This window comes from Microtus oregoni, unplaced genomic scaffold (genome assembly GCF_018167655.1).
Source record: "Microtus oregoni isolate MIOR12 unplaced genomic scaffold, Mior012 000100F_ref0000014, whole genome shotgun sequence".
Classification (NCBI taxonomy): Eukaryota; Metazoa; Chordata; class Mammalia; order Rodentia; family Cricetidae; genus Microtus; species Microtus oregoni.
This window is the reverse complement of record NW_024544713.1, coordinates 2,344,378-2,488,556: the sequence shown is the minus strand read 5'-3', so window position 1 is coordinate 2,488,556 and position 144,179 is coordinate 2,344,378. Positions and strand designations below refer to the sequence as shown.

At 41.9% G+C, this 144,179-nt stretch overlaps 1 protein-coding gene and 2 non-coding genes across 3 annotated transcripts; 2 read left to right on the top strand and 1 right to left on the bottom strand.

Annotated features, from left to right (window-relative positions):
• Positions 1 to 11,062: 11,062 nt before the first annotated feature.
• LOC121443152 lies at positions 11,063 to 11,170 on the top strand. The gene has a single exon (XR_005973634.1). It is a non-coding gene; the product is annotated as a U6 spliceosomal RNA (small nuclear RNA).
• A 31,935-nt stretch (positions 11,171 to 43,105) lies between these two features.
• On the top strand, positions 43,106 to 112,512 carry LOC121443141 (moesin-like). Its single transcript, XM_041644819.1, has 13 exons — positions 43,106 to 43,192; positions 89,611 to 89,694; positions 97,928 to 98,023; positions 99,509 to 99,783; positions 101,332 to 101,415; positions 102,333 to 102,479; positions 104,393 to 104,489; positions 106,500 to 106,663; positions 107,823 to 107,953; positions 108,174 to 108,334; positions 109,356 to 109,448; positions 109,798 to 110,022; positions 110,469 to 112,512. The coding sequence occupies exons 1-13, from the start codon at positions 43,181 to 43,183 to the stop codon at positions 110,631 to 110,633; spliced, it is 1,734 nt and encodes a 577-aa protein (XP_041500753.1). The 5' UTR covers positions 43,106 to 43,180; the 3' UTR covers positions 110,634 to 112,512.
• Positions 98,339 to 98,451, bottom strand: LOC121443153. Its single transcript, XR_005973635.1, has one exon.
• Positions 112,513 to 144,179: the final 31,667 nt, after the last annotated feature.

The following is a 144,179-nucleotide window of genomic DNA, read 5'->3' as shown; positions in this document are numbered from 1 at the left end:
TGCTGAGAATTGTACTCAGGTCTTCTGCAAGCACAGTATGCACTTTTAACCTCTAATCCCCACCAAGGCCTTGCAATAAACTGCTCATAAAGCTAATACTGTAACATACTGTTGGTGTCCCTGTATTTGGCAAGTGGAGGGGAGAAGATCATCAGTTCAAGGCCAGAATCGGAGTTACACAGGGAGTTGGAGGCCAGTCAGGGCTACACATAATCCTGTCTCATACACATAAACATCCAACAAAATGTCAAAATATTGATTGACTGAAATTCGATAGATCATAACCAACTATTTTATGGGGTTTAGACTGATTCTAGATTCTAGTTTTTGGCAAAAGTATCCTCCCTTTTATGTTTTTCAAAACAGGGTTTTTCTGTGTAACTGTTCTAGCTATCCTGGAATTCACTCTGTAGGCCAGGCTGGCCTTGAATTTACAAAAATCCACCCACCTCTGCCTCCCGAGTGGTGGGATTAAAGGCGTGCGCCATTACCGCCTGGCAAAAATACCCTTTTATAGTTGATGTATCCTCACACTTCCAGCTCATGTAATATGCTGTTCCCTGTACCTAGCAGTTAATTTCCCCCATCTACGCAGTATGTGGACAGGTCCACACCTCACACTTCAAGTCTTAGCTTAAAGGCTCGTGCTCCCTCTCTCTGAAATTTCTGCTTCTTCAAACTGGGTTATATGCCTCTTCTATTTGTTAATAGCCTCAATACTGCTGTATTTATCAGCCTATTCCTGAATTATATATATTATTATATATTTACATATTCACTTATACACTTCTTCTAAATGGTAAGGCGCCGAAAGGTCCAGGAATTATTGAAGGTGACATCTCTGATGTCACCATAGTACCTGAAATTAAGCTGGGGACAGATTTGGTTTCCATCAGCTGTGCTATTCCTGATATGTGTGGCCTTGATTCAGTCTCTTTGCCTTCCGAATTGTTCTAGTTTGGTTTCAGTTGTGATGAACAGCATGACCAAGGTGTCAGGCAAATAAACACTTTCTTCCTCCAAGTTGCTTTTGGTCATACTGTTCATCGAAATAAATGAAACCAAGAGAAGCCAAGGCAGGAACCTGGAGTCAGGGATTGAAGCAGAGACCATGGAGATAGGCTGCTTAGTTGCTTAAAACTAAAACTAAGCAGGACATGAGTGTTAGTTTAATGCCCTGTAATATAGCCATCATGGTACTCACCATATATGAGGAAACAATGAAATAACTGTATAAATAAAGTACTATGAAAAATATTTAGACCTCTAGTGGAGCATGATGACTCTCAGCAGTTGGGAGACTAAGAAAAGATCATGCTTCAAGTCTGAGGCCAGCAAGAGCTACATATCAAGATGCTGTCTCAAACAACAATAAACAAAACAAAAGGTACACCCAGAAAGCATAGCTGCCCAAGCCCTTTGGAGCCCAGAAGACTTTGAATGGCTCCCAGATGTCAAACATTACACTTTTTTCATTGTTGAAGTTTAGTTTTGCTTTGATCTAATTGTAATTGCGCTCTGGTTCTTTCTCTTGGAGTAAGAAAGTATATACATTATATTTCAAAGGAGCCTGCTATTAAGTGATTTTGGATATTTTAAACAGACTAAACTTTCAAAGTGAATGTTTTAAATAACCATGGGACTTTTTAAAGATGAGGACTCAGTAAAAATTTTTGTTTATGTTTTATGTCTATGGGTGTTTTGCCGACGTGTGTGTCTGTACACCATGAGTGGGCAGTGCTGGCAGAGGCCAGAGGGTGATGGCTCCCCTGGAGTTACAGGTGCGTGTTAGACACCATGTGGATGCTGGGAATCAAACCTCAATCATCTGGAAAAACAACCTGTGCTTTTAACCACCAAAACTGTCTTCATCCAGAAATAATGGGATGGTTCAACGCCTATAAATCAAAAAAAAAATGCAATGCACATAAATGGACAAGGATAGAAAGTTCATGATCTTCTTGTTACAGAGAAGTCTTTGAAGAAAACCCAACATTCTTTGATGACGAAAGCCCTAGAGAGAATAGGCATGAATGGGATATATCTCAACATAATAATTTCTATACCCAGAGATTAATGCATCTCTCAACTGTCATCAAAGATGCTTCTCTTTGCCATTGATGGTGCAGAATATGAGAGCCTGTGTGGAATGCTCAGCCTCAAAGGAAGCATCTCTGCTGCACTTTTTACTCCAAAGACTCAGGGATTACTGTGGAAGAGGTGGCAGGAAGGCTGTAAAAGCCAGAGGCTTGTGTCCTCTGCACGGAACAGCACAGCTGCACATTTGAACACAGAGCAGTTTGGATAGCATGCGCAAACCCTACTCAAGTTCAAGCGCCCTTCTCCAGGGAGGTGACTGCATACGTCCCCACTAGCTAAGAGCTTTCAGCAAGTAACAGCTGTTGGGAGAAGGAGGGTCCGTTTTCATTTGAGTTTTACCGCTGCTCAATCAACCACTATCCAGTAGACGGTCAGACTTTTGTGACTATGTGGCCAGCACAAACTGTCCTTGACGGGTTAAAATGTAGATGCCACAATATTGGGAGCATCAAGGAGGGTGAATTAGGTAGAAGTTAGGATACAGGCGAATGTGGTCAAAACTCACTGTACAAAAGTTTCATAAAACGAATCCCAATTTTCTTAAAAAGAAAAATAATCCATTTTAGAAAGAAGGCTGGGAAATGGAAGTTCTTGTGATTATTTTGTTTGTTTCTTTTTTCTCATTCCTTCTCTTTCTTTCTTTCTTTCTTTCTTTCTTTTTTGCTTGTTTGTTTGGTAGATTGACTTGGTTTTCCAAGACAGGGTTTCTCTGTGAAACAGCTCTGGCTGTCCTAGAACTTGCTCTGTAGACCAGGCTGCCTTGAACTCTCAGAGATCCACCTGCCTCTGCCTCCTGAGTACAGGGATTAAAGGTGTGCATCACCCCTGCCCAGTAAATAGAAAGTTCTCAAAAGAAGAAATCCTGATGACTAATATGCCTCTAAAAAGTACTCAACATCATTATCCATTAGAAAAAAATTTAAACTTCTTTCACCCCCTTCCCATCCTTTGGCTCTGTCTTTGGTCTTGTCTTTTGCAAATGTGAATTCATCAGACCTGTGGTTACCTGGACACAATTTGCACAAGATCAAAACAGATAAAATCACAGTATGATTAGGGAAATTAAGCTGAAAACCACCTTAAGTTTCAGTCCCACCCTGGTCAGAGTGGTCATCATCAGGAATACAAAGGACAGCAAATGGTGACCCGGATACAAGGAAAGAGAGACCCTCATTTCTATACTGTTGTGAAGAGTATAAGATATTGCAGATACTTTGGAAATCAATCTGGCAGTTTCTTTTGGACATGTTCATAAAGAACTTTATACTATAAAAGTATTTGCACAGCTATGTTCATTGCCATTCTGTAATAATAATCAGGAAATGAAATCAACCTATATCTATATCTATATCTATATCTATATCTATGTATCTCCATTGATATTCATAGTGTTAGAAAGTGCTATCCAAGCAGCTAGGGGAGAAAAGTCATTAACAATATTAATCAAATATGGCTAACCAACCCTGCATGTTATACTTACTGACCTGTCAGGCTTTATATGTTCATTGGCACAATTGTGGCATAATGTTTGGGAATAGCCAAGGACTTTCTGACTGCATTTGATTCCATGGGAGCGAATACACGCACGTTACTTTAAACTTGGTTCAAAGCCCATGGCTTAGTCACAGATGTTAGGAAGGAGCCTACTACTTTTTGTTAGATGTTTTTGCTAAACGGCATTTAATCAAACTACCTTGTAAGTATTATGCTTCCACTCATGTATTAGTGCTACTCTTGATTTGATTCAGAGAAGCTTCTTCCTGTAATGACAGCTAATGCAGAGAGTCATAATTGGTCAAAGTGCTTGAAATAAATTATTTGGAGCATCTGTATCATTTCCGCCAAAGCCTAGCACACACTGTGAAAAGAGGAGACTGAACAATTTTTTTTACAAGATTGAAGAATGCCATGAAACACTCTCCTGGGGAAATGATAACTGTGTACTCATGAACTTATAGCAGCTGAATTACTTACATAAAAAGTATAAAAAGACATGAAAGTAGGAAAATGACTGCTAGTTAGAAGAAAAAGGGTTTCTGCAGTAGGAGGGAGGTAAGAGCAGGTAGTGGGTGGTGAGTATGATTATATTTTATACATGTGGGAAATTGTCAAAAATTACAAGGAAAATGTGGCATATATATACAATGGACTTATCTCCAAACAAAGAAAAATGAAATTATGAGATTTTTAGGAAAATGGATAGAATTGGAAAATATTATAAGCTAATCAAATCAGACTCACAAAGATAAGTAACCTATGTTCTATCTCATATGCAAAACCAGCTTCTAATATATATGTATAATATATAATATATGTATTTGGATCTGAATGAATGTATATAGATCCTTGGAAACTAGAAAGGGGCTCATGAGAGGGAGAAAAAGCCTTAAGTAAGAAATATTTGAACACACATGACATGAAAGTGCAAAAGGGAATACTGAGGTTGGCCAGGCCTCCTAAACCATATAAACAACTTCCATGGGTCTTGGTTTCCTACCAGAATTATATAGTAAGATCCTTTGGTCAAAGTACATAGAGAAATAAATCTAGAACTGGCTTGGGAACTTTCATAGTGCTGTAGGAGGCCACTGAAGGAGAAACTCATCAATTATCTTACCTGGTGGCATACGCTTTGTGCTTCAATGCTTTTCTACCAACCTGAGAAAAAAGACGTGCCTACTCCAGAAAGGATCGTGCAGTAATGCGGTAACTCTTCTTTCTGATTGAATTTGAGGGCCTGATCAACAAGAGGGAATATCATGTCTGCTACTCTAAGCCTGGTCAAAATGTCGTGACTGGGAAGATCAAAGCCCCTAGGGGTAATATTGCTTTGTTGTTGGTTAACTGTTGCTTATGCTGCTGATAATGTCGCTTACTGTTGCTCTGCTAAATGGACATAGTGTCACATTGCCTTCCAATATTCATGCTTATACTCTTAGAATAGTGCTGCCTTCATCCTTAGTCAGAGAAGCTGCTTTTTGCAATGGGTGGTAGTCGCTGTAGAAACTCATAACTGGTTGATGTCCTGAAAAAAATGAGATTTATGAATTCTCGGCCTTCTCAAGGGGATATGATCAACATATATATATATATATATATATATATATAATATATATATATGAAATTGTGGAATAATGACAGCTTTTTTTTAAAGGAATAAAAAGAAGATTGGGCCTATGGAGAGGGACTCACAGTTAATGGTAGCCAAGAGAGGAAGAAACATTTTCTTTAGTGATGTGGATCTAGTAAGGAGTCAATACTCCTATATACAACTCCTCACACACACTCATGTAAACAATACTAAGAAATTCATTGGGTTACCAAAACAAACAAAAGGTATGGGAAATAAAATGGGGGCTAGATAAGAAAAATAATAATGAAGTGGAATGAGAGTGAGTATGTTAGAGAGAATATGATCAAAATGTGTTATTGGATATATGAAAATACCATAATGAATCCCATTATATGTATAATTGATAATGCTAACAAAAACTTTTTAAAAATTAGTATTTTATGTGCAGTAAGTGGAATCCAAAGCTAATTATGAGGGAACGATACAGTCTTACATTCTCAATGACTTCCAAACAAGCATACTATTTTTTCTTTTCTTTTTTAGACAGGTTCTCACATGTAACATAGGCCATCCTCAAACCTGCCATGTAGTAGAAGCTAGACTCCTGTTCCTACTGCCTTCACTTTCCAAGTTCTGGGACTACAGACATGTGTCGGCGTACCAAACCTTAAAATGATTTTTTTTACTTGAAAATATGGTCATACTTACTATTAATTAAATAATGGCAACAAAGATAAGTGAGATTTTCTTTCAGTCTTGTATATGGGTAGGTATTAGAACGATACTATCCAGTGTTTGGTAGGCATGTGAAGATAAAAATCCTTGTAGCGGCTATGTCTGCATACAGCTATAATCCCAGTGCTTAGGAGGCTGAGATATGAGCATTCCCCAAACTCGGTACCAGCCCAGCAAATTCCATACCAGCGAGGGATACATAACTAAACCCTGTCACAAATAAACGATGCCCAACTCTAGTGCAAATTCTAACTGGTCTTAATAATAAAAACCTGGAGTCAGATATTAGGGGTGAAAGCTGAAAGACCAGAGAAGCAGAGCAGCCAGCCACTACTTCTTACCTCTATGCAATCCTCTGACTAAAGTGAGCAAGATCCTGCCTCTACAAGTCCTCACGCTAAATGCCTTCAGTTCCCGTCTCCTTCCACTCACTCTGCCCAGCTGTATCACTTCCTGTCTCCACCTCCCTAGTGCTGGGATTAAAGGTGTGAGCCACCACCACTGATTCTGTTTCTCTTTTAGACTGTTTCAATTTTGTGTAGCCCATGGTGGCCTTGAACTCACAGAGCTCTGTCTGAATCTGTCTCCCGACTGTTGGGGTTAAAGGTGTTGTGTGTGAGCCAACACGGCCTGGCCTCTATGGCTAACTAGTGTGGCTAGCTCCACACTCTGATCTTCAGGCAAACTTTGTTAGAGCACAAACAAAATATTACCGCACCCAACAAATAGTTGGGTAATAACAGCACTTGACTGACCATACAGAGAGTATAAATTTTAACTGGCCATGGCAGCCATCACTCAAGACACTGAAGCAGATGATCACTGAAAGTTTTAGACTAGCCTAGGCTAAACAATAAGGTCATATCTCAAACAGGTCACCCTACGTGAGACAATTATGATGTACTTAATGTGTGTTTGTGCAAGTGGGTATTATATATATATATATATATATATATATATATATATATAATTTGTAGAAGAGACATAGCCATGCATTTCTAAGTTAGGCAGATTTCTTTAGGATCAAGCTTGCTTAAAAAGCATGCAGATAAATGACAAATTGGGATCTAGCCAGAGAAAACTAAGTTAGACTGGGTGAGAATGGAAATCAGGCCAGGGGACAGGCGAAGGAGCTGGAGGCACAGAGGACAGAAATCATAGGAAACTTACTTTAATTTAAATAAAGATGCTCAGCCAGGCCTGGTGGCACACACCTTTTAATACCAGCAGCACTTGGGAAGCAGAAGCAGACTGGTTGCTGAGTCCAAGGCCAGCCTAGTCTATAAAGTGAGTTCCAGGAGAGACTGGGCTACATAGAGAAACCCTGTCTCAAAAACAAACAAACAAAATTTTAGAAATTAATTAAAATATATTTAAGAACTCTGAGCAGACAACTAAGCCACCTGAGATTATGTAAAATGCCTGGCTGGAGGCGAAGATAATAACGAGCATCTCATTATTAGCGGTACAAAAAGGGTCAGGGATTTAGTTAGATGACCCATAGGTCCCTTCCCATCTAATTTTTGAGACTGAGCTTTGACATTGTTGTGGACTTGTACTGCCTGTAAGGAGCAAGGGGCTAAGGAATGAGGCTCAGGGGTCCTAAGTGAGTTTGAGCAAATGCCGCGGTCTGGCTTACTACCCCTAACCTTCAAAACAGCCTATCCCAACTTCCTGGATCTGCCCGCTTGCCGTTCCCTTCTCCCACAGTCCTGGCCTGGAGAAACGACTGGGTTTTAGCAGGAACTTGGGACTCTTGTACTCTTCTTTAGTTTGGGGTCAGTTTAACTTGGTTTCATCCTTAGGCTGAAGATAGGTAAGTGATTACCTAGAGGGTGTGATTGCCGGGGAGCTCTATCTCTTTCAAGAGAAGTCTGGGCTTTCATTGTTGCTTTGTCCTTTGAATCTTGAATGCTTTCCAAAATTATTTTGCAAAAATGTCAATAATTACGGGAAAGGGATCACCTTAAGATGCCAGGAAAAGGGATGGGGGAGGAGTCCTGCATTCTGCAAAGGGCCTTTCCTAAGTGTCTAGAGGAAGTTTTGTATGCTTGGAGACTGGGAAAAGCAAGAGGGGGAGGGGAGGTCTTCAGAGAGAAGGGTTTTTAATGTGAAAAATTTAATAACAGTATTTTTATGTAAGCAGATTCTTCTTATACATCATTTAGGACTCCCTACAATTACAGATTTCAAGATTATATATATATATATATATATATATATATATATGTGTGTGTGTGTGTGTGTGTGTGTGTGTGTGTGTGTGTATCCACCCCGTGACATCTCCACTTTCTCAAGCATGGCTGCAGAAGTACAGTTCTGCAGAAGTGCTGTTGCTAGATAAGTGTAGCACTAATCCCTCATCAGAGAAGTTTCTTTCTGCAGCAAACAGAGACCAATACAGAAAGCCACAACTCATCAAAATGCAGAGAACAGATGATTATGAGGTGTCCCAACTGATACATATACAACAGAACCCCAACACCTAGACTAGAGACCATCCCAGAAGAGCAGGCACAAAGATTCAAGGACTCAGAGGACCAGGAAGTATGCTGTAAAATTTTGTCTCCTAAAAATGTCAGCGAAGTTATTCCCATAAAAATCTCAGTGCTTGCCTAATCGAGACCTGAATAATGATAACACCAGTTGGCATACCAGCGTAGATGGAAGAAATCTCACAAGCCCTTACTTACCCCTATATGAAGAGCTACAGACAATTAAGTCTGTTGACAGAGAGTCAGTGTTCTCCAGGGACAAGGGTCATCCCTAAACATATGAGCAAGACTTAATAAAGTGAACATCTTGTATTTATCAATGTTTATGTATATATGTAGCAGTAATAAAGAAGAAGAGGCCATAAATTTGAGGAATATGGGGTAGGGGACACAGAAGGGGTTGGAGAAAGGAGGAAGAGGGAGGAAATGACAGAAATACAGTACTCATCTATAGAATTCTCAAAAATAAATTTAAAAATTCTACTGGGTATATGTACCACATTTTCTTTATTTTATAAACTGTGTGTGTGTGTGTGTGTGTGTGTGTGTGTGTGTGTGTGTGTTGGGGGCATTGCAGGTCAGAGATCAGTGTATCATCTACTTCTAACACTCTCCATCTTAGTTTTTCTCACTTAACCTGGAGCTTACTCAACTGGCAGACTTAGTTGGCCGGCAAGCCCCAAGGATCCTCCCATCTGCCTCCTCAGTGCTGAGATTGCAGGTGCACACTGCCATGCCAACTTTTATGTCTGGGATGTGAACTCAGTTCCTTATGGTTTCCCGGCAGACCATTACTGACTGTGAACCATTTCCCCAGTCCAAGGGAGGAATTTGTCTACTCAGGGTCTCTGCGTAAAATCAGAAGAGCAGTCTGAGCTACTAGGCCAACCAGTTTATAAGGAAAAACAAACAAAAATTAGAAGAGCTATTTAAAAAATATGAACAACTAGAATGAGTACTTTCTATTTCTACTCATATATTTAAAAATTCTAAAGTATTCTTTTAAAAGAATATTGGTGTCCAGATTTCATTCAAGTTAGAAGGTTCTAATTCAATTATTCTATACTTTGTTAATTTTGTAGAACTTCCCAGAGTAGTGAAACGAACAATAACAAGAAATCACCAAACCAAGAGAAACAGTAAGATGTAATTCAGCCTGAGAGAAGAGAAGTAGAGGCTGCATTAGCTGCCTAGTGTCATGTAGGGACGGATCCACCGGAAAGAGATGACAGGATTTTATCGCTCCCTAACCTCAACTCCTTGCTTCAAAAGTGCCTGGGAACTGGAAGGACTAGTGACTTGGCTAGGGTGAACAGAGTTTGTAATTAACCTGTGACTTTTCTAGTGTAGTAATTGCAAGTTATAGTGGGCATATATCAGGAATGATGGCGTGTTTGCCTAGAATGCACAGAGACCTGGATCTATCCCCATTACAGCATGAATAAAGTGTGGTGGTTCAGGGCAGTGGTGCATGTGGAGGGCAGGAGGAGCAGGTCATCCTCCACTATAGGTTACATAGTGTGTCGGAGGGCAGCCTGGGATACATAAGACAAAACATACATAAAATACAAAGCAAACATAAGGAACAGAAAAGAAGCTTTCAAATCCTACCCAACAGGCAAATCCGAATGATTGGTTAACCAACAGCATGAATACAGGTGTTTGAACCTTAAAAGTACCCTAGGTATGGTACACACACCTGCAACCCAGTACTCAGGAGTCTTGAGACGGGAGTATCATGAGCTCAGGGCCTGCCTAGGATCTATCACAAGACCGTGTTTCCTGATACAAAACGAAACTGTCACTTGTCCAAGCACTTATTAGAATACCCACTTTCCTTTTTTTCTGTTTTCCACTCGGTGAAATGAGGTGAGCCTTTAAAGGAAGCACCATCTGCCTCTTTCACTGCTAGAAGATGGAGTGTTCATGAAGGGGCTTGGTGACCTACGAAGCACTAAGTAGACTTCTGGGTAGAACACTTTAAATAATAGGCCTGTTCCTATGCTGAAATATCACAAGATGCTTGCCAGTTACGTCTGAAATATCTATTGTAGGGTAGCCAGCTAGTTCTTGATTATTGTTCTGGTTAGTTTTTTGTTGTTGTTGTTGTTTTTTTTTTTTTTGTCATTTTGACCTGAGCTAGAATTATCTGGGAAGAAGAACCTCAATTGAGAAAATGGCTCGATCGGATTGCCTATAGGCTACTCTGAGGAGGTATTGATGATTGATGTGGAGAGGCCCATCCCACGGTGGGTACTGCAAGCTCTGGGTAGGGGGTCTTGAGTTTCATGAGAAAGCCAGCTGAGCAAGCCAGTAAGCAGTGTTCCTCCTCCGTTCTGCTTCAGTTCTTGCCCTGTTTGAGTCCTTATTTTGGCTTTCCTCTATGGTGGACTATGATCAGGACACATACGCCAAATAAACCCTTTCATCCACAAGTTGCTTTTGGTCATGCATTTTTAGCAAAGCAATTAAAATCTAACTAAAACAGTTATGCATTTCGTCTCATCTATAAGTGCTATTACCTTCCCCCAACATTAGAAAAAACATCTAATGATATCAGGGGTTTCAGAGTGTAGCTCGTAGCACACTTGCCTAGCATGTGGAAGGATCTAGGTCCCACCCCCTAACATAATAACAAATCATTTCGAATGTCAAAACTCTACTATTCACTTCCACAGCAGATATACTAAAATTGGAACGATACAGAGAAGATTAGCAATGGCACTCGCGCAAGGGTATGTAAATCTGTGAAGCATTCCATATTTTGCCACAAGCCTCGGTGTCAGAGAGGCTAGGTAACAAGGAGGGCCCATGGTGGGGGGAACACATGGATCTCCCTGGGAAGGGGAAATGGAAGAGCTCTCCTGTGTAGACTTGTGTCAGGTGTGGATGGGATGTTGAGCGATTGGGTTGGAGTGGATGGGTGGAGGGGGGAGAGTACTGAAAGAGATGACTGGAGCAGGGCTTTGGGGGTCAGGTGGAAACCTGATGCAAGGGAAACTCCCATAAATCTACTGACCCCAGCTAAAACTCCTGGTGACAGTGGATAGTAGCCTCAACTGGCCATCTCATGGGATGGATCGAATTGGTGACTACCCCAACTGTGGTCAGAGAGCCTTTATCCAGTAACTGATGATAACAGATGCAGAGACCCAAAGGCAAACATTAGACTGAGCTTGGGGAATTCTTATTAAGAGAGGGAGGAAGGATCACAGGAACCAGAGGGGTCAAGGACACCACAAGAAAATCCACAGAAATATCTAACCTGGGCTCATAGGAACTCACAGAGACTAAACCAGCAACAAGGGAGCCTGCATGGAACCGACCTAAGCCCTCTACATATATATGACAGTTGTGTAGCTTGTTATATTTGTGGGACTCCTAACAATGGGGTGGGGGGAGAGGGAAGGGAATGGGAGGAGAGGAAGGAGGGGAACTGCAGTTGGGGTACAAAACAAACAAATAAATAAAAACAATGTCAGAACAACATTTACATTTCAGTCCTATTGCACCATCAAATAGGTGGATAGGTGCCTGAGATCATAACTCAGTGTTAGCATATGAAAGGCTTGGAATAGCTCTTCAGTATGGCAAAAGTAACAATACACCCAAATAGATGGGTAGATGGAGACCTTGAGAAGTAGAGAAAATTGATCCACGGTCCCAAGGTTCATCGAAGTCAGGAGCTGGCTTTCAAACTCAGCACTCTTGTTGCTTTGCTCCCTTCCAGAGGAGCACTTTCTTTTGGAGGCTATTGTGATTTACTTCTACAAATAGATGTGGATTTGTTTTGCTTGGGTTTGGTTTTTGGAGACAGGGTTTCTCTGTGTGTAGCCCTGGCTGTCCTGGTATTCACTCTGTAGACCAGGCTGACCTCGAGCTCACAGAGACCCATCTGCCTCTGCGTCCCAAGTGCTGGGCTTGAAGGCGTGCGACCCTACTGCCCGGCTACCAATACATGTTTGTATGGGAAAAGAAAAAAGAACTCTGGGAGCTCAAGGCAGGGGAATGGAATTAAGTTTGTGGAGGCATTTGTGGTTGAGGAGATGAAGCTAGAGGAAATGCCACTGCTTTCCTGGTAAATGTGGGAGAACATTCTGACACCGGGAACAACCCAGTTAGCATCTAATGGACTCACCAAATCAGAGAACAGAATTTTGTCAGTTTATCACGGGTGCCTTCAGGATGTGAAGGCACTTATACAGGACATGAGACTGACCATATCTTCTCTGCGAAGGAGTTTGGGTTTTAGCCTGCAGGTGTCAGGATCCCACTGTCAGGTCTTAGGCTAAGGTCAGGTATTTAATGATTTGTGTTTTGCCTTTTCATAACTATTTCTTGTACTCTTGGTAAACTTCCTATTTCAGTACTTCAAGTTCTGGCATTATATATGGATGCTTCTGGGACTGATTAGTGTACTTGTAACTTCAGGCCAAGCACAGGGATTATAAAAAAAATAGTAAGAAAGTTTCAGACTTGCTCTCAATCTCAGAAGAAAACTTATATCCTTCTGTCCCAAACCACTGAATACTGGAGTTGACGCCTTGTGTTGACTCATCCCCGAGACATGGGGTTGGTGGGAAGGCCTGCCCCACCCTTCTGTCTGGGCTGAGCTGTGTAGATTTTGGACCTAGAAAATGTGCTTTCTAGGCTATTCTGGGTAAGGACATCGGTACTCCTCTGGCTCTGATATGCACTATTCTCTCAAGGTTTTTTCTTTGCTCCTTTTTATCATCTATATAAACAGAATTCACCCACTTATCTTCTGAGCTTCATGTAAAAAAAAAACCCACCCAACCCTAAATCCCCACGGCGTAGTTCTCTTTCTTTTTGTACTAGATCATGTTTCTGGGAGTGTAAACATCCAAAGCATTATGGTATCAGAGAGAAGGGAATTTCTGTAGGCTAATAGGCTAAGGGGTTGAGGGTGGAGTACTCTCATGGAGGAAATTACATTTGACTTGGTTTATTAAGGGTGGATATTTGCATTCATTTCTGGCTGTGGAAATGATGTAGCTAGCTGGAATTATAATCTAAAATAAACTCCTGTCTTAAGTTGTTTTTTTTTTGGTCAGGATATTTTATCATAGCAACAGAAATGAAACTAGGACAGGTTCTGACACATGGCAGTTTTTGAAAGTCCATAAGAGGGACAGAAAGACTGTTCAATGACTAAACACATCCTAAGGACTCATGCGGTGGAAGAGAGAGCCGACTCATCAAGTTGTCCTCTGACCTCCACATGTGTGCCTCAGTGCACACACCCCACCCCAAAAAGAAATACAAATTTAATGGAAAAAAATAGTTTAAGTTCCATAAGAGAAAATGAGGATATGCATAGCTTAAGCGATAGAATCTTAGCTAATGAATACAAAATTCTGGGTGGACTCCTAAGATCTCCTTGAACTTGCTGACTAGCTGAAAGTGACCTTGAGTTCTTGATACCCCTCCATCCTCACGCTGGGGTTACAGGTCGGCAGCGGCACATCTGGCTGCACTCAGGAGGCAGGGGCAGGGGCAGGGAAGGATCTCCATGATAGGTCAGCCTGCTGTGCACAGCAAATTTCAGGACAGCCAGGGTTACAGAGTGAGGTACTGAATGAAAGGAGGGGGAGGGAGAGAGGAAGAGGTCACCTTAGCTGAGGTGGTGAGTTTTAAGAGAGCTTTATCTACAGTCTGAGACCTCCTCTTTCCACAAATCCACCAAAAAAGAGTAGCACTAGTGTTTTGGCACATGCCTGCAATCCTAGCTTGCCAAAGCTGAGGCAGGAGGATTACTTATTGTCCATGGCCAGGCTGTACTACATAGTAAGTGCCAAGCCAAACTGAGTTATTTATAGAAACTATTTCTCAAAAAGGGTAGTATTTTGGGCAAAGTACACATATTCATGAACTTGTGAGAGACATATAAATTGAAAAATAAAAAATCATGAAAAAGGATGGCTTCAGTTACAGAATCCTGATCTGTGTTCTGCAGTAGCAGCGCCTCCATAGAGCAGTCTCCACCCAGCAGAAGGAACTGCATGCCTGCTACCTAGAACCTGTGCTCTTGATCACTTTACTCATGAAAGTAGAGGTAATGACCTGTTTCTGTACTGAAGATTGTATTCATATAGGAATTCTACAGAAATTGCAGAAAGGCTTTTACTACTGTCCCCTTTGGGACTCACTGATGATTCTGATGGAAAGGAAACTAGTAAAGGCATTTGAGAGGAACTGTGTAATACACTGTAGTTGAGTATCCAGAATGAGGAGAAGAATTTCAGCAAGAGGGTGACCAGTACAATAACATATGGCCAGGTCCTAAGAGAGTCCTGGACTGGTTCATGGCAATCAGAAGTTCATGTATTTTAAGTACTTGTGACTCTCTGAATCTTAAGCAAGAGTTTTCTTGTAATAAATAGAATATCTTTTCTGTCCTTGTCACATGCTTCAAAATTTCATGTCTTATATACTACAACCATTTTATATCCACTTTTAATTTATACTTGTGTAACTCCATACCATAAATTGAAAAGAGAGCCTCCCACAAGTTCTAGTATATCATTTTTGTATGGTATTGCCAGGTCTCGTATTCACTAATGGTTTTGTTTCTACCTCCCAAGGGCTAGACTGTAGGTGTCCATCAACATGCAGGTTTTTTCTTACTTGTTTCAGTTTTTAAAATTAGAGGTGGAAAATTGAATACAGGGTTTAATGCATGCTAAGCAAGTATTCCACTAACTGAGCCATATCTTCAGTCTTTAAAACATTCTCTCTCTCTCTCTCTCTCTCTCTCTCTCTCTCTCTCTCTCTCTCACATACACACACACACACACACACACACACACACACACACACACACATCCAACATCAGGGAGGACGCTTTCAGGTCAGATCCAACTTGGGTCCTCTGGGTCTAGTGTCTGAAGTACACAGTATCTTCAGCACTAGGAATGTAGTTTCCAGCTCTGGGGGACAACTGAGGACAATAATAATGATTTGTAATATTTTAGGGGTCTCTTGGACAACTCTGACCAATGACAGATGTTGGTGTTTCTGTTAAATAGTCTTTGACTCTTAAGGGGAGGATTGTCAAACCGATGGTAAAATTTCATTTAAACTATCCATGTATATGTACACACAGACTTCCATGTATTATAGATATTTTAAGTAGATAGGTAATTCCTTATGACTTATTTAGACACGCAAATATTTTACCCTCCTACTTCCTTCTTCTGTATTTATCTCTTCCCCGTCCCTAACAAAAGCTCCCACTCAATTTTATCCCTTTCCCCCTCAGATCACTTGTACCCTGCTACTCTCCTCTCTATTGCTTCTCCTGACCACAATGATTTCTTTTACTTTCCTGGTTTCTAAAGTTACTCTAGGTAATACACTCAGATGGAAAGATTTTGTACTAGGGATCTCAGGTAATAAAGAACATACAACATTAGCCTTTCTGGGCCTAGGTAAACTCACTAAATATGACCTGTTTTAGTTCCATCCATTTACCTGCAAAGTTTATTGTAATGTGAATTCTAATTGGTCTTAATATTAAAAAAATGGATCTAGATATCAGAGTAAATGATGAAAGATCAGAGAGATAAAGGAACAAGCTACAGCCAGCTTCTAACTTGCTAATTCCTTAGCCATAGAAAATAAGACCCTTCATCTCAGGGCTGTGGAGTCGAGCCCCACATTGGGTATCAGTTTATGATTTAATTTTTCTTTACAGGTGAATGGTGTTCTTTAATGTATAATGCACCATATTTCACCATCTGTTCAACAGTTGAAGGATATTTGGGTTGTTTCCATTTTCTAGCTATTGTGAATAAACAACATGAATAATGACTGGAGCATATGCAGAGAAATAGTATGACAAAGCCATATAGTAGATATATTCTTAGGTTTTTGATGATTCTCCACACTGATTTCAGGAGTGACTGGACCAGTTTGCAATTCCATCAACACTTAACAAGGGGTCACTTTTCCCAGCATCCTCTCCAGTATTTGTCACTTGTTTTGTTGATCTTTGCTATTCTTAATGGTGTAAGTTGAAATCTCAAAGCTGTTTCGATTTGCATTTCCTCAACTGCAAGGGGAGATGAAAAGTTTATTAGCTATTTATTAGTTATTGTTATTTCTTCTTTCTAGAACTCACTGTTCAGATCCCAGGCCTGTTTTTGAATGGATCCGTTTTGGTTTTGACCTTGCTTTTTGAGTTTTTATATATTCTGGATATAAATCCTCTGTGAGATGGACAGCTGACAAAGATTCTTCCCCATTCTGTGGACTTCTTATTCACTCTGTTGATTGTGCAGATACTTTTTAATTGTATGAAATACTACTTGTCAATTATTCAGTTCTGGAATAATGGAGTCCTGTTCAGAAATTCCTTTCATACACCTTTATCATGTAGGGTCATACTTATTTCTTCTAGTAGTTTTGTAGAACAAATTCTAATTGATCTTAATAATAAAAATACAAAAATAAAAATAAATAATAATAAAATAATAAAAACCCTCAGTCAGATATTAGGGGGTGAAAACTGAAAGATCAGAGAAGTAAAGCAGCCAGACTGGTGGGGGTGCTGGGATTGAGACACAGAGGCTTCTTTTCAGGGGAAAAAAACAGCAACCTTTATTCTTCCCTGAGCTAAAGCCTTTTATACCTCTACTACTTCTATGGAAAACCATTGGCCAGAAAGAACACAAGCATTCTTGTCAATTACAGACCACAAGGAAGTTCCACTGTCAGTTAGGGGGAGTGAGGGCAGCTAGATCACAACAGCCAGCCACTAGAAAGACTTCTTACTTCTACCAAATCCTTGGACCGAATGGGCCTGAGATCCTATCTCCACCTCCCTAGTGCTGGGATTAAAGATGTGTGCCTCCCAAGTACTGGGATCAAAAGCATGAGATCCCAAGTACTGGGATCAAAGGTGTGTGCCACCACTGCCTGGTTTCTATGGTTAACTAGTGTCTAACTCCACCCTCTGATCTTCAGGTAAGCTTTGTTAGAGCACAAACAAAATATCATCATATTTTCCCTTTTTTGTCTAAAATAAAAAAGATTATAACTAATAGAAGAAAGCTATATACAATAAGTATAATAACTATATATAATATATAGGCAATAAATACAACAACAATGTCTAGTCCATTAGCAATTCCCAAATTCAGAGAAAATGCTCCATATCTATCCTATCTTGATGAGTTCAAAAGGTTGTACCTAATTTATTTTCTAATCTGACTTGACATTACCCAAACTATCTTTTAATGTCTCTCAACCTTACATACTTTACACCTCTTGAGTGAATTTCTTTTCTGAATCTGGTAACAAGGAATGCCATATTCTGTAGATCTCTGAAGTGTTTGAAAATGGCCTGTCTATCTAAAATATATTATCTCTGTTTGACCTTGAAAACATACATGACTACAAGTTTGACTAATTACTAACCTGCATTTCCTTGTTATCCTAAATAGTTGGTAACAATAACTTTCAAGGGCTAAAAATTTGCTTTACATTGCTAAATGAGCTGTATAGTTACAACACTTTGAACAAGATTAGAAATGTATCTACAATATGTTTTTAGAAAAATAATCTTAAATTTGTGTCAATGTACAAAAATCAATATCAATGTAAAATATTTAAGACTATTGCTTTTTTGGTTTAAAAGTAGATTCAATAATCTACCCTTATCCCATCATATCTATATCCCCTTTTTTTCTTTTCAAAACAAGAACCCTGTATCTAATCTTTGTTCAACATTTTTACTGACCACTACCAATAACAACTTGTAACCAGCCACCCTAAACCATGACCAATATCCATAACCTCCTGCTGTCCAGGGGCGGCAGCATTTTTAGGAGATCCTGAAAAGAAAATTTTGGGTTAATTGTCAAGTCTGGGTAGAGGTAGCTATATCATTTGTTATCCAGTCTCTGTGTTATGGGAAAGTGTAGGGCTTGTCTCAAGCTCTAGCTAAAGTAGTCTGTGAGACTGGATTATTTCAGTTAGCTACCTTGAAATTGTTCTGAGCAGTTTATAGTCCAAAGTCAATCCTTAGGTTGTGTTTTTTCAGCTTAGTGGTGTTATCATAGTACTGGTAGAATCGTCACTGTGCGTCCCAGCCTCTTTTGGAGACTTCAAAGGTTGCTGTTAGGTTTGGACATGGTTCACTGTAGAAAACTTAAGCATTTTAAATGTCATATGCAGCAGATCTCAGAGAGGTTGAAGGATCAATATTTGTTATGTACATCCAGACTACTAAAATTTAATTTCTAGTTACCTTGATAGAGACTCAAACCTGAAATTATGTACAGGAAGCTAAATGAAATTTTTTCTAGAATTAGTTAGTACTAATTAGTTAATAATTAGCTATTAATAATTAATTAGTTAATTAGTTCATAATAATTAGTTAATATCATGAAAAAAGTTTAAAAATATATTGATCTTATAAATTTTGAAATAATATTTATAACTTAAGAAAAGCTTTAAAGTTTCAAAATAATACCAAAGGATTATGAGATCAGTGAGAATACAATACTCTCTTAACTTTTTTTTTTACTTTTTTTTATTGAGAAAAGGAGTAAAAAAAAAACAAGTTTCCACCTCCTCCCAGCCTCCCATTTCCCTCCCCCTCCTCCCACCCTTCTCCCCCTCCCCCTACTCCTTTCCCCCTCCCTCTCCAGTCCAAAGAGCAGTCAGGGTTTTCTGCCCTGTGGTAAGTCCTAGGTCCTCCCACCTCCGTCCATATCTAGGAAGGTGAACCTCCAAACTGGCTAGGCTCCCACAAAGCCAGCACATTAAGCAGGATCAAAACCCTGTGCCATTGTCCTTTGCGTCTCATCAGCCCTCATTGTTCGCCATGTTCAGAGTCCAGTTTTATCCCATGCTTTTTCAGTCACAGTCCAGCTGGCCTTGGTGAGCTCCCAATAGATCAGCTCCAATGTCTCAGTGGGTGGGTGCACCCCTTGTGGTTCCGACTTCTTTACTCATGTTCTCCCTCCTTCTGCTCCTCATTGGGACCTTGGGAGCTCAGTCCAGTGCTCCAGTGTGGGTCTCTGTCTCTATCTCCATCCATCACCAGATGAAGGTTCTATGGTGATATGCAAGATATTCGTCATTATTGTTTTTTTCTATCCCATATCAGGTAACTCTTTTGACATGAGACAGAGATTTTGTTTGTTTTGTTTTTTGAGACAGGTTTTTCTGTGTAGCTTTGTTGTCTGTCCTGAAACTAATTCTGTCGACCAAACTGGCCTCGAACTCCCAGAGATCTGCTTACTCTGCCTCCCAAGTGCTGGGATTAAAGGAATGTGCCACCACTGCCCAGCAAGACAGAGATTTTGGATTTTTCTTTAACAAGCATGCTTAGATTTAGAGGAGAGAACCATATTTAACTTTAAAGCTAGGTTTAATTTTTAATTAAACTGGGATTACAAAAAGGCAATTTGCATTATATGTCTGTAGAGAACAGCAGAAAGGAACATTTGGGGAGATTTATGAAATTTTATCCTGTTGAAAATGTCATATACCAATTGGCTAATTTACTCTTTTTCTTGGGACAGTTTTTCTAGATAATTTGTCCTTTTTCTTTAGATGTCACATTTTTCTAGGGGTCTTTGGATTCCTGAGATGGATGCCTTTGTTCTCCAGAAAGACCAAAACAAAACCCTACCCTAACTCTAAATTTGGGGGAGGTTCCTTTTTTGGCAAGTTATATATGATCAAATGAGAAGCATTTGTTAGTCATATAAGTTAGTTTAGATTGAATGGTAACAATGGTTGGTGAACTATCTCCTGTTCTAATCAAGAGGTCTCTGTTGTTCATATCTAATCTTTATAATATTTACTTTATGGCTTCTCCTGAAATTTTTGTTTTATTTTCTATACCTGTTCTATCATTCAGAGGAGTATGGTTTCTTACCGTAGGCATTAGGTTCTTTAATTGCTCTGGGAAGGAGTTTGCCCCACAATGACAAAAAATGACTGAACCAAATTTGACATGGGGGCCTGCAAGAGGCCCCTCAGGGTGTTTTCCAATGGCAAAGAGCTACCACGATTATATGTTGTTGATCTGCATTCATTAGTACAATATTGGCCTTTGCCACACCTTCTGCTTACTTCAGAAGGGAGGGGTGTTCTGATTGGATTATGCTTAGAAAAACAAATGTTTCTAGGAACACCCTGTTTACAATTCCTTTTAAGGTGACCTTTTTCACCACAATTGAAACACTTGACATTTCAATTTTTCTTCAAACCTCTAGAAATCACCTCTTCTATGCAAGCATCATCATGGTTATGAGATTCAATACTGATTGTATATCAGATACATTCCTCCAAGGATGCTGATCTTGCCTTTCATGGTCTAATTACCCTTTTGTATTGCTCATTAACATTTTCAAAAGCCACAGATTCAATAATTATTTGTCTAGCTTCTGAACTTGGTATCATTCTATTTACTGCTAAAGTCAATCTTTGTAACAAATCAGTGAAGATTTCTTTTGAGCCCTTTATAACTTTAGTAAATGACTTAATTTTCTTTCCTGTTTCTCCAATTCTGTTCTAAGCATTCAAAGCTGCTGTGAGGCATAAAACCAGGGTGTGTGGTCATCATACAGAGATTACCTTTGTACATGAGCATAATCGTCCTCTCCAAGAAGTTGATATTGCCCTACTTCATTGTTAAATTGGTCCTCTGTTGTAATTGCACACTAGGCTCCAAGACGGCTGTAACCAAGTCTCATTGCAAGGAGACCATGGATTTAACATCTGCTTCACAAAAAGGTGAATTCATGCCATATGAAATTATTGCTCCCTTGAATCTCCTTGAATCCAACATTTCTACAGGAAAATCAGCTCTTATACAGCTTTGGGGATATCTATCATTTGGCGATCCAGTAAGGTTACTGGATAAATTAAAGTTGGTTGTTTGAATAGCTTAGGCTGTTCCTCTCTAATGTTACAATTTAACGCTAAAATTGGTTCTCCTTTAAATTCCCATGTCTGGATTTGACTATCTGTTTTAGTAAGGTTTTTTTTTTAAGGCCTGTATCTTGGCATTAATATCAACCAACTGTTTTTAGAGATAAACCAAGAATTATCGAACCAATAATAAGAGTTATCAAAATAATAATTAACATTATGTTAATCCTGGTTGATTATACCTTCATTTATTTGTTCCATTTTTAAACCGTGCATTGCACAATCATCCAGAGACTTAACTCTCTCCATTAGAATAGTGTCTCCCATTTTTTAATATGGGAAAAAAAACTTTCTCTTTTAACTAATTTCTCCCTTTAAGGATTCCTAATTGTCTCACCAAATTGGCAGACAATGGCAATAAAGATGTGAGGTTTACTGCTGCTGTGCAGAACAGTAGAAGCGGAGTGGCTTCCAAGGCAGCTACCTAGTTTGGCAGCAGCCCAAGAAGGGAGTCCAGAAAAAGCCCACAACCTACCGGGAGAAAAGAAGCCAAAGAGCCGGCCATCTGCATGGGGGAACATATGGAAGTTCCTAATCCTGTGGTGTTCGGAGCTCAAATGACTGTGGAGTTTACTGCAGAGAGGCTGCAACAGAAAAATCCCAGACCTGCTCAGAATGCTTGAGGAAAAGAAAGGAAAACCTAGCCTACAGGGTGTTGACTCTGGCTAAGTGCAGCTCTGGCCTATGCCAGTGGCTGCAAAGTCAGAGGCAAGGGGCTATTTAGTGAATTTGTGCCCCATGTTGAGTGCTGGGTGCCAGATGTAGAGCAAATTCTAATTGGTCATAGTAATAAGTTAGTATTATTATTATGTCAGATATCAGGGGGTGGAAGCTGAAAGATCAGTGAAGTAAAGTAGTCAGCCACTAGAGAGACTTTTTACCTCTACCGAATCCCCAGCCTGAATGGGCCCATGATCCTGTCTCCACCTTCCTTATATTTCTATCTCCACCTCCCTAATGCTGGGATTAAAGGTGTGTGTCTCCCAAATACTGGGACCAAAGGCATGAGATCCCAAGTGCTGGGATCAAAGGTGTGGGCCACCAGTGCCTGTCCTCCACCCTTTGCTCTTCAGGCAAACTTTATTTGTTAAAGCACAAACAGAATATCACCACATAGTTTCAGTTTTCATACTTAAGTCTATGATCCATTTGGAGTCAGTTTTTGTGTAAAGTGATAGATAAGGGTCTAATTTCATACTTCTGCATATGGACATCAAATTTTCCCAGCACCATATGTTGAAGATGCTTTATTTTCTCTGGTTTGTGTTTTAGCGTCTTTGCTAAATATCAGATGGCTGAAATTATGTATATTTGTGTTAGAGCCTTTGATTTTGTTCTATTTATCCACATATTTGTTTTATGCCAGTACCATACTGGTCTTATCGCTGTGACTATCTTTGTGATATATTTTGAGATCTGCAATTGTAATCCTTCCAGCGTTGTTCTTTTTGCTTAGGATCATCATTCTAGGTATTCATAATCTTCTATAGTTCCATATGAATTTTAGGTTTTTATTTCTGTGAAAAATGAGATAGGGATTTTTTATTGGTATTGTATTAAGTCTATAAAGGGATTTTGGTAGAATGGTCATTTTCACAATGTTAATTCTACTAATTCATGAACATGGGAGATCTTTTAATTTTCTATGTCTTGCTCTGTTTCTTCAGAAGTTTAAGTTTTTCAGTCCCTCCTTGGTTAGCCTTATTATTATTATTATTAATTATTATTATTTTATTTTCTCTTGTGAATGGAAGGGTGTCCATAATCTTCTGTGTTTCTTTTGAGTATATAGAAAAGCTATTGATATTGGCAAATTGATTTTGAGACTTCTCACATTGCTGAAATTTCTGATCATTTCCAGAAGTTTTTAGGTAATTTTCTTTTCAGGCATCTCTTATTATAATATCATGTCATCTTCAGGTAGGGATATTTTGGCTTATTGTTTTCCTGTATTTCTTTAATTTCATTCTTTTCTACTATTGCTCCAGCTAGTGATATGGGCACACCATTAAAAAGAAGCAGAGACAGCAGACATCCTTGTCTTGTTCTTGATTTTACTGGCATGGTTTCAAGCTTTTCTACATTTAGGGTTATGTTGTTTGTGGGTTTCTCCTGTGTAACTTTTATTATGTTGAGATTTGTTCCCTGTAGTCTTACTTTCTCTATTACTTTTTCTTTTTTCCTTCCTTTCCTTTCCCTTCTTTTCTTTTTTCAAGACAGGGTTTCTCTGTGTAACAGCCCTGGCTCTTCTGGAACTCACTCTGTAGACCAGGCTGATTTTGAACTCAGAGATTCACCTGCCTCTGCCTCTTGAGTACTGGGATTAAAGGCATGCACCACCACCCTCTGGTCTTTCTCTATGACTTTTGTCATGAAGGCATGCTGGAATTTTATCAATGGCTATTTCTGCATCTATTGAGTTGCTCACTTGATTTTTTTTGTCTTTAAGTGCACTTACATGGTTTATTTCCTTGATTGGCTTGCCTTAGTTGAATCATCCCCATATCTCAACTTGGTCAAACTGGATGATCTTTTTGATTCATGTCTGTATTTACTTTGAAAGTATTTTATTGAATATCTTGAAACTATAGTAATCCATGATGTTAGTCTATAATTTTCTTTTTTGTTGTTGTTGGTCTTGCTTTTGATATTAGATTGATCCTGGTTTCACAAAGATCCTGTGAATATATAGTGTGCATTTGGGTAATCCAGGCTAATATCAGTATGTGCAATTCACGTGCAAATTTAATTCCGTCTTATAATGTAATATAACATAGTCATTGTTTCTGAAAACTTAGTTATAAGTATGTTTGAAGGAGTATTATATTGCCTACTTCTGGGAGTTAGTTATTAAACAAGTAAATAAATAACTAAAATATGTTAGGATAACTGTTAAAAGGACTGTACACAGTTATGTTGACTCATTTCTGTAATCCAAGCACTCAGAAAGTTGACACAGTAGAATCGTTATGGATTCCAGGAAAGTCTAGCTTACATAGTGAGCTCCAGGATAGCCTGGGCTACACCATCTCAAAACAACAATGAAAACAACAAGTTCCAGGAACGGAAAAACTTTTCCACATTACATTTACCACTTTTCCCTTTGGCTAAGAATTAAGGAGCAAGTATTGGAGATTGATGGATGGAGTGGCCAATATCTGTGATCCAGGAAGCAGAGGCAGAAGGATTGGGAGTTCCTTAGCTACTGGTAGGTTTCAAAGCTAGCTGAGGCTAAATGAGACTCTGTTTCCTAAAACAAAATTAATAGCAGCCAAACTAATTGGGATTTAAGCTGTAGCAAGAAGAAAGGGAGGAGCCAGAAAGGTATGCTGCTGTAAGCAGATAGCAGGGGCGCATGTGCAGCCTTGCCTAGGAAGTGGGGAAACTCAGGTGGCAACAATTTACAAGAGTGAATATGGTATCTAGACATGGTAGGTGATATCATTGCAGCACTCAGAAGGCTGAAGCCGAGGACTGGCATGAGTTAGAGGCCAGTTTGGGCTACCTAGGAAGTTCCAGGGCAGCTACAGTATGAGATCCTATCTCAACCAAAAACAAAACATACAAAATAAAACAATTTCAAGGAGTAGATGTGGTGATTACATCCCTAGTACAATCTATAATGCCAGAGCCCTCAGGATGGCAAGGAACTCCCTGAGGCCAATATGCTAGTCTGGGGTATTCTGTGTGGATCTAATCCCCTGAAAATGGAGGCAACTAGAACATTGGAGCAGCAGAACGCTAATAAATACAGTCGTGGCTTAGGGGTGCAGCTAGGCAGTGGGTGGATCTAGACAGAGGTTTTGGCCGGGGAATCAAGATGATCTCATCTCTGTCGCAAGCATCATCAATCAGGAGGCCTGGCACTAGACAAGCTTCTAGAAGATGAAAAGAAAAAGCAAGCTACAGCCCTTTACTTTGGGAGCTTTTGTTGGTATCTAGACAGCATGCTGCAGTAGGAACAATAACACCTCCATTTCCTGAGCATCTGCTGCAAAAGAGAAGCCCACGGACTCCTGGGCCTCAGATTCTGTCTCTAGAAATGCTAGGCACGTAGTCTGGGTTGCATCTTAACAGAAAAACCCACTAGCCAGCCTCTGTAGCTTTTTCCCAAAATATTTTAGTTTCCGTATTAAAATAGTTTCAATGCAGAAGATAAAGAACTACACAGCCATTCATCCTTTCTAGGAACTCACTTGAGCCTCATTTCAGAGAGCACTGGCATGAAAGTGTGGACTAGTTCTCCACCTTGAGAAAATTCATTTACTTCTGTTAGCCTTAGTTTCCCCATGGATAAAATGGAAGCATAAGCTAAACAAGGTAGACCTGTAGTCCTTACGTTTCTGAGGCTAAGGCAGATGAATTACCATGAGCTTTAAGCTACCCTTTGCTACACTGTGAGTTCCCAGCCAGCCTGGTTATAATGTGAGAATTAGTATCAAAAAGAAGATATAATAAAACATCAAAATCAATGAAGAAATAAAACAAATCAAGGATATAAAGACTAGAAGATGGGAAAGGTGTGATCTTTGTGTTCTTTTTGTTTGGAGCCAGGGTATCGCATGGCCGAGTGTGTCTTGTAACTCAATATGTGGCCTTTGCTGGCTTTGAATTCCTGATCTTCCTGCCTTTTTCTCCCAAGTGCTGGCTTTATGGGGGTACACCATCACAGCCTCTATAGTTATGATTGCTTAGGATTGTGATTTCTAGTTTTTAGAGTTAGTCATTACATTCCATGAGCTACACACAGGATGTTTCCTTCTCTTTCAGATATTGCGATACACAAGATTAATGACTGGACAGCTTATAGACCAATTCAACAGGGGAAACATTTAAGTCTTTATTGTCTTGAGGAGAGTAGAGCCAGATCTCTTAGACTCCCCAAATCCACATTTTTGGAGAAGGGGAAGCTGAAGAGTTGGGAGTGGTGTGTATGAGAGGGCAAACTAGAGGACTTGTCCTTCTCTTCCCCTGCATCATTACATCGCCAGGACTGCATACTTTAGAGTCACTAGAGAAACCCAGAAACACGTGATGTGCTTGGCTCAGGGGTCACTTCAACTGTGGAGGAGAGCCCCCCGTTTTCGTCTCTGAGGCAACTACACATGGGTTCAGAGCTGCACTCATGCATGGCTGAGATGGATATAAAACAGTCCCGTCAGCACAGCGAGAAGGAAAGGAAGTCCTTGTTCCCCACAGATTGGGTCTCATAGTGTATCGCAGATTGGCCTCCATCTCACGATTCTCCTGCTTCAGTCTCCACAAAATATGGTATGTTAGCTATGCAGCACTTAATATAAACTTAGCAATGTTTTCAATCTGCGTTTCTTAGCTGAAAGACTGTAGAATGTTTTCTAGCCTGAGGCTAGGATCTAAGGGACGAGGCAAAGTGAATGTGACCTGTGAAGGCAGCCATTGCCATCAGGTCTACCTGAAAATACATAGTTGGCTCAATAGTACACATGGAAGCAAATGTGCACATAAACAGGAAAGACCAGGAACATATGGACAATACACATGATCAAAGAGAAATACATCTGAACACTAATGCCTATACCTGCAATTCACATAGCTATAATCGCTATTTTTCATTTGCAATTACTTTATGGTTTGCAACACACTTCTCAGACTTCCAGTCCCAGCACTGTTGAAGTGGAGGCAAGAGGATTATGAGTTCAAGGCCAGGCTGAACTACACAGTAAAACCCTTTCCACACACACTAGCTGTCAGACATGAGAAACCAATCTCAAATCAACAGGGAAACTTCCTTTTGGTTGGCAAGTATTCGTAGCACTTGCTTGTAAGATAGGCAGCAGGATAGAAAATACATCCATGGACTTCCCAAGCCCTGGGAATACAATACCAACCTGCCAGGGTTGCATGACAGATAGGGGGTAACTAACAGATGTCTGATTGGATTTGAGGCCTGTTATGCAGAAATGAATTGATGAATGACACTGTAATCCTGGTCAAAAGTCTATGGCTGTGGAGGTTATAGACCCCAGGGTAGAAGATACCATTGTTGTTTTCCTAAATGGTCATGCTGTCAAATTTCCTTCTAAATACATGTAGACCTGGGCTTTATAAACCTTTGTGAGAGAAGGTTCTTCTTGAAGTGGGCATCAATCAATGTGCTGAGAAGAGACTGGGTGCCCATCACTAAAAGGGAAATCTTTAATTAACTTTCCACCAAGGCTTAGAAACCATCAAGGAAGCAGAGACAGGAAGAATGGAAGAAACAGAATGGGGACTTGTTCTGTGAAATGCTGTCTTCTGGACCTGGCATGGCCATTGCGATGACGTGATCACAAGACCTGTAGTTACCCGCACAGGATTCAGTCAGCCGAAACTCCAACATGGATGGTGTCCTGGTTTGGTTTCTGTTGCTGTGACAAAACACTGCCCCAACATAATGTGGGGAAGGATAAAATGGCTTACTTCTATTATTTCTGCTTATAGCTTATAGTCCATCATGCCATCAGGGCAGGAACTCAAGGCAGGAACCTGGGGGCAGTGACTGAGCAGAGGCCATGGAGGAAGGAGTGCTGTTTACTTGTTTGCTCCTCATGGTTTGCTCTACTGCTTTCCTTATCCATCCCCAGTCAAAGTGCCCAGGGATAGTATCACGCGGAGTGCTGGGTTCTCCCACATCAATCATTATTCATGAAAATATGAAATGGGTCTTCTCCTTCCACTTTTATGGAGATTCTAAGATTAAACCCAGATTGCCAAGCTTGCATGACAAGCACTTTTATCCACTGAGCCATGGCCCCCTTTTGTTTTGTTTTGTTTTGAGGCAAGGTCTTATGTAGCCCAGGCTGGTCTCAACTCACTATGTAGCTAAGGATATCCTCCAACGCGTGCACTAGCTCGCACATGTGCACATAGCAAAGTACATGTCCAAAGGTCAGGTAACAACTTGTTTTCTTTCCTGCTAACATACAGGTCCTACGGATCAAACTAAGGTTGTCAAACTTGCTGGCACCCTTACCCATTGAGTCATTTTCTTGGTTCTCTTCCAGTTTGTGTTTCACATTTTCTTTTCTTACTTCCTTTATCTTGACTTCTTTCTTCTCTACCTCTTCCTTCTTCCTTCCTTTCTTCTTTCCTTCCTTCTTTCTCTGTTTTATTCAGTTACTTCATTTTATTTTATAATTGAAATGGTGGTCATATATAGCCCAGACTGGTATCCAATTCACTATATTTGAGGATAACTTGACCTTCTTGTCCTTCTGCTGAGATTAAAGACCTGTACCACCAAACTGAGTTTTATGTTATGACTGGGACCAAATCCAGAGTTTTCTGAATGCTAAGCAAGTATCTTACCAACTGAACTATATCCCATCTCCCCTTTCAAGCCTGTATGTATGTGTGCTCCATATACATGTCTGGTGTTTTTTGAGGCCAAAGAGGGAGTTGACTCTAGAATTGGAGTTACAGGTTTTTGGGGACCAACCCTTGGAGACTGGGAACTGAACGAGGGTCCTCTACAAGAAGAAGTGCTCTTAAACACCGAACAATACCCCCAACTCCCCTTCCTTTTCTTTTATGACAAAGTCTCATGATATTTCTCAGATTGAACTGGAACATTCTATGTATCCTAGGAATGGCTTCAAGCTCACCTCAGTCCTCTGACCTTACCCTTCTGAGTACTACGATGATGAGTATGAGTCGTTATGCATGGAGTATTTTATATCTTATTTTAAAGGTAGTTTACGCTGGGCTTTGTGATACACACATTCAATTCTAGCACTTGGGAGTCAGAGGCAGTAGGAACACTGCATGCTAAAGGCTAGCCTGATCCACATAGCAAGTTCCAGGCTAAGTAAGAGTTTCAGAAGAATTACAGTATTCCAGGGGCCAGAGAAGTGAATCCGAGGTTCAGAATGCTTACTGCTCTTCCTGAGGACCTGGGTTTAGTCCAGTATCTACCTCCAGCAACACACAACTGATGAGACCTTGTTGAAAACAAACAACTGCAAAAGAATACCATACCCTAATTCCACCCTCCCTGCCCCACAGGAATTTATGGCAACTGAAAAAATCAACAATGTGTACATTGAGAAGCAAAAGCGCCTCATTTCTTTTAAAGCGTTTTATTTTTACTTTGTAAAATCTCTCTCTCTCTCTCTCTCTCTCTCTCTCTCTCTCTCTCTGTGTGTGTGTGTGTGTGTGTGTGTGTGTGTGTGTGTGTGTGTAGTTGAGTACAGGACAAGGCTTCAGACCCCCAGGGCTGGAGTTATTAGGTGGTTATGGTCTGCCCAAGATGGATTTTGGAAACCAAATTCAGGTTCCCTGAAAGACCAGAATGAGTTCTCAACCACTGAGCCATCTCTCCAGCCCCCTTATTCTTCTCAATTCTGCCTTTTTCCAGAGATAACTATTGCTATTAGCTTGCCATTCACCTTTCTCCTCTGGAGACTTAGAAATATGTATAATTCATAAATGGTATCATATCATTAATATCTTTTTGTGACTAAATAATAGACTGAAAGTTCATTTCATGGTAGTTTGTGTGCTTTTAAAAGGCTGAACAACATCCTGTTGAATTGCCATGCTATTTTTGTGTGACACCATTGAGCTGCTTTTTCAGTATTACAATAATGTGTTTTAAAGGCCACTAATGATTGCTATTCAGATTGTTTTATTTAATTGTTATAGTATTGCAGTGAATGACCTTGCAAATGCCTCTGTGCACAACAATAGAATGTTTCTCTGAAGTGCACTAACCGCTAAGCAGGGACAGCATGTGCTTTTTGTTGTTAGGAACCGAGAAAGTAGTGAGGAGACAGGAGAGGCTAACAGGAGAGAAGCTGAGCAAGTCCAAAGTGGGACTTTTCCCTTAGAAGGCAGTTATACGAACCATTATATCAGCAGTACCATACCAACTTTTGCCCTTAGAAGACCAAAACAGAATATATTCTATTTTAAACTGCAGGGCTAGAAATAAGAGTCACTGTCCTCTGGAATGGAGGAAAAGAAAGAAAACAGCAGCAGTTGACGAGACAAAGCGAATGTGGAAGGGAGGCCTGATGAGCACTGTTAATTGACTGTGCGTGCTATAGGAGCTAAGGGGAAGCAGAAAGTTCAAGGACGGAGCAGAGACTGGGGAGGGCTTCATGTAGGTGAGGCCCAGGTAGCCCAGGGACAAGAGGGAGCACACTGCCTGTGGCCAGAGTAGCCTGGCGGGAGGGCAAGGCCCGTGCTGGGGAGCTGTGGGAAGAAAAGAAGGCTGGGAAGGGAAGTGTGTGCATCATGGGGCAGGCCATCTGCCAACTCTGAGGACAGGTCAAAGTCCCCATTTCTGAAGATCACCATGCTAACCACATGGAGGGAGGATGGCCAGGGCGGGGAGCCTAGAGGCAGGAAGACCAGGGAGGCACCTGTTTTCACAACTCAAAACAGTTGGTTAGGGAGGACCTCAGGCACTGTTGGTAGACATGGCAGGGAGGAAGCTGTAAAGGACAAACACACAAAGAGCACGGCTTGGTGACCAACGGGAAGGGTCCAACAGAGGAGAATTCAACAAGATGATACTGTGCACATAACAGACAGTGCTAACAACAAAACCACTAACAGATACGGAGCTGCTGGGGAGGATGAAGGTGAGCACAGCTCACAGAGCCTGGCCCCTAAGAGGTGGCCGGCACTGTGGGACACACAGCAGGATGGAGGGATGGGGCATGTCCTTCTCGAAGTGTAGAATGTGAACTAGGCATGTTTTGCAGAGAGAGCACAAGCAGCGCATCCAGACTGGTTGCAAATGACTGGCCACTGGTCTCTGGGGACAGAGCTGGGATCTACCGACTGGACTGGGAGTCCCTGTTGGCAGGACTCATTTCATATTCCAAGAGGACACTCGTTGATATTGAGCTGATCTCCCAGCTGAGGGAAGCTCCTGGATGCCTACGGCTTTATGTGAGGAAAAGGCAGGAAGAAAGCCTACCCTCTCACTGGGGTCCATTAGTGTGATTAATAATAAATGTCCTCAGGCACTTGACGTTGGCAAGATGCCTTGTCCCTGCTGCTTATTCCCCATCCCCTGTGCCCAGCTTCTAGCTGGCCCATTAGGTGCTGTACTGATACAAATCATCAAATGCACCTCTTTCCTGACTATGCCTGTGGCAGCCTGGGACTGAGGTCATGGTGGAAAGAAAGTAGACTTAAATTCACACGACCCAGGCCCGGTTTCTTATCTTATTAGTGAGAAACCATGTGATTTTCCAAAAGGTACTTTATTTCCCGGACTCTCAATCTCCTCCTTCCGAGCTTGGAAAAGTCTTTTGTGATGCAATGCGAGTTACTAAATGACTTCGCTAATACTCACTATATGGTAGATTGTGTTTTCTCTGCCGTCATTCAAACTCTGGTTTTTGTTTCCAAGAAAAGAGTACCCTGTTCCTTTGGTTTGTATTCCCAGCCATATTGTGACACAGGGTGAACTTTATCTGTGGGGTGACTGCAGTATATTCTTTCAGAGTACTGTCTGGTTTCAGAATGTATACACCTACACACACACACACCACATCCCCCCCCCCCCCCCGTGAACACCCATAAGCTCATGCACAAAAGAAGCCCGGTAGCATGTTAAGGAGCTGAGCAAACTACTTAAAAGGCAAGGCAGGCATAGGAATCCAAGTGGAGTGGGAGAGGATGCCGAAGGGTGGGGGAAGGCAGAAGCATGAAGGAAGACGTTATAAAGAGGCTGAGGGAGATGGGTGGGATTGGTCCCAGGCGAGGAGCGATTGCAATAGTGCACGTGCAGATTTTGCTGATCAGAACTATAGAACTATGGCAAGTCTTTTCTAGTCTGACTGTACGGCTGATTTATGTAAATGTGTACCGCAAGATCTCTGGGTGATCTGGGCGCTCACTAGTTTTCTTGGCTGGCTGGCCAAAGAGCATCTTGGATCTACTTGTCGCTGTCCTGTCCTCAAGCACCTTCTTGCCAAGCTATTAGGGGATGATAGAATTCAAATTCAAGTCCTCATGCTTATCGGGCAAGCATTTTACCAACGGATCCAACTCTCAAGCCCCTAAATCTTATTCTTTCTTTCTTTCTTTCTTTCTTTCTTTCTTTCTTTCTTTATTTTTAATTTAATTAATTTATTTATTAAAGATTTCTGCCTCCTCCCCGCCTTTGCCTCCCATTTCCCTCCCCCTCCCCCGATCAAGTCCCCCTCCCTCATCAGCTCTGTTGCGGGAGGTCCTCCCACTCCTCCAGCCTATCACCGCTGAGGTACCAGCCCATTGGGGCGTGCTTTCTCTCCCTTTAAAAAAGCGGCCACTTCCCTCTCCTCTCTCTCTTCACTTCCTGCTCCGCCTGCGACTAGACTCCTTTCCTGGTTGCGTAGAGGGCTGTTGCCTGGGACAGTGATCTGTAAGTTTTTTCCCCTTTAAATAAATACCACCCTAATAATCATAACCCCGAATTGGTGTGGCATTGTTTGTGATTTACGCCTTCATTTTGGCGCCCAACGTTTAGTTTTAGAACCTCTCCTTTCCCCACTCGCAGCCGCGAGTTCGGCTTGGCGGCCCCAAGTTCGGCTTGGCGGCTGCGGGCTTGGAGGGCTCTAGTTCGGCTTGGCGGGAGCCCTCCCCTTCCTCAGCCGCCAGCGGCCTTGGACTCCCCACGTGGATTTAAACTCCACAGGCCGCGTGGTTTGCTCTTTTCTGAGTCATTTTTAAATCTCCCTTGCAAGTACAGCTCTTAAGTGGCACGAACCAGAGCACGTGGTTGCTGAAAGCTGCAACCCCTCAGGGTGACTTGTTCCGTCTCAGGAATTGATTTAATTACATTTACTTTGTTGAGAAACTTGCATTTTCCAGTTTTTAACATCTACTAAGGCACTGAAACAGGACCATGTTTTCACCGCGACTCTGCAACACCGCCACCTGCTGGATAATAGGTAATATTGCAGTTTTTGTTTCTAACGCAAATTTTACTGCTTTGTTTTCAATAATACAATGGATTAGTAAATTTATATTTACTAATACAATGAATTACATCATACAAGGTTTATATGATTATGGGGATACCTTAATTTGCTTGTTACTAGCCTTCAGTTTTCTTTTCCATATTCTATAATTAAGGAAGAATATGGCACTCCTAAGAACGATTGAATCTTTACGTACTAATAATGAACAGAAGAATATGGCACTCCTAAGAACGATTGAATCTTTACGAACTAATAATGAACAACTAATTGACAGGATTAAAATTATTGAAAATCAGAGGTTATCTGAACAAGTGGATACTATGACAGACAAAATTGATTCCATATCCAAGGGTATTAGAAAGTTACCTGAAAGGGTTCAGGCTGTTGAATTTGACGTTCAGACTTTATCACAAAGTTTTGATAAGGTAACAGACAGAATGTACCTCCAAGATGGGAATCTACATGATATACAAGAAAAGTTTAAGGAGGACATGTTATCTTTGAAGGAAAAAATTAAAGCTTTGGAATCACAGGTGCAGAATGGGGACCAAAAAATTGATACCTCAGTGAAATCACTGGAAATATATACAGGTCAGGAGATTCAGGATTTAAGAGAGACAATGATAAAAAGATTTGAAAAGATTGGGGAAATTATTGCAGCTGGTGAACAGAGTAAGGAGGCACAAGGACAGGATACAAGGCCTCCACCAGCTATTAGAACTGGCTTACCCAGGGTTCTAGCGACATACCCTATACTTAATTCTGAAAAAGCATCAACTTCTAAAGGCTCAAAGGGAGTCAGAGAAGCTAGATGGACGCCAATAGCAATGAATGATCTGAAAGAAATTAAGCAAGCTGTTGTTAATTTTGGCTTGCACAATGCATATGTAAAGGAAATGATAAGGACTTGGGCTTCTAATGCTAGAGCTACTCCCCATGATTTCCATCAGTTAGTGTCTGCAGTTTTAGATAATGGACCTTCCTTGATGTTTGGAATTTATTTCAGAGAAGAATCCAAACATATGGAACAGCAAGGAAGAGCAAAAGGTATTGAGGTTTCCCAAGATCAAATTCTTGGTGCAGGAGAATATGCTGATCCACAGGTCCAAGCTCTTTATGACGATGAAGTACTGTGTCTATGTCACCAAGCAGCTTTAAATGCTTGGAATAGGATACAAGATCCAGCAAAAAGGGTTGAATCATATACCAGAATTAGGCAGGGACAGAGAGAACCCTTTATTGACTTTTTGCAAAGATTAATTAAGGCTCTGGACATAGGGGTAACAGACCCAGAAGCTAGACGAATACTTCTTGAATCTCTAGCTTTTGAGAATGCAAACATAGAATGCAAAAAGATAATTGGGCCTTTAAAGTCTAGATCAGCACCTATGGATGAATGGATTCAGCATACGATGAATGTTGAGACGTTTAGCTATAATGATGAATCTTGGGTAGGAGAAGCGATTTCCAAAGCAATGAGGAGACATCAAACTGCCAGGTGTTTTAATTGTGGTAAATTAGGACATTTGCAAAGGAATTGCAGGCAAAGAATTTCTAGGAATAATATCTCTTCTGGGAATGACAAAAATAGGAGACCTCGGCCTTCAGGTATATGTAGGAGATGCGGTAAAGGCAGGCATTGGTCCAATGAATGTAGGTCAACAACAGACAGACGGGGCAATCCGATATCATCGGGAAACTCCTTGGGGGGCCTCTCGCAGGCCCCCAAGCCAACAGTGGCCCAGTCATTCCCAGTCACAGTGGAGAACGTGCCTCACCAAGAAAATTAAAAGCTCCAATTTCTGCTGTAAAAAGTAATACTGGTGTAAATGAAGAATTACGTGTGGAGGATGAGTCAAAAAACCCAATAGGACAGAGTAAACGTATATTTTGGCAGACTTCTATTAATGATCAAAGACCAAAGCTAAGAGTCTGTATAAATGGCACTTTTATTGAAGGCTTATTAGACACAGGTGCGGATGTAAGTATCATTACCCCAGAATCTTGGCATCCGAATTGGCCTCTTCAAGAGGTAGATGTTCAGTTCCTGGGAATTGGAATCCTATCTCGTGTAAAACAAAGCACAAGATGGGTTGAATGCATAGGGCCCGAAGGGCAAATAGGAAGACTAAGGCCATATATAGCCAATATTGCCATAAATTTATGGGGCCGTGACCTGCTACAGCAATGGAATACCCAGATTAACATTCCTGTATTTCCAGGAACTCATAATTCTGGGAAGGATATGATGAGGTATTATGGAAAAAGGTCACCAGCCATTCAGGCTGTACAAGAACATACAGCAAATACCAAACCTTTAGAGGTACCAACGGCCCTACCTTTAAAATGGCTAACTGAGAAGCCAATATGGACCAAACAATGGCCTCTAGCTGAAGATAAACTACAGGCATTGGAACAGCTGGTGCAAGAGCAACTAGATGCTCACCATATTGAAGAATCAACCAGCCCTTGGAATTCTCCTGTGTTTGTTGTAAAAAAGAAATCTGGTAAATGGAGAATGGTGACAGATCTAAGAGCTGTCAACAAAGTAATTCAACCTATGGGCCCACTACAATCTGGAATTCCTTTGCCTTCTCTGTTACCAAAAGGATGGCCTCTTATAGTTATTGATTTGAAAGATTGTTTTTTCACTATACCGTTACAAGAAAAGGATAGAGAAAAATTTGCCTTCACAGTGCCTACTTATAATAATTCTCAGCCTAATAGGAGATATCAGTGGACTGTCCTCCCACAGGGTATGCTCAATAGTCCTACACTGTGCCAATATTTTGTAAGTAAGCCATTGGAAATAATTCGTAAACAATTCCCCAAGTCCATCATTTATCATTACATGGATGACATCTTATTATCTGATTCAAATAAAGATACTTTAGAAAGGATGTTTGAAGAAGTAAAGAAAGTCTTGCCTAGGTGGGGATTACAAATTGCCCCTGAAAAGATTCAAAGAGGAAATTCTATTAATTACCTAGGTTACAGAATAGGGTTAGAGAAAATTAAAACGCAAAAGGCACAAATTAGGAGAGACCGGTTAAAGACTCTTAATGACTTCCAAAGATTGTTAGGAGACATTTCCAGTCTACGACCAGCTGTTGGGATAACACCTGATCTAATAGTTCATTTAAACAAAACCTTAGATGGTGATAAAGATTTGAATAGTCCAAGAGAACTGACAGCTGAAGCAGAAAAGGAACTGACATTGATTGAGGAAAAATTACAGGAGGCACATGTGGATAGGGTGAACCCAAATCTTAGCTGCATCCTAGTCATATTGCCTTCCAGAATTTCTCCTACAGGGATTCTAATGCAGAGGGAAGATATTATTTTAGAGTGGATATTTATACCTAATAAACCAAGTAAAAAATTAAAAACTTATGTGGAAAAGGTCTCTGAATTAATTATAAAAGGTAAGCTGAGACTTCGTCAACTAGCAGGTATAGACCCAGCAGAAATTATAGTGCCTTTTACTACTGAAGAAATAAAAAAGTTATGGGAAGATAATGAACCGTGGCAAAGAGCTTGTGCTAACTTTTTGGGAGAAATTAATAGCAACTATCCCAAAAGTGATGGACTTAATCTCATAAAAAGAACTTCTTGGATTCTTCCTAGAATTGTACGTGATGCTCCAATAACTGGAGCCCGTACATTCTATACTGATGCAAATAAATCAGGGAAAGCAGGTTACAAGTCAGATGAATTGAGTAAGGTGGAACAAAGCCCTTATAATTCTGTCCAGAAGGCAGAATTATATGCCATTCTTATGGTGCTAAGGGATTTTAAAGAACCTCTTAATATAGTTACAGATTCACAATATGCATAAAGAGTTATCTTGCATATTGAAACCGCTGAATTTATACCAGATGACACAGAGTTGACTTCATTGTTTATCCAGGTACAAGACATAATCAGGAACAGGCTTTGTCCGATGTACATAACACACATCCGGTCCCATACAGGTCTGCCTGGTCCTCTAGCCCAAGGCAATGCTGAGATTGATCAATTATTGATTGGAAGTGTGTTGCAGGCCTCGGAATTTCATAAGAAGCATCATGTCAATAGTAAAGGCCTAAAGAAAGAATTTTCCATTACTTGGCAACAAGCTAAGGACATTATAAAGAGATGCCCTACTTGTTCTTTCTATAATCAAACACCGTTGCCTGCAGGGAGTAACCCAAAGGGTACTAAGAGAAATGAAATCTGGCAGATGGATGTGTTCCACTTTATGGAAATTGGTAAATTAAAATATGTACACCACACCATAGACACGTATTCAGGTTTTCAATGGGCTACTGCCCTGAGCTCAGAAAAGGCTGATTCAGTAATCACACATTTATTGGAAGTTATGGCCATCATGGGTATACCTGCGCAAATAAAGACAGATAATGGTCCAGCATACGTATCTAAGAAAATGAAACGCTTTTTTGATTATTATAATATAAAACACATTACAGGTATACCAAATAATCCTACAGGTCAGGCAGTTATAGAAAGATCAAATCGTACTATAAAGGATATGCTGAACAAACAGAAAGGGACTGAAAATACCCCCAGAAATAGATTACATAATGCTTTATTAACCTTGAATTTTCTTAACGCTAATGAGAAAGGAACGACAGCAGCAGAAAGACATTGGATAATGGAAAAGTCTGCTGAACTAAATCAACCGATTTATTTCAAAGATGTGCTGACCTCTCAGTGGAAGCCAGGAGATGTGCTACGTTGGGGAAGGGGTTTTGCTCTTGTTTCCACAGGAGAAGAAAAATTGTGGATACCATCAAAATTAATAAAGTTTCGATTTGAAGAGGAGAAACCTCTTGGAAAGGAGAAATGACAACTCATCCACAACGATGATATTCATACAGGTGGTAAGAAAAACATATAGAATGGGGGCAGGGTTATGTTCTTATCTCCACAGGAAAACACTCATCTTTGAGAAATTCAAGGGACCCTGGATGTTTGGATACTGACAGATGGAAAAATACCTGCCCAATAGGAAATATCAAGACAACTGAATGGGTTGTGTAAGTAATATTAAACCATATTTCTAAATTTATAAAGCTGGTTTTGAAGTTGGACTCTGGCTCAGTCCCTCTTCAATTCCAAGCCTGTTAGTAAGAGAAAAACCCAGAGTTTCTGGAGTTTCTGTCTCATGTCAAGAGCCATGATGTGGGACAGAAAGAAATATGAGTTTAGAAAACATCTTTGCTTTTCTTCATATCTATCATACTTTTCATTGAATATATCTATCATGTCTTTCATTGAATATATATATATATATATATATATATGTCTATATATGTCTATATGATTAATGTTTAAGTTTTTCATAATGAACAATGAGTTTTTCCTGAAGTGACATTTGAAGTTTCCAGGAAGAAGATGGGGCCCCATAACAACAACTCCACCTGGTTGATATGACGTCATGATACTGATAGCACTACTACAAGACCTGCTTTTGGTACCAGCTGCACAAGACAGTTCCAACTTGGTTAGCTGAAATGGTGCACATCTTATACAACATTTTGGCCAGACCTGCACAAAATACTCAGAGACTATTGGCAATTTTAAAAGACATTGATCTTGAAATTTAACCATCATTTTACTTTCACAGGATCCCCCAGAAAGAACGTCACCCCCATGACAGCTGGAAGTAATTCTAGAGAACGACGTCCCCTCTCCCAGTAAAGTTTGCCCTTGGGTTTAGGGACATCATTTAGGGGTTGATTATAATTAGTATACGATTGAGAGTTGGGGGAGGAATTTTATACGCTCAGGGATCATTTTGAAAAAAAAAAGAGGGATGATGGGATAATAGATTTGTAATTGTGAGTTACTGTTTTTAGACAAATACATTGGTATAGATTCTTGTATATTGATACAAAGTTAAATTATATTGACTATTGTACGTATGCATGTTTCTACCTCTGTTTAAAACATTTTTTATGTATTGACATATATTGTATTGATATATATATATTGTATATATTTACCATATTGCAGTGTACATTTCTACCTCTGATTAAGATACTTATATAATGATTGTGTATTGATATGTATTTACCTACTGCAATGTATATTTGTACATTGTTTATATTTGGAGGTCATTGTCCTCATTTGTTTCACAGTCGTTTATTGTCTTAGTCTTTAAGTTAGATAGATATTGAGAATTATATAGACTAATAGTCATCTAAGTTTGTCATTTATAATAGACTAATCAGGTTCTTTAGATATATAGAGATTATACTCAGTATAGATAGATAATCTTCAACTTCTTCAAAGAGCTGTAGAAAATGGCCTTTAATCTAACTCAGAGTTTTGTGGTAGTGAGACACAACTGCTCCTGGCAACACCACTCTATTCCCGAGAGAATGTTGAACACCAAAGACACTCCACCTGGAACCTTTCTTTTTGGCAGAACTGGCGTTTGGGCAAAGAAATGCCCATACCTCAACAACTGACAAAGATACAGAGCATGCATCAATGGATAAAACAGGACTGTCATATCCTGCCAAGACAGGGTAAGATAGTTTTGAAAAGTTGCTTGCCTTAGAAAATGGTATGTCAGTTATGTTAGGCCTTAGCCAAAGTTGGTTGCTTCAACGCTGCTAATGTGACTTTGGGTGATTGCCCAGGTAGCTAGTTGTCTCTGTAATTTGTTGCATGTTTTGGAAGTTGTTTTACTGAACTTCCTAATTACCCAGGTAACATTATTTCCCTTCTCAGATCTTCGATGGGGTTGAAGACTATATAAATGTAGTTACTTTCTCTCATGACTTGGCCAAGTTATTTATTATACAAGACCTAAGCTAGTTAGAATAGGATATTTGTACTTATTGTATATAATTTCATAGTAGGTTTAGAACTCTCTTATTTAAACAAAAAGGGGGAGGTGTTGCGGGAGGTCCTCCCACTCCTCCAGCCTATCACCGCTGAGGTACCAGCCCATTGGGGCGTGCTTTCTCTCCCTTTAAAAAAGCGGCCACTTCCCTCTCCTCTCTCTCTTCACTTCCTGCTCCGCCTGCGACTAGACTCCTTTCCTGGTTGCGTAGAGGGCTGTTGCCTGGGACAGTGATCTGTAAGTTTTTTCCCCTTTAAATAAATACCACCCTAATAATCATAACCCCGAATTGGTGTGGCATTGTTTGTGATTTACGCCTTCACAGCTCGAAGAGCAATCAGGGTTCCCTGCCCTGTGGGAAGTCCAAAGACCACCCACCTCCATCCAGATCTAGTAAGGTGAGCATCCAAACTGCCTAGGCTCCCCCAAAGCCAGTACGTGCAGTAGGATCAAAAACCCATTGCCATTGTTCTTGAGTTCTCAGTAGTCCTCATTGTCCGCTATGTCCTGTCCCTTGACTCTGATGTCTCCAGCTTTCTTGGACGCTGGGTCTAGAATGCTTCTGCACTGCATCTCCTCTCAGTGGCCCTTGCCTTGCTTTACTGTTTGATGCCAGACTTGCCCAACCTTCCTTGAATGGTAGGAATTTACCTCATCTAAAACCTTAGATCTCTCTCTTCACGCTCCCTCTTTCTCCGTGGGGAGCCAATCTATGTGTGGACAGCTAGACTTTATTCTCATGTCTTTTTCTCCAGAAAGACTGGCATAAGCCAGATCATATATAAGGAAATGGCTGCATGGGGGGGGGGGACAGAAGTATTGATCACGGGAAGAAGGAGTTGGTATACAAAGAGGAAGGAAACGAAGATGGATTTCCCTGCCTCTACTTTTTTCTGAAAATAGGGAGACTAGGTTAGGAAGTCTAACCTCCCAGTAATGTCCAGTTGCTTGACCGCAGTCACCATCACCACTTTAGCTAGTGTCTGTTTGGTGAAATGAGGATGTGGGGCTTTATTTCACAGGCTCTTTTTTTTTTGTCCCTGATTTTAACCATCATTTTTTTCCTCACTTGTACTATTGCAATCTCTCCTCCCCTAGGACCAATCCCATCCATCTCCTCCAGACTCTTTATAATGACTGCCTTCACTCTTCTGCCTTCCCCCACCCTTCGGCATCCTCTCCCACCGCACTTGAATTCCTATGACTGCCTTGCCTTTCTAGTAGTTTGCTCAGCTCCTCTTCCCAAGGTCTTTTGAAAGGTGCTGCTCCTCCTTGGGGCAGATGCTCAGGTTTTGTCAGAGGACGCTCTTTTTGCCCTCCCAGCACCTATGCCAGTGAACTGTGGTATCAGAGACAGAAATGGAGGCATGTTGTTGACTCATGGGCTCTGTTAAGGAGGAGATAGGACTGTTAGGTTCCTGAGTGCAAATGCCAGACTTTATGCAATCACATCTTTTTTTTTCCTTTTTTTTTTCTGTGCAGACTACTTCTTTCTCCTCCTTTTATAATGTTTGAATGGGAAAGGACCTTGGAAACCCAGTAGTTTGATCATTGTTACAGAATGGGAAGGGACTTACCCAAGAGAGCGCAGAGGACACAGAGTGAGTTAACGGCAAAACTAAGATTTGAAGCCAGGTGGGTGTTCTGGTTGCCTCCTTCAAATGACCTTTCCACTATTCTGCATTTGGGTCTCCATCATTGAGGTATACGATACGTTACCTCATAACACAATCCATGTTCCTGTACAGTTGCCAGAACAGGAGTGTATATCTCATCTGAGACTTATACCCTGATCAAAAAGTGAACGTGAGTCTGGTGTTGGGGTACATACCTGTAATCCCAGCACTAGGGTGGCAGAAGCAGGAGGCTCAAGTCAACTACTACTCTGTGTTAAAAAAACAAACAAGGGAATGTGTAGAAACGGTGGCACACAACCGAAATCCAGTAGAGACAGTAGGATTATTACTTCTAGACTAACCTAAGATAATATAGTAGGATTGTGAGTTCAAGACTATCCTAAGCTACATAGTGAGTTTAGGTGCCAGCTCCGGTGACAAACAGATCAAATCAAACTAATCTGTTGGGGAAGGGCTAAAGAAAGGATCGGTGTACTAATCCGGGTAGAGTTGAAACTGCGAATAGAGGAAAGAAAGTGAACTTAGAAGACATATTTGGAAGTGATCTCAGTTCTGAAGAACACGAGGCCCAAACAACATAGAAGGAAATGTGCCAGGTGAACCGAGTCCTGAAGAAGGGAATGGAGTGTTGAGGAGGAGCTGAGGCGATTTAGTCAAGAGAAGTTTCCTGAGAACTCTGAGGAACTGGGACAGCAGAGGCTTTGCTGTGTTCACAGGGAGCTTAGATGAAGCATGATTGGAAGTCACAGAGAAAGAGTTCAAACGTACACGGGAACTTTCTAATTAATCAGCAAGAAAGCTTCGGGAGGGAATAGGCAGTTCTAACGGGCAACTGGTGACCCAACAGTGGTAACTCACAGTCAAGGGCTGCACCAGCAACTGTTAGGGTGTGGCCCCCCAGTAATGTTCTGGCTCAGACTGGGGGCGGAGTCTGATGGTGGAAACTTGAAGGGTTAGGGACAGTGAGAAAGGTGGGAGGGGGCAGAGTGGAATTGGGTGGGGCGTGGGAGTCCTTCCTGGGGCGTTTGGGACCCTGGCCTGTCCCCCCACGTGGCCGGAGTGGCTGCACTGGGCTGGGCCGGGCTGGGCGGGGCGATGCCCGAAGTCGCAGGCAGGCGGGCGGGAGGGCGGGGAGAGGCGCGGAAGCCAGGCCACATAAAGGAGCAAGCGGCGCAACGGGGGCGGCTCTTTCCTGGGTGGGGTTTGTAAAGTCGTGGCCCGTTAGCAGGAAGCGGAGCAGTCGCCCTACACTAGAGTGGGACCCAATCTGAGCACCTGGCTCTCCCGAGTCCTTGCCGAAGTGTACTGTGCGCTCAAAACAGCCCGACAGTTTCTAGCCAAACTTCACCAACTCGTCCGCCTTTGCCGCCACCATGCCGAAGACGGTGAGTGCTGTGCAGGGGCACCGACTCTGTCGGTCCTGGGGGCTCCAGTTTGACCTTTGCAACTCTTTGCCTGGGGGCTTGCCTGGCCACAGGCCTCCCGGGGATGCCAGGCTGTCCCTCAAGGTCCTAAGAAGGAGAGGATAATGGCGTCCTGATTTGAGCGCTCTAGACGGCGAGGGGGTGTCCGAACTAGACATGTGGTTAAGGAGGGGCCAACCTTTCTTAGGGTCCAGCTCCCCACCTCTGGGATGAGGCAGTGGAAACTCGGGGTTGTTGGGCACTGGGACGAGACTCTACTTTGGAGAATATTTCCCCGGCCCAGGAATTGGCGCCTTTCAGAAGTAAGGCTACTACTGTCCCAGAAGAGCCCCATGGTAACAGAGAAGCAGGGAGGAGAGAGGAAGTTGCTCAGGGCGGATCCCGCACGCCCATCCACCTTTCCCACAGCCGCCTCCCTTCTTCTCGACTCCTGCTCTGTCCCCTTCCACCGCTCCTCCGCTCAAACTGCTTTCCCCTGGGAGATAAGGGGATGTAGGGGGGGGGGCTCATCTGCTGGGTTACTTCCTTTTACCCAGGGGTGCAAACACTTCACTAGGCACAAGTCTGTGGAGGGGCCCACTCAACCTACTGGAAGAGAGGGCAGGTTTCTCTTCCTCTACGAAATCCCTGGTAGACACAGTGCCTCTCTATCCCCACAGGGCTGTTGTGTGAGGTACGGGTTTTCTCCTGTGGGGGCCACACCTATCTAGTGTAGTGGTTGATTAGAGATCTGGTCTCCACCCCACTGGCTGTTGCTAGAAGAGCAGAAGCCTCCAGGGAGTGAGGCCTAGGGGGGCCGGATGCCCAGTAGGGAGGGGTGGGGGAGGGGTGTGCTTGACTAATGAGCTCTGCTTGCTTTTGTGCAAGTCACTCCAGGTCCTTGTTCATGAAGGCCCGATGACCGCTGTGACTTGAGTCTCTTAGGTGAAGGAGCTTGCTGGGCTGCTATGTTGTATGTTGCTAACCCATCCATCTTCCTGGGACTGCGTGAGCCTGGTGGAGCTCAGATAGTGACCAGGATGCTTAAGAAGGGATGAGGGCCCCTGGGAGGAGAGGAGAGTGAATAGCTAGGGGGAGGCCTTTGTGTCTCTACTGAGGTTTGGCTTCCACCTTACTGCTTTCCGGCTTTGCTGCTCTGTCGTTCTTGCCTTCATAGAGCTCGGTCCTTAAGAAGCACAAGTTGTTTTTTTTTTTTAAATTTTTAATTTTTTTTGAGAGAGTCTCATGGTCTTATGTAAAATTATACTTGCGAAAGCCTATACATATGTGAAAATATACTTCGTTCTCGTACACTGCCCTCCTGCCATCTCTGTTACCCCCAGATCTCTGGCAGGTTCTTTTCCTCCCCTCAATCGTGCCTTCCTTCTATTTTCTTACCACATGTATTCCGTTGCTGGGCTTCTTGGTTTTGGTTCTTTTTGAAGCAGGATCTCACCCTATAACTTAGGCTGGCCTGGGACTCCCCAATTAATGCAGATCGGTCCTGAATTTTTACCAGTCTTCCTGCCTCGGCCTCCACAGTGCTGAGATTACATGCTTGTAAACAAGACACCACACTCCTGGCTTGTTTTGATGGTGGTCTGATTTTAGCCCAGGCTGGTCTAGAACTCACTTTGTAGCCCGAGGTAGTCTTAAAATCTCTTGGAAGTCGTCCTGCTCCACCCTCCCAATTGCAAGGATTATAGGTTTGAGCCGTCACCAAACTTGGCTGCTACTCCTTCTCTACTGTGAACTTAACCATTTACTTCTAAACTATGAAAGACAGAACGGGAGTGTAAAATCAAATGCCTTCGTTTGTATTAGCCACGGTCAGTTTCACTGTTAGAGCCAATTTTTCCTAGCCAGGCCAGCCTGCATTAAATCTGTTGAAATGAGACTTTCTTGGACCGTTGTCTGGTTGCTAGTTTTCTAAGTCTTGTCTTTGATGTTTATCGAGACAAGGTTCCACACTGCAGCACAGGCTGCCAACTCCTAGCTGTCTTGTTGCAGTCCTAGGAATGCTAGGGTCATGGGCTTTCACAATATGGCCAGCCCATCTATCCCTTCTGGAGAGAAGGCAATTCTAAATTCACATGTCTTTCCTGGGACTTGGAGAGGTGGCTCAACAGTTAAGAGCTCACGCTGTTCAGCATTGGGTCTCAGTGCCCACATGGCAGCTTATAACTGTCTGTATCTCCAGTTCTAGGGTTTCTGACTCCCTCTCCTGGCCTGCTTGGGCATCAGGCACAAATATGGTGCACATACATACATGTGGCCCAAACACTCATGCACATAAAAGAAACCCCTTTCTTTTCTTTTTTTTTTTTTGACGCAGGGTTTCTCTGGAGCTTTGGGGGCTGTCCTGGAATTAGCTCTTGTAGACCAGGCTGGCCTCTAACCCACAGATATCCACCTGCCTCTGCCTCCCAAGTGCTGGGATTAAAGGCGGGCACCACCATCATCCAGCTCTAAATCTTTCTTTTGAGGAGGTCTTTCCCTTTCACTCCCAACTTTAACTTAAAAAAAAAGTCCAAAGATTTTGGATACTCTTTTGGGTTCTCTAAAAAGAGATGGTGAATTTTCAGGGTCTTGAGGGTTTTTTTATATTAAGCTTTATGATTTATTAAGTGCTACAATTTATTTATTTACTTAACTTACTTAACTGGTTTTATGAAACAAGGTCTCATATATGCCACGCTAGGCTTGAACTCTGATGCTTTTGCTTCCACTGCCCACCCAAGTGCTGGAATATGAGGCATATGCCATCATACTTGAACAATTACCAATTCCAATTTTTCCCATGGCATAGGTGAAGACATTGAAGCTCGCGGTCAGGGAGGACCCACCACGAGTGATACAGCGTACCAACAGGAAGGTTCCAACTTGAGTCTAGGTCTTCAGCGGTCAGACTTGGAAAATCCCGTTTGGTTTACGGGGATTCTAGCTTTAGAGCATCAGCAGGCCAGGGAAAAGGTGCTCAGTGGTCATTTGATGCTATCCTCCAGGATAGCAATCGCGGAGCCCAGCTCCTTGAAGTATTCCAAAATGTCTGGGTCTGCATTCAGCTAAACTTTAACAGGGGCTAAGAACTGTTTATTTTCCTGCCATTCCTAGCATTGCTTGAGCCACTGAAGTGGCACTAAAGTGGTACTTGGTGAATAGGGGGCAGAATTTCAGGCTTCTAACCCTTGAACCAGCCCTGCCTGGACACTCAAGGGTGGGGCGAAGGATCAGGAATGAAGATTGTGTGAGAGGCTTCTGCCTCTATCCACTGTCCCACCTCCCAATATGTCTCTTGTTTTGGGAGACAGGTTCTTGCTCTGTAGCCCTGGGCGGCCTATAGGTTGGTTTTTAACCCACAGCGGTCTTCTGGACTCTGCCTCCCAACTGCTGGAACTACAGGTGTTAACTGAGGCTGTTTTGTTTATTTGGAGAGTCTCGCAGTGCAGCCCAAGTTGGCCTTGATTCCAGGCCGTCCTGCTTTCCTGCCTCTTGAATGGTGGAATTATATAGTCTCTCCCACATTAAAACATTATTTAACTTATTTGCATTGTTATTGTTATTGGTATGTGTGTGTGTGTGTGTGTACGTGTGTGTACAAATGGAGATTAAAGGGCAAGTTTCAGGAGTCAGTTCTCTCCACTCTGGGATCTGGGAATTAAGCTCAAATTATTAGCTTTGGCCAGTAAATGGTTTACCCTTTAAACAGTCGGGAAAGCCACTTGCTTTGTATTGTTTGTGACAGGATCTTATGTTGCCCAGTTCGCATTTGAATATATATATATATATATATATATATATATATATATATATATATATAGCCAAGGATGACCTTGACCTCTATCCTCCCACCTCCGCCTCCCGCGTGAGTGTTACAGTGTCCAGCTTTTCTCCCACTTTTTGATTTTCCAATTTTTGAGCCCTTTGTGAATGTGTAGGTGGTGGAGAACAGAACAGGAACCATCTTGGGGATTTCATCTATGCTTATCCATGACAGACCTCTTGCACAGGGAAGGAAAAGTCAAGGCATAAAATAGTCTTTACTTTCATGTTAATCTTGGGGGAAAGGTTGCTCTGTGGATCAGTGATAGGTTGGTATTGACTGTTGCATTATTTTCTAACTGCCTCTATGGCAGCCTGTAAGGATAGTGTTGCCAGGCATGGTAGCTCATGCTAGTAATTGTAGTACTTGGGAAGAAGAAAGATTGCAGTGAGTTTGAGACCAGCTTAAGTGTTATAGAGTGAGGGTGTCTAAAATCTCCCCCACAAAAGGTGGTGTCTTTTCTTTGGTCTGCTTTTATCATCCAACTGCTTTGCTAGGTTGTGGAAGTGGAAGGGACATTTAGAGGTCTTTCCCCATGCTTCCAAATCTAATTCTCTATGGATGAGAAGTGATGACAGCTACAATTATTCTGAACTCTGTTCTAATAGTGTTGCTTGGCAACAGTCTTTCTTAGGTCCCATTGTATATTCCTGGGAGTTCACCCCCACCCCCACTGGAATTTCTAGATGCAGAGTCCCTGGAGGGGGAGATCTGGCTACCAACAGTACTATCAGGGTTGGGCTTTTCATGGCTACACTGGCTCTGATCTTCGAAGATAGATCCGACTGGGATCTTTGAAAGATAGAATTGAGTTTATCATGTGCTTCTTCCTTAACTCCCAATCTTTTCTCTCTGCTAACCCCACCTCATTCTTCTGTCCCGAAAGAGGGAAAACAAGCAAACAAGCAGTACAAAAGTGGTCTTTTGGGGGTCTGTCCGTTGGTCAGGTCATGATGGGGATAAATGACCGTCTTTGCTGTTCATCCCTCTTACTTCATGCTTGATTGAGCTGAAAAGCTTCTCAATTCCCAGTTCTATTTGTGGTATCTATTTGTGGTAGAAGAACCCTTAGTTTGGAGGGTTAGCTCAGCAGTTTGGATGGCGGGTGTTGGGAAATAGAAAGTAAAACTGAGCTTAGAATATTTGTTCTCCTTCTATAGAAGACGAGATGTTCTTTGATTTTTAAAGATTTAGTGTGTGTTATTTATATTTGAACAAATAAAAACTTTGATTGAAGTCGGGTGGTGCTGCTGCATGCTTTTAATCCCAGGACTCTGAAGACAGAGGCAGGCTCATCTCTGAGTTCAAGGGCAGCCTGGTGTACAGTGTGAGTTCCAGGACAGCCAGAGGTACACAGAGAGACCCTGTCTCAAAAAACAAACAAACAAACAAACAAAAACCCCCCCAAAAAGAAAAAGTGTTTCTAGGACCTTTAAAGTTCTGTGAATGTATAGATACCTGTATAGTTTAGAATAACTGAAATTCTAAATCTTGACTGATTCTGTTTACAGAATTAAGCAGATATCTTTTTAAACATTGGTTTTTGAAACCCAAAGTTCCTGTTGGTTCATAATTGACCTGAAATGTATGAGAATCTTCAGACTCAGCCTCCTAAAAGTATCTCAAGTTGTCATATTAAGCAGAAGACTGAGGAAGATTCTACTTGTCTCATTTTCCTTAACGTTTGTTAAATCTACAGGTATATACGGCAGAGTTAGTATAAGTTAATTGTGCTTATCAGTGTTGTTTCACAACAGCAAAGATGGAATGAAACGAAGGGAAATAAAGTTCTGAATGATGAAGAAAGTCTGGGCGTGGTGGTACAGGCTTGCAATCCCAGCACTTGGGAAGTACAGGCAGGATCATCAGGAGTTCAGGGATATTCCCATCAAATAGAGAGCTTGGATACAGCTTAAGCAACCTGAGACATTGTCTCACAACACAACAGAAGAGTTACTCACAGTGGGCCATTAGCTGATTTCTTTCTGTCGGCTCTCAATATCTCTTCCAGTTTATCATAAGGGACCTGTACCAATAAGAGGTAACTATAGGTCCCCTTCTAATACTGATTTTCTTGACAGCCTTCATGGTCCAGTGGTGTAGCCTTGGCTTTCCTGATTTCACATGCATTCTTTCAGAAAGTCTGTAGGATTTGAGTGTCTTTGCTGTGCAGAGGGTACTGGGAATGCAGAGTTGATAGTGCTTGCCAAAAGCTATTATCTTGTCTTCCTATGCTTTGCAGAATCATTTGTTGAGAATGTGGAGTTTCTGGGTCACTTCATTAGATCCTGCCAATATTACTGGCATGATTACTTTTGGCTAGTTCTCTGTTGAGTCTTAAGGTTTGGGCCGCTTTGTATTTTTCCTTACTAGGCAAGAAAGAAACCAAATGACCCTACATTGTGACGGTGGTAAGTTTATTGAAGAGCTCTAGAAAAACAGGAAAAGCTTTAGAAGAGTAGGGTGTGGTGGCTTATGCCTGTAATTGCAGCACTCTGGAGACTGAGGCAGGAAGATGCAGTGACTGAGGTCAATCTAGGCTATGTAGTGAGTTCAATGTCAGCCTGAATAACAGCAAAACCCTGTCTTCATAAAGAAACAAATAGAACCTTTGTATGTTTCCCGACTTCTTCTCTCACTTTGTATAGTGCCAGCATCATAGATTTCCTAGAGTCTCACTGAAACGTTAGGAAGATAGTAGGTTCCTTTTTGTGGGGAGAGAAAGCTATATTGAGACAGATTTCACATAGCCCAGGCTTGCCTTGAACTTGTGTAGAGGAGGATGTTTCTACTGCTTCCATCTCTAAGTATTGAGATTACAGGCATGTGCCACCACAACTGACTGGAAGCTATGAAGCTCTATCTCAAACTTATTTCTAAATATGGTTGAGTAGTTAGAGATATTGGTAGATATTAAGAAGATGGTGAAGATAAAGCATTCTAAGGTATATATATTACCAATGAGCTGAAGACTGAGTACTATGGGGTACAGCATTTCAAATAAATGCATCTGCACTTGGAACATCCCAGAGCTTCCTCAGCTCTAAGATCCACTTAATCTAGTTTTTTTTTTTTTTTGAATCAGGGTTTCTCGCAAGAGTATGTTCAGTTACAGAAAATCTGAGCTGGCTTTCTAGTTCAACCTTCGTATTTTTGATGAGGACACTGAAACCCACAATAAGGAAGAGATTTGAGTGGGTTGATTCTAGGTCTAGGACATCTTGCCTGATGCCACTATCAAGGAGGATGTTTAGTGTTTTCTGACTCAGCTGGGGGTGACTTGACCATCATGTTAGTGACTGTACAGCAGTCCCCAGGGACTCTTAAAAATGGCCATAGTCACGTCCTGGACTTTACTTGGGAACTCCGTAGCACTTCCCAGATAGCTGTTTTATCTTGACTGTGAAGGGCTGGTAGGAGACAGATGGTTGAAGGTACCTGGTGAGAGGATATTTTCCTGTTTTCCTGCTTGGGATAAGGCCTTTTTGTCCTAAAAGCCACATTTTTCTTTGAAAGAGGATTTTGAGTCCAGGTTGAACTTGATCTAGTTATGTAGCTGAGGGTGACCTTTTGAATTCTGCTTCCACCTCTCCAACTGCTGGATTACAGGTGATCACTACCATGACTGAGTTTTTTGAATCCCTTAAAATTATTTATTTATGTACATGTATCTCCCTCTCTTCTTTTCCCCTTCCTCCCCAATCTGTGTGTGTGCGCGCACCCCCCCCCCCACCTATGTGTGGCATTGTCTATGGCATGTATGAAGGTCAGAGGACAAGTTCCAAGAGTCAGTTTTCTCCGTCCACCAATTTGAACTCAGGTCATTAGGCATAGTAGCCCTTTTACTGGCTGAGGCAACTCACTGCCCTCGTATTTGTTTCTTGTTTTGAAATAGATCTCATGAGCCCTGGTTGGCTTTGCACTTGGCTATGTAATCAAGCCTGAATTTGAACTTCTGACCTTCTTATCTCTATCTCCCAAGTGTTGGAAGTATGGACTTGTACCTCCATGCCTATTAATCTCTGACCTCTTTGAATTCAACCTCCCTCTGTCTCTTGCATTATAAGAATACTATAGCATTTGTCTTTCTAATTTGAGGCTGTAGCAACTCTTTCAGTATAGTCTAGAGTCAACTGATCTCAGCTCTCAATCCTCACTTTTGGGTGTTTTACTAGTGAGTCAAGTCTGGGGAAGGTAGTTAGCCAGAAAATGACATTTTAGGCTTTCTTAGAAAGGATGTAGGATTAACAAGTACCAACTCTAGAACTAGACTGTTGGGACTTATTCCAGCTATGTGACCAATGAGGTGTTCCTAACATGCACAAAGCCCTGGGTTTCATCTCAACTAAAAGGAAAAGGAGCAAAGTAACGACCCCAGCTATAACTCATTAGTTGCATGCGTGCATACACTGAAATACATATGTGTGCAGGCACACCTACATGCATTTATGATGAAAAATGGTTCCTACCTTCATGCTTCTGTTTGAATTAAGTCAAGAAATAGAACTCCCTGAAAACTTTTCTCTTCTCCCGTTGGCTTTGTTGTGAGAGGAGATGTTGGGGGGAAGTGGAGGGTTGAGTTCTCAGCTTGTGATTGTGACAAATGGAGGAGTATGATGCTTGCTGACCAGAGCCTACGTACGGCATGGGCACCTTGGATTCTGAGACTACAATTTGGGGATAATTTTTTGAGTACTGTTCTTTGGGTATACCTGGCAACAGAAATTGCAGATTTAATTTGATATAAAATTTGTGTGACTGATGAAAATTTGTATGGTACTGATTGAGGCAAATTATGGGAAGAGTTGAGGTTTGAGCATTTGGACAAAGTAGAGTCCTGAAAAATTACATCTTGATTGTGTATTTGGGAGATAATAGGAGCCAACACCTGTGAGAGAAAATAAAGCTTCTCTATGGGGCATTGCCAGCGTTTCTTCTCTTTAGTTCTGGTCTCCTTTAGAAAGATGGACGAAACCTCATTCTTACTATTTGTATGAGGCAGGATTTTACCATGTGGGTCAGTGTGGCTTCAAACTCACAGAGATCTACCTTCTTTTGCTTTCTGAATTCTGAGATTAAAGGCATGTGCCACCAAGCTTGGAAAAGCCATGTTATTCTAAAGATAGCTGAAGTAGTTTCTTCTCTTGTCATTTTGTTCTAATCCACCCCCATCTCTGGGTCCAGGCCTTTTTCACAAATCTTAGGCAGATTTAAGTACATCTAAAGGCTCTTTTTTTGATGGTTATAATCTTCAGTTAGTCTGTGAGATGGAGTTGGAGGTGTCAAGGGGAAATTCAGTATGATTGTTGTTAAGTTGCATACGTCTTTGCTATCTTCAAGGGTTTAGAATAAGCTAAACACCTAAAATCATCATAATAGACACTTATGAGGAGTCTGACAAACCTATAAGTGTTTTACTAAAACTAAAAATTACATGGCCGTTTTGTCTTGGATTTGTTCTTTCTGCAGCATGAAAATATCAGCAACTTCAGAGAGATGTAAAGGTAGAACTTCCTCCCCAATGTCCTTTATTGTCCTTGGTCGCTGGGGGCATGGGGAATCTAGCATGTACCCAGGAAGAATATCGGCCATTTGGCTTCAGGGTTACTTTACTTCTCTTCTTTGGGTCCTTAGGGGGGTGCTCATGAAGCGTTTGAGGTGGCTCTGAGAACACTTTTGTCTATTTGTCTTCCTGCAATAACCTAGGCATTTTCTTATGATTGGGAGTTTGCTTCCTGGCCAAAGGCCAGTTGCCAGAGGAAACCAGTGACTAAAGGCTTCCTCCCTGTGATGTCACCTTCTGGAACCATTCCTCACGATTCCCTACGAATCAAGTGACCTTATTTGGCTATTTTTGCCCCCCTCAAATGCCCATCTCACCTCACTTAATCCCCTGTTCTTCATAGCAGCGACTGCCTTCTTCAAGTTTTCGCAGCTCTACCTGTAAACTGTTCTCCTTAGGTAGAGCCCTGAGAGGAGGAGGAGGAGGAGGAGGAGGAGGAGGAGGAGGAGGAGGAGGAGGAGGAGGAATGAAACGTGAGGAGGATGAGAGAGTGGGTTCTGGAATGCCTGTGATTTCTCCACCCTGCTTGCTTAGATTTTCTTGCCCTCTTGTTCCTGCATAGTTACCCCTCTTTAGTTTCTTACCAAGATTTCTGACTGCTTAAGTGTGGTCTTGCTTGGCCTGTGAAGGCATAGAGGGTGGGGTCGGGCTCGAGCTCTCAGCATCTGAAAGTATTCTTTTGGTACAGTAGGGAAAGCCTTCCAATTAATAAGGCCAAGTCTTGGCATGTGCCTGTCGTATGCCTAGGTTTCCTTTGGCTTTCTTGAGCTGAGTCAAAGGTCCATCTGCCTCCTTTCCCCAGTCCTCAGATTAGGTTAGAAGAGTCGAGCTTTTGCTGCAGAATGCTTCAGGCTCTTATCTCCTTGTCTTTTCCTTCCCGCTTTAAATTTCCTTTTCAGATGATTTTAGTTTATTATGTGTATAAATGTTTTGCCTGCCTGTATGTCTGTGCACTGCTTGCATGCCTGGAGGTGAGAAGAGGACATCAGAGACCTTGGAACTGGAGTTAAGTATGGTTGTGAACCACCATGTGGGTGCTGGGAACTGAGCCCTGATCCCCTGCGAGAACAGCACGTGACTGCTAAGACATCTCTCCAGTGCTGCGCTCCCCCGTTTCCTGCTTTAGAGTAGAAATTATGCAGTGGAAGCAGTAGGAGGCTGAATCAGGATATCTGGGTGACCTTGTACAAACATTTTCATGAACCATAATTTCTTTATGTTTGAGACAGATCTTCTGATAATGTGTTTACTCTTAAAGAGAATAGAAAGATGATATTTGTGTAGCGACAGAGAACAGTGAGTGTTTGAAGTTGTCCTATCCCCTATTAACGTGACTTTGAGGATGTTTTCTCCCCCAGGTATCAGCATGTAAACATTCATTTCAGGAACTCTACTGTGGGGACAGTGACTTTGCGAAACAGCTCTAGACAGTGCGCCTTGGGAAGGACCTTTCTGTCCACCCTGACGACTAGAGTGGCTGGCTAGTTTTGGTTCCAGAGAGAATCGAAGACCACTGGAACAGCCATACTTCTCTCAGGAAGGGGATGACCAGGAAACAAGCCAAAACTGATTGCGAATGAGATATCCCCTCTCTTTATACAGAGCCTTTTTGGGGCTATGGGGTTACTTTTATTTCCAGCCTTGCATTACTAAGATTTCCTCTTCTCTGAGTCACTGGTGTCTCTCTGCTGCTCTTGTAGAGGGAGAACTTCATGTGTGGCATTAGGTGGAAAGAAGAAGAATTTCTAGGCAGGGAGTATTTTCCCCACATACTCCCCATGCTTGGTGTTGGGCTTTCAGCTCACCCCGCATTCTGTGAATATTGTTAGGCCTATACACCAAAGGTGATGAAATCATGAATTTGTTGTGAGGGCATGTTCCACTGATAGAACATAAGAAAGCACATGCTTTTACTTCCTCCCTAGCTTCTCTGTCTTTGGCCCAGTACTTGCCTGTGAAACCTGCCTTGCATCTTAGCCATTTAGAAAGTGGCCCTGAACATGAACCTCATGGGTTCTGAAGTACTGGTAACCGTCTTCCTTTCAGGAACAATTTTCTTAGGCAGTTTGCCTACAGATGACTTACTTGTGTAAGGCTCTGTAATGCTGTTTGGAAGAAGTTTCTTTCCCAGCATTGAGCTGGAATGGTTTCTGGGTCGCAAAGGCAGTTCATTTCTTCTGCTTTGTTGGCAGCTCCTCACTCTTCCATGGTCCCCATATGGGATCTACCAGTTGCAAGTGGTAGATCAAAATGGCTTTTGGTGAGAGACCATAGGCAAGCAGGTCACTAAGGAAAGTAATGTGTAGTTAACCAGGAGAAGAATGGGCATATTTTTCTATTTCTTCTTTTTGTAAAATGTCCCATGGCATATGAAAATGTTTAGTTTATACAGAGAACAATCCTTCTAAAACCAACTTTAACATATTAGTTCTTATTTAGATTTCTTGCCATATGTTACATTCATACCTTAGTTTTTCTATGGCACATTGATTTGAACATATGAACTCCTATTTCTTTACCCATCACTGAAAAATGGTTGGGTAGGTGCACATTTAGGATTATTTTTCTCAGTATTTCATCAATATTCTTAATATTCCAAGCTGGCCTGCCTGCAATTTACTGTGTTGTCCAAACTGGCCTTGAACTTCGGGAAATTGTCCTGCCTTGGGCCCTGAAGTGCTGGGAATATAGATGAGCATCACCACTCCTGGTCACTTTTTTTCTTAACAGTGGGCATTTTTTAGGGTTGGGGTTGTAGCTTAATTGGTTGAGTGTTTGCTTTGCATGCAATAAGCCCTGGGTTTGATCCCTAGTGCTGCATAAGCTGTGAGTTTGATCCCAAGCACTGCATAAGATGGGGCAGTGGCTATATGCTGTAATCCCCAGTCATTTGGGTGGTGCAGGGCCAAGGACTGAGTGTAAGATCATCCTTTGCTTCACAGCGACTCTTAGGCTAACTTAAGGTACATGACACCTGAACTCAAAAAAAGAACATTTTAATGGCTTTATAAAATTCCATCCAATGGCTATGTGTTTCTGTAGACGTGTTGAGTTTCCTTTTTTTTTTTTACTTCAGTAAACTTGTAGATTTAAAAGCTTCTAGCTTAGCCTATAGCTCAGACTTGTCCCATTAGCTCTTATAACTTAATCCATTTATATTAATCTACGTTCTGCCTCGTGTCTTCTTACCCCTCTTCCATCTTGTACTTCCTGTTTCCTCTCTGTGTCCCCTGGTGTCTCTCCTGCTCCTCTCTGTGTCTTCTGCTGTTTCTCCTGCTCCTAGATTCATTTCCTTGTCTCTCTCTACCTGGAAGTCCTGCCTAACCTCTTCCTGCCTAGCTAATTAGCTATTCAGCTCTTTTTAAAAACCATTCAGGTGTCTTGGCAAAGATACATCTTCACAGTACAAAAAAGATTATTCCATAACACAAAATTTTTCTTTTCTGTTTGATATAGTATCTCTTCCTGTCAGTCCATTGTAGCCTACGCTCAATGTGTAGCCAAAGATCCAAGGATGACTCTGAGCTCTTTATCCTCCTGTCTCCATCTACCAAGTGCAAGGTTACATGCCTGTACCACCTTACTCATAAGTCTCTATGCCCAACTTGTGTTTGAAATAGGATGCCACTTTGTAGCCCAAGGTGGCCTAACATGCAGTGTAGCCCTGGTTGATCATTTTCTTGCCTTAGGTTCTTCAATAGTAAAATTTCAGGTATGTGCTACTGTACTCAGCATGGGCAAACCTTTTGAAAGGTTTTAAGTCAGCAGTAGACATAGAGAGGGAGAAACAGCAGAAGTTTATGTAAGGGATCTTGCATGACACATGGGAGGTACTGGTAATAGACAAAAGACTTCTCTCTCTCTCTCTCTCTCTCTCTCTCTCTCTCTCTCTCTGTGTGTGTGTGTGTGTGTGTGTGTGTGTGTGGTATGATGTTCTATTAGCAGCTATAATGAAGAAGGACCTGAGTCAGTGCATAGAAAGCCAAACTTAATTTTGTAACTAATCACTTATTTTCTTTTAAAAGGCAATCTGTTCTTTATTCACTTGTGCTTGTTCAATGTGCCACTCCACCATGATTTTGTTGTTGTTTTGGTCTTTGGTATTTGCTCGTTTGTTTATTCATTCATTCATTCATTCGTTCATTCATTCATTCATTCGTTCATTCATTCATTCATTTGTTCATTCATTCATTCATTCATTCACTTATTGGTTTATTGAGACAGAGTTTCAGTCTATCACCCGGGATGGCCTGGAACCATTAGGTGTAACAGGATATTGGCCTCATACAAGTTACCCTCTTGCCTCAGCCTCCCAAGTACTGGGCTTGTAGATATGAATCACCATGTCCTGTTACTAAGCAGCCTCTTAAAGGGCTGTCACTTGTGTGACTCCTATCCTAACCCTTTCCGAGTGCAGAGATGCTGCAGCTTTCCTGAGGCCCTCATGGGACCCTCATAGTCTAGTTTCTTTTTATAAGGACATATTTGTAACATAGTTCCACCTAGCCCAGCATGGCCCTGCTCAAGAATGACTCAAGATGGGAGGTGCTCTCTTTAGCAGCAGGTGAGTGTGCTAGAGAAGGGTCCTTCACGCTCGTTTAGATAAAGGTAGAAGGATTTGTAGAAGCTGCAGTGAAACTGGGACCCTTCCAGGTCTCCTCACCCCAGGATTCTTAGAACAGTGTTAAGAAGCCTGCTCATCCCAGTTGTGATGGGCCAACAGTTTAGGGGGGAATGATCCAAGCTGAGTTCAAGGTCTTTGGGGGATAGGTACTCTTTTTTTTCTTTTTTTCCACTAGGGTATCATGTATCTTTGCCCGACCCAGAAATCTGTATGTAACTAAGGATAGCCTTGAATTCCTGATCCTCCTGCCTCATTCAGCCAAGTTTTGGAATTACAGGCGTGTGCTACTACATCTGGTTCATGCAGTGCTGGGGATTTCACCAAAGGCTCTGTGTGTGCTAGGCAAGTACTCTGTCAATTGAGCTACATCCCTTAGCTCTGGGTAGACATTCCTGCTACAGCATGCTTTTTGTCCTTACCATATTCTACACATAGCTTTTTGCTGCTCTTTTATTTATTTGCAAGCCTGGACTTTACTCTAGGATTTCTGTCTTGTAAAGAAGCACATGATTTTAATCCATGAATATTATCTTGGTCAACTGTAAAACATCACGGGAAGGGTCTTGTTCAAAGACTAATAGTAGGGCCAGGGCTCTAGCTCAGTAGAGTGCTGGGTTTGATTCCTAGCACTGCATAAATCATGTGTGGTGGTATACCCATAGAGTGTTAGCGTGCAGGTGGTGGATGGATGCAGGAGGATCAGAAGTTCAAGGTCATATACGATTGAGTTTGAGAGCAGTTATGATAGGTGAGACCCTGTCACAAAACAGGGTCAGAAAAGTCAAGTCAGGCAGTTAAGTCAGCTGCAGCGGAAGTGTTTTTGAAGTTGAGACCACTCTCTGGATTACATTCTTCATTCTGTATTAGCTGAAACCTCTAGACCAGTTGTTCTTAACCTCCCTAGTGCTTTACCCTTTAATAGTTCCTCATGTTGTGGTGACCCCCCAGCCATAAAATTACTTTCATTGCCACTTCATAAATGTAATCTTTGTAATATAAATGTTATGAATTGTAGTGTAAATAAATATCTGATAATGCAGGATATCTGATATGTGATCCCAAAGAGGTCGATACCTATAGATTAAGAACCACTACACTAGAGTGTAAGCTGAACCCCTTGAGTGAGATTGGTTCTCACTATCCATTATATAGCCTCTATAGCATAGTGCCTGGCACAAAATCGGTACTCAAGAAATGTTTGTTGACTAGATACATTTAGCATTCATTAAATAGATATGCCAGCAAGCCAACCAGCTCCACAGTGTGCTGGAAAGCACCTAGCATAGATTTCTGTGGGTCCTGGCAGAGTGGAGTATAATAGTGCCAAGGCATGGAAAAGCAGTGTCCTTGCTGTGTTCCTCACAGTGCACATTTATCTGGGAGTATTCAGCCTGATTACAGTTAATTTCCACTCTCCCTTTCCATGTCTTCACACAGCAGTTTTCCTGCCAAGGGGGAATATTGAAATAAGAGCATTTAGTGGATTCTAATAGGCAGCTGTGTGAGCATTTCAATCTGCCTTTGTGGAGCAGCCTAGAATTTGGCTGTAGAGTACATATTTGAGGCATTACCTAGTGTAATTTTTTTTTGGTATGTGTAGTGCTCATTATGGCACAGCCAGTAGGCAGGACTGAATTATGTAATCAAATCTGAAGAAGTTAGGGCAGAGCCAGGCATAGATGGGTTGGATAACAGGGAAACCCAGGAGATCATCTTGGAGGTCCCAACAGCGATTGCTGCCTGAGAGCTCAGCGCTGCATATCTTTGCAGATTTGGGCATGTTTTGTCAAAGTCGGATTCTTTTATGGGAAGCAGAGAGGTTTTTTTCCCCCACTCAATTCTGAGATAAAGATATGGATATCATTGGGAAGGTCTAGTATTCTGTTTGGTAGGTAAGGGTACATGTTATAAAATAGAGCCTCTGAAGGTTATCTTGCTTTTGTTCTGTTTTATTTTGTTTTTGAGATGGAATCTCACTAAGCGGGTGTTGTATGGCCCAGGACTTGGAATGCAGACCAAGTTAGTTTTGGACTCACAGAGATCTGTCCGCTTCTGTTTCCCAAGGACTAGAATTAAAGGCACGTGTGACCACACCCAACAGTTAGTTACCTTATTATTAAGAGACCTTTCCCATTTGAATTTAAAGGAATTTTCCCATCTCTTTTGCAGTTCTGAGCTAGACATTGTGCCAAGAATATTAATAGACATAGACTATAGGATAGATTTAAATGTACATTGTCTTTATTTTATAGTTTCAGACTTGACTTTTTGGCAGTACTAGGAATTCAACCTAGGGCATCGTATATGCCAGTCAAGCACTCTGTTTCTCAACTACATTCCTAGCACTCTTTCTGGTCCTTGTTTTTATTTTATTATATACTATTCTTAAGATAGTTCGTGTAGGCCAGGTTGGCCTTAAACTTGCTGTATTGCTGAGAATGACTTTGAATTTATGATCCTCCTGTTTCTGCTTCCGGAGTTCTGATATTACATGCCTGATGTATACTCTTTATTTTGGGAGGCCTCACTAATTAAACTTAAACTCTCTCAGTAGGTCAAGCAGGCCTTGAACTTGAAATTCTACTGTTTTAGCCCACCCACAGAGTAGCTAGGATTACAGGCACAGCTGTGAACTTGTTTGTTCATTCATTTCTTTTCTGTTTATTTGTTTATTTTTGAGGCAGGGCCTTTCTATGTAGCCCCGCCTGTCCTGAAATTCTCACTGTAGACCAAGTTAGTCTCAAACTCACAGATATCCATCTGCCTCTGCCTCCCAAGTGCTGGAATTAAAGGTGTGTGCTACCATTGTTTTTGTTATGAAATGATTACATTATTTGCTTTGATGAAAAAACACAAACAACAAACCTAGGGCCAGGCATGGTGATGTACATCTGATCTGTAAATAGAGCACTGCACAGGCAGAAGGATTATGAGTTGAGAACAGACTAGTTTACATAGTGAATTCCAGACCAATGAAGGCCACTTTGCCGGACCCTCTGTCTTAGTTTGGGTTTTTATTGCTGTGAAGAGGCACTTTGACCACAACAACTCTTACAAAGGAAAACATTTAATTGAGGGAAGCTTAAAATTCAGAGGTTTAGTCTGTTATTGTCATGGCAGGAAGAATGATGGAGTGCAAGCAGCTACCTCTGCTGGAGAGTTAGCTAACCTACATCTTCATCCTCAGATAGTAGGAAGAGAAAGTGACACTGGGCTTGGCTCCAGCATTTGAAACCTCAAAGCCCACCCCCAATGACACACTTCCTCCAACAAGGCCACACCTGCCAATAATATCACTCCCTCTGAACCTGTGGGAGCCATTTACATTTAAACCATCATAACCTCACAATAAAACAAACAAATAAAAAGAAAGACAAAATTGAAAAAAAAAGGTGAATTCTGTTTTCTGTGTCTGACTACTCTTCTGAGAGGACCACTTTTAACCAATATAAATGTAGACTCGACCTTTCCTTTATTTTTTTCCCTTCTTTGTTTTCCTATTGAGTTGAAGTCTCTACATAAAGCCCAGACTGACCTTGAACTTTGAACTTTTCATCCTTCTACCTTAACTTCCACTTAATGGATTACAGGTGTGTGCTGCCATATCCTGCAAATGTAGACTATTTTAAATACATTCTTACGAATGAACCTTTAAGCACGCATGTTGCACTAACTAATCTGTGTTGTTTTGAAACTTACTTTGCTTCCATAGAGCTATGGGGAAGACTGCATAGGTATAGAGTAGTTATCTTGCCAAATCAGGTTTTAAAATTTTGAATGGGCATATTAATAAACAAATTAAGAAATAGGTGAAACTTAGTGCATATAAAGAGTGCATATGTTTTCTCTTCATTTCTTTTTAAGATATTTGATTAAAAAATTATATGTTTCACTGGGTGGTGGTGGCACATGCCTTTAATCCCCAGCACTTGGGAAGCAGAGGCAGGAAGATCTTTGTGAGTTTGAGGCCAGCCTGGTTTATAGCATGAGTTCCAGGACAGCCAGGGCTGTTAAACAGAGAAACTCTGCCTCAAAAAGCCAAAAAAAAAAGTGTGTCTCTGTGTGGGTATGTGCGTGTGAGTGCAAATGACTTTGTAGTCCAGAAAAGGGCATTGGATACCCTATAGCTGGAGTCACAGGTGGTTGCAAGGTATCCAACATGTTTGCTGGGAACCAAACTCAGGTCCTCTGGAACAGTAGTGTGTACTTTTTTAACTGCTTAGCCATCTCTCCCGCCCCTGCCCTCATCTTTTCTTTTTGAGACAACATCTGTAGTGATATTTCATTTGTATTTTAATAAATAAAGCTTGCCTCATGTTCAGAAAAGCAAAACAGCCAGCCACTCGCTCTTATCTCTACCTCAGTCCAAAATGGCGATCCTGCCTCTAGTAATCTCAGAATGAGACTGTGAGTGAGAGCTGTCTCCTCCCGTTTTACATTCCTCTCTGGTACTGGGATTAAAGGCATGTACCACTAACACCCGGTTTCTGTGACAAACTAATGTGGCTACTGGGATTAAAGGTGTGTGTCACCATTGCCTGGAATGTAAGGCTGACCAGTGGGGTTGTTTTACTCTCTGATATTCAGGCAATCTTTATTTATTAAAATACAAATGAAATGTCACTACAAACATCTCAACATAGTCCAGGTTTGGCCTCCCACGGGCAGTGTAGGATGGTCAAGTCAGATGACCTTGAATTTAGGATCCCTTTGTCTCCACCTTCTCAGGGTTGGGATTTCAAGGTTGAGCTACTGAGCTAAGGTGCTGTGCGCGCGACCCACACTCTTATCAAATGGGAAATAAAATATATCCTGAGCACTTGTTTGCCTAGGAGAAAACATGCACTGACAGTGGGATTTGTGGCCCTTTCTACCGCAACAAAGGATATGGAGAGTTGCTTCCCTTCCCGTGCTCATCCCGAAGGAGAAATTGTTGTGGTTTCACGCATATCTAAATGCTCTGTGAAGTACGCGTTGGTAAGGCAACTCACGTTCCTGTGCATAAAATGGCCTCTTCCCCTATTTTGCGGGTTTCCAGTTTGGAGTCGTTTGTTTCTAGGCAGCACCTAGATGAGAAGCCTAGTTCTCGGAAGACTGCTGGAAGATGAAGCTGTGTGAGATGAAAGAAACAATGGAGTCCATCCGTATGTGTGATGGTGGGTACTTGCCTTTCAGGCTCTAAAGAAGACCCGGTAAGAAGCCTGTCAGTTAGCAGTGAAGCAGCTAAACCTTCTCCCTTTTTTAACATGCATATTAGGGATCTCCTCTGTGTGGCACCAGAGCGGGCTTTGCAAAGTGCTCTCAGGTGCCGAGTCAACAGTTGAGGGAGACAGTCACTTGTGAAACACAGATGTAGATGTAAACAAACAAACAGAGAAATCCAGCCTCTTGGTTGCTAGTCCTAGTCTGAGAAAGTTGCTCATTTGAGAATACTGATAATTTGGTAATACCAAGCCAAGAGAGGAGAAGCGGAATTACCTCCAACACTGCCTTCCTTTTTCCCACTGTAGTAGACCCGCCTGACTCCTATATTGTCAGTTGCCAGGCTTCCCCAGTGTGTGGAGAAGATTTTAAGTTTGCCCTCCTTTTAATCAAGCAAACTCCCCCACCAGAGGTTGACATCCCCCCCCCCTTTGCTGGGCCTCCAGGCCGTTGTAGGCCTGATTGCTTTCCCCTTTAGACAAACAGGAAGTGGCCTACAGACTGAGTGTTGGAACTTTCTGACTTCTTGTGAAGCAGAGAAAGCAAAGGTCAGAGATCACTTCCCAGAAAGAGAAAGGGAAGGGCATTTTCCTCCCTCCCTCCCTCCCTCCCTCCCTCCCTCCCTCCCTCCCTCCCTCCCTCCCCCATCCCCATCCCCCTCTGCTCCCCCCTCCCCCCTCCCTCCCTCTCTTCTTTCCTTCATTCACACAGTTTTAGTAAGTAGTAGTGGCTGGTCTAGAACTCATTACACTCACTACGTAACCAAGGCTGACCTTGAACTTCTGATCCTCCTACTTCAAACTTTGCAAGTGTTAGGATTACAGGTTTGTGGTGTGCTGTCATGCTCAGAAAGAACCATGGATTGGGATTGTTTTTTTGAGTGTGTGTGTGTGTGTGTGTGTGTGTGTGTATGTGTGAGGGAGGGAGGGAGGGAGGGAGGGAGAGAGAGAGAGAGAGAGAGAGAGAGAGAGAAAGGTGTTCTGGGGATTAAACCTATGGCTTTGTGCCTGCCAGGTTAGAGAGCTAAACCCCAGGTGCGCATCTATATGGTTTGTTGTTTAGCTGCATAAGATTTGCATCCAAGGTAGCACCTGGCATTTATTGTGGGCCAGCCTTGTGGGAAGGTCAGTGCTTCTGTGTTGTCTGTGTGACCTTAAGGTAGTCCTTTAACGTCACTCAGTTTGGTATTCTCCCATTGGTGAAGTGAGGATGATTGTGCTAGCTTCAGAGTTAATGGGCAAGTTGAATAATGTCAAATTGGAAAGCTCTCAACTGTTAGGTCTGTAGAAAGTCAAGCATATAGGATTCAAGTGCTCAGAAAAGTTTCAATCATGTTTTAATGGCCAATGTTGACAAAGGCAGCAGAGCATGTCAGATGAAAAACATTCAGCTCTCCATTAGGAATGGTTATGATATTTAAAAGGGTAAGCTTCAGTTATCAGAGAAAGTTCACTTTGGATCAGCTTATTCATAGTCCATTTGGGATCAATGAGGCACTGCTGTATAATCAGCTTTGAACTCTCTACTGCCTGGCCTAAGCCATGTGACCACAGGGCATGGAAACTGTTGGCTCTTTCAGGGGTAGTCCAATAGAGGATGTAATTAGTCGAGTAAATATGCTCTCTCGGATTTCCAGTGTAAAGGGTCTAGCTTGTGGTTGCTATAGAACTCCTTGTGTGTGCCTTTGTTTTTAAACCGGGATCTTGTAAAACCCAAGAAGCTGCCTTGGAATTTAGCCTGTTTAGACCAGGCTGGCCTCAAACATCTGGTGGTCCTCCCACCTCTGTCCCCCAAGTACTGGAATTATTAACCCATCTTAAATTGATGTGGACAACTGATCTTAATCACAAAGAAATAGCAAAATTTACCATCTAGAACAAGGGCTTTTCTCTTGTAGGTCATTTGTAACTGACCTCTAGGCTGTGACCTCAGGTCTAGTTGGCAAAGTTAGGAGGTAGGGATGCAAGCTAGACCTTGTGTGAGTGTGCCCTGTATGGACTGGGTTTTAGGGAAGGTTTGAGTAATTCCTCCCTAAGCTCCACTGGGATTCACCCTTGCTATGAAGAGCCAAGCTTGCAAGATCTCGGAAGCCATTAAGACTCCTTTTAAGTAAGATCCTTTAGCTGTTGAGCGTTCAGAAAGGGAAATTCTAAGGTTAGGGAGCTGAGATGGAGTTCTTCTTTTAGGGGATAACCGTCTGCTTTATAATAGTTTCCTATTTAAAATTGGCAAGTCAGTTATGAATTAGACACCCCCTATCAGGTTTTCTGTTATTGCTCTATAAATATTTTCATGTACTCCCAACTTTCTTGCTTCCTTACCCTGCGTCTGATTTTATTTTTTTTTTAAAGACAGATAAGGGCTTATACAGCCTAGTGCTGAGATTACCAGTATGTGCCACTACCTGCTTCAATGTTGGGAATTGAAGGAGTACAGAGACTTCATGGGTGGTATCTAAGCCTTCTGCCAACTGAGCTATATCCATTCCCAGCCCTCTCTCTGGTGGCCCAGATAAGACAAATAACACCAGCACAAATGGTGGTAATTCCTTGCATTTGCCATACGTTTTATAGTTGTAAAGCCCCCCCCCCCTTTACTGTTCTTCATAAATCATTTGATATACACTAACTTTTCTCTGCTTAGCAGGTTAGGAATGATCTCTTCATAGGGAAATCAAGGCTCAAAGTGGGTAAGGAATTGGAAAGATGATCTAACCAGTCCTGGGGGTTGATTTCAAATGTGAGGAAGAAGATGAGTTTTGGACTCTGCAGGATACCATGTGGGAAAGAGAACACACATTGCTTCCTAAAGACTTGGACTTTCTCTCACGAAGCCAGGGTTCTGAGATTTGCAAGGAAAAATCACTTTTGAATAGTTGGTCCTTCCCCATTCTGGTAATTGCTAATCTCCCCCAATCTCTCTGAATAATTTGGATCAAAAATGAAGCTTAAAAAAATGAAGTTTAGAGAGAATTCTCGCATTTGAGGCTTTTGTGCTGTTGGCCACCTGTTCCATTGTTTTCTGTCTGCTTGGGGCCCCTTTGATTGGCTTCACAGGATACCCACCCTCTTGCTGGTGTCAGGCCTCTGCTTTCAAGGCAAATTACCCTTCTGTCTGGTTGAGCCAGTAACTTGCTTGGCTTTGTTATGCAGAGTTGCTTACTAGCAAGTGAGAATTGCTTGGCCTTTGCTTCAACCTCACAGGTCAATGTAGCCTCTTGTATGTTATTACGAATATGAACATTGATTTAGTTTTCTTTCCTTTTATTATTTTTGTTTTGAGATAGAATTTAAGGTACCTCAGACTGGCCTTGAACTCAGTATATAGCTAAGGGTGACCTTGATTCTCTCGCCTTAGTTTTCCAGGTTCTGGAGCATGCTAAGATGCCCAGGTTTTTTTTTTTCCACTTTTTTTTTTGATTCACTAATTAGTTCTCAGAATCCTTTGTAGAGACAGATGTATACGTTAGTGAAAATGCATTTTAATATTTTTTTTGTGGATTCAATGGAAGGTGGAAAAATGGGGATCTTGGTGCGAGCAAAGTAGCCTGATCATGGACTACTTGCCTAACGTGTGTAGTCTTTGGTTGGAGCCAAACTGCTGAAGGAATGAAAAGGAGTGGGGGTTCTGGGTTTGGTGGCACATGCCAGTAGTCACAGCCTTAAGGAAACTGATACAGGAGTATTGCTGTGTGTGAGGTCACCGTCTCCCTGGGCTAAATAGCAATCCATCCAGGACTACACACAAAGCAAAACAGAAATAATCCAACAAACCAACAAAAAATTGTGACGAGGATCTGAACTCACGACTATAGTGGCCTAAGAACCGAAGTAGGGAGATGACTAGTAAGAGCAACTCTTCCTACAGTAGGAGCTGAGTGCTGTTTGGGGCGAGCTGGGCCTGCCGTCTTCTGACTTTGTGTTCGAGAAACTCAAGCTTGCCTGTGCAGTAGGTCTTGGCATATTTGTAGAAGTTCATGTTGGCTCTAGCTGGTATGAATTAAGACTGGGCATAAGGATTTTTGTCCAGTTCCCTATGGGATCCCAGTGTCGGGTTAAAACTTAAGGTAACTGTATCGCTAATGGGAACTTTTCTGAGAAAGGAGAGTCCTATGTTAGTGGACATACAGCATGAAAACAGTTGAGATGAGCGAAAATTTTATTCTGGACTCTTCATCCTTTGGTCTCTGGAGGTAGACGTGGCCCTGAGAGTTCAATTAGGAATTCTCTAAACTTGGTCAGCGATGTAGGTAATGGAAGTTGCAGCCTTCAGCCCCAAAATACTGGAGGAAGGTTTGGGGTTCACAGGAAGTAAGGAGCCTCAAGGGAGATGAGTAGCTCTCTTTGGAGAGTGAGTTCACTGTCTGGGCATGTCGCAGACTGGGCCGGGGTGGGGGTGGGCCTAGCACAGGATGGGAGGTGAGTAATGCTGGGGCAAAGGCATTCAGTCAGTAGGAACATTCAGGCAGTTGGTGAGTAAGAGCCCAAGGACTTGGTGACTTCACCCCTCAACTCCATATGGAAGTTCTGGCACGGTGCTCTTGGGAATTGAATGCTGTTTGTTCTCCACTTCCTGTTTTAACTGGATAGCCTTTATACCTGACTAGGGAGTGGAGCCACCCGTAGATCAGCCTCCAGTAGCTCTCCATCCCTTCTGCTGCCCTGCATTCCAAGTGCTCGATTTCACAGTGTTGTCTGGGATTGTTTCCCCACTGCTTCATCTGTGTGGTACCCTGATTAGAGACTGGGCTTGTTTGCTTAGGGTCATGAGAGGATGGTTATGGGAAAAAATGAAGCTACCTTAGGCTTTCTTTTCTCTAAGCAGCTTCTAAGGCAGCTGCCTCCTCTCTCCTGCACCCACTTCTCTTCTCACTTTCTTGAAACAGAAATCATTATGTAGCCAGCCTAGTCTTGAAATCACTTTGTTCTTTCTCAGTCTTTTGAAGGCTAGCATTACAGGGCCGGGTTACCATGCCTGCTTCTGCTTCTCTCTCTCTCTCTCTCTCTCTCTCTCTCTCTCTCTCTCTCTCTCTCTCTTTCTCCCCAATAGTTGTAAAGAGCCACGGTGAGCGATCAGAATGTGGGCATGCCTGAATGATGGGTTTCTTCTCTTTAGTCCTATGAGAAAAATTCCCAGCCAGATGATAGTATCTTAGAGTAGTCATAGAAGAGAAGCTTGAAGGCAGTATTGACTACTGAATGTAAATGGTAAAAGCGAAACACACAAAACCTTCCAGCCAGTGGGCTAATGAACTGACCAGGCAGTTCTCAAAAGAAGAGGCAAATGGCCAATACATATATCATGTGCATGGCTGTTCTGCCTGCATGTTTATCTGCGAATCACGTGTGTGCCTGGTGTTCATGAAGGTCAGAAGAGGGCATCAGATACCCTGGAATTGGAACTAATAGGTGGTTGTGAGCTGCCATGTAGGTGCTAGGAATTAAATCCAGGTCTTTGGAGGAACAGTCAGTGCTCTTAACTGCTGAGCCATCAAAATTAATTTTATTTATTTCTTTTTGTTTAGTCTTGACCACACACATTTAGTTGTTTGTTTGTATGGGGGACCGGTGGGAGGCATTCATACTTCTGTATGTGGAAGTCAGAGGACAACTTGTCGGAGATCGTTCTCTTTTTCTACTTTGTGGGTCCTGGGGGTTGAACTAAGTTTGCCAGGCTTGTCAGTAGGCACCTCTTAGCTACGGAGCCATCTCTCTAGCCCACCAATACATTTTTGAAAAATGTTCACTATCCTTAGCCATCAAGGAAATGCAAATTTAAACCATTTAGAGATTCCACTTTACCCCAGTCAGAAAGGTTATTTTATATAAAAAAGTCAAATGACAGAAAGTAGTGGTGAGGTGTGGGAAAAGAGGAATCCTTCTTCATTGTTGGGAGTGTAAACTGGTACCGTCACTATGGAAATCAGTGTGGCGGTTTCTCATGAAGCTAAAAATAGAACTACCATATGACTAAGCAGTATTGCTCCTCCATATACCCAAGTAACTTACGTTCTACCACAGAGCTTCTTTTACATCCATCTAAGGAATTTTTCTTTATTCTTTGAGATTTTCGTACATTGGTACAATGTATATGTAGCATATCCATCCACCACTTCCCCGCTTGACATCCGTGAGGTCATGTGTTCAACAGCCATGCCACGTCCAGATGCCAGCGTTTTATAGTTCTCCTCCCCAGCCACCAGTTCTCCCATTCTTTTCACCCTGTTTTCATCAATGTTCCCTGAGACTTGACTTGGAGGAGATTGGTCATGATAACTCATCCATGGCCAAGCACTCAGTGATAACTTGTTTTTGGCACTTTGACCAGTTAGGAGTCTCTGTATTAACTACTAACCACCGCACAGAAAACAGAAAAAAGGCTTCTCTGACCAGAGCTGAGAGCAGTGCAAATGCAAATCTATAGGTATAAACGTAAATATTCAGAATGCAGTTTGACAGCATGAGCCTTTAGCAGAGCAAGTAAGTAGGTTCCCCTCTAGGGCCTATGATCGACTCAGGCGTGGACTTTTGACTAGGTAACAGTACCAAGCATGGAATCCTTCCTGTGGAGGAAGCCTCATCCAGTCAGGAAGCAGTTGGTTTACCCCTAGAACTGGCATGCCGCTGTTTTTATCAGCGGGCACATCATGCCAACATGTCAGTGCATGACATACGGGAGTCGAGCACTGGCTAAGATCATATTTTTTTGTTTCTTTGTTTTTGGGTTTTCTTGAGATAAAGTTTCTCTACATAGTCTTGGCTATTCTGGAATTCACTCTGAAGGTCAGGATGGCTTCGAACTCGCAGAGATACTCCTACCTCTGACTTCCAAGTGCTGAGATTAACGGTTTATACTAATACACACAACACAAGACAATTGTTGAAGATCCATGTTTATTGCTATGCTGTCCATGATAGCCAGGAAAGAACCAGGCGAATGGAAAAAGTAAACGGCTATATAAACAGTGGAGTTTTATTCAGCTGGAAATAAAAAATGAAATCATGGCATTTGCAGGGAAATGGATGGAACTGGAAATCCAAATAAGCAAAAGTACTCTTATCACACATTTTCTCTCATGTGGATCCTGGGTTTTAAGTTAAACGTATATGTATGTGAGTGAGTGTGGGCATAGGGTACATAGCTGGAAAGGGGAAAAGAGAGATCTGAGCAGATGGGCAGAAGGGGGAAAGCAAAAGGAGGGTGATAGAATACTGGTAACATGAAAGCAGAAGGGAAGTTAGTTGGAGGGGGTTCAGCAGGAAGAGGACAGAGGTTAGGGGGTAAGGAGGAAGTCAGAAGTGAAGGGCAAAAACTGAATGAAAATGCTCTAAGGAAATTCATCACTTTGTATGGTGATTAAAAACATAACTAATAAGATAGTGTTGTTGGTGTGAGAGGTGGCTTGGCAGTTAGAGCACTTGCTGCTCTCTCAGAGGACTTGACTTGGATTCTCAGCACCCGCATTAGGCAGCTCACAACTGGCTGCACTTTCCAGTTCCAGGCTATGTAAGCCTATAGCCATGGGCACCTGCCTCCATGAACACGTTTCCACAGGCAGACCCATAGACCTCCGTATAATTAAAGTTAAATCTCTTTTAAAGTATTGTTAAGAAAAAAAAAACAGAAGCATATGTAGCAGAGAATGTATGTGGCCCAAAGAAACAGTTGTCAGACACCTATATACTGTGTGCTTCGGATTATCAATTTAGTATGCATCCATTTTTTTTTTCCTGAGAAAAGTTCTCCCTGTGTGGCTCAGGCTGGTCGCAAAGGGTCCCCCTACCTCAGCAGCTGGGACGGTTGGCTTATACACCGTGTTCAGTTTATGTCCACTTCCTAGAGATTCAAAAGTCCTCTATGGTCACTTGAGCCAGGTACACTGTAGGCGTTTTACTTCTGAATTAGGATTTGGCTGCTTGTTGCAAATTAAAAATCATGTTGGTTGCCAACTAACCAAACTCCTCTCTCCCCTTCTGGGATACAATTGGAGGTCATAATTACCTAAGGTTAGAATTAAAATTGAATCTCTGGAGTAGGAAGTAAACCCTGTAGACAGTGTGTTCCCTCACGTCACTGTTCCTTTGTGCACATTTGCTTTGCATTACAGGTGGCCCCAAATCTGGTAAGTATGTAACTGCTGTTGATAGGAATTAGAGAGCTCTGGAAACAAACGTGAAAGGCCACGCTGTATTCAGTGTGGGCTTCTAGGACTCCAGCCAGCATGTCCTGTTCCTTCTTCCGCACTCCATCCTTGGCTGTTGTCAGGGCCACACAGAATCCACCGCATCTTTGTGAAAAGGGCGCCTTCTTTGTGATGTCGTGGGGCCACTTTAAACATTAAGAATGCTGGATCCTTTCGGAGTTATGGGGGTGATACCCTGGTGTGGCTGTAGTAGGGGGCTACACTTCCTTTGTGGTCCTTTTGCTCATTGCACTGGGTTTAGCTGTTGTGCGGTTCTTTGGGTATGGTATATGCCTGTTTGAGCAGTTTTGCCATGCTATGTCTTTGGGAATCTTGTGGAGAGAGCATGATTCCACTCCCCTCTAAATGTCAGTGTAACAGGAGTTGACCCAAGTCTTCCTAGGAATGACTTCTCTTCTTCTTGCTGCTCTATCTGCCTCGTCTAGACATACTTAGAACCATAGGTATTCACCTCGTCATGTGCTGCTAATCCTGAGAGACAAAAGCCACTGGAATTCCTGGCCAATGGTTCCACCCAGGGCACAAATGAATCAAGGCCTCTTAGTCTTATCCTTTTCCTCAAGTCTTGCACCTCTACCCCAGGGATGAAGTGGTTGCCAGGAATCTGCAAACATCCTTCTGCTCGCCAGGACTGACACATACTTGTGGGTAGGGAGTGAGTGCGGATGATGTAAACGATCTTCTGGTGGCAGTGGAGATTATAGTGACCCTTCTTCAAGATCAGGGTATGGAGCCTGGTCAGCATTAAGGTGATTTGAGGGGAGGAAGAGTAGCAGCTGTAGATAAATGAGATAGGCCTATTTGTAGTTGAATTCTCAACCATTACGTATAGCTGTAAGTCCTTGGGTGTAATGCCTTAACTGTTGAAACTCAGGTTTCCAGTTGTGAAAGTTCAAATTTATGGGGATACTTATTTCATTGGAATTTATGAGAAAAGTACATGACTATGTTAATAAGCTAGGTGCTTAATAATGTCACATCTCCCTAAATCTCTTATCATATTTCCCTCTAAATATGTAAGATAAAAGAATTTTAGGACTCCAGTTATGCACTGCCTCTAATTATTATTTTTTTAGTATTTATTTGCTTATTTATTTATTTATTTATTTATTGTGTGTGTGTGTGTGTGTGTGTGTGTGTGTGATGGATATGCTCATGGCAAAAGAGGGTCTTTGATCCTCTGGAGCTGGAGTTACAGATGGTTGTGAGCCTCCTGAGGTGAGTACTGGGGAACTGAACTCAGGTCCTCTGTGCAAGAGCAGTAAGTACTCTTAATCTCTGGGCCATCTCTCCAGGCCCTCTTTCTCTACGTTTAATGATGTCCCTTGGACTGCAGTAGATCCATTTGATTTTCTCTTCATAGATGGGGGAACTGATATGCAAACCAGTGACGATCAGGACTGATCTGTTTTGCCGTGGACACACCTCTCTCTGAGTCCGCTGCTGCAGTTTTTCGGGTGGAAGGGTGAACAGTTTGAGAATCTGTGGGTATTTGTCACTTTGTGAAGAGGAAGCCCAGATATGCAATTTAAAAAAGTCCTAGGCTGAGGGAGTGCCGGGGTGGAGGCGGGTGGAGGGGGGAAGAAGTACGTGAGATCCGAGGTAGAAAGGATAGTACCGGTATGAGGGAGACAGAATGCTCAGAGGAGAGAATGATTAGAGGAACCCTTATTCAAAAGGGCAAAAATAGTTTGTGAAATCAGTGACGCCCTGCTCCTCGGAAGAGGTCAGGCAGCCTGGGCTGGGGCCCACGCCCAGGCCCTTTTGGTGTTGGTAGATTTCATTTCCTTTTTCTGTGTGTGTGTTGGGGGTGAATGGGTGAGGGTTGAGCATCTTGCCCTGGTTGCCCCTCTAGATCTGTCGGTAGGAAGATAGGCTCTCCATATGAACAGTTCTTGTGTGATCTGTCGGTGTTAGGCTTATAATGCTAAGCTGGTATCTCAGCGAAGCAGCAGGAACAGCCTCCTATCTGTCTTGTACATTAGCCCAATTTGTCAGGCCTTTTGCTTTAATATTTCTTTCTCTGCCTGCGACACACCTCTTTCCCACATCTGATGAATTGGTGTAGAAAACCAGGTTGGTGAGGTCTCTAATTTATTCTCTTCTGATAGATTCTGGGAAAGCCTACGAGATGGGGAATGAGACTTTAACATTTAACTTGATGGCCTTTGGAAGGGTTTCATTTATCACATGTATCTCTGTGGCATTTGGAAGACATGAATTGTTTGTCTTTGTTCTGGATCCTCCATTTGGTCTCTGTGTGACAATACAAGTTCCCTTTTCGTTTTCATCTATTTCTTGTGATTGTTTTATCCTTTAGAATGTGTTAGCTCTTTAGAAATGTACTTAGATGTGTCAGTGAGATAAAGGCTCCTGTTGACAAGTCTTGTGACTTGAGTTTGATCCCCAGAACCCACATGGTGAAAGGAGAGAACTGATTCTCCAAGGTTGTCCTAGGGCCTCCACAGGCGTGCTGTGGCATATGCCTGCAGACAGACAGACAGACAGACAGGCAGGCAGACAGACAGACAGACAGACACAACGCACAGTAACAAGTTACTATCTGCTTAGTTATTTCCCTTGTCTATAAATCTATCTCCCTTGTGTCTCTCCTCTGCCCCGATGGCCTGGATGCCTCTTCTTTGTGTTTTCTCAGCTGGTTTTGATTATTTCCACCTTTGCCCTTGCTATATGGAAGAACAGTTCCACATTCACTGATCTACATATTACCTCCAGCTAACAAAAATTTCTTTCAGAAAGAGGTAGTGGGGAGTACTTGTATTTCCAGAACCTGAGTCAGGGGAAGGGTGGTGAATTCGAGTCCAGCACCCCCTATCTCATATGTGCATGCACATGCTCCCCTCGTTATTGTAGGAGTATGGGTCCTGTTTGAAATGTCTGAAGTGGGTTGAGAGGTAGCTTTGGTTAATTTTCTAAGTCCTGTTAGACTTACAGATTTAAAGACTTTGATTCAATTGCATGCCCTGTCCATGCACTGCCTCCAGGGACAGACGTGAGTAGGCCAGCCAGGAGATGAAGAAAAGAGAAATACACAGAGACACAGAAATAGGCAGGGTCAGTTTGTTTGGGCTCTCGGCTGGAGACACCATGGCACCCTGGAAGCCCAGTGTATTTACTGTGTAGATGTGAACAAAAAGGCGGAGTTAATGCATACCACTGAACAAGGCTTAAGCAGGTTGTTACATATCAATAAACAAGGAGGCAGGATGTATGGCATGCAGCTGGCTCAAAGACTCTGGTTTAGCTAAGCTCATTAGGAGTTGTCTCTTTGGGAGAGCAGTGTTCAGGGCGTGAAGGCTGAGGGGCTGAGGGTGCTACGGTGAACAGTTTCTAAATACACTGTCAACATGCACACTCAGAATCTCCATGGGTCTTGGTGCTCATGTCAACAATGTACGTGCGCTCAGGATTTCACTCAGTCAGGTTTCCTCTGCTCCCTAAAATTGCACAATTATGTATGTTGCTTAGGTCATTTAAAAAACGGTTGGTAATTTCTGGAGAGATCCTGGTGGGCTTGTTTTCTGTTCCTTTCTGAAGACACTAGATAAAAGTTAAGATAATGGGGAAGAACGTTCTTATATTTGGTTTCTTGTACATTCACTTCTGTTCTGGAGCATGGCTGGGGCACTAAAAGTGTTGATATTATTGATGGATAGGCTAAACAGTTGTTCCTGGTTTCAGTAAATTGGTAGGTCAGCTTATAAGTTTAGAGGCTACGGCTTTACCAACTCAAAAGAAAACAACAGCAACAGCAACAACACCCCCCAACAGTGTTTAGAAAGGTTATCTCAAGCTATGGATTGTCCAAAACTATTACGTTCGATGTCATATATTGTCTCACAGAGCTTCCTCCCTTCCTTTTTATTAGAGCTCACTAGGGCCTTTTCCAAAAGTAATCATAGCTCCACAGGCTCCTACTACACTCCGCTGGAAGCAGGTATTTTTGAGACTCTTCATTTTCTCAAGGCCTGTGTGATAAATGTTCCGTTTTGATGCTGCCAGAAGGTGAACTGAGCTGTTGCACCGAAGGTTGCTGTGCTCAGTGAGGCGGTACTGAAGGATGATAGCTGACTTCTGACTTTTGCCCTTGGATCAGTGAGGAGGCCCTCCCTAAACGTGGAATGTTCAGCCACATGCTTTACTGTATTTATAGGCTAGGAAGGGAAGACAGAGGGGAGCCAGGGAGTGAGCAGGTTAGAGAGAAGTGAAGACATCAGCAATGATGGGGCTGTGGGACTTCGCCATAACTTTCCATTTGTTTAGGAGCTGTTCTTACAAATTCAAAGTCTTTTTTTTTCCTCCTAAATTGGCTAATGCCATGCCAGGTCCATTAAGTTGTGCTGCCTTAGCAGAAATGCCAGAGCTAGTATTTAAGATTACTGTGGGATACTTGTGCGACACTTGGGAGCCTTTGGAAAATAGAATTGTACTGTCCTTTGTGTCTTCTGGTTCACTGATCAAAGAAGGACGCTGGCATGTCGTCTTCCAATCTTGGAATGTAAAAGAAGCCGGCAGCTTCCTTTTTCCCTCCCAGAAGGTTCATTTATTTTTTTCTCTGGAAACAATTTGGGCTATCACCTTTTATCTCGAGGTGCGTCTTGTCTCCTTCAGTGTAGCAGGTGCTCTCAGGCTTATCTCGTCCCTCTTCCTGTCTCTCTGTGAAAATAGGAGATTTCCTTCAGATTATTGAGCCTGGGCAGGCAGAGAACTCTGGCTCCCTCTCCAGCCAACCAGATCCTCCTCCGCAGAGGGGAAGTGTGGTAATGACATTATCTTTCCCCAGGCAACCACGTGTTCTCTGAGAACAGGATGTGGGGAGGGCTGGGGCCCAGTCACAAGGTGTGGGGGATGGCCGGGTAAAGTGGCTGGCATGTAGCCATGAAGGTTGGTGCGGGCTTCCTTGGATTTGAGATTAATTAAAAGCCCCTCTATTCATTCACAAGTGTTCACTCATGTGTATACCCCACCCCTACCAAAGGCATGGCTCTATTCTTACCCCAAGAAGGACATACCAGTGAAACACCTGTGTCTGTGAGCGCCTCATCTTTGCCCTGCTCTCCAGTAAATGGGCCAGATCTGCTTACTGTACGGGCCCATTCCTAATTGATCCTGCCATGGTGTTGTTGAACGGCTTGGCCTTAGTAGGCAAGGAGACTGCCTTTGCTGCTCTTTCTCAGGGTCCTCGTTCATTTCCTACCCTAAGATGGCTCCTTAGTACACTGAGGTAATTTGCATGTTCGGTTTCGCTTTAGGCCTCATCTTCTTCCCCCCTGCCCCCATGGCTTCGGCTGGGTCCGACTGGAGATGTGCTGCTGAGGGTGGGGAAAAGAGGATGTAGCTAGCTTCCTGTGCAAAGGAGGGTGGGGCTGCCGCCTTCCTGCTTGTCTGCCCACCCAGCTGCCATTCACCCAGTGCTTAACTGCCTGAAGAGGTCAGCTTGGAATGACCAGAGGCCGAGGGAATCTGCCGGGCATATTGAAGTGGGGATTTGCTCACTGGTTCCTCTTTTCAGTGAGGCTAGATGGACCCTCTGAAAGCACCTTGGGAAGCCAACTAGTCTGACCCTTTATTTCAGGCAGGGAGATGGAGGATCCAGAGAGTACTATAAGGAATTTGTGGCAGAACCAGGATCAGTAGAGTTCTAGGAGGACCAGACTTGGAACTAACTCTTCATCCTCCCAAGATGTTAGTCAAGTGGGGTTCAAACCGGCCAAACTTCCTGGTGGACTGTGGCACCCTAACTTGTAATTGGAGGTTCCTCTGTTTCTTCTGTCCTGTCCTGCAGCTGCCTGGCTAGCTCAGGCGGTAAAGCATGAGACTCTTATTCTTAGGGTCATGGGTTTGAGCCCCATGTTGTACACTGTATGTAACTGGTCTTTTCCTGTCCTGCCAGCCTGAGATGCAAAAGGATCAGACCTGCAGGAAAAGAGGTAACAAGCCATGAGGCATGTGGTAGCACAGAGATTAGTAGAAATGGGTGATTTTAAAGATGAGCTAATTAGAAACTAACTACCTAAGCTATCGGCCAAGCTTCCAAAATTAATAATGTCTTGGTGTTGTGATTTGGGAGCTGGGCAGGACTGATTACACTAAGCGACAGCTTATGGCTAGAGAACACTTGATTTCTTAAAGTAAATGATAACAGGCAAGCTTTTGACAGAAGTATCTTTGTAATTTTAATGAAGAGAGCTTGAGAATGGCAAATAACAGTCAGTAGCTGTAGAAACGCAGGCTCTAGGTTTATCTCTGAATTTGCACTAGATGCTTCTTTTCTTCTGAGAAATGTGCTAATTATGTAGCCCAAGGTGGTCTCGAACTCATGACAGTCTTTTACAGCATGATGCTGCTATTATAGTTTTCTCTGGAAAGCCTAACTAAACAAATTGCTTTTACCTCACTGAACCTCTGTTTCTCCCTTCCATGAAAAGTTGCATTACTGCCTTGCCTTTGATGCTTATTCTTTGTCCCTTAGCTCTCAGAGCATCCAAGAAGGGGTGTTTGGTGTTTAAGATCTGCTCATTGCCTGAAAATTCCCCTGGGAATGATTATGTGTGGAATGTTTACAAGGCAGAGAATGCAGGAAGACTCTGACAGGGGCCTTAATTAGAGCATTTTGATCAATATGTTTTGGCTACTGAAGTATCTGTACCTCCCACTGTCTGGTTCTTAACTAGACGGAAGGAAGGAAGGTTGAAGACTCTGGACTGTAGCTCAGAGGTTTGACACAATTTTCTGATCAGAATTTCAAAGTTTCCATTTCCCCTGCCTGGAGCACCTGATCTGTTAGGTCCTAACTTCACAGTCCCTGAATGAGGATTTCTGAGCCAGGAAACATTTTGCACCTAGAAGCCTGCTTGTACTGTGCTCTGATCTCACCAGCATCTGCGCCAGAGTGTGTTTCTTTAAACTCAGGTAGTAAGTATCTCTTGGCACTTTTTGAACTATAGATTCCCAAGACACTCCTCTCAAGAGTCTGCTCCAGTAATCCTGGCTTGGGGTTCTAGGCATCTAGGTTTTTGGCTAATGACAGAAATGATGTTGATGAGCAGTTAAAGGGCACCATCTCATTAGCACCAAACAACACGTTTGCTACATGGGCATCATTTTGCTCATTTTACAGGTGGGGAGAGTTAAGATCCCTTGGCTCATTGCTAGTGGAGCTAGATCTTGTATTGATGGTTTTAGAATATAAATCTATGTTCTTCCTGATACTGAGATACTACTTTAGTTTGTGGCTTTAGGTTGTGGTTGTTGTTGGTAGGAAGGAACAGGCATGATGATCACTCATACTTTACAAACAAGGATACTAGGATGTAGAGGGATACAGTGACTATGGAGAGACACTGCCATCCTTGGTCTTTTTGGGTATTATGTTCAGCCTTGAAGAGAGCCTTATACTAAGCACCAGCCTAGATGTCTTCTGGTTAATTTTAATTGTCTGTGTTTCCCTTCAACCAGATAGTTTTCTGGCCAATTTGTCATTATGAGGCTTGTAATTAATTATCTTGGTGGCTTTTAATTTCGGATGGTCAGCCCAAGAATTCAAGATGGCTGGCCAAGTTCTGACCGAAGAAGCCAGAATGAGCAAGGGACTCTTCCAAAAAATTTCCTCAGGTGATTCTATTGAGTCATTTTTAAGCCTACTTTATGGTGGTTGGGATACCAGCTGAGATATTTAGGATATGTTAGTAAGTTGTATTGAGTGGTAAGGGTTAGTAATACAAGACAATACAGGATAAAAAAAAAAACTCAGGCAGAATTCAGAATAAGCAAGGAAGGCAAGGCAGCCTTTGAAGAGGGTAAAGTATTATAAATGCTCTGCTGTGTTCACTAATCCTTTATGACTCTGTTTCTTGGGGGAATTTCCTATCTCTCCTGAGAGAGAGAACATTAAAAAAAAATTCTGGGCCAGGCTGTGTGGTGCATGCCTGTAATCCCAGCCGCAGAGTTGTGAAGGGCAAGAAAATTAGGAGTTAAAGGTCAGCTCTGACTACATACCAGGTTAGAGGCCTGCTTAAGCCACAGGAGATCCAAATAGATTAATAAATAAACGAAGAAATACATGCAGAGATAAATGTGTCTCACTGTTGTATATGGCTTTGCATTATCTAAGTGACTTAGAAATTTCATTACATGGTAGAATTTGCACTCAAAGAGTTCTAGAAGGGTTCTTTTGAGGCCTCTGGTATTCAAACAGACTTTTGCTTTAACTCATCCCTACAGAGAGGATATTCATAATGATAATGGCACAAAGGAAGGGGAGTAAATAAGCCTCCTAATCTATTTATGATAGACTAGGTACTTTCTTATCTATTACTTAAGTTTAGTCTTTCAATAGCCATGTAGTGAGGTTGAAATTAGTAAAACCACTGTACAGAAAATAATTTTTTGTTTTGGCAAAGCTGCGGATAGAGCTCTGGGTCTTGCATACTAGGCAACCACACTGCTACTGAGCTGCACCCCAACTCTGGAAGTGAGGGTTAGAAAAGGTAAAAGAGACCCTCAAACCTCTTTCCACTCCCTTCCCTTTTGCTCTTGATAGACCTGGGGCCATTATTCCCAGGAGCAAGCACTTTCAGTATTGGTGGGTTCCCTTTCACCAGGTTTGGAAGTCTTCTCCCCACCGAAGTGGCTAGGAAGTCAACCTTAGCCTAGCCCTGGGCTTGAAAACAGTACTTTCTTATTAATTAAATTTTTTTCATTTATTTTGCATACCTACCAGAGTTTTCCTCCTCTCTTTTCCTCCTGTCCCCCTCCAGCCTTCCATTTGCCCCCTCCCCATCCACTCCTTCTCTGTCCCCAGTTAGAAAGGGGAAGGCCTCCCATGGGCACCAACAAAGCATGGCATATCAAATCAAGGCAGAACCAACTCCTCCCACTGCATTAGAGCTGGATAAGGCAACCCAGCATGGAGAAGAGGTTCCCAAAAGCCAGCACAAGTGCCAGGGGCAGGTCCTGATCCCACTGCTAGGAGCCCGACAAACAGACTAAGCTACACAACTGCCATACACATGCAGAAGGCCTATGTCAGTCCCATGTAGGCCCCCTGGGTGTTGGTCTAGAGTCCATGCTCCCATGAGCTCAGATCAGCTGTCTCTGTGGGTCTCCTCCCTTGTCATGCCCTTGATGCCCTCTAGTTCTTAGAGTCCCTCCTCTCTCACTTCAACTGGACTCGGAGTTTGGCCCAGTGCTTGGCTGTGGATCTCTGCATCTGCTTCCATCAGTTACTGGATGAAGTCTCTATGATGACAATTAGGGTAGTCACCAACCTGATTACGGGGCAGGCCAGTTCAGACATCCTCTCCACTATTGCTAGGAGTCTTAGTTGGAGTCATCCTTGTGGATTCCTGGGAATTTCCCTGGCACGAGGTTTCTACCTAACCCTCTATTGAGACATCTCTTTCATTACTCTCCTCATCTGTCCCGCTCCCATCAGGTTGGGTGGAAAACAGTACTTTTTGACTAGGCCAATAAGCTTCCTCCAGGCCCTTCAATAGTTTACGGATCCCGGTTTTAGCAACTGTAACACCTAAAGACACAGGGCTTGGCTGGATTCTGCTGAGCAGTTGAAGGAACCTAAGCTTGGTTCAACTTTATTGTTTTTCTGAGACATGATGTTGAAGGTTGAGATGCTGTATCCCTAAGAAGAGGGAATAGAGCCCTCTTCTGGTGCCCTGGGCAAAGCCGGCATCTTCAGGCAGCCAAAAATGGTCTGTCTCCAGTCTACAAACAACTTCCTGCAAAACTTGCTGGCGGGAGCCTGGGTCAAGTAGGAAGCTGACTGGAGAGAGTGAAGGCCAGCTGGGTGTGGTTCCAAATAACAGTTTCTCACATTTGGATGCGTGTGTTATTAATGATGGGCTTGCTTCCTTTTCATTTTGCCACTTTCAGAGTTGTATGGGGCTTGAGGGACCTGTTATTCTTTGCTACCTAGGTATGACCCCGTTTTTTTTTATAAACTATTTTATTTTTATTTATTTATTATATTATGTGTATAGCATTCCTTCCACGTGTGCCTGCAAGCCAGAAGGGGGTGCCAGGTCTCATTCCAGATGGCTGTAAGCCACCATGTGGTTGCTGGGAATTGAACTCAGGACCTCTGGAAGAGCAGTCAGTGCTCTTAACCTCTGAGCCATCTCTCCAGCCCGTCCCCGTTTCTTTTATCCCCATTTCTTTCTGTTTTTGCCTCCAGAGAATTAGGAAAGATTTTTGTCTCCCTAGAATTCATGCTAGTGCATTTCTCAGCATGGAAGTTAGATCTGCCCCCTGTTGAAAACCCAACTTCCAAATAGTGCCAGCTTTGGGTTCTTAGTGGAAGCAAACTGAAGCTGCCTCCTCTGCATAGTATCTCTAGATGCAAAGGGACATGTATGGAGGGGCTACTACTTAGGAGATTGAGGATGGCATGCGGGCTTATTAAATGTGCTGTGGGGACAAGAGCCATTCTTTTCAAATTCAGTCTTATTATTTCTGGTGCTGGAGAGGGAACGCTGGTCTTCGTTAATCCTTGGCAAGCCTCTAGTGCTAAGCCACACTGCTAGCCTAAACAGGCAGATTTTAATCTCTCTTCTCACACTGCACGGGAGCTGTATGACACCGGGCCAGTGCCTCTCTTGCCCGTACCTCACTATTCATATTCAACTGTTGGCTTTGAGTCAAATGATCACCGAGGGACCTTTCAGGTTTTAGAGTTTGTTATTCCACACTGTTCATCGTTTTGCAGACTAAAGGGGAGAAGCTCTGAAGGGAGAAAGCAGGTGAATTTCTGGGGAATGGCCATGCTAAGGGCACTGTGGGCCACCCCGTGTGACTGGAGGAAGATAAGAGCTGCAGTTGGCAACTGTTTGTTTCTAGGGCATGTCTCGACTGATGAGCTGCTTTTGATTAGTGAGACTGTAATTAGTTGAGCGTGCGCGCGCGCACACACACACACACACAGAGAGACACACAAACACACACACACACACACACACACACACACAAGTAGTTTCTTTCCTGACTTTCACATGAGAGGAGTAGCAGGGGAAAGGATTTGAGTCTGGAGCTGAGCAAAAGTCCGTGAAATTGAGGCTGCATTGAGGAAGATGACATCATCGTTTCTGATTTTTGTCATCTTAAGCCTTTGTGCTGAGCTCTTCCCCCACACTGATAAGGTGGTTGTGTTCTCGCTGCTGAAAAGGTTTAGTGCTCCAAACATGGTAACCGAAAGAGCAGCCCTCCAGTCTCTAGTGTGCTCTTGTCTGTCAGTTGAAATGCTTCTTGGAATTTTTTGGAGGGTAGGGCTGAGCCAAAACAAATGAAAGAGACTCTTGTCTCCTCTGCCGTTTTGGAGCAACTCGAGTGGTTGGAGAACTAATGTTGAGTCATGAAGGTATGGGTGTGGGTCAGTGGGGATTGGCGTGGTTCTCTTTTATAAAAACTATGGGCAGCAGACACAGGCATAGGGAAAGTTAAGCCCAGGCAGGTCTGGAAAGGTCTGGGAATAGGTCAAAGGAGAGGGAAGGGGTAATCGCACCAGGTACCATTTCCAAATCACTAGGGAGAAAGCAGAAAAAGTTGTTGCGTAGTGAATGTGTGTGTGTGTTTGTGTGTCTGTGTCTGTGTGTTTGTGTTAGAGGAGGGGCATGGTGAAGGACTTTCCAGCTCCTGGGTTGCAGAGTCAAGGCAACTCTTGTTTTCTTCCTAGAGAAAAGAGGGGCTTGAACCTGTTCTGGGATCCTGAGGATCACGATAGACCAGGCCCTGCTGCTGGAAATGCTGGGGGAAGGTGAATCTGTTCACAATGGTGACTGAGGAAGAGATTGGAGTTCTGGGGTTGCCCTAGTAAGGCTTGTACTTCCTCTGGCTCCTCTCCTCCCATCATAATTGTCTTTCTTACATTATCAGTCCCCTTGAAAGCCAAGAAAGAAAGGCCACTCCCTCAGAATTCAGAGATGGCAGGTCGTCGGTGAGGCTGTTGAGCCGCCCCAGAGAGACAAGGAAACCCTCCCTACCCAAGCAGTGTTTCCCAGATATCCCCAGGCTTCCTATGCTGCAGTGTGTGGGCTTTGGCAAAATAGTTACCAAGGCAGTGTCTGAAGAGAGCGGTGAAATTGTCATGACTAGAGAGGTGGGTGGAGTTATGGAAGGAGCTCCAGGAATGTCCAGAAGACCCGCCTCCACCAACTGCTAACAGGACATTTGGCTTCAGTGATGTGAACTGAGCCTGTGGGTGATGGGGCTGGCACAGGGTTGGTATCCAAAATGTGTCTGTCACCTGCCCCTATATACTTCAGTTTTTTTCACTTACGAACTGACAATATTTACACTCATCTTTCCAGCGAGTTAACGTGATTATTTCTCTCTCCTTCTCCCCCCTCCCTCGGGGGGGGGGGTCATCTATTTTATATAGTTAGGAACGCCCAACAGGTGGGGGCAGATTACGGCCGGACCACTTTGCCGTGGAGGAGTGCTGCTTCCATGGGTGATCCTGGCTCTAGGGAAAGGGAGGGTCTTTTATTTGAAGCTACTGGACACATCAAGAAAGCACCCCCAGCTACTGCTGCCCAGACAGAGTCAGCGTCTGGCCTGATAATGTTTCAGGCTAACCAACTTGGGTGTAGGAATGATTCTGGTGAAGGCTTTCGATGGGAAACCACCAAGATGAGTTCATTTGCACAGAGGCTTCCTGTGGGAAGTATCTATGTTCGATTGTTCAGCAAGCTTCAATGGATATATTGTTCTTGGGCTAGAGATGGGAGGGCCAGTGGATGTGAGAGGATGACACACTCTTGAAATTCGTACCCATGGTGTTTTTTTTTTTTGTCTTGATCCTTAAACGCTTCTGTTCTCCATAGATGCAGTCTTCGACCTCAGCCTATGTCTGCATACTCAGGCCCTGCTTAGGCAAGGATTTAGCTGTGTAAACAGTTCTCTCTACTGCGAATTATGCTTTAAATTGCTACTTTACCCAGATCAGCTCCTTTATTCCCTGCCAGGGAAATTTTTGCTGGATTTGGAAGCTTCAATTTCAGGGTTTTCAGAAAATTTCTGAGTGTATTTATGTGTGCATGACCCTAAGTGTGCAGAGGTCAGGGGGCATCTTATGCTAGTGGGTGCTTTCCTCCCAACATACAAACGCATGGCTTGAACTTGGGCTCTCAGGCTTGGTGCTGGGCACCTTTAACCGCCGACCACCTTTTTTTAAACCTTCCCAGACAAGATGCCGCCTCAGTGAAATAGAAGGGCCAATTCCAAAAGGAAGACAGTAGGTTCCTATGCCCAGAGGGCCGTATGTGACATACATGGGTCTGGACTGTAGCTTGTCTTGTCTATGTACATCTTACATTATCAAAGAACAAATCAACCTTCCCCAGTTCTCTTACCATCCGCATCACTTTTAGGCTCCATTTATTTTACTTAAATCTGCTTTCCTCACATTTTTTTTTGTTTCAGTTTTTCTATTTTGAGTCTCACTCTAAAAATTAATCCTGTCCTTGGAGATCTATGGAAAAACCACCTTAACATGACTCAATTCACACAAAAGATTTTTCTGTTCTGCGTTTCGGGGACTTCCCTGTGTAGTAGCATTGCAGTTCTTTGGTAATTCAGTAATTGCCTCAAGGTCAGAGAATAGTTCTACAGTTCTCCTACACCCATAATTCTTTAAACACTGTGCTGCTTCTGTATTAGGTGAATTGAAATAAATTTCTAGGAAGTTCTTTAACCAGAAATCCTTCTATCCATGAATAACATTTGAAACAGGAAAGGCCCATGAATGTGGACACAGTTGGCCCTCAACCAGCTGTGGGTTGAAAATATTTGGGGAAAAATTGTGTGTGTACTGAACATGTGCAGACTTTGTATGATTATTCCTGAAACAACAAAGAATAGTAGTTATTTACATAGTATCAACATTGTATTATAGCATTGGTTTATGTTGTCAGAAACTGAACCCAGGGCCTCTGTGTGCTAAGCTGTGGCAGTAATACTGAGCTACATTCCCAGCCCTTATATCTGGTATTATAAACTATTTAGAGATGATTTAGAGAAGCCAAGAGGATGTATTTAGGTTACATGCAAAGGTTACCACACTTGAACGTTTGTGGAGTTTGGTGTCCATGGCGGTCCTGGAAGCAGTCATTTACAGACACTAAGCCAGCTTTTGTTTTCACTAAGCTCTAACTTAAGAGTTATCCTTTTAATTATAAATATAAGCAAAAAAAATTTAGTATTAGTGGTACCTATGACTGTCATCAGTGGAAGTCTTTAGACATTTAGTTATTCCAGCTCTCCCAAAATATCATTTAGACTAAATTTAAATTTACAGTAGTGCAATATCTATGTTGTATTCAGAAGACTTGTCACCCCTCCCCTGGGACTATTGACAAGGGATGCTGATTGGAGGAGCAGTGTCACTCCTTTAAATGATGTAGCCACAGATGAGCTGTCCTTGCTGTATTCACAAACTTCCCATTCATGCTTGGGCAAGGAAATCCAATTAAACTCAGTGGACTAAACAGAAAAAAGAAGCCATAAAAACAAGGAGAGGGCCTCTTTGAGAAGAAGTGCTAATGGAAGATGGAAGGGGATGAGAAATGTATGGATTTGTCAAAAATAAAAATATTCTAAAAATAAATCACAGTAGTAATTATTAAGACCCAATACTCGATAATGCGAGGTAACTTAATATGGTATATAAGTACACATTATTAAATTTGACATCTGTTTCAATATAAATTGTCTCCTTGTATTTATTTTATGCCTTTAGAAATATTCTGTTACATGTTCCATTGGCTTTGCTAGATTGGCAAGAATGGTATCTGACATAAAAAGGTCAAGAAATGCCCTCTTTTCTCTCTATGTGTACTGTGTTCAGGCTGCCTGTGCCTTCACCCCTGTACCATCCATGAAGCCTTGTGCATGCTGGATAACTGCTCTACCACTGAACTGCATCCTTACCCCTATATCCGTCTATTTTATAGCCTCTTATTTGATGGCTATTTATGTAACCAGCATTTTCTTGTGCCAACTTAGAATTACGGAGATGTAATTCTAGAGTGCTCACCATTACACCATAGAACCACACAAGATGTAATTCTAAATTACAAATAAATATTGAGATGCGAATAAACCACTGTATTAGAAAGGCCACTATCCCTTGCTCATATATTCCCTCCTCCTCTCTTCGACTGGATTTCTGCAGCTTTTTCTAGTGTTTGGCTGTGGATCTCTGCATCTGCCTCCATCAGTTACTAGATTAGATGAAGGCTCTATGATAACAGTTAGGGTAGTCACCAATCTGATTACAGGCAAAGGCCAGTTCAGGCACACTTTTCACTATTTCTAGGAGTCTTAACTGGGGTCATCCTTGTGTATTCCTGAAAATATCCCTAGCACCTGGTTTCTCCCTAATCCCATAATGGCTCCCTCTATCAAGATACCTCTTTTACTGATCTCCCACTCCATCCCTCCCTCAGCAGGGCCATCTGGTTTCCTCACATTCCCATGCCCCATCTCCTCCCTTTTACCACCCCTAGGACCCCAGTTTACCCAGGAGATCTCATCTAATTCCCCTTTCCCAGGGCGATCCTTTTGTCCCTCTTAGTGTCTGTCTTCTTTGTTACCTCCTTGGTCCTGCCTCAACTCAACTGCCAGGGTTTGTTTACTCCCCGTGGGAGGACTTACCCTTTCTGAGGAGTGAATTGGAGGTGGGCTGGGGGAGGTGAGGGGGCATGGGAGGAGGGGTGGGAGGGAGAATTGTGGTTGGAATGTAAAATGAAGCATATATATGAAGAAAGGCCACTATCCTCATTCCTCTCTTAGTCACTGCTTTTTTTTTAATTTTTTGGTTTGCTTGGCGTGTGTGTGTGTGTGTGTGTGTGTGTGTGTGTGTGTGTGTTAGGTGTATATGCATGCTTGTGTGGGTATGTGCATGTATAGAGGTGACTTGCTCTCTCACTGTTTTATTTTATTTGTACGAAAAGGGCTCTCCTGCTGAAACTGGGGCTTATTGATTGACTAGGCTGATGAGCCATCGAGTTCCAGGAATCTGCCCCCCTCCACCCCTTGCAGTGCTGGGACTGGAGACACGCACCACTAATACCAGCTTTTATGTGGGTGCTGAGGATTGAACTCAAGTCCTCATAATTGCACAGCGAGAATTCTGCTCGCTGATCCATTTCCTCATCCCCATTGGATAGTTTGCTGTCACTTTTCATCCAGCACAAGGTGACTTGAGGTCGTATTTAGCATGGCAGCCCTTTCCCTACAAATTCTAGCCCACTGGACCTTTTTCTCCATACTGTGTGAGGACTCATTACTATAGGAAGCCTAGGGTAGCACCAAGTAAGGTGGCTAACCTCGCCTTACTCACAAGGCCCTTGATTTACTTGTTCCTACCTTCAGGGCCTTTCCTGTTTCATTGTCCATCCTGAAATAGATTTCCTCCCTGAATCTCTGGTGAGATTTATTTACAAAGGTATTCCTTGGGTCTGGTATTTATCAGAATTCTTTAGCTGGCAAAATGGTGTCTGTTTCCAAGTTGGTGCTACCAACTTTTGTGCTTGGAAAAAGCCCAAAGTTACAAAGACTTAATAAGGTTTAATATCATACCTATTCCATGGGGATTTACATCTTTGGCAATTTTATATTTTGGTTTTTCCTCAATAATGTGATTTTTTTATAATTTAAACAAGGGAGAAAACACAAAGCCTAACTAGCACTAGGATATTATTCCACTTATCTATCTATCTATCTATCTATCTATCTATCATCTATCTATCCATCTTATGAAGCTGAACTTATATAGTATATGAAATATTGTTTATAATTTATAACATGTGTATGTGTAACATGGAAGCACGTGGAGTTCAGAGGACAATCTCCAGAGTTGGTTCTATTCCTCCATGTGTGTCTGAAGGCTTCAGTTGAGATCATCGGCTTGATGGCAAGCACCATCTTTAATAGCCTAAAAGCATGAGATTTTATAAAGTCTGGACACAGACCTGTATTCAGACTTCCACTTACTAGCATTATGTATATGCATCTGTGATATAATATAAGAATATGCTAATATTTTTTTATTTAAAATATTTTTGGATTAAAATATACTTAGATCATTCCACCCCTCCCTCTTTCCTCCTGTCTGATAGTTTGGTCAGTGCCTGGCTCCCTCTCTTTATGGTCGCACGTTTCTGTTGTCCACACTCACCTCTGCTGATGCCCCCGTCCTCTCCTGTGCCCGGAGAGAACAGTGAGATACAAATACAGGAACTGTTAGCAGACCGAGGCAGTATATAGAACAACACACTTCACTATTAGAATGATCCTTAATCATTGCTTTGATGTCTGTCTGCCCTTGTGCAGATGAAGGAAACTAAGGCCCCCCAAAAAAGATAAGAACTATTCATGTTGGTAAATTGAGACCATTATGCTGCTAGCATTGGCACCCAGTTCTAAATTTGTTTTTAGTTTTCCAAACTTTCATGTATATAAAATCATGTTTGTGTGTGTGTGTATAAACTCATGTTTGTGTGTGGACACCTTGTATACATGCACACACACTTTGATTATATTCTTCATGTTGTCCTTTCTTATCCTCTTTACCTTCAATAGTTTATTTTTGTGCTCTACTGCATTTAATTAGGGTTTCTTGCATGAGCACATGTTGGAGGTTATTTACTTGAGCAAGTACAACTTGCCAGTGGCTGCACCAGAATGACCCCTCCCCCTGCAACAGCTAATTGCCTAGAGCTCCTGGGGGCGGGGGGAGTTGGAGTTGCCTTAGCTACCTCCCTATCCCTGTTGATGTGCCCAGTATTGTGCAGGTCTTGTGGAATGTGCTCAGTATTGCTGTGAGTTCATAGTTGCAGCTGCCATGCCGTATCTAAAAGACAGTGTTTACAACACTCCTCTCCAGCCTCCAGCACTTCGTACCATTTTCTGTGATGTTTGCTAGGCTTTAATTTGGAGTGGGTAAATGCAGGGCCAAGCACTTAAAAACCATTTAGTCTCAGCACTTTGACCAGCTCTGAGTCTGTGTTAACTGAAAGCTATTGCAAAAAGAAACTTCTTTAAGGTTCAGAGTGAAGCTAGTCTATGGATACAAGCACATATTTAGAGGCCACTTTGACTACATGGCTATTAAGTAAATCAGTAGTAAGTAGTAGGTTCCTCACTAAGGCGTATGACCTCCCCAGTCATGGGCTTTTGAGCGGGTTTACAGTATTGAGCATGACTTCCCTCCTATGGAGTGGGTCTCAGAACCCACTTTCAAACAGAAAGTGGTTGGTTACTTCCATGGCTCTATTTCAGTGGCTCTCAACCTTCTTAATGCTGCAACTCTTTAATACACTTCCTCATGTTGTGGTGACCCCCAAACAGAAAATTGATTTCATTGCTACCTCATTACTATAATTTTGCTCCTGTTATGTATTGTAACATAAATGTTTGCGTTTCCTGATGGTCTTTGACCCCTGTGAAAGTGTTGTTGAACCCACCAAAGGGGTCATGACCCCTATAGGTTGAGAACCGCCACATCAGTGGCACCTTTTGCTTGCAAGGTTGCTATTGTAGCTTGGAAAGTCCACAGCAGAGAACCCAGTATTGTTTTTTAATTTTACCTTGTTTCTTCAACTATCTCCTAGTGCCATAGACAAGCCAGGCTGTAGACCAGAGGTAGGGAAGAGAATGCGGTGACCTGGAAATGGCTGAAAGAAATATAAACAATATTTTCTTCCTCTTTGTAACATACTGATTTACATTCGTGTTTGCCTCTTGGTGAAGCAGCGTCTCTGGCTGTGTTTTTATCTTCAGTAATGTGGTTGCGAATATGGTTAGGATATGACTTATGTCAATATTTTACCTTTCTCCACACCATTTTCTTATTTACTCAGCTTCTTGGCATTTGGATATTTTTCCTTCAAAGTTGAACAGAGACATTTAAAGCCAAGGAACTAATTTGCTTTCTTTCATCTCATCTTAGATCAGTGTGCGTGTGACCACCATGGATGCAGAGCTGGAGTTTGCCATTCAGCCGAACACCACTGGCAAGCAGCTGTTTGACCAGGTAAGGGAGGCCTTGTTCCTTAACCACCTCTTTTGCTGGTAGGTCTCATCACAGTGCGGACTACCTACTCCTGTGTTTTGGAAAAGGTCTCTTTTTCTACTTGCCCTTCCAAGGAAGGTAAAAACAAAGGCTGATTCCAGACTTGATTAAAAAGGAGGCAAAGTATAATTTTGGCAACTGAAATCTCAATCTCACTGCCCTAATAATCCTATCCTTGATCCTGAACAAAGGAGACAAGAGACTAGGAATGTTATTCTATGCTAGATTTGTTGAAAAGATGAATTTATTTTCTTTCAACTTTGAAAGATATTTATGTCTGTCTGTCTGTCTATCTATCTATCTATCTATCTATAGACAAGTCTCTTTTAAAAAGCCCAGGGTGTCCTTGAAGTTACTACCTAGCCTAAGCTGACTTTTAACTCAAAGTCTGTATTTGCCAGCTTCCCAAGTGCTGGGATTATAGATAAGTGTGTCTCTCCATGCCTGCAAGTTCCCCTCTTACTTCCATAAGCAGACTGTGGCATGCGTGCCCATGTACATACACAAATATGAAAGAAAGGGGGGAAATTCATCTTTATATGCCTTTTGTTTTTATAAAAATGTAATATTATTTATATCTTTACCATTATCCAAAAAACCCTGATTACTGTGACATATAAGGTTGCACAAAATACCAGATCAGAAATAGACAAGACAATAAGAAAGCCCAAATATCTTGGAAGAAAGCATTATGTACAAAAACGTGGCAGAGTAATAAATGATGGGTCCCCTTCTAATACTATGCTTTTTGTCTCATTTATGAACTAGAATTGGGAGAGAGGCTTGATGATCTAATTTTGGATTTAGTTGGAACTTATTCCTTCTCTGGAGTTTGTTTTGTGTTTTTGTTTTGAACAGTGTAGGGTAATCACTGATGGTTAATTTGTGAAAATACAAGTTAGTCTGAGGAACTTTGAAACACCTAAGTAATGTTTTGACATTCCCTTAGCTCACAAGTAATTACAGTACTAGTCTTCAATGACTAAATGCATTTTGATTATATTAAGGTTTTCATGTGGGTTCTATATTGGAGAGCTTTTAAAGGGACAGCCTAATGAATTGGCAAGAACACTAGCTTGAAAGTCAGAAATTCTGATCTCTAGAACTGGCTTTGCCACTAATTTCTTGCTTCCTGCAAACATTTCTTTTCTTCAAGGCCTCGGGTTTTCAAGCTGTACATGTTTCCTCAAATTTGGTTGTCTCTCAAAAATTTATTTCTGCCCCTTTTTTGACACATCTGCTTCTCTCCCTTCTGTATTTTCATTGTTCAGATGACCCTTTTCTGTAAAAAGAAAGGAAATGCCACATTTGAGTTGGTAGGAGAAGGCAGCTGGCAGAACATCACTTCTGGATTGGCTTCTAGCAGTCCATGAGACAAACATGAGGAGACCACATAGACTCCTGGGTCACTTGTTTTAGATAGTAAGGTCTGAGGAAGAGGTGCCGCGGGGAGAGTATCAGTCATGGTGGATTTTACTTTGACCTCTGCTTAGACTCCATCCAGAGTTCTGATTCTACTCATCTCCCAAACCAAATGCTCCTCCTTCCTGCTCTTACCACTGGGGTTTGTCCTTTTGCTTTAAAGGGGCTGGCTGATGAAGACACGGCTTAGAGTCTGGGGCAAAAAATAATCTGTGGGTCAAGCTTTATTAATTTCAAAAAGCCTCTACTTGGTAATTTATTATTAGTATTGATTTGCTTTATGCACTGTGCATGTAGTTCCATGGGAGGCTACTATGGCTACGAGCCCTGGGCAGATTGGAATGGTAAATTTTTGTCGGGTGTGGGGGGTTCTTAGTATATAACTCTGGCCGAACTGGTACTTGTTATGTAGTCCAGGCTGCCTGGAACTCAGAGCAATCTCCTGCCTTAGCCTCCTGACTCCTGGAATTACAGACGTATGCAAGCATCCCTGGCTAGCATGCCGCTCTTAAGGTTATTGCTTCCCACACAGAGCCCTGAAGAGATTTTGATCTTTCATAATCATTGAGAAAAGGAATGAGAGAAAACCCGGATGATTTATCACCCAGACAAACAGTGTCTTGAGAAGCATATTTATGAGCACCTACAGTAGATTATCCCTGGTAGGTGCTTGAGCTGAAATTTCATTCAGATTAGAGTGACTCTGAAGTTGGGTGTGGTAGCCTGTATTCCCTGAAGACCCAGGCAGGAGGATCAGGAGTTCAAGGCCCTTCTCGAGAGTATAGTGAGTTTTAAATGAGGCCAGCTTGAGCAACAGGAGATCCTGTCTCAACAGATAAATGAAAAAGTGACCTTGAGTTCTATTATACAACATGCTGACTATTATTAGCACATTATATTCTTTAAAAAAATGGTGAGTTGGGTTGGAAGTGATAAACATGTGAGGTTTTACATATAACTGGGTTCCTTAATCATCACGATGCTCCTGTCCCTAAGAGGAAACAATCATACCTTGGTATGTTGGAATATGAAGTTTCAAATGCAGTTCTGAACAGTCATACTTTTCTCCCACTGCACTGCACTGTGTGGAGCGAATGAGGGCGTTAGAGCTTGGGGATGTCTCAGAGAAGATGTGTTTTCTATCCGTAGGTCCCCTGACAGGCTACCAAGGTAAAAAGAACACAGCCACTCTCTGTGAGGTCAGAAGTATCAGAGCTGTGATATCGTCGGTGAAAATTGTCGGAATAAAGTATCTGAACTTGACAAGATACTAATCAGCTGTCTGTCTGGAGATAGAGAATGAGGATGCACAGGTGGTGGGAGGATGTGAGCTCTTCCCTTTCTGTAGCTTGATAAAGCCCAGGGAAGAAATCCATTCTATCTGACTTTGAGACCCATCATTCAAGGAAGCTCTTCTGCCGGAGCTGGGGCTTGAAAGGAATTGAATAACGCTCTAGGGCTATTCTGGAACTCAGCAGGCTTCTGACCAGAGAGGAAGTAAAATAAAGAGGAAGCATATATCTTGGCACTGGGTGATAAATAAAAGCAGTGGGAAAGCGTAGCTTGAGGAGGCCCAGGGCCTGGTGGGAAATAGGAATGGGGCCCACAATTGCTCCCACTTACTTCGGTTTCTTTTTTGTGAGTGTGCTCTCTGCCAGGAAAGAGAAAGAACACGTTTTGCTTCAGGCATGCGGCACTTGCTTGCTTTAATCTCTTAAGGCAGATTCTTCAAATGGCTTCTTCTTGAATTTTGTACCGGCCACTAGGTGGCAGGGCCACCACTATGAATAAGACTAGGTTTGCCTTTTGAGATTATAATATAATTACATTTCTCCCTTCCCTTTTCTCTCTTGTACAAACCTTCCCGTATACCCCTGCCCACTCTCCTTCAGATTCGTGGTCTCTCTTTTTCACTAATTGCTATTGCACATATATATGTATATAGAAATCCTGCCTGGCATCTCAGCCATTCTAATAATTGATCTTTTAAAAAGCCAAACGTATGTGGAATGTCCTGGGAGTTCAGTTGTGGGAACCGTAAAAATCACAAAGCTTTCTGATTCAGTAAGGTACTTGTGACTGGCTGACTTTGCATTAGGACTTTTCTGGTTTTTTTTTAAATAGGACGATTAACATCTATTATGACACTAATATGAGTAGCAACCCCGTTCTACAGATGAGGAATTGAGGCTTAGTGAGGGGGAATGTTCTGCTTAAGGTCACGTAGCTCTAAGGAGTGGTATAGCTCAAGCTTGAACCTGGGAAGACTCTACTGTTTCTCAGTGCCTTCTGTCAACTCTGCCCTGTGTGAGCCCCCTTTGTTTAGCCTCTGCCCTAAACAGAAGCTCAGCTCAGTGACATCTGTTCTGTGAAGAAGACGCTCACTGGAACACAAGCTGTGTGGAGCAGAAGAAGCAGAGGTTGTGGTAGCGTCTTCCAGATTTTTCCAGTTAAATATTGATTTGCTTTTAGATGGGTGGTGATGCAGCTGCTGCCAAGCCTGTAATAGAATCTTAGTGCACCTCAGATGTCTGGGCTTTGATGCAGTTTTGCACGGAATTTTTCATGCTGTATTTTTCTTAAGGCTCTGGCCTTGCTTCTGATGCAGCTCTGGGCTTCTGAGATGGCTCACGATGCCGCCGGTTTCTTACAAAGATACACGAGGAAGGTGGCACTGACTCTTGAATTGATTTCTGCAAGTAAAAAAAGAGATGAAAAGGATTCTGTCTTATCCCCCGAAACGCCTAGAAATTAGCAACGATTTTCTTAGAGGCAAATCTCTTCCTTTTATTGGACTTCAGTGTTCTTTCCTGGTAGTTTTTCTTATTATCATCTGTAAATTGCACATAATAATTGCTTTTCTTTTTTGTTGATATTTTTTGAGACAGGGTTTCTCTGTCCTGGAACTTTCTCTATAAACCAGGCTAGCCTCAAACTCAGAGATTTACCTATGGTCCCCTTGAGTGCAAGGTTTAAAGGTGTGCACCACTATGCCCAGCACAATAACCATTCTTAATGTGTTTTGGTATATTCACCCCTCCCTTATTCCCACTAGTCCTGCTGCTGGTCTCTTTCCTCCTCCCAGCTGTCCCTCTTCTCCTTTCCTGTCTGTCCCTGCCCCTAACCAGTGAGATTCCTTAGGGCCATTTACAGAAGCCTGGGTACTAACCAAACTGCCTGTAGATCTTCAGGAATGGGTGTGGCATCCCAAAGCCCTTTCCGTGACAGGATCCTAGCTCAGATCTTCCAGAGGTCTCATGTGGGTAGTCACAGCTGCTGTGCCTTCCTGACTGCCCTGACCAAAGCTGAGAGCAGTTGTTATGTGTTGGGGATATGCACTTCATTTGACAGCAATTTGATAGGCACATCACTGGACTTCATTTTACCAGCCTACGCTGTGTTAGCCCTGCTTCCTCTCCACAGTCTATCTGGGGGAAGAGTGCAGAGAACAGAACAGAATTCACAGTTTCTATCGAGGCTTTTTTTTTCTTATTCTGCCAAAATGTGTTTATTGGGATAGCTTCCCACTCATCTTGATTCATGATGCTTTTAGTGGACCTCTCAATTCCACCATACCCCTAGGCCTCTTTGGTTATGATGGTCAACTGCTTAAGGGTTTTTGTTTTGTTTTGTTTTTGGGTTTTTGAGACTGGGTTTCTCTGTATATCTTTGGAGCCTATCCTGGATCTGTCCTCGTAGACCAGGCTGACCTTGAATTCACAGATATCCATCAACCTGTGCCTCCCAAGTGCTGGGATTAAAGGTGTTTAAGGGTTTCTTAAGGGCAATTTTGAGAAATACTAGCATAGGTCATATGAGCAGGGTGTTTGCTACCAAAGGGAGCAATTTTTTTTTCCCTCAAGCATTATAAGGACTCTACTCACTGGATCCAGAGAGGTTTGTTCCTAAAACAAAGAGCTAGATACTTCTCTCGAACTTGAAAAGCAGGACCTTTCCTACCCCAAGCCCTGGCCCACTTTGACTAGAGGTCTTGGCTACTATAGGAATTCGAAATGAGTAATTCTGTCCTCAATTTCCTTGTTCTTGGAATTGGAAATAGATCCAGGAGTTGCCTAACCAAATGGCCCCCATCACTCCCTGGACCTTAATTGGAGATTTCCTTGTAGCCTGGAGGCACAGGTCATTTCTTTTGTCTTTGTTTTTTTCAGTATCAATTCTGACTTCAGACTGCATTTCCTTCCTCCCATATCCTCACGTTGGAACTTTAGCATAGGTTGAGAGACTGCTCATCTCTCCAAGCTCAAGAGCTTAAGGAAGTGGAAAATTCATATCATTTTGATTTCCCTATGCTCACAAAAGAAGAGGCAGTGTTCATATCAAAATCCCCTTCAGTCCTAGGTTTTCTGAGCTGCCACAACTGGCCTCTTGGTTTAGGTTAAGGCCAACTGTTTCTTTATCACTTTCTCTCTTGCTCTTCTGTCCCACTCCCCCAGTACCTAGGCATGTTAGCCCTATGGTCTGTACTGTCTTCAGTGGGTCTTTTTTCTCTCCAGGATCTGAATGTTTATGGAACTTTTCTCCTTCCCACCAGTTGCATTTCAGTTATAACTCTGAAACTACCGGGAAAAGTCAGAATTATTAGTTGGGTCCTGTGTTAAATGTAGGATGAGAAAGAGCTTTTTTTTAAAAAAGAAAAATCTTCCCATACCCATCCTTAGGTGTGAGATCATTTAACAGTTATTCTCCCGACTAGATAATGAGGAAGTTGGGGCCAGCCAAAGAAATATACGGGCTGCAAATGAAAGACAGAAGATTTTTGTTCATATTTCCTGATACGTGACATCAAAGTATAAAGAGAAAGTGTGACATGTTAGGGACACGATTTCTCCTCAGAGTGATTATTGTACGAGATGGGAGAAGGTGTTGATTTGTTTATTAGAAAGAACATAGGTGACTCTGGGTCCTTGTTTTTATCTCTAATTAAGTCTCATAGATTTTCTGCTCACTGCATCCTAAAGATTTATTTGCATCCATTTATATCCAGACTAAAAGATGAGAACTGTCTGATGTGGCTCTCTCTAGTGCTGAGTGTGCCGGTGTGGAGACTGCACCTGGACCATCAACATGGCGTGCTAGAGTCAGGGCCCAAGAACAGACTCCATCATTACCCAGGAACAGCATAGCTTTGGGGTATGGGATGCTTGTACACTGTGCCCCTTAATTTGTCTTCTCAAGTGTTCTTCCTTGGGATATTGCAAGAGACTTTGTCTTAGATATTGAAATGACTCCCACTTTCTAAATAGAAAGGACAGTTATGAAATTTGAATTAATGACATTAATGACTGTCAATTCAGTCAATTATAATGAAGTAGTTTTTTTAACAAAACTAAAAAAAGCCTGAGTTGGGAAGCTTCTAGGTAGCTGGACAGGAAGAAGTTGCTGAACAGACATGGGATCCCTGCCCTCCTCCAGTTGCATGTCTGCACCTTTTCTGTCTGTTCATCTGAGTCTTTTTAAGTGCGCCTCCTTTGGTAATTTGAGACAGACATTTACCAGGAACTTGCTATGTAGACAAAGCTGTTCTTGAATTCACAGAGACCAGGGACCAGTCTGCCTCTGCCTCCCGAGTGCTGGGATTAAGCATAGCCCATGCCCCTACTTTTGGCACAGGCTCTCATGTAGCCCCAGCTGGGCTCAGACTCTGTGTAACCAAGGATGCCAACACTGAACTTCTGATCCTTCTGCCTCCGCTTTCTCTTGAGGACTGGGATTACAGGCATGCATTACAATTCCCAATGTAATATCCTTTAGACTAAATAGAAAATCAGAAATAGCAAGGAACACATGAGAGTACCTCAGAAGGATATGATACAGGACTTAACCCAAGAATCTTTGTCTACAGCCTCTAATCCATTCTGGGAGCCGACAGCTGTATAGCGTTGTTGGAGAAGGCAGTGGTAGAGAATTGGCTTGATTTAGAAATATGACAATTTAAATCTTGCCTTTGTCACTTCTTATCTGCACCTTGGGCATATCGTTTTATTTCTGGGCTTTTAATATTACTATCTGTAAAATGCACATCACCTACTTCTGTCATAGGGCTCTTTTGAGAACTGAAGATGATAATGCATGTAAGGTTATTGATGTGGACCAGTGTTCACAGTAGTACTTAGTGGGGAAAGAAGCTGATAGCAATTCTTTCTTTTTCCTTTTTTGTTGTGTATTAAGCTTATGTTAATTGTAAAAAATAAGGGATTCGTTACATTTTCATACACGTGTATTATATTTTAATTACAATGACCCTCCTTTCATCCATTGGTCCTGGTCCCTTTTCAAAATAGTTTCCTTTCTACTTCCATGTTCTTTTTTTTTTTAAACTAAACTCCTTATATGACATTAATTCCTTTAAAAATACATTTTCTTAATTATTTAAGAAGTGCATACATGTATGCAATGCATTTTGATCATATTTACCTTCCTCCAGCTAAGTTTAGACCCTCTCCCCCCAATTTTATGTACTCATTTTTTTTAACCCACAGAGTTTAGTTAGTCTTGCTAGTACTTTCATAGGTATAGAGCCATTCTCTAGGGTACAGGAAACCTTCTAAAGGTTTTCTACATCTCTGAAGAAAATGGATCCCACTGCTCCAGAAGCCATCAATTGCCAGTAGACATTAGTTCTTGACAGCTGCTCTCCAGACTAGCAGTACCTTAAACCCTTTTAGGGTAAATTAAGTTCCTTCCAGTTTTCTGTTCCTCGATTCCTGGCACAGAATAGCTATTAAACCGGTGACTGTTTTGTTTTTTCCAGGTGGTGAAAACAATTGGCTTGAGGGAAGTTTGGTTCTTTGGTCTTCAGTACCAGGACACAAAAGCTTTCTCGACTTGGCTGAAACTCAATAAGAAGGTAATCACTTACTGATCTGTTAGAAGTTCTTCCAGCTACTAACATATGCTAGTTAGCAAACCCAAGATCCTTTACTCAGTAATATATTGAACAAAACAAGGAAGGAAACAGTGTTTAGAGTCCTAGTTTAAAAAGTTATCTGGCCGGGCGGTGGTGGCGCACGCCTTTAATCCCAGCACTCGGGAGGCAGAGGCAGGCGGATCTCTGGGAGTTCGAGGCCAGCCTGGTCTACAAAAGCTAGTTCCGGGACAGGCACCAAAGCTACAGAGAAACCCTGTCTCAAAAAAAAAATAAAATAAATAAAATTTAAAAAAAGTTATCTGGAGGGGAGCAACCAGACTTAGTCAGCTGTCCTAAGTCAGATATGTCCATTTTTATGTAGGATTGTGTTTTCTCAGGTCTGCATGGCTGGTATTGGAGCTTCCAGAACTCCCACCCTCCTTTTGTATTTAGAGAAAGGGTTTCTTGTTGTAGGCTGATCTCCACATATAGGCTCCACACATAGCAGACGGTGACCTTGAACATCTGATCTTCCGTTTTTTTTAGAGTGTTGGAATTATAGATAGCCCAACACCATGCTCCCCCTGATTACTTTCAACAAAATAGAGGCAGAGGACTCAACTGAGGGAAGGTTGCTGAGTTTCCACTTTGAATTCTGAGCAAGATGGCCACGCCAAAAGGAGTGGAGATGATTCTTTATTTTAGACTTGTTGCAGACCTAAGCTTTTAGTGGTTTAAGGTGTTGAGATCCCTTTCTCAAAGCCTGTAATTTGTAAGAAAGAGCCCAAATACCGCCCCATGTAATGTCTGCAGATTACTAGCAGACTTTTCTCCCTATACCCCCAAACTGTTTGCCATTGACCCTAGAGGTCTCAATACTGTGCTCCAGCTTATTTTCCTGATTGTATCTAGAGGTGGGTCTCACTTCTGCTCCAAAGCTCTTGTTCTATTAAAGAATGGAGCTTTGTAAAATTACATTTATTTACTATGTCTGTGCATGTTTATGTGTGTGTGCATGCACGTCATGGGAGCCATGCCAATCCTCTCTTCCATTTTGTTGTTCCTTAAGATCTAAATGAGGTCATAGCCTTGGAAACAAGTGTCTTTACCCTCTGAGGCATGCCGGTGGCCGCAGCAGTAGCCACTTTTGCTGGACAAATTAGGAATGATTTTTCAGGCTTTTGCACAGTCATCTGGTGGCTGTCTAACCTAGCCAATTCTGTAGCTTCGACCAGATTTGCTCATCTCCAGTAGTTTATAGCGTAGGAGAATAAGATTCCCCAGTGAAAGTAATGCAGTGCTTCGGTGTTTTAGTTTTAGTTTAGTTTTGTTTCGTTTTAAATTACGAGGAGAGTGGCCTTCCAGCCTTGGGAGATTACCTGAACTTAAGCTCTCTCAGCGCTCCTATCATTCCCATCACAGACTCGCTCCCATCACCAGAGTCTATTGTTCGAGAGCCTCTTATTACCTCCGTGTTCCTCCCAGGTGACTGCACAGGATGTGCGGAAGGAAAGTCCACTGCTCTTCAAGTTCTGGGCCAAGTTCTACCCAGAGGATGTGTCTGAGGAACTGATCCAGGACATCACCCAGCGCCTGTTCTTCCTGCAAGTGAAGGAGGGCATTCTCAATGATGACATCTACTGCCCACCTGAAACTGCTGTGCTCTTGGCCTCCTATGCCGTCCAGTCTAAGTACGGTGACTTCAATAAGGAAGTGCACAAGTCTGGCTACCTGGCTGGAGATAAGCTGCTGCCCCAGAGGTGAGTTGGTACCCTGGTCTTCTTTGACCTAGCTAAAGTGGGTCATGGGTAACAACCAAACACTGGCTAATTCCCACTCCCTATGGGGTGCCAGAGAAGTTTCTTTTCACTAGGTTTTGTCTAAACACTGCTGTGCTGCTCAGAGACACATTTGCATATAGTCTTATATCCTATTGTATTTCTGGTCTTCAAAAAGCGTTTTTCCCCTTTGTCTCCCTGATTTCAAAGCTTCATTACCCTGGAGATCGGCGCTTACATAGAACCAAAGATGGGTTGATTTGTTTTGTCCTCCCCTGTTTCCATTTCTTTTGCACTGATGAGATTTTATTTTAGAAATTCACAGGAGAGAGAGAGAGAGAAATAGGCAAGCCACGGGTACCATTCTATACAGTGTTCTGATTTTGCAAACTACAAAGGTGAAAGCTCATAAACACTTAATATTTTTGTTTTAACATCATGACAATGCCAAATAAACAAGGCAAGAGGTTTCCTTATTTTCTGGCTCAGGAAGGAGAAATACAGGGGTACTCGTTCTGATTCGCCCCATCTCCCACATTTGAGCCGGAACTGGCCTGAACCCCCAATGTATTGATGATTCTTATTTCAACCTCGAAGGTTTTGTTTCATTTTGCATCAGATGGCTATTTATTTCCATAAGCCTTTGGATTAGAGCAGGAGAAGAAAAGTGAAGCAAGCCTGACTCAGGGATCCCTAGTGGAATTGGTGCTGTGGTCTGTGCATACACCATCAGGAGATCTTAGGGATAGGAATTGTGTCCCTGGAAACTTTTGTGGTCAGGGCCACAATGTCCAAGATGGTGTATTTAAAGCAGGCCTTGTTTAATAATCTGGTAGAATGATGGGTCAGACCTCTTGGTTCCTTCAGAGTAGTTTGGGGCTAATTCCCTGCACAGTACACAAAACTGTCTCATAAACACCAAGGGGATGCAGGAGAGAATATCTCTGCCTGTCTCTGCTGTTAGCCACTTAATATGGACTCCTGATGCATTATTGTTGAGTTTGGGGATGCAACACATTATTAGCTTTTTGGTTGAAGGAAGAAAGAGGGCCTAGCCTTTAATACCAGCACTTGGGAGGCAGAGGAAGGGGGAGTTCTCTGAGTTTGAGGCCAGCCTGGTCTACATAATCAGTTTCGGGACAGCCAGAGCTATAAAATAGAGAAACCCTGTCCCAAACAAACAAACAAATAGATGAATCCTGTCTCAGGTAGGTAGGTAGGTAGGTTGGCAGGTAGGTAGGTAGATAGATAGATAGATAGATAGATAGATAGATAGATAGGGAATTAACTTATGAATGAATAAAGAGAATGATCCATTGTCCTGTTTGGTCTTCTGTTCTTGGAGCTCTTATTTTAGGAAGTCCCTTAGGTCTGTTTAGGTATGTTCAACTCTCATTGTCTGTATGAATTCAGCAGGACCTCAGTGGTCTAACTTTATATTTGCATCAACTCTATAGAGAACTGAGTGCGCTTCCCTTCCCTCCTGTCTTTTGTCTGCAATTTTTTTTTTATCATTCATTGTCTTTCTAGAGTCTTGGAGCAGCACAAACTCAACAAGGACCAGTGGGAAGAGCGGATCCAGGTGTGGTATGAGGAACACCGAGGCATGCTCAGGTAAGCCTCGCCTACCAGCTGTGAGCTTCACTGGCCTTGCAAGAAGGATGAGGATGGGGCCTACAAAGAAGAGGCAAATGATTAGGGAAGTTGGTGCATTTTAAGAAAGAGAGAGAGGAATGATTTTGGGACTTAAATATTGAAGGCAAACTTGAATCCTTGTAAGACTGTAATTTAGATTTAGGCTTTTTTTTTAAATTTACAAGATCAAAATTTTAATGTAAAGGACTTTAACTTGAAAAGATCATTAATTATCAAATCAGGGCTTCATCTTTTGTTTTTTATTTTGCATGTGTGTGTATATATATGCGTGTGTGTGATACATGTTGTGTGAATGTGGGTATGTGTCAGAAGGATATAGAACAACCTTCATTTTCATCTTGCTTCCTCTGCATCTGGGTGGCAACTGACTTCCCTCTTCCCAGAATTCTCCTAGTCTGGTTGCCCTGCCTATATTTTCTGCCTGGCTCCTGGCTAATCAGTGTTTTGTTAAACTAACACAAGTGACAAATCTTTGCATTGTATAAGAGCATTATCCTTCAGGAACACTCTCTAAATATTGTAAAAGAATTTGATGGCTGAGGAACAAATCTCATTTTACTGTCATCACTCTGTCTCAGTTCTGCTAGGAAGGCGCTTCTATACAAAGATGTCACAATGCAAAGGAGGGAGAACATAACTTCTGTAGGGTTAGTATTCCAGAAGACAAGGGACAACTTCTCCTTGTCCTTTGGGTTCCTATCTGCAGTTTTTGTTTAACAGAAATCATGTATATTCCTGTTACTCATCATTTGCTTACAGTCTGTTTCCCAATCCTACTTGCAAGACCATTGTCAGAAACACAGATCAGGCTGACGTTTTTTATATTGCTGGAGCTCTATTTTGTGATAATCCCTCTCTCATTCTGCGTCATTTAGGGAGGATGCTGTCCTGGAATATCTCAAGATTGCTCAAGACCTGGAGATGTATGGTGTGAACTACTTCAGCATCAAGAACAAGAAAGGCTCAGAGCTATGGCTGGGTGTGGATGCCTTGGGACTCAATATCTATGAGCAGAATGACAGGTATACCTCAGATTTCTCCAAGTTATTTGGATTAGTCTTAAACATAGATGCGATTCCTTACTGCAGAGCAAGGCAGTACCATTTAAATCCCATCTCAGTTATTTTTCTACCTAATGAAGTCCAGCCATATGTTTGTACAGCTTCCTTAGTCCTATATTGACTAGAGTTGTACGATTATTATGGTAGTCACTCGCCAGATGTGAGTATTGAACATTTAAAATGTCATTACAACTGAGATGTGTAATAACTTTAAACAGCATACTACAATTAGAAGAACCACTATGAGAAAAAGATGTGTGCTCATAATCTTTCTGTGCCTGTAAAAGAATTCCTGAGAGAAATCAGCTTAAAGGAGAAAAGGTAGATTTTGGCTTGTGCTTTTAGAGTTTTGAATCTGCAGTTATGTGGTGCAGTTGTTTTTGACCCGTATTGAGGTAGAATTGTGTTGTGGAGAGCACGTAGTTGCTCACCTCCTGGCAGCTGAGAAATAGACAATGAAAGAGGAAGACACTGGAATCCCAGTATTTCCTTCGAGGGCATGTCCCCAGTAGCCTACTTCCTCCATCCAGGCCCCATTCACAAACATCTGCCACCACTAATAACACCATTATCTAAGAACCCACCATTTAACAAATGATCTTTCGGGAGGCATGTAATAGCTAAATTATGCTGGGTATGACAGTGCATGCCTGCTAACCTAGCATTCAGGAAGTGCAGGCAGGGAGAATCAGGCGTTCATGGCCAGCCTTGGATACATAGTTAATTCAAGGCTGTTAAGACCTCAGTTTAGGATTGCCACTTCTCTGATGAAACACCATGACCAAAAGCAACTTGCCTGGAGGAAAGGGTTTATTTCATTTGCTCTTCCATATTTATCATTAAAAACAGAGAGGGCAGGAACTGAATAAAACAGGGCAGAAACCCAGAGGCAGGAGCTGATGCAAAGGCCATGAAGAAATGCTGCTTACTAGCAAGCATGGCTTGCTCAGCCTGTTTTCGTATAGAACTCAAGGCCACCAGATGCCACCAACCACAATGGGGTGGACCCCTCAATCACTAATTTAAAAAATGCCCTACCACCACCGGATCTTCCAGAGGCATTTTTTTCAGTTGAGGTTCCATCTTTTCAGATGACTGGAGCTGTGTCAAGGTGACCTAAAACCAGCCAGCACAATTGCTGTCCTGGACTGTGTGCACCTTGTTTCATCTGCTTCCTCATGTGAAAATAATTCAAACTTCAGCAGTGTAAAATGTACCCATAGTTTTAAATGTTGATATATATGTTCAAATGATAGTATTAGGATCTATAGTGTTAATTAAACCTTAATAATTAGATCATAATATTTCCTTTTTATCCATTTTCCTATAGCTCCTAGGAAATGTATAAATGTGAGCCTTATAAAATTATATTTTATATTATATAATTAAAATTTTTGGACAGTGCTGACCTAAAATCAGTTTTGTGAGGGTTCATAAAGTTCAAGCCTCGCGTTATAATTAAGTGACTTTTGGCCTATAAGTCTTGCTGTACTGTTGTGTTTCTTATTTATTTCCCCTCCCCCCAGTCTGCTCTTGGTGAAATCATGAGATTATTGTTCCATTTGCTGACTGAATCTTAGAGTTCGTTATTTATCTTCCCAAAGTTAATGATGAAGTATAGAAGGTTTTCAGTTAAACAGTGCTGCAGATTCTCCAGAAGGTCTTTACAAGGTATTTGCTTCAACCCCAAATGCGACAAAAACAAAGGGCAATAAGTATATTAACAGTAGCCGAGTTGACAGTAGGTCTCTCTCATCAAGGGAGAAGTTTATGTTAGTGGATAGAGTGGAATTGGTGGAGGTGAGGCAAGGTGCTAGGTCTGTTTCTTCCTTGCTTTCTTCTTGTCATGGTTTTGTTGACTCCTGTTTCTACAGACTGACTCCTAAGATTGGCTTCCCTTGGAGTGAAATCAGAAATATCTCCTTCAATGATAAGAAATTTGTCATCAAGCCTATTGACAAAAAAGCCCCGGTGAGTGACTCCTCTCTTTGACTCTGCTTGGCAGATTTTTGCCAAGGCTTAGATCATTCTAAGAGCAAACACGTCATTAGGTTCGCCTGCCTCTCCATTTTCTTTTGTGTGTAGCTTGTTCACAACAGAACATTCTGTCAGAGGAAGTTGATGCTGAGAACTGGCCAGGTCATACCTGTTATTCGGTCGCTCTCTATTGTCAAGCCCCCTTTGTGGGTGAGCTGTGCTACAGGAAGTCTTAAGTGCTGCTGCTTTGCAATTATCTCAGCTTCCTAAGTCCCCAAAATGTACTCTTCGTGTACTTGGCTCGTGTTTAATTGTGGAGAGAAAGCAGAGCCAGAAGTTCAAATTCAAAGGTGACATTACAAATTTACCTTGTAAAACTTTCAATAAAAGAAGATTAAAGCATTTACTTTACACATATTTCTTTACCCATGAGGTTTTAAGGCGAAGTTTCATTTTAGCCCAGCCTGGCCTTAAATTAAAGTCACCCTCAGGCTTCAGCCCCCGAGTGCTTGAATTACATCCATGCATCGCCAGATCCTCTAAAATGTGCCTTTCTATTTTTACATTTTATTTGTTTGTTTATTTAGTATGTGACAATAATAATTTTGAAAGAGATCATGAATTTGGGGGAGGCACATGAATAGGGTGGCGTGATGGACATGAAGTGCTAATGTATGTAGTTTTCAATAAAATAAAAAGCCAGGTTAAATCAAAGGCTTTAAAAAACAAATATCAATCAAGACAGTTGATATTTAAGAAATTTAGATACTTGTGTTCTTACAGCTTGCTTTCTTGTAACTAGAACACACTTTTCAGAAATTATAGAAATGGTGTCGACACCCATGGTATACCTGTTGACTAGAGTCCAGGAGGCCTTTTGAGACTCATTTGAGAACTGTAGCTAGACATCTGGGTACAGAGACATGGCATCATCTGCTCCCTTAAGAGGTGATCCAGTTGGGCCAGTTAATCACTCATCCAAGGGAGTACCACTCAGAAAAGTAAATCCACCTTAAGCTAAGGTAAAGAAGTAGTAGAGTAATTATTATCTCGTTAATTAGCTAGTGTACTTTCCCTTCCCCAAGTGCCTACCCCGTGGTTGAGTCTCTGTTAGTTGTCATGAGGTCTGTCGGATGTGCATATCCTACTGTATTCTGATGCAGAAAACCATAGCTCTTCCCTTTTGTTCTCTTCCGAGGTTTGGCCTCCAGTGCTGACCAGAACCTAAGTATGCATTCTCTGGTGCTTTGGGCTTTTTCACACTTTGTATAAAGATCCCTCTGCCATGTGGCCTCTTTCCCACTACCTGGCTGACTTCCATATTGGCTTAATTCAGGGCCATGGCCCTCTTATGCTCCCACCTGTGAATCAATAAGAAATTAATTTCAAAACCTGAAAAAAATACGGTAGCAGAAAAACACACTCCCGATAAAGTATTAGAGGGTGCTATTTTTTTTAAGATTTCCTTTTCTATTTTCCATGTTTATTTTGTGTGGAGGGGGTTAAAAAGATATGCATTCCATGATGTATACATGGAGGTAAGAGAACAACTTGTGAGAAATGATTTTCTTTCTTTATGTTGTTTTTGGGCATCAAAAGTCTTATTGTCAGGCTTGGTAGCAGGCTCCCCTTTAGTTCCTGAGCCATCTTGCTGGCCAAGGGCTGCTTTTCATTAACAGAGTTGAAGAAAAATTGGTGTCAAAGATAACAGACTTGGGTTCTAGCCTTGAGTCTGCCACTACCCTGGCAATTGACTCTAGGAAAACCCCTTTCCTTACTCTGATATAGTATTTCCACTGGAGTGCAAACAATTGGGCTATACAATAGATCCAGTACTTTGGGGTTTAGCTTTACAGAAGCCAGAAGGTCACTTCCTCCAAACTTTAAAAATTTTGAAATTTGGTATGCTGTTTCTGGTGTGTGCATGCATGCATTGTGTGCTCAAGGGCATACGTGAGCCCTTTTGTCAGCCCTGAAAAACTCAGCTGCTTTTTTTCCCTCCAGGACTTTGTGTTCTATGCTCCTCGTCTTCGGATTAATAAGAGGATCTTGGCCCTGTGCATGGGGAATCATGAGCTGTACATGCGTCGGCGTAAGCCTGACACCATTGAGGTTCAGCAGATGAAGGCACAGGCACGGGAAGAAAAGCACCAGAAGCAGATGGAGCGGTAGTTGCCGTAGCGCTGGAATTTATAGTCCCAACTCTATGCTGTGATAAGGAAGTTTCCAAAAGCTTCCTAGACTGCTTAGGGTGTCCCATCAGCCCAGGACCAGGACATATGAACTGTGGAGGGGAGGAAACCCCATATATTCAATCTCAGCACAGATATTTTTGCTTTTTTGTTTGTTTGTTTTGTTTTTCCTCTGTAGCTTTTGAGCCTGTCATGGAATTAGCTCTTGTAGACCAGGCTGGCCTCGAACTCACAGAGATCCACCTGCCTCTGCCTCCCGAGTGCTGGGATTAAAGGCGTGTGCCACCATAGCCCATCTTTCTAGTAGTAGGAGACAGATAAAATAGACAAATTGTTTAGCATATGCAATAGGGAAAAGTGCATGCCAAGCATTCTGAGAGGTCTGAGAGTAAAGACAGGTAGAGCCAAGGTCTAAGGATGCTTCCTAGGGGCTGGAGAGATGGCTCAGCAGTTAAGATTGCTTGCTGCTCTTGCAGAAAACCCAGGTTCAGTTCCCAGCACCCACATGGCAGCTTTCAACCATCTGTTACAGGGGATCTGGCACCTTCCAGTTTCTGTGGGCTCTGCGTGCATGTTGTGTACTTATATACACATAGGAAAGCACATACACATAAAATAAAAATTTATAAAGTCTTTAAAACAAAAAATAATGCTTCCTTGAATAAGTAGTGAGGCCAGAAAAAGCAAAGACATATTCTAGATAAGCAACAAAATCTGGGAAAGGGGAACCTAAAGCTAAGGTTTAAGGCAGGCCAAGTTAGCCCTAGCTGTAGACTTCAAGCATAAAACCTAACCTCACCATGCTATAAAGCTGTAAGACAGAGTGCAAGCATTAGTAAACCATTGTACAGATGGAAGGGTTGAGAACAAGAGCAAAGCCATCTGATCTAGGTGGTTACTTGCAGTACCAGCAGTCCCGTTTAGGGCTCATGAATTTAAGGTAGATGGACTGAGCATGGAACTCTGTGTGGGGCTGCGATGTGATGGCTAGATTATGGAGGAAAGTGAGAGTGGTCCTTGATCACAAGCTTCGCCTTACATAGAGAAGATAGGAGCTAACAGACTCAGGTTGCCGAACTCCTCGAGGCTCCTTGCTCCTTGCTGTCCTGTAAGCATCCCTCCTTCTCTTTTCTAGTGCTCTGCTGGAAAATGAGAAGAAGAAGCGTGAGTTGGCAGAAAAAGAGAAGGAGAAGATTGAACGGGAGAAGGAAGAGCTGATGGAGAAGCTGAAGCAGATCGAGGAGCAGACCAAGAAGGCTCAGCAAGGTAAGGCTTAGCCTCACTGTGGAGGCCAAGTTTCCTCAGAACCTCACCCCGAGCTGCAGAATAAGACTACGTAATCCAGGTGTGGCCACAGAGTAGATAAGGAATTTGTCGAGAAAAATTGTTGGAACCACTGGGCCTTGAAGTGCAAAGTTTGCAGCAAGCACATTAGTGTGTCATCTTCATTTCTGAGCCCTCTATCAATTTCCTCCTTTTCTACCAGAACTGGAAGAACAGACCCGCAGGGCCCTAGAACTTGAGCAGGAACGGAAGCGTGCCCAGAGTGAGGCTGAAAAACTGGCCAGGGAGCGTCAAGAAGCTGAAGAAGCCAAGGAGGCCCTGTTGCAGGCTTCTAAGGACCAGAAGAAGACCCAGGAACAGTTGGTAAAGTGGCTTCTTTGGCTGGGGCTGTGTGCTTGCAGTTTTCTTGCTTGTCCCCCTACTGGTTTATAAATTTCTTTGCCTGTGTAGCTGTGTTCTTCTAGCTCATTTGCATCCCAAAGGTCTCTAAGCATTCATTCAAAAGCAAGCTGAAGTATCATTAGTATGGTCCACAGTCTCCCACAGCCCTTGGGTTTCATTTGTTTTCTTAGATAGAGATCTGATCCTGTAACCTAAGAAAGGAAAAGGAAGAAGACCTGTCATGAGTTGCTTTTGCCGTGTTTCCTCATTTCTTGCTTTCTTCTGTTTGTTTCTTCAGTAGCCCTGTGCAATTAAACCCCATAGAGAATAATGTGACTAGATAAGGAATTTGGGAATCATGGAGGCTGAGAGACTTGTCAGAGGACATTGCTGTGTGTCATGAAGGTTTTCCAACCCTTCCAGTCTCCTTTGAAAGATTCCCTCCCTGACATCATATATAAAACACGGGTTCTGTGACTTATCTAGGGCCAAATTTCCTTAAGATAGCCCCTTCCTTTCTGTAGTATTGATGAGTTAGTATCTCTCAGGAAAAAGATGTCATGAGAAATTTGCTCAAGGGATATGGGCTTGTATAAACTCTTCCCCACTGCATAAATTGCCTTATGATATTAATAATTCATTTATTTGTTCTGGTAGCAGCAGTCTTGGTGGACCCCTGAGATAGCAGTGAAACATTTGCTACTTGAAGCAGTGACTTCCAAGCTTTGCTGAGGGCCACTGCATTTGACATTTGACAACATTAAGAGAAGAGGGGCAGAGATGACCAATTGTCTGCCTTAAGGAGGCCTGTAGTCTAGGAGGGGAACTGTGACTTATGAAGGGGTCAAGAGTGGAGTAATTTGGTTTCAGGCATCCCTAGGGCGGTAAGAAATGGAGTAGCCAATTGCGTACCAGTTCCACAGAGGAACTGGGGTTACAGGCTTCTGTCTGGATCCTGAAAAGCCATAGGTCAAGCCCTTACAGGCTTCTAATATGCCTATAGGCTGCAGAAATGGCAGAGCTGACATCACGGATCTCGCAGTTGGAAATGGCCCGAAAGAAGAAGGAGAGCGAGGCTGTGGAGTGGCAGCAAAAGGTAAGATACAGAATCCAGAGTGAAACATTGTGGGAAAGAGTATGCTGTGTGTATATTCCAGTCCTTGCCTTTCTTAGATTTAGACTCCCCGCTTTTTAGACAAACACCATTTTTTCAGCCCTTATGGGAAAAGGTATTCGAAGCTTTCTCAAATACTTTAGAATTCCCCAATACCCATGGGAAGTTGATACTATCACTCTTATTTTCAATTTAAAAAAACTTCAGAATCAAACCAATAAAGTCATTGGTCTTAATTGGTCTCTTACTAGACTTGTCTTCCTAGGTATGATTAGGTTAGCAGAAGTTACCCGATCTGACTGCTGCTCCTTCTTTTTCTGTCACTGGCCAGGCCCAGATGGTACAGGAGGACTTGGAGAAGACCCGTGCTGAGCTGAAGACGGCCATGAGTACCCCTCATGTAGCTGAGCCTGCTGAGAATGACCAGGATGAGCAGGATGAGAATGGGGCAGAGGCCAGTGCTGAGCTGCGGGCTGATGCTATGGCCAAGGACCGCAGTGAAGAGGAGCGCACCACTGAGGCAGAGAAGAACGAGCGTGTGCAGAAGCATCTTAAGGTATCCAGGCTGTGCCAAAAGGTCAAGGAGACTATGTGATGACCTTTGCTAGAGCTAGGGTATACATGCTGTGGTGATGTCCGTGCTGAATAGGAGGCTGGGACAATAGAAACCTAAAGGGAAGACACTCACTAGGCATACCCTAGAATGCCTCATTTAGCTCTCTCCTACTTCCTACTTCTCTCTGTTCAGAAAACACCTGGCTAACCAAATTACTACTTGAATATTCGGAGTATTATTCTGATTGTTCTACTCTCAAGAGATAGCCACCATTAATTCATTCTCCGCTGTGTGTGTGTGGTGCAGGCTCGTGTATGCGCATGCACATGTGGATCATAAGGCTAGGAAAGAGGAGATAAAATAACAAAGGAGAGAAATCTGATCTAAGGCGTGGAATTGGGATGAGAAGAAGCCATTGACCCTTGACTCCTCTTGCATCCTCACAGGCCCTTACTTCAGAGCTGGCCAATGCCCGAGACGAGTCCAAGAAGACTGCCAATGACATGATCCATGCTGAGAACATGCGGCTGGGACGAGACAAATACAAGACCCTGCGCCAGATCCAGCAGGGCAATACCAAACAGCGCATTGATGAGTTTGAGTCCATGTAGTGGGCATTCACCCTTTAGGGACCCCTCCTCCTCCTTCCTTGTCCCCACACTCCTCTAGTTTTGCCTAACTAACACTGTGCTGGAGCCACTAACTAGAAAAGCCTTGGAGCCATGCCAAGCATTCAGTATAGCCATGGGACCAAATTTAGCCCTTCAGTCCCCCCACTCAGATCCCTGGGCAAACATATGGCCCACTGTGGTGCCAATGGAATCTCCTTCTTTTCTGTCACATTCAGCCTAGCTTTCTAGAGTAGGTCCTGTTTCCCCAGCTCACAGGCTCATTCCTTTTGATTTGGCAAGCACTCCCCACTTACTGTCTTCCTCTAGGACTCAAGTGTAAAATAGGCTGATAGCTAGCTCTCATCCCTTGACTTTTTTCCAAGTCTTGTGATTTGCAGAGTTAGAATATTGTGTGGTTTAGGGACAGAAGTACGGCCTTGGCTCTGTCTATTAGCATATCAGCTGACGAAGGATTTGGCCTCTTCCTGTCCATCCCTTTTCGAGTCATTTAGGCTTAGTAACAGTTGGAGGGTAAAGAGATATTTAGTCATTCTTATTTCCTCTACCTCCCGTGTTGGGCCTATTACAAATTCAGTCCCAATAAGCCTCGTCCCTGTGCTCGGGGACTCAGTTTCTAATCAAGGAGGGATAAAGGGATGACGGAAACAGTGCGTTCAAGAGAGCACACTAACAACCTAGAAAGCCTCTTGCCACTGCACATCTTTAGAACCTTTTTTCTATCAAGTTAGGTCTATGGGTAGGGCTACCCCCATGTTAGTCCATGTTCCTGGTTCCATCTCTGAATCTGTCCCTGTCCTCTCCAGTCTCTAGTTCTCTTCCAGCTAGGACAGAGAGGACGAGCACCCCCAAACCTAGCCAGTTACATCTAAGGCTCTTGTCACAAAGGGAGACATGGTTATTCCTGGCTTAAGTATTTTCTCTGACAGGAGTTCTAGACTCCTCCCACCCAGAGCTGATTGGACCACTGTTCCTGCTTCACAGATAGACATTATGACAAGTAAGAGTAGCTCTTCTTTTTCAGTCACCCAGTAGTCCTTCCCCAGCTTACCCAGTCCCGAGTGGTGAGTGGGTCCTGCTTCTGACAAATCTCTAACCCAGGTCGCATCACTAGCTGTGCTGTCCCTTGGAGCTACATCCAGAAAGCCGCTGGGTGTTCTGGCCTTGTCCCTTCACAGTCCCACACCCTTCCCTCCATTTTGGAGAAGCTGCTTCCTCTTTTTGTCACATTGTGCTCTTCTAATTTTTTACCAGTATTATATATTCTAGGGATAGCTAACTCTATATTGATTTCTACTTTTTTTTGGCTAATGCACTAATAGAGATGCTAGTCTTGGAGTGGGATCATTTTAGCTTCATTATTTTGACTACCCCTACCCCATATCTGGGAAGTATATACTGTATTAGAAAATATTTTGCCAAAACCAATATGTATGAAGACTTCAGTATTAGTGGTTTACCTGTCACTATAGGTCATACAATCCATTTAAAATATACTTAATATTTGGTTTTATTGCTTCTATTTGCCTTTTCCCCAGGGTTGAGTCCCTCCATTCAGTATCCCGAGCCCAAAGCCTCCCTCAGCCCATGCCCCTTACTTAACCTTGGGTAATCTTGTATGCGTTGCTGTGAATTATATTGACACTCAGTGAGCTGCCCTATATTGGCTAAAGTCAAACCTGGAATTATGGGGGCAATCTAGCTGCATTAAGGGCAATAACCCACCCCTACAGAGACTTGGGGGGTTAGATTTATATTCAGGTTTTTTTTGTGTATTTTTGTTTTTTAAATAATTGTTTTGGAGGGGTTTGTGCTCAATCTGTGTTCTATTTCAGTGCCAATAAAATTTAGGAAGACTTCACTGTGACTCGGTCTTTCTTTCTGCGTATTTCATTGTAATTTCTTGTCCATAGGCTACCTTTCTATCTTTTAGCACATTTTACCTTGACTTAAGTTCTAGTGAAAGTAGGAATATAGTTATCTTTATTTTAATAGGAAGGACTGGCTTTAAACACCACTAAATCAAGAGCAAGCAGATTCAGTCCTGAGGTTACAGGTGTGATAGACCTGACGGATCTGTTCCTTTTTTGCTACTTCCTGACATGTTTTGCCAGTATGGGTTGGAGAAACAGCTCATCTGTTGAAGGCTCACAACCCAGTTGTTTGGTGTGGCTACGGGACCTGCATTAATCACGAGATACTCCTAGTCTTTCTTGGCAGTGGAGCGTGGTGCTTTGAGGCTAGGTAACCTAGGCTGGCCTTAACTTCAAGATCCTCTTGCTTTTGCCGCCTCTGTGCTGACGTTCCAGGAATTTGCCATCAAGTATGGTTAGGCTCCTTATCTCTGGCACACTCCTGGGAGGGTCAGCCCCTGTTCTGCCTCCTTGTCTGGAAGATTTCTGACTCATTTTGCTCCCCACCACCCTTCCTTTACTGCACTGCTAACGAAAGACAGGGAAACTCCCTTGGGTCTTGTTAGAGAAGGCAGTGGAGGATGTTGACTGAAGTGGGTGGTACTTGGAGTTTATAAAGCGTGTAAATTTTGTAGCTTAGAAGTGGTTGTTTTCGTGTAGATGAAGAAATTGAGATCCAGATAACAATGGTCTAGACTTTCTTGGACCTGACATTCCCGCTTGTTCCCCTCTTGGGATGCAAAGATTTGGAAGGAAAGCTAATTTACTACACCTACATTGTGAATTCTCTCAACAATCCTTTGTCAGCATGTCTGCTAAATGTAATCCTTCAGAGACCCAGTTTTCAAATATTAGAAAACTTTTAGCTTTTGAGGCAAAGTATCAGTTACGTATGGCGTTTGAGGCCAGCCTGGGCTTATCGACACTGTCTCAAAATATAAAATAAATAAACAAAAATCCTCAGACCCAAAGGAACCAGGCCCAGTGGCACAGATTCATAATCCTACCTACTCAGAAGACATGGGCTAAAAGATCACACACTCTGAGGTCCGGGGGCCAGAATGAGTTCTTGGCTATCCTTGACTATTAAGAGCTCTTTTTTTTAAAGAAAGAAAGAAGTACTTGAGGAAAGGGATGAATGCAGACAAGGGTGTCAAAGTGTACAGGAGGAGAGAAATGAATGAAAAAGTATAGTGATAATACAAATGCCACAACGAAATCCGTTTCTTTGTATGTTTATCACAAAGCACTAATAAAGAAAACTCAAAGGGCACGAAGAGGGCTAAGGATGTATGTAGTTCAGTGGTAGAACACTTTCCTAGCACGCATGAGGCCATAGTTCAACCTCTAGGGCTCAAGAAATGAGCAATAGACATTGAAACACCTACATGAGTGTGGTTAGGCTAAGGGTTTTGAGATAGATTAGAGATGATGCTGTAATATCCAGATCATTCTAGCATGATCTCAAGACCTCTTAAAAGATGGAGAGGATGAGCTAAAAGAAGACACCACCGTGTTGCTGGCTTTGAAGGTGGAGCAGGACACAAGGAATTTCAATGACCTCTGCAAACTGTGCCCCCCCCCACCGCCAAACTAAGACAAAACAATGCATTGAGGGTTTTGTTTGTTTTGATTCATTTGTTTGAGACAGGCTTTCAGACCGCACGTCAGATTATCCTGGAACTGACTATATAGACCAGGCTGGCCTCAAATTTGTGGCGATTCTGCCCTTACCTCCCACGTCCAACTACTACAGACGGGCGGAATGTTAGTTATCAGGTTTGCATTTGTGCTCATCCAAATGACTATGTCACACTGCCTTGTCACTCTAGGAATGACACTATTGCAGAAATAAAGAATAGATTAGTGCTTTCCAGTAGTTAAGAATCAAGGTACAGAAGCTGACCATGGGGCTACGGCACTGGAAGAACAGTGCTGGAGGAGGTCAGCCTTTGTTGTTGCACAATGAATTGCAGACTTTTCCTAGACAAACGAGCAAACCAAGAAAAATTAGCTAAATGAATAGAAAAAAGGAACAGGGTTGAAGGTATGCAGAGTAGAGCTTGTATGTTGTGTTCTATATCATAACTGTCTCTCTTATTATCTTGGCAGTGATGCATGATGATGTGTAGGATGCCACCCCCAGACCTGAGTGAAGTGTCTTTGTAGTGTCTTCATTGTTTCTTTTAAAAAGATATTATATTTTATGTCTATAAATACCTTGTCTGCATGCATATTTGTGTGCATGCCTGCTGTCCTTACCTTAGAGAGCAGAACTGTGTGACAAATCCCTTGGAATTGAAGTTGCAGACAGGCGTGAGCAGCCATGTAGGTGCTGAGGTCTGAACCTGCATCCCACAAGAACAACAAGTATTCTAAACCTGCTGAGCCTTCCCCAGCCGCTCTTTATTATTTCTTACAACTGCGTATGAGTCTTTGATGTGACTTGGTTTAGAGAAATGAGTGGGAAGGGGGAGTTAGTGGGAAAGTGAGTAAGAGAAAAAAATATCACAATGCAACTTGTTATTTTGTACACTGTAGGTAAACAGTAGCTGCTTGTAAATGCCAAATGCCACGGCAATACTATGTAAAACGATGCTTATCGGGAGACATCTCCAACGAGTTAAAGTGAATAAACAATTTCCAGCATATTTATATGCTACATTACTCAGGAACATAAGTAAATACACTACTGAAACATATAAATGGCACTCACAGATATTCTGTTGTATAAAGCAAGGAAATCATAAAAGAATATATGTAGCATAATTCTTTTTTGATTTAAGAATCAAGCTTTATTTTAAAAGTACGGCACATAAAAATTTTATTAGTGGTAAAATCCTGGTAATCCAGGTAAAACCCTGCAGCAATATTAGAGCATGTGGCTCCTTTGCATTTACCATCAGAAGACAAATCCAGCATGGGTAATAAACACAGCGCAGAAATCCAACATTCAATACAATCCCAACAATGAGTCATTTCATGCAAAAATAGGTCAGGACTCTAAGTCAGCAGGCGCGCTCTTGCTGTGTCTAATTAAAATTTTTGAAGCAGGAAGTGTAGTTAATGCTTGAAGTTTTAATTTCAACAAGAAATTCTGAAAATGCCTCAGCATCCCCAAGTGAAGGAAGGGAGCCAAGCTCATTGTCTACTTCTAAGAGAAACAGAGCTTGTTCCAAGCAGAGAGCAAGCTAGCTGTGCCTAAGAGGAAATGCTGCTATCTGTCCTTAGAAAGTGCCATCTGGAAGATAGGAAAGTGGGAGCCATGATGTCATTCCTCCATCTGTCCTCGTGCCCATAAGCATACTTTAATCAACTGTCAATGACTTGATACTCATATTTTTAATGGTAAGTGGGGGTGTAGCAGTAACAGAAAGAAATGTCACTGATAGACTTCTGAAATGGCAGCATGAGATTCCATTGAGTTCTAGAAAGAAATGACCGTACATAAACAAAAATAGGGGGTGGGGAGAATTCCACATCTGCTCCCCATCAGCAAACAGCCAAAGCACAGGACACCAGAGAGGCCAAGTTGGCTGACATGCCCAAGAATTTAAAAATTCTTGCATCTGGGTGCCTGGCTCGACCAAACTTGAAATATACATCACCTGAAGCCCAGGAAATTCATGTGCCTGGGAAAACATTTCAAGAGGGAGCCTGATTTTAATGACCCCTGTTTCTCTAAGACATAGTCCTGCGCAAATCCTTCATTTCCAGTTTATGCATGCTGTCTTGATTAGGATTAGCAGAAAGAGCTGTTATCGTCACAGCCGGAAGGCACTGCTCAAGCCTGCAGGCTTAAGCCATGTCCATCACTACTCCATCCTTTCCCAGGAGTCCTTCCTACATGGCACCGGTTTGGGGAACACTTAGCCATGTGCCCCACAGTGCCCTGCATCCGTGGCCACCAAATACAGCAGGCCAACCGCTAGCTCTCAGCTCTCACTATTGTTTCACCAGCACTTAAAGAATCTGAATGCTGGCAACCCCACTGCCTGCTGCTAACCAGGGAGAAAATGACTCCCCAGTAGCTGCCATTCTCTTAGAATTCTATTTCTATGGTGTTCTAGAGCAGGTGTGGTTCCGTGGAGCTAGACTGGAGAAAGCTGACTGGAAAGAAGCATTGAGGAACAAAACACCAGGATGGTGAATGCAAAGAAATCTTTTTAAAGAAGGGGTCTTTCACCATGGTGGATTTTTCAGGCCTGACAGGAAGAAGGGGTCTAGCACTTCTGTTGGTAGTCACTAGGAAGACAAAGGAGTTATACTATATTATCCTTGCTATATCCCTCCAGAAGAGCGTAGCTCCAGGAACCTGGTTCCTGAATTTGAACCTTAGTTCTGCTTGCCTAATCCCCTGCAAGTGCTATAAGTACTTGCTGTACTGGGCTTTGTATCTACAAAGAAATAATATCTGTATGCTTCAGAGGTTTGTGGATTATTAAATAAATTGTTACGTGTGAGGACAGGAAGATGTCTTTCACTGAAAATGTTGGAAAATACTATCTTTTTTAACTTAGTTTTTATTTATTTATTTATTAAAAATTTCCACCTCCTCCGCTCCTCCCATTTCCCTCCCCTCCCCCTTCTCCTCCCCCTTCCTCTCCAGTCCAAAGAGCAGTCAGGGTTCCCTGACCTGTGGGAAGTCCAATGTCCTCCCCCTCCATCCAGGTCCAGGAAGGTGAGCATCCAAACAGACTAGGTTCCCACAAAGCCAGTTCATGCAGTAGGATCAAAACCCAGTGCCATTGTCCTTGGCTTCTCAGTCAGCACTCATTGTCCGCCACAATCAGAGAGTCTGGTTTGATCACATGCTCGTTCAGTCCCAGTCCCTGGCCTTGGTGAGCTCCCAATAGATCAGCCCCATCATCTCAGTGGGTGGGCACACCCCTCGCGGTCCTGACTTCCTTGGTCATGTTCTCCCTCCTTCTGCTCCTCATTTGGACCTTGGGAGCTCAGTCCAGTGCTCCAATGTGGGTCTCTGTTGCTATCTCCATCCATCGCCAGATAAAGGTTCCCTCGGATGGATCTTCTGGTACAGGATCAGGGCCCCTTGCTGGCCAGGGACCTCGCAGACAAAAGGCCTAGATTGTTGCCTGCAGGCTTAGTGAAACTGGAAAATACTATCTTATTTCTCAAAGTGTATCGTAATCATTTGGTGCACTTACAATAGATTGCTGGATGTGGAATATACCATAGTAAGTGTAGTGCACATCCCAGAAAACTCAGGAGGCTGAGGCAGAAAGGTTATAGGTTCAAGGTCAACTTGGACTATAAAGCATGACACTGTTGGAAAGTCACTGTTCTGGAGTCTAGAGTAGACCAAAACTTGCATGGGTGAAGATTTAGAGAGAAGGAACTCATCTCTGTTCACAAAGCTGCCGGCCAGAAATCCACTTAGAACTTGTTTTATGACTGTGTTCTCCAGGTTTTAAAGGTCAGGACTTCCCTATTCTTACAATGTTGCCTTAGATTTGGAATTAGTGCTGCTTTACCAAACTTACTTATAATGTCTGTTATTATACCACCCCTACTGTCTTCTTTTACTAGAGAGATGGTCGTGCTGAAATCAGGAAGGAGCACTTGCCTGCATTGGAGGTGGTGGTAATGAACAGTCCCTGTCTTTCTTATGATGGCCATCTCATGACTCTGGATCGCTTTTAGCATACTTATTGCAGTCTGCCTACCAAAATAAATGCCAGGTGTGGCTGTGCATACCTTTAATGCCAGCACTAGAGACGCATAGGTGCATCTGGATGAGTTCCGGGCCAGCCAGGGCTACATAGTGAAACTGTGTTTCAACAAACAGCAAAAAAGAATCACATACTGTTTTTGGTAATGTAAAATGGTGTCACCACTTTAGAAAATAGATTTACTGTTCCTTTAAAACAATATAGAGGATAAAAGTGTGTCATAGTGGTAAAAAAAAAAACTTCACTAGCATGCATGAGACCCTTGATTTTATCCCTGAAACCTCAAAAATTATAGTTACCATATGTCCTTAGCTCTATCCTCAAGAGAAGTAAATATATATATAAAATAATAAAAATTAATAAAACTTACATGCAAGAAGTTTTGTCTATCATGTACAAAGATCTGGGTTCAATTTCCAGAACCACAAAAATTTATACACAAATATTAATAGTCATATTATAAACAAAGTTGAAAAAATTCAAAATCTTTCTCAACTTGGATAAGTATAGGAAATCTGATGGAGGTATTTTCTTAATTGAGGTTCCTCTCTCCAGATAACTCTTGCTTGTGTTCTGTTGATGAGAACATAGCAGAAAACCATTTCACTCCATTCAGCTATTACCAAGAACACTGACAACAAATGCTGGCAAGAATGTGAGAGGGAAAGTAATCCCTAGTCATTGCTTGTGGGAGTATAAACTAGAATATCCAACAATGGAAGTCCGTGTGGAGTTTTCTCAAAGAATTAAAAATAGAACTACCATATGTCCCAGTTATACAACCCCCCAGGGAGTTTGTCGTAAGAACTGTATATGCTACTACAGGAAAACTATGACATCCGTATATACAATGGGTTTGTATTCAACTCTAAAGAAAACTGAAAGCTTGAAACTTGCAGAAAAATAGAGCATCAGGAAAGTACTCAGACAAGAAAAAAAATCTGCATGCTCTTTCTTGTATAAAAAAGACCGTGTGTGTGTGTGTGTGTGTGTAATATTTCTGTAAATGCCGGTAAAGCCTATAAAACTAGAAAGGAAGCCAAACGAGGACAAAAAGATGTGCAGAGGAATGGAGATGGGTATCACAGGCACCATGAAAGCTGAAAGGACAATGGGGATAGGATAATTTAAGGAGAAGACAGATGGAGATCATGAAGGAGAAGAAGGATCAACTAGAACAAATTTGGTGTTTGGAAATTCTATAATGAAGCCTAATATTTTATAGTAATCAAAAATAAAATTAAATGTGACATGCATCATGCTGAAAGAATGTCACCATAGACAGCAACTCGATCCCATACATGGAAATGAAAAATACACAAATGCGTATTCTTCTGCTCTCTTGTTTCTAGTTTTTATTTATATGTAAAAAATAAAAATAGTGACAATGAGAGACGAGAGAGAGGGAGAGAGAGAGAGAGAGAGAGAGAGAGAAAAGGAAAGAGAGAGATTGTTGGTTTCTGTTGGCAGAAAACAGAAGGCATTGGATTCTGTGGAGCTGGAGTTACAAGTAGTTGTGACATGCCTGCAGTAGAGACTTGAAACTGAACTCAGATCCTCAGGAAGGGGAGCAAGTGCTCTTAACTACTGAGCCTTCTTTCTAGCCCCCTTTAATTGATTTAGGCAAGAATTAGGCAAAGAAATATGTGTATTATTATAGTGTGGATCCTATAATATACATTAATAGAAATGTAATATATTTGGCATTATTAACCAAAATGAGATGGGTATTGAGGTATTTGATCCACTTGGAGCTAATTTTTAAAAATTTATTTACTTTTATTTTATGTACATTGGTGTTTTGCCTGCATGTATGTCTCATGAGGGTGTTAGATCCCCTGAAACAGGAGTTACAATAGTTGTGAGTTGACATTTGAGTGCTGGGAATTAAACATGGGTCCTCTGGAAGAGCAGTCAGTACTCTTTTTTTTTTTTTTTTTTTTTAGTACTCTTTTATTTTTCAAATTTTAATGATTTTTATTGAGCTCTACATTTTTCTCTGCTCCCCTCCCTGCCTCTCCCCTCCCCTTCAACCCTTTTCCAAGGTCTCCATGCTTCCAATTTACTCAGATGATCTTGTCTTTTTCTACTTCCCATGTAGATTAGATCCATGTACGTATCTCTTAGGGTCCTCATTGCTGTCTAAGATCTCTGGGATTGTGATTTATATCTGGTTTTCTTTGCTTTATGTTTTAGAAACCACTTATGAGTGAATACATGTGATAACTATCTTTCTAGGTCTGGATTACCTCACTCAAAATGATTGTTTTCTAACTCTATCCATTTGCCTGCAAAATTCAAGATGTCATTATTTTTTCTGCTGTGTAGTACTCTATTGTGTAAATGTACCACATTTTCTTTTTCCATTCTTCGGTTGAGGGACATTTAGGCTGTTTCTAGCCTCTGGCTATGACAAACAATGCTGCTATGAACATAGTTGAGCACATGTCCTTGTGGTATATTTGAGCATCCTTTGGATATACCCCAAACCCCTTATTGGGCCTTGAGGAAGGTTGTTTCCTAATTTTCTGAGAAATCACCACACTGACAACCAAAGGGGCTGTACCAGTTTGCACTCCCACCAACAATGCAGGAGTGTTCCCTTCCAGCATAAGATGTCATCAGTGTTTTTGATCTTGGCCATTCTTACAGGTGTAAGATGGAATCTCAGAGTTGTTTTGATTTGCATTTCTCTGATGTCAGTCAGTACTCTTAACCACTGAGCCATATCTTCAACGCATGGAGCTAATTTTTCCATATAGTCATAGATACAGGTCTAATCTCATACTTCTTTGTGTGGCCACCCAGTTTTCCCAGCACAATGTATTGAAGATGCTGTCTTTTCTCCAGTGTATGTCTTTGCCTCTTTGTTAACTAAAAGGTGGCTGTAGTTGCAAGCACCTTCTAATATTTCAAGTGGATTAGATACCTCAATCTGAAACCTGAATGCTAAAACTGCTAGAAACAAATTATGGGCAGTAGCCTACAAGATTTAAGTGTAGGGAAGGACTTTCTGAAGAATACTCCATTTGCTCGGAGACTAAGGCCAACAACTGACAAATGTGAACTCAGAAAACTAAAAAGTTTCTGCACATATAGGGACGCAATCAGTCTGCTGCAGAGGAAACTCAGGGAATGGGAGGTAATCATTCCCAGATACATATCTGACAGAAGATTACTATCCAGACTGTGCAGAGCACTCACGAAACAAAGAACTGAGGAAACAAATGAACCAATTAAAAATGGGCTAGGGATCTAAACAGAGAGTTCTCAAAAGAAATAATAAAAAAGGTTACAGAATACATCACAAGTTGTTCACCATCCTTGGCAATTAGGGAGTTGCAGATTAAAACAACTTTGACATTTCATCTCATCTCAGTCAGAATGACTAAGATCAACAAAACAGCTGACAGCAATTGTTGATGTGGTTTTGGGTACAGAGGAACCCTGTTGGGGGGAGTGAAAATTGTTGCCGTCACTCTGGAAATCAGTACGGATAATATTAGAAAAAAAACCCTAAAAATAAATCTACCATGTGATCCACTAATACGGCTCCTTGGCATATGCCTGAAAAATGTCATTTTTTCTCCACAGATACTAGCTCAACCCTGTTCATTTCGACACCATTCACAATTGCTAGAGAGTGAAACCAGTCTAAATGCCCTTCAACAGATAAATGGAAATTGAAAATGTGGTACGTATATGGTGTGTGTGTGGGGTCATTCTGTCTATGTGTTGCTTTTATTGGTTAATGAACAAAGAACTGGCTTGGCCTATTGCATGGGAGGAGGAAGGTGGAATTGGAGAAAAGTGATGGAGCCGCTGCCAGGGACAGACACTGGAAACTTTACCCGATAAACCACAGCCATGTGGCAATACACAGATTAATAGAAATGGGTTAAATTAAGATGTAAGAGTAAGCCATTAAGAAGCTAGAGCTAATGGGCCAAGCAGGAATTTAAATAATATAGTTTCTGTGTTATTATTTTGGGTCTAAGCTAGCTGGGTGGCCTGGAACCAACAAACAGACTCTTCCAACACATATACACAGTGGAATACTATTCATCTGGGAAGAAAATTGAACTTGGAGTGATCAAAGAAAGCAGGAAAGTATAAAGGGATCAGAAGTGGGAAAGGTTGAAAGGGAAATAACAGGATATAGGGGATATGAAGCAGAAAATGGAAAAACAGTAAGGGGGATGCTAACTGGTTGGTGAGGAAGGGAGATCAATACAGAAGGAGGAGCAAGGAGCCGTATCAGTAAGGTTGTTTGATAAAGCTTCAATGCATCGTATTATTTAATATTTATTTAAAATCATATATAATGCATATATGCATATCCATATATTATATATAATAGACATAATATATACACATGTGATATATATTAAGGGAAGTCATGGAACTAGGGCTGACAATGCTCCTTATGAAAACCATAGACTAACAAGAACCCCAGTCTGAGGCACAAGAATTCTCCTTTAGAATAGTTTGTCTAAGTAGTCCAAGTGACACCCCAAACATATAGACTATAACTTTTGCTCTAGGTTGCCTATCAGAACTTGAATGTAAAATCCTATTGCAGAAGACACTGCACACTTAGGTCACAGGATTTAAATAACTGGAACTGGATAAAACCTGAAAGAAAGCCAGCTTCTTGCAGTCTGGCTTCCATGGTTTCAGAAAAAAATTATGCAAACTACCAAGGCAGGGAAGCAATCAATAGCCTTACTCAGCTGTGGCACCTATGAACCACAGCAATGATCAGTATGGCAAGATGTACAGACTGGTACAATAAGTGGCACCCATCTGTTGATAATAACTAGTATTAGAAACCTAGTACTTTTTACCATGTCTGGTACTAGCAACCTAGTCAGCATCCTTGTCATGAATATTAGAAGAGAATCTTTTATCATCACTTTGCTAGATTAGCATAGTTCCTAATCACATTGTATATCTTATCCCTATGACTACAGACAAGTGTAGCTATCACCTCTCAACAAAGAAATCTCTCTTGGCATCCAGTGGAGGACATCACAGAAAACCACAAGTGGACACAATGGAGAGATCAGTGATAATGGGGATTACAGGTTCAATGGATACATCTACATCACAGCTTATGTATCTATGGCTCAGGGAACTTAGTGAAAGAGCAGACAGAAAGATTATGCGAGTCAAAAAACCAGGAAATGCACTGTGAAACAGTCTCTCATAGAAATGGCTGCATGAAAAAGATCTGAACATTAGTACATTAATAGATATGCTAGCCCAGAAGGGGAACTATCTCTCATGGGATCTCACCCCTGGATAAAGAACTATAAGCCACTGATGAGAAAATTGGCCTTTCTCTGGGATGAGTCCAGTAATTTGTTGTCCAATGCAACGTAGTCAGCCTTGAAACCATATACACACAAAGAACAAAAGTGAATTCAACAGGTTGTGTTTATATATTAGTATACATGGATCAGGGGGTTTGGGAAGGGCTGGGATGAGGAAAGGGATGGGTGAAACTGAATTAATTAAAAATAAATATATGCAAATATTTTGATGAGATTGATGAAACAGAATGTGCTTAAAGTGTAGGTATCTCTGGAAATTTACTTTCACAAGACCACATGAACAAACTGGAAATATGACATATTAGTTCCTTTTCTCATTACTGTATTCAAAGGTCTTACAAGAAACAACTTAAGGGAGGAAGCGTTTGTTTGTGCTCAGATTCATGAAGGGAATGTGGGGGCTTGTGCTCGATCTAGTGGTCATGGATTGCAGAGTGACTTGTTATATCTCAGCTAGCCTACCAGGAAGCAGAGATCACAGGTCAGAATGGGGTTGGCTATAACCCTCTCTATCCCTGTATCTGCAAGCTGGGTCCCATGTCCAAGAGGTTACATCACATTCCCTAGCATCATCGTCATCACAAGACCAAATGTCCAAACATATGAACCTATGGGGACATTTTTATGTTCAAGCTACAATATAGGGAAAATGAGGACACGGAGACTCAGTTTATCCTTTTCTCTCATAAATTAGATTTCTCATATTTTTCTTCAAATTATACATAACACAAGATCATCTTTGCTAGATTATCATAAGAAGTAGGATAGAGGATGTGGTCATGTTCAAGTTATTTTCTTGGGACCTTTGTGTGTGTGTGTGTGTGTGTGTGTGTGTCTGTGTCTGTGTCTCTGTGTGTGTGTCTTTTGTAGTTTTCTTGGATCAGCAGTATTTCTGAGAAGAACACCAGATTACTTTGTGAATGAAACCAGTTTCTGTTTTATTATTCTACAGTACTTGATGGGAAATATCATGAAAGCTGGGCTATGTGGTTGCCTTAGACATTGTTTCTGCTCAATGGAGTCCACCATTATGGTGAGTTTCTTTGTCCCTATATCTGTGAGCTATGTTGATGAAAGCAAACACAGCAGGCTTAAAGATGGGCCCTACTTTCTCCAGGTTAAGGTAAAAAGCATCACAGGCTCAGGTCATAACTCTCAATATGATTTTTGACAATCACATTATTAAAGAGCTGGTTCATATGAGAAGAGACTTTTTCTGAGAAGAGTATGAAAGTTTTGAAAGTTATTCAGTGATTATATTTGTCATTCATAGTAAGCTTAAGCACATTCGTAATCACTCTAGAATTATTCTGAGTAAATATGCAATCTATTATTATTATGTCTTTAACAGACAAACAAAAATAATGACTCCATTAGTAGTTAAAGACTGTAATGATGTTGAATGGGTATACATTTTGATTGTAAGGCTAAAAATGTCACACACAGATAATAAATAGAAATTACATTGGTGTATTCAGGAGAACTTTGTATTGCTATGACTAATGCCCAAACAAAGAAAAAATTACATGAGTAGTTTAAATTATAACCATTCTCTTAAAAATAATTTCCCTGTTAAAATGGAAAATACAAAAGGTAAGAAGTAATTCTAGTCCAGGGAAGTATGTAGGACAATCTAACCTTATTAGTGAGACAGACTTATGTAGTCAGTGGAAAATGGAGTTACTGTACAATAAGCCAAATAGCACTAATTGACAATTTGTTCAAGATATGACTGTCAGGAGATAGTACGATAAACTTACAGGTGTTTTGAGATTTGGAGCAATGACAGCCATAGGTAACCGTGACTAATTTTTTTTCAGTCCTTTTTGACACCTTTATTGGGAATTTTAGAATTTCTATTATGCAAAAAACCGGAAAAGCAGCAAATCTACTTACAATGGTTGTGAGCAGGTGGCTTATCAGGAGGCTGTATTTGCATATGCAATTATACTCTTTGACTTAAATTTTGTGTTTTGCTCAGGCAGCTCAAGGGAAGGCAGATCAACACTGGAGGTGAACAGAGTTTGATCTTCTTGGCAACATGGCTCCTAGCCTAGCAGAAACTCCTTCAATCGTGAAATGTTTATCGAATCCCATGGCAGAGTTGATTTGGAACACTTCGAGGTTAGTCATCTACTCTATTGTCTGCATATTTTAAACATATGCCTAAGTACTGATATGTAAGCAAAATGGTGATGTCCAATATGCTCAAGATATCCTTCAGAGTTAACAATAAGTATGACAAAAAGCGGTGGGTAGTGATGAATGAAAGAACACATGACTGCTCAAAATGCTGACAGTAAGTGACTGTGGGTGCTGAGCCACAGCTGGACCGTGTACACAAGACTTCTGCCACCTAAGGGGGCATCATGGGGAAAGGAGTAGGAAGAATGTAAGAGCTGGGAACAAGGAAGAAAGCTCTGAAATGTTATCGTCCAAATGTGGCATGGTCATTGCACACAAGAACATGCAGTAGCTATGGTTGCCTGCACAAGACATGTGCTAGATCAAGTCAGCCCAAGTTCCAGGGTCTACTGGGGATGGGCTCCCTGAAGTACCTCTCCCATCTGAGGAGTTATTGCCAGCTGATAGCAGTTGGGAAAGGGATTGTCATTTTTATTTTGGAATGTGGCTGCTAGTAGTTTGTCCATGCTCCACAGAAAGCAAATGGACCCATGTGCAAATGGCCAGCACTCACTGGACTCAGTGGGTTGTTTTAAAATGGAGGACATGGAGGTGGGTTGGGGAGAGTTTGAGAGGTGAAGTGAGTATAGTGAGTACAGAGGTCATCAAAATCATCACATATCAGGATTATTGTATGAAAGAATACATATTCAAAAGGAGAAAAAAAGCACATCATATATCTGCATGAAACTTTCAAACAATAAATAAAAATATTTGTCAAAAATGTGTTGAGGGGTCAGTGAATGAAAGGTCTAAGTGGGTAAAGGTGGCTGTTGCCATGTCTGATGAACTGGCTTTGATCCCAGAGGTTCACAGTGTGGAAAACAATTCTTGTATGTTGTCCCCTGATATCTACATCCACAAGCCCTTATAACCCCTTCCTCAACACCAGGAAGCTATTATTTGCTGAGGATTTTTGCATCTAAATTCATCGTGAATATGTGTGTGTATGTGTGTGTGTGCACGCGCATGCGTGCACATGTGTGACATGGAAACAGAGGTAGGGCTATTTGGGGTGGCATTGGTATCAGCAGGAGGGAGTGAAGGGACTTGGCTAATAATGGGAATGGCGAGTCCCTGGTTACTCTCCTGTGTTCTATACTTCTTCCCTGTGGAAAAGGCAAAGAACATCCAACCATTCAAGCCCTTTCTTCTTCTCAATTCAATGTATGCCTTATTTCCATTCAGCCACCATGTTATATATAGCCATGCCTTATCTTACCCTTGTGCATTACTTGCTGTTTTACAAAGTCATGTCACACATAATAATTCATTACTACTTCTTAACGACTCTTCTCATTTTACAGATGAGAAGTTAAGGCACAGAGAAGTAAGGGATCCTATCCAGTATCAAACAGCACCACAGCGATTATGTTGAGTTTTCAGCCTCCTTCTAACTGAATAAGCTTTCCACTTGTCCTTAATTAAAATGAACCACCTGTATCTAATCGTGCTGACCAGAAAATAGATTAATGTGTACCTACTCTATGTCAGAGGATTTTTTTTAACATAAGGCTTTGTCAGGTAGCCTTGAATTCACCATGCTGGCCTCCAACTCATGATCCACTTCCTCAGCCTTCTGAGTGTTAGGATTACAGGCATTCACCAGTTTCACATTGTGCCTAGGGACTCTTTCATATGCTAACTCATTTAATACTTACAACAGTTCTAGATGGTAGAGAGCAGCGCTGTTCTCATTACAAGATAAGGAAATCAAAAGGGTAAATAGCTTGCTAATACGAACAGCTTCAAAATAGCAAGAACTGAGTTCTGAAAACAGGGTTCTCTGGAGACTGTGTCCTTTGTTTTTGAGATACGGTTTCTCTGTATAGGGCTGGCTGTCCTGGGACTTGCTCTGTAGACTAGGCTGACCTTCAACTCAGGGATCCTCCTGTCTCTGCCTCCAGAGTGCTGGGCTCAAACGTGTGTGCTACCATGACCAAATTGGAGACTGTATCTTAAACTATCATGCAATATTTTATGCTCCATCTCTATTTCCTGAAATTTCTGAACTAGGTGTCTGGAGTACAGATAACTGGCTTCCAGAGCATATTCTGTCACTGGTAGATTTTTGGCTGTGACTTTTCTACTCTGGGTCTGTTTCCTTTGCCAAGAAATAGAAACCTTAGACCAACCAAATTATAAAGCCCTTTCAGTAACAAATTGAACTGGAAAATGGTCAATACCTATTTAAAACCAAAATAGCATTATTAAATGTATTGGAAAAGTGCTTTGGAAATAGCAATACTTCATAGATTTCATAGTAATGAGAAACATAAGGGGGATCCAGCTCTCTCTGGGGCTTGATCAAGCATTAACCACTATTAAAGCAATACTAATGTTAGTGACAAATTCATTCAATTTTTACCGTATACATGTCTGTTGTTCATTTTCCTATAAATAAATGAAGGTACTGGTGATACAGAAATTTGACTCCTTAATTAAAGTCCTAGACTTGATGCCATTGCTGGCTTAAGCAAGGATTATTAGCCCCAAGGCTACCTGGACTATCTTTTGCCAGCGCCGGCTGTCTTTACACTTTACAAGTACAGAAAAATTACAGATGGTTGCCATGGATCCTGAAGGCAAAACCTCTGCCAGGGCTGCTGCTTTTTGTTTATTTTTGACAGGGTCTTATGGAGCTGAGACTGTTCGTGGACTCGTTATATAGCTGAGGCTATGAGGGTGACCTTGAATTCCTGTTTTTCCTGCCTCCACCACTGTCAAGTGCTGGGAATACAGGTGTGTGCTACCGTCCTCAGAATAGCCAACTCCCTTTGAAACATTTTGTGCCAAATGTTTGTCATTATAAATCAAAATAAATTTGAGATGACACTGCAACCATTTCCATCTTTTCCAGATGGAATGCTTCTCCCCTATTGGTCCATCCAAGGGACAGATGTGACTAGTACTAAAGAGAAAAACTGTGATTTGTCCAAAAAATAAACTTCAGTGACTGTGATTGCTTTAAGAAGGGTGTGTGGTTGGCCCTAATGTTTGTGACTGGTTTAAAACATGGATATTATTGGTTCAAACACTCCTTCTTGAAGTATATAAGCAGGCTGCTTAGGTTCACTCAGTGAGATAGCCAGGAGACTTATAGCCAGGAGACTTTCTCCTGTTCGGCTCAGCTTTAGTAGTGTGAGCTGAGCTCGTAACCCGAAAGGAGAAATACAGAGCACAGAGAGCAGTGGTGATGGCAGAAAGAGAAGAAACAGCACTGGCAATACCAGCTGAGCATTTTGCAGGCCAACCTATAAGAACAGGAAGGCAGCCATCTACCTTTCAGTCTAGGAGGCAGTGCAGTCTTGCTGGGCACAGTAGCAGACATATCAAGAGCAGTGTGCTCTGAGCTCCTAAATGATCTGGTTTAGAATGGAACCTGTTCCTGTATGGCTCTAATGGTCTTGCCAAATCCCCGGCAGCCTCTCCAGGTACCCCTAAAGAGTCCTGGTCAAGACACTACCCCTCTATTCAGAGTGAATAGCTGTGTGACAGGTGTCAGGTTGCCATTTGTGTGGTGGCTGAAGAATCATCTCAACAGTTTAAGGAGTGGCCAGGGCCGTAAGAAGAAAGGCAGTAGAAGGAGAGACAAGGAGAAAGAGAGATTGGGGGGGGGGCAGAAAGCCAAGACTGAGGAAAGATAAAATGTATAAAAAGCAAGAGAATAAAAGCTGAGTGTCCTGGTCACCACAATAATTCCTGAGTTGCCATGCTTGCAGGGACAAAGATTTCAGTCTCTTTACTGAGACTTGCAGCGCAGGCTGCTGCCAAGAGCCAAGAGTCCTTGAGGCCTGAAAGTCTACAGTACTTAGAACACTAAAGATGTAGATACCTAAGGCCAATGTGAGAATTTAACACTAGGGGGTGCACTTGCTCCCGCATCTCCCTATCTACTGCTACTGCAGCAACCAAGTACTCAAAATTGAAAGCTGATGCGAACCAACGCTTGAACAGTTTCTTGTCTATACACAATTTCTATTTTTTCTTCTGAATCTTTTTGAGATCATAATTTAATTACAATAATTCTTCCACGTTTTTCCTTCTAAATTCTTTCATATACTCCCTCCCTGTTCTCCTTCAAATCCATGGCTTATTTTTCATCGTTATTACATGTATATATGTATACATACATATATATATACACGTATGCATGTATGTGTATATATATATATTTCTAAATACAATATTCTCAGTCTGTATTGCTACCTGTATGTATGTTTTCAGGGTTGCCAGTTTGGCACTCAACAACAAATTGGTAGGATCTTCCCTTGGGATGGCCACCTCTCCCACCCTCAGCTATACTCAGTTGCCTATGGTTCTTTGTGTAGGGTTGAGGCTTCGTGGCCTTCTTCTTCTTCTTTTTTATTTTTGGCTCAGTTTGGTAATTTCATTGGTGTCATCATTGTTCAGCTCTTGTTTAGGCAGTCATGTTGGTGAGTCATATGGCTGAAGCTTCTGATACTGCTACTACCCTCGGTTTCTACCTGGATAGAACAAAACCTTCAGCCAGAGGATTGGTGATAAGGCAAAAACCCTTTAGTCAGAGAAAATCCTTTAACCTTACCTCATCTTCTTTATCTCCAATAAAACATGCACAGTTTAAACTCAGTCCACAGGAGTATGTAAAATATTGCTGTCACCCCTCCAGACAGAGTATTTTGAGGACACACTAATCCTCTGGTAGAAAAGGCAGGCAGAATCCAAAGAAGTTTTCAATCCTTAGCTTTTTTTCAGGATGATACATTACCTGGTATTGTAGTCTTGTCTCGGGTCATGAAGACCTATTTGGACCACATTCCTATCATTCAACTGATGAGATTTTTCCCCCAGTACAGAGCAGCTCCAAAGGATGTGGAGGATTCAGAGAGAATTGGGTACTTCTTTTGAACATGACGTTATTCTCCTCATAGACTACTTTGGGAGCTCAGGACAAGTGTCAGAGGACTATTTGATGAGATTGACATGAAGAATCCATCTAGATAGAGGAAGATAAATGAGTCAGAATCACTCAGTGTTCCACATTGTAAATTTTGGTTTGAGCCATTGAATAGAGTAAAATTCAATGACTTTTCAAAAATTCTTTTCAAAAGAATGAGCAGCGATAAGATCTCAAAAATGCCAAGGTCTTGGTGCAAGAAAATTACCCAGAAGCCTACAAGGATGACTTCAGCTAAGATAAATAGCAACAGTGGATACATAGCCGGAACTCGCCATCTTCTGTGACCTGGCAAGACCTCGAGTAGAAGGAGTGGGACACCAATTCAGCCAGCCACATAACTTTAGATCAACAGTCTGTCCTGCCTATGGGATGGGGTAAGGGTGGCCTAGAGATTGAAGGAGTAGCCACCAATAACCAGTCTAGTTTCAAATCCATGCCAGAAGAGTAAGCCCATCCCTGACACTACCTGGAGCACCAGGACCCACAGGCTGGATAACCCAGAGACCTAAGATAGAACCAAACACGACAGGAGGAAAAGAATGTCAATAATACCTAACAATATTTTGCTGTACATATAGATTGGTGCCTAGCCCAATCATCATCACAGAAGATTTATCCAAAAACTGATGACTCACAGCCAAACATTAGACAGAGCTTGGGGAATCTGTAAAAGAGGGGTAGAAAGGATTGTAGGAGCCAGATGGGTCAAGGAAATGACAAGAAAACTCATAGAATCAACTAACCTGGGCTCATAGGGACTCACAGAGACTGAACTGAAGACCAGGAAGCCTGCATGGGACTGACCTACACCCTCTGCATATGTGTTACAGCTGTGTAGCTTGGTCCTCTTGTGACTCTTAACAGTGAGAACAGGGGTGGTCTCTGACACCTTTACTGTTTTTTGGGACCTTTCTCCTCATACTGGGTGGCCTTGCCCAGCCTTAATATATGGGGAGGTGCTTTGTCTTACTGCAATTCGATATGCCATGTTTTGTTGATATTCACGGGAGACCTGCCCTTTCCTAAACATAAACAGAGGGGGAGTGGTTTGCGGCTGGAAACAGGGAGGGTGGGGGAGGGACTGGGAGGAGAGGAGAGAAAAAAAAAAAGAAAATGAAGTGTCAAATCCACCTGGGCTCTGCTCTTAGGTGTGGTTTGTATACTTGGCAAGACTCCCTTGGAGGAAAACAGTATTTCCTTCTTGAGTGATTATCAACTAGAGATAACTTCTGGGTTAGTGGGTTTAGGGACTGGAAACTTGTGTCCATTTCTCTTCTCAGCACTGGGACCCCGTCTGGCTTCCATCTGGGAGGCACAGAAGTGGAAGACTTGCTGGTCTACTCACATCTGATGATTTGGAGCTAAGAACCACAAAGGAGCGAGAAAATGCAGCATTTGTTTTTCTGGGTCTTGGTGCCTCACTCAATATATTATTTTCTTGTTTGGTCCATTTACTTTATAAATTTCATGACTCCATTTCCTTTTCATCTGAATTGTATTTTATAATACATATATACGATATTTTCATTATCAATTCAATAAGTGGAAGGACATTTTGATTGTTTCCATTTCCTTACTATTGTGAACATGGCTGGGCATGTATCTGCAGAGCAGGATGCCAAGTCCTTTAGGCACATGCCAAGGAGTGGTACAACTGGTTTTGACAGTAGATTTATATTTAGTTTATGTAGATTCTCCACACTGATTTTCATAGTGACTATCCGAATTTGTAATCCCACCAACAGTGAATGAGGATTCCCTTTCTCCCACATCCCCTACAGCATTTGTTGTTGTTTGCTTTCTTGATGTTTGACATTCTGCCTCTTGTAATATGAAACCTAAAAGTTATTTTGATTTTCATTTTCCTAGTTGCTAGGGATGATGAACATTTTTGGAGATACTTCTTAGCTATTGTCCCCCCCTTTTTGAGATCTGTTTGTTTAGATCGAAGACAGGCTTTTCAAATGGGTTATTTGTTTTTAAGACTCGTTGTCTTTTGAATTCTTTATATATTCTGACTATTAATCCTTTCTTAGATCTATAGCTGGAAAAGCTACTCTCCTATTTTGTGAACTTCCTGTCCACCCAGCTGATTGTTTCTTTAGCTTTGCAGAGCTTATTAATTTTAATAAAATCCTACTTGTCAATTGTTGGACTTAATTCCTGGGTAAATTAAGTCATTTTCAGGAAGTCCCTTTGTATACTTATATTATGTCAGGTAAAGGCAAGATGTGTTTCTTGTGGACAATAGACAGATAGTTGGATTTAGTTTCTTCATCTGTTCAGCCAGACTATGTCTTTTGACCTGAGAATTGAGGCCATTAATCTTTAAAGTTATTATTGAAATGTGTGTTACTTATGGTTATTGGGTTGTTGTTTTTTGGCATTGTTTTTTTCCCTTAGTGTACTCTTGTGTTTCAGTAATTATTTCTTTCCCCCCACCATTTCTTGGCTATGCTCATTCCTCTCTTCAGCCTGAAGCTTCCTATATTTTCTTTAAATTTTATTTGTTGGATATAGTTTTTTAGGCTGCTTATATCATGAAAAGTTTTTCTTTCTTCAACTATAGCAGGTAGTTTTGCTGGGTAGATTAGTCTTGGTTGGTCATTAGAGTCTTTTATGCCTTGGGATGCATTGCTCCAGGATCTTTCAGCTTTCAGTACTTCCACTGAGAAATCCACTTTTATCTGACCCTTTAAAAATTGTTGCAGCTTTTTTTTTGGTTTCATATAATTTGTGTTTTATCTATCATATGCTGTGGGGATTTTTTTCTGACCTTGTCTATTTTGTGTTCTGCCTGCTTCTTGTATCTGTATGGGTCTGGCTTTTCTCAGTTTGGGTACTTTTTCTATGATCTTGTTGAAGTTCTGGTCTATGCCATTGACTTGCGCTTCTTCTCTTTCATCCATGTTTATAATTTGAAAGCTTGGTATTTTCATGTAGCTCTCCAGTTCCTGTATGCTCTTTTGTGTGATTAATTTTTTCATATTCTTTACTAAATTAATCTAAATACTCTATCTTATTTTCAAGTCCTGATATTCTGACTTAATGCTTGATTCATTTCTGCTTGTAAACATTTCCCTTTCGTTTTCTAATTGCTTTATTGGGTTTTTCTACTTCATTTTCATTTCAGCTTGAGTCCTCTTTAACGTTTCTCTTTTTTTGTACGTGTTTGCAGTGTATTTTATTTTGTTTATTTATTTATTTTTTGTAGTTGCTGAAAAAAATTTTCGCCTCCTGGTTTCCCATTTCTCTCCCCCTCCCCCCACACCTCGCCCCCTCCCCCTCCCCTCCCCCTCTCCTCCTCCCCCCCCCACTCCATTCTCCCTCCCTCTTGAGAACGAAGAGCAGTCCAGATTCCTTGCCCTGCTGGAAGTCCAAGGTCCTCCCACTTCTATCCAGGACCAGGAAGGTGAGCATCCAAATAGGCTAGGCTCCCACAAAACCAGTTCATGTATTAGGATCGAAACCTAGTGCCATTGTCCTTGGCTTCTCATCAGCCTTCATTGTCCACCACGTTCAGAAAGTCCGGTTTCATCACATGCTTATTCGGGATGTACTCACTCATAATTGGTTTCTAGCCATAAATAAAGGACATTGAGCATATAATTTGTGATCCTAGAGAAGCTAAATAAGAAGGTGAATCCAAAGAAAAACATATAGTCATCCGCCTGGATATGGGAAGTAGACAAGATTGCCGGGCAAAAACGGGAACTTGGGGTGAGGTGGCATGGGGCTAAGGGGAAATGGGGTGAGAAACGTGAGAAGGGGAGGATGGGGGGAGCTTGGGGGAATGGGATGGTTGGGATAAAGGAAGGGTAGACACGGGAGCAGAGAAATATATATCCTAATTAAGGGAGCCATCTTAGGGTTGGCAAGAGACTTGAACCTAGAGGGGCTTGCAGGTGTCCAGGGAGATGTCCCCAGCTAGTACCTTGAGCAACTGAGGAGAGGGAACCTGAATTGATCCTATCCTATAGCCATACTGATGAATATTTTGCATATCACCATAGAACCTTCATCTGGCGATGGATCGAGATAGAGACAGAGACCCAAATAGGAGCGCCGGACTGAGTTCTTAAGATCCAAATGAGGAGCAGAAGGAGGGAGAACATGAGCAAGGAAGTCAGGACCGCAAGGGGTGTGCTCACGCACTGAGACAGTGGAACTGATCTATTGGGAGCTTACGTTTCTCTTTTTTTGAATTCCATTCTCAAGTCCTGGATTGTTGTCATCATTTCTACCAGCTTTATTTTCTATTTTCTTAGGTATCATTCAGTTGTTTATTCTCCTTAAGTTATTTTTCCTTATTTCATTGAGTTGTTCCTTTGTGTGTTCTTTGAACTCCTTGAATCCTTTGATTAAGTTTTTGATTGTGTGTATGTGTGTGTGTGTGTGTGTGTGTGTGTGTGTGAGAGAGAGAGAGAGAGAGAGAGAGAGAGAGAGAGAGAGAGAGAGAGAGAGAGAATTTTTTTTCTAAATTTTATGTCCTGAGGTTCATCTAAGTCGGTGATTCTCAACCTTCCTAATTGCAACCCTTTAATTCAGTTTCTCACATTGTGGTGATCCCCACTACAAAATTATTTTCGTTAGTACTTCATAACTGTTACTTTGCTACTATTATAAATTGTAAATATTTGTGTTTTCTGATGGTGTTAGGCAACTCCTGTGAAAAGGTTCTTCAACCATCAAAGGAGTGGTTGAGAATCACTGATGATTCCTAGAAGTTTTCTCTTGGAATTTTTGGGATAGCTTATGTGTAATATCCCACCCTCTTCAAATACTGGTAGTTTTATTGCTTCGTTTCCTATTTGTATCCCTTTGATTTCTTTCTTGCATTATTGCTATAGCTAGAGCTTCAGGTACTATTTTGAAAAGAAATAGGAATAGAAGACAGTCTTGTTTTATTCTCAATTTAGTGGGATTGCTTCAAGTGTTTCCCCTTTTAAATTTAAGTTGATTTGGGTTTGTCATACACAGCTTTTATTATGTTGAGATAGGTTCCCTTCAGGAACTTTTATTATGAAATCCTGTTTGAATTTTGTCAAAGGCCTTTTCTGTATCCATGGTGATGATTGTGTGATTATTATCTTTAAACCCATTTACAAAAATGTATTAAATTTATCAACTATCTTATGTTTAACTATCATTGCATCTCCAGAATAAAGCTTACTTGTTTATGGTGGATGATTATTTTGACATGCAAATATTTTCTGAGTATTTTGAATATAAATTTACAACAGGTAATATGGTTTTACATTTATGAAAGTTAGTTGTATCTTTGCCAGCTTTTGACTTATAACTATTGCTTATAACTATTCTTTGAAATTTTGGTAGAATTTTTCTGTGAACCAATCTGTACCTGAACATTTTATTTTATTTTATTTAATGTTGGTGTATTAGTCAGAGTTCTCTAGAGGAACGGAACTTGCAAAATGGTTTTAAGTTCCTGCTTAATCCTTTCATTTTGTCACATTCTTTGATTGAGGAGCCCAATTCTACTTTATCTTCAAGTCCTGATAATCTACGTTGTACTTTATCCATTCTATTGGTAAGGTTACCTGTGTGTTTTCTAATTGGGTTATTGAGTTTTTCAATTGTCCTTCATTTCAGCTTGAGTCTTCCTCAGTATTTGCATTTCTTTACCGAATTCAGTTTTCAAGTTCGGTATTGTCTTCATCATTTCATTTAGTTGTAGATTTGTGTTTTTTGGACAGCAACTGGGTGTCATCCTTTAATAATTTAAATGAGTTGCCTATTTGTGTCTCCTTTAAACTCACTGAATTCTTTGATAATGCTTAAGAATATTCTTTTAGATTCTGTGTCCTGTGATTCATTTGGTAATTCTCACTGGAGAGCTCTTCTTTAGTACTAGTGGGTTTGATGAGACATACGCTCTTTTTGCAATGTCACCTGGGCATGCAGACTGCTTTCTTTGGCTTGACTACGAAATTCTTGCTTGCCTTAGGTTGGAGCAGTGCAGGAGCTGGTGAGCAGAGGTAGAGAGACTAGGAAAAGCCAGTAAATGAACTGCTTTATTGGACCTAGGTCAGAAAAATCCAGTTTGTGAGCTGCATGTCTTGAGGAAGGCCTGCAGGTATAGAGACAGCAGAGGGGTAGATCTTGTTACTGTAGTTGGGATCTGACATGGCCGTCAAAGACCCATGTCCTAAACATTTGATGCCCAGTTTGATGCTAATAAAGAGGTGGGAACTAAGAGGTAGGGCCTGATCAGAGAAAGTTAAGTCACAACAAGCTTATTTCTTTGCTTCCTGGTCATCACGGTGTTGCTCGCTCTCACGCATTTCTAATCTTCTACACTGTCTCACTATTAACCCACGAGCAATGAGCTGAAATCTTCAAAACCATCATCCAAAAGAATTGACCCCTTCCTTGTCATCTTTGGTAGAAATTGTGGTGGTATGAATGAGAAATGTCCCCGAACGGCTCGTGTATTTGAACACTTGGTCCCCTGTTCGTGGTGCTTTTTGGAGAAGCTGTAGAAATTTGGGAGGAGGAGTCTCTCTGCAGGAAGTACATTGTTGCAGTTAGGCTTTGCTGAGTATTTAGAGCCTCAACCTAGTTCCAGTTCACCTTTTTGGCTTTGTATTTGAGGTTGAGGAGGTGATCTTTCAGCTTTGTCCTCCTCTCCTGTCACAATACCTGCCGCTTGCTACCATGCCAATTGTCACAATTGATTCTCACCCCTCTGCAACTGCAATCCAAAACAAACCCTTTCTTCCATCGGTTGTTTTGGCCCTGCTATTTTATCACACCAACAGAAAAGTAACTATGACAGAAACAGAAAGCTGACTACCTAGTGCATAATAGGAGAAAAGTTAGAATTCTGATGGGATGACTCACAGATTTTGGTCTTGCATAATTGTTTGAGTGCTATTCACCAAGAGAAGAAAAGACAGGAAGCGATGAATTGACTATTCCTTTAATAGTTTTGATTACATTGCTCCCTGAATCAATTATTTTCAATTTGCTACAAAGATAATTTAGGGTCTTTGGAACAGTCATTTAGAACTTCCATTATTGAGAATTTTCTACCTTCTCTCACATTGCCCTCACTTTGAGTACCACATCCGTTCCCTCCCATGCATTAAACAATTTGTCTTGCCTTAAATAAAGCCTCTATTAATGAGCATTTGTACATGTACTCAAATTTGCTACCCATTTGGAGATTGCCAAACAGATATAGCTTAACATATGTTTTTTGCTAGTCCATTGAAAAATGCTACATTCCCAGAAATATTCTAATTCCTTGGTGGGCATAAATATCTGTTTTCCTTTACATGACCGTGACAACTTATTTATGCTTACAGTGAAAGTACTTACTAATTCATCCTGTTGACTGTGTTTCTCTGCATAGTCTAAGTTGTGTCTAAATTAATTCTAGAAAACTGCCAATAATGATGTGCCAATGACAGGTATATATTCATTATTTTAATGAAATGAATTGTTCCATTTGGCCTTAGGTAAATACCTCTTCTTTTTGCATTTTAGTAGGAAATTATTTTGTTCTTCAATATTTTCATATATACCTTGTATTTTGGTCCTTTCTCTACCCTTTCTCTCCTATTTTCCTCCTGCCCATACCAGCCCCCCTCTCCTCTATAGATTTTTCTCATGTTTATTAGTTCTAGTTTTGTTTACTGTCCCGCCAAATTTAAGACAGGCCATCTGTGAGATGCTGAGTTAGGAAGTAACCTTCAGAGTCTGGTGGGCTAACCAGTGAATACACTACTTGATATCATGCTTCCTTATATGGCAGGGCCTCATGAGTCCTTTCCCCATCAATTGCTGTCTGCTGGAACAGGGGCATGACTTCTGTGGACTCAGTGCTAGCATACACGGTCACTGTTCATTGGTGATTGCCATGTTTATGCTCTGTTGCCTGATTAGAAGATGGTATTTTGCACCCCCATTCCTTATCCTTTGGCACTGACATTCTTTCTTCCCCTTTCTGACAAATATTCCTTGAGCATTCCAGGAGTGATGTAAATATCTTTTCTATGGCTGAACCTCAGTTGTCCTTTGTTCTCAACATCTTAAGCAGCCACAAGCTTTTGGAGTTATCTTAATTCACAGCAAGAAGATGTGATTTAAGGGTGAGAATTAAGGGTGAGAATAGTTTCTGTGATATAGTGCATATATGTAGATATTCAGGGGCCATGATACTATGTCAATTCAGCTAAGCAGTCATCTTGGATTCCCTCTACCCAGGGTCTTAGAACTCTCTAGTCATAGGATTTGAATGAGTTTCATAGTATCAGGCATGGATTCTTTCTTGTAGAGGAAGAAAAAAAATCTAATTACGGAGCAATCAACTTTCTCTGTAACTGTCATAACATCATTACACTAACGGGTGCCTCTTGCCTGACAGGTTGGTAGTATAGTATGTAGAGCTCGTGACTAGGTTAGACTTTTGATGCTTCCATCCCACAGCAGCCTGCAAACAGTCGTCTGTCACGACTAGAGCAAGCCATCCGGGAGGAAACTTGTAGTCGATTCTCGCTCTACTTCTCTATGCCTTGCATCCACGGTGTCTGAAATCTACAGCAACAGCGTCTTATCAGCTATCGCTTGTGGGTGCCAAGAGCCTGTATTGTTTTGCAGTTCATTAGAGCCTTTCTGATCAATGACTACTGAAGTGTCTCACACTCAACTGTTTTAAAAAATATTTCTTTTTATCTTATGTATAGGGGTTGTTTTTGCACCTTATACATAACTTGTACCCACAGAAGTCAGAAGAGGGTATCAAATTCCCTGGAACTAGAACCAGAGATGATTGTGAACTACCATCTGAGTGCTGGAAACTAAACCCAGGTCTTCTGAAAAAAAAAAAAGAAAAAAGCAGCCAGTGCTTTTAACTACTGACCTATCTCTCCAGCTCCAGCACTAGGATTTTTTGTTTAATGACCCCTTGCTATTAGAACCTGTACTGTCTGGTCTGGGTATCTTTACCTACAAATTCTCTTTTATTCTTTTTAATTATGGTACCAGATAGTAGGTTACCATTTTTTTAAAAATCATAATCCCTTCATATTGTTTGGCCCTTCCTAACTCTCATCCTCCATCCCTCTTTACATTTCAACTTTTCTATTCCCTAAATGTCTGCTACCCACAGTGTGTTATATCTGCCCTCTCTTAATAAATGAGGCCAATGTTATTTTTTAAGTATCTTGGGTTCATGAGGTAGACATACATATAAAAAAGAAGCATTTAAAGCTAGGATCCATATATGAAAATGTGTAACATTTATCTTTCAGGTTCTGGGTTATCCCAATCAGCATAATTTTCCAATTCCATTTATTTTTCTGTAAAATTCAGTTTTATAGCTGAGTAATATTCCATTATCTATTTATCAGTTTATGAACATCTAGGTTGATTCCATTCTTAGTTTGTGAACAAAGCTACAATGGACATGAATATGCAAGCGTCTCAGTTGTAGGCTATAGGTTCCTTAGGGCATATACCCAGGACTAGTACGGCTGATTTCTATGGAAGATTTACTTCCATTTTTTGAGGAACTTCCAGCCTTATTTCCAAAGCAGATGCAAAAAGTTTACACTTCCACCAGCAGTGTACAAAGGTTATTGTTCCCTTCTCATGTTGGTACTTCCTGCCATTTGTAAACAAGGGGTTTTTTGTTGCTACCATGTAAGCATTTGTTGTCATTTGTATTCCTGATGATGGCCATTCTGACTGAAGTGAGCAATGAGATGAAATCTTGAAGTAGTTTTAGTCTGTGTCGCCTTGATGGTTAAGGAGGCTGAGCATTTTTCAAAGCGTTTCATAGGCACTTGCTTCTATTGTAAAAAGTTTCTTTACTTATTTTATGTATATGTTTATGCATATGTATATGTTTATATATGTATGTTTATTTATATATGTTTACTCATTTTATGTATAAGTTTTTGCACATGTATATGTTTACTTATTTTATGTATGTTTTCCTGCATATATTTTTGTGCACCAGGTGTGTCCCTGGTGCCTGAGGAGGCTGGAAGGCATCAGATTCGCTGTCAGTCAAGTTACAGATTGTTATGAACTACCACAAGAATGCTGGGAACTCAACCCATGTCTCCTGCAAGAGCAACAGGTAATCTTAATTGCTGAGCCATCTCTCCAACCCTAAGCATTTGTAATTCTTTTTTTTTTGAGAAATTTCTGTTTAATTCCATAGACCAATTTAATTAAGTTGCTTGTTTTCCTCACATTTAGCTTTTTGATTTCTTCATATATTTTAGCTATTAATCTATACCTAGTGGTATACAACTGGGGAATATTTGTTTGCTATTCTTTGGGATCCCTCTTGAGTAATGAGTTCGGATTAATTCTTCTAAGAAAGGTAGAAAAATAAACTCATTCTGAAATTGTGAGCTTAACTAGACAAAAGAAGGGAGATATAACTGGTACACAGTCACGTGACTCTATTAAGGTAGCATGTAAAGAAATATTCAAAGGAGTTGAAGAAATGCTGTACTAAGACCCCATGTGTGTAATAATAACTTTTCTATGTCTTTAGAAATCATTTCAATAGTATGAACAGTATGAATATGCCAGTTTCCCTTAGATTAGAAACACAGTCAATATTCCTACTTCTTTTTTGCTTTCTTCTCCCTTTTTTCTTTTGGACAGCGTTTTTCTTGGAACTCACTCTGTAGACCAGGCTGACATTGAGCTCACAGAGATCTGTCTGCCTCTGCCTCCCCTGTCCTCAGATTAAAGGCCTAAAGGCATGCACCGCTACCACTCCCCAGTGCTTTCTTCTTTTTATTTAAATGTTTCTCTACTGTTCATAGACATGATATTCTTTAATACAAGAATGAAAATAAACCCAATAATGATTTTCTTGTCTACAGGAGTCAGCATTTATTTCAAAAGACTGCTAGAATTCACGTGTCCACATCACTGAGCTCCAGGGTTCTAAGGGGGTAGGGCTGACCGCAGAGGTCCTATTCTCTTTGCCGAATACCTTTCTTGATGGAGGACTCAGTAAGACTTTTGAATAACGTTTTAGAAAGTTCTTCCTCATGTGTTATTTATGTTAAGAAATGTGATGTGATTGTTCATTCGTGGACAAATTATTGGTGATGGGTTTAAGCCTCTCTTAAGTCCCTGACTTAGTGTGTAATCCTAGCCTCACTTCTCTCATTTTGAGATGGATAAACGTGAAGTGCTTTCATAAACTATGTGACAAGATAGATATGAGATGCAGATGTACCTCTAAAGACTGTTTTCTTTATTCAAACTTAAAGGCTTTTAGATAATATTTTTATTTGTTGTTTGAAGTTTTAAATACATGCAAACTATATGTTCTGCTCATATCCACCTTCTCTTCACCCCTACAACTCCTTTCCCACCTTTGCATTATGACTCCTTTCTAAACTTGTGTCTTCTTTTTTTTTTTTTAAAGTTAACCCATGTGTCTTCTTTTTTAACCCAATTAACGCTCTTTATAAGTGCATGTTTATAGGGTCCTCTACTGGGGCATGTGCAAAGGGTCAGGGGCTGCACCTATGGCAAAAAGTGACTCTTCCTTTCCCAACAACGAGCAGTTGCCAATAGCTCCTACCCTAGGGATGAGGTCTCAGGAACCCTTCATCACCCGTGCACAAATCTTTAGTGAATTGATCTTGTGCAGAGTAGTAGCGCAGCTACTGTGAGTTGCTGTGTGTAACACCCATGTCATGCCAAGAAGATGGCATTGGCATTTTGCAGCACCCCTCCCTATCCTTCAGCTCCTTTTTCTCCCCAAGGAAGTGTTTTGTTTATGAAGAAAGCTTTTAATGCCTTTATTTTCTAATAAAAACAGGATGTCAGAATTAGAAAGGTTCTTAGTCCTGTAGAATTTTGTTAAAAACAGATTTCTGGGCTCCATTCCATATTCAATGAATAATATTTTCTGAGCCTGTATCTCAGTTGTAGTTTTGATAAGAAAATTAGAGTGCTCTTCACATAGCCAGATTTGACTCTGTTGTAACATTCACATGAAGTGATCCACGCATGGTAGTTTTGCATCTTTTAAGGGAGCACAAACAAGGTTAGATACTGTGTATACCCATGAAACTCTAGTTATAGTGCAGTATCCCAGCAATTTTATTCTAGTTTGATTTCTATGAAGAAAGAAACTGGATCTAACTATATCTTTATACATTTTCTGACTTGCCATATTATTTTATACCTTTAGTAAAAGCACTATGTAGATATAAGCCACACACCATAAAACACATTCATTGAAAGCAAGGAATTCAATGCTTTTAAAAAATGCATTCACATGGCTCCCTTAATTAAGATATATACTTCCCTGCTCCCATATCCACTCCTCCTCCATCCCAACCGTCTCATTCCCCCAAGCTCTCCCCATCTCCCCTTATCCTTGTCCCACCCCCAACCCCAAGCTCTCAATTTTTGCCTGGAAATCTTATCTGCTTCAAATATGCAGGAGGATGACTACATGTTTTTTTTTTGGGGGGGGGGTTCACCTTCCTATTTAGCTTTTCTAAGATCATGAATGATCAATGTCCTTTATTTATAAAGGCTCAATGTCCTTTATTTATGTCTAGAATCCACTAATGAGTGAGTACATACCATATTCATCTTTATGGGTCTGGGTTATCTCACTCAGGATAGTGTTCTCTATTTCCATCCATTTGCATGCAAAATTCAAGATGTCATTGTGTTTTACCACTGAGTAGTACTCTAATGCGTATATATTCCACACTTTCTTTATCCATTCTTCCATTGAGGGGCATCTAGGTTGTTTCCAGGTTCTGGCCATTACAAATAATGCTGCTATGAACATAGTTGAACAAATATTTTTGTTGTATGATAGGGTATCTCTTGGGTATATTCCCAGGAGTGGTATTGCTGGATCCTGGAGTAGTTTGATCTTGAATTTCCTGAGAAACCGCCACACTGATTTCCAAAGTGCTTGCACAAGTTTGTATTCCTACCAGCACACCCACTGTGACGGTGGGGTTGATATATTGGGAGCTCACCAAGGCCAGCTGGACTGGGACTGAAAAAGCATGGGATAAAACCAGACTCTCTGAACATGTCAGACAATGAGGGCTGATGAGAAGCCAAGGACAATGGCACTGGGTTTTGATCCTACTGCATGTACTGGCTTTGTGGGAGCCTAGCCAGTTTGGATGCTCACCTTCCTAGACCTGGATGGAGCGGGGGCAGGGGGGAGGACCTTGGACTTCCCACAGGGCAGGGAACCCTGGAGAGGGAGGGGGAGGAGAAGTGGGGGATGAGGGAGGGAAATGGGAGGACGGGAGGAGGTGAAAATTTGTAATGATAATAAAAAAAGAACAGACAAAAAATACATTTACAAACCATTACCACTATCCATCACATGTCAACCTTTCCTGTCCGTGCACCCATAAGTAGTCATTAAGTCCTCTCATTCCTAACAAATCTTCAAGCCCTGGCAACCACTA

Bases quoted from the DNA above. Each gene is read 5' to 3' on its own strand.
- LOC121443141 (XM_041644819.1), top strand. The intron at 89,695-97,927 runs GTAAGGGAGGCC...TGTTTTTTCCAG, and splicing joins GCAAGCAGCTGTTTGACCAG to GTGGTGAAAACAATTGGCTT. The intron at 104,490-106,499 runs GTGAGTGACTCC...TTTTCCCTCCAG, and splicing joins CTATTGACAAAAAAGCCCCG to GACTTTGTGTTCTATGCTCC.